Source organism: Phoxinus phoxinus (genome assembly GCF_949152265.1).
Source record: "Phoxinus phoxinus genome assembly, chromosome: 1".
NCBI lineage: Eukaryota > Metazoa > Chordata > Actinopteri > Cypriniformes > Leuciscidae > Phoxinus > Phoxinus phoxinus.
The window spans coordinates 49,320,628-49,464,806 of record NC_136876.1 but is presented as its reverse complement, the minus strand read 5'-3'; the positions used below and the strand labels follow the sequence as shown (position 1 = coordinate 49,464,806).

The window sequence follows — 144,179 nt, the reverse complement described above, 5'->3', positions numbered from 1 at the left end:
TTGAGCTTAAACGGACAGCTTAATGTACCCGCAGCTGTTTGTTATACCAATGCAGGGTATTTCCTGCATAGAGAATTATGAGGCGGCCGCCTCCGTCAAATTTCGTGCCGCCTCCGGCTCTCAACAAATCTCGGACAGACAGTCACATCCTCACACTTTTTCCACCGTGATGGTTAAAGGAGAACTCCGGTCAATTTTAACATTGAGCAAATTTTTTAGTAAATTTGGAGTGCTGTCAATACAGAGAACAACGACAAAAATCGGTGTTGCCTACACTGTTATCCTCTTTTTAAAATTTGCACCCTGTTGACTTCAATGGGGCAAGTTTTAAACTTAACCAGTTCTTAGTCTAAAACATCCTTGATGTGTCATACAAGTGGCCAGCCATGTTGAGTGATTCCTTCAGAGTGAACACGAGTGAATCTGACTGCAGTAGATATGAAAGATATGAATAAAAATGATGTTAATTCAACAAGCGCACAGACCTGTATTTACTTCCTGTTTTCGGTCAAAGTCCACAGTAGTCGACTGTCAAGTTCACGCGCGTGATCATAGTAACTAAGATGATTTTTTTTTTTTTACAAATATCCATCAGAGCTGATATTCTCAAAACAACACAGCACCGTCTTCGGCTGACAGCCCGAGTCTCCACTGTTGCTTAGTTACCTATGATCACGCGCGTGAACTCGACAATCGACTACTGTGGACTTCGACCGAAAACAGGAAGTAAATACAGGTCTGTGCGCTTGTTGAATTAACATCATTTTTATTCATATCTTTCACATCTAATGCAGTCAGATTCACCGTATTCACTCTGAAGGAATCACTCAACATGGCTGGGCACTTGTATGACACATTAAGGATGTTGAGAGGCTAAAAGCAGGTTTAAAACATGCCCCATTCAAGTCAACAGGGTGCAAATTTTAAAAAGCGGATAACACGGTGTAGGCAACACCGATTTTTGTCGTTGTTCTCTGTATTGACAGCACTCCAATTTACAAAAAATTGAGATCAATGTTAAAATTGACCGGAGTTCTCCTTTAAGGTGCGGGTTCCCGGCCTGTGTCCATTCTCAAACCGTATAGTTTGCCGATAGTGCTGCGCGGATCATAATCCGCGGGTCGGCGGGGCAAGTAATAATAACATAATGTTACAATTAATCGAGGGTGGATGACAGATAAATCATTATAATGTGTTGAGTTTTATAAAGACACGGAACTCTCATCACGGTAAAACGCAATGAACGCGCGTCACTCTTTTACTTTCATTTCCAACAACGTAATTCTCTTCAGGGAAAACCAATCAAGGAAAACATATCAGGGCTCCACATTAATGCTTGTCCAGGACACTTGTTTTTTTTTTTAACGGACAAGTGAAAGAGAATTGTACTTGCCCTAATTTAATGTAAGTGGCGATTGATAGCCTATAGTTGATAATAATGTACTGATGGTAAACAAAGTTGCACTGTTGAAATGGAGCTTTTAAGAAAATTAGGGGAAAAATGCCCTTTATAAAGGTAAAAGGTATCAGTGTTTTCCAACAGTGATGAACAAATAAGAACATTAACCCAGGGTTTAGGACCGTACAGCATGAAACATCAGTTTATAAATACCCAGGATTAATTGTTAAACCTGGGTAAATTATGAGCAGTGTGAAAGTTTACAATGACCCAGGATTAACTATTTCAAGTGTGAAAAGCCTTCTTGTTTGTCAATAATTAGGTATAATACAGATAGTTCTGGACCTTGATTCTGAATGGTTGAGCCGTGTTCTAAGCCGTAGTAAATCACTCAAGCCATCCAAGCCACATAACGTTTTCAGTGATCTTATCACGGTTACAGTCCCATAGCATTAAGGCCAAGACTAGTAGGCTCAGAGACAGTTTCTGGTCAACCCTGTTCCTGGAGTACCCACAGCACTGCACATTTTCAAATTCAACTCATCAGGTAGTTAGTAAAGACTCCAAGACCTCTAATATGTGTGTTAGATAAGAGAGACATTAAAAATATACAGTGCTGGGATGCTCCAGGACCAGGGTTAGGAACCACTGACCTAAGTTAAGATATGTCTTATTTTAATTCATCCACTCCGCAACTAGATATATGAGGTAGCCTAGTTTTAAAAGTGTGATTTCTAGACCAGGAAAAGGAATATATTCTTCTAAAGATGGTCAATCCTTATCCAGTAAATTATGAACGATGGAAAAGTCATGTAAATTCAATGGTTGAAAAGACTGTAATTGCTGCAGAACATTCAGCTTTTAAAACTTCAGAAATTTAAATTACTTGGATTTTAAATATTTTAATCTGTAGACACTTCAAATTTATGTAAATGAAAAAGCCATTACAGCGCATTTAGCTAAACTATTAGCCTACATGAGAGGTATTATGTTCATATTTAAAATCAGTTGATATTATGTTCATATATTCACACTCACAAAGCTTTTCTGCAGTTCCTCAGAGCAGGTAACAGTCTCCTTTGACACTCCTTTGATGATGTGATGTTGTACTTTTTTAGGTCAAACTCATCCATCACCTCCTCTGACATCAAGATCATGTTTGCCAAAGTTGAACATTGTGCAAGAGAAAGGTTTTTGTTATTTGTTCCAGATTGTAAAAATGCCTGCATTTCTTCAACAAGAGAACTATCCTTCATCTCAATCAAGCACTGTGACAGATTCATCCATCTTTCAGGGCTGACATTGTTTTTTGTGTTTTTAGTTTTTTTTAGTTTTTTAAGGTTTTGGATTATTTTCTTGCTGCTCTCTGGGTTGTTCTCTGTGTGAATCAGCACATCCTGTAAGAGTCTCTGATTGGACTCCAGTGAGATGCCATGAAGGAATCGAAGGAAAAGATCCAGGTGTCCATTTTTACTCTTCAAGGCTTTATGCATTGCTCCCTTCAGAAACACATCCAGAGAAACAATCTCAAACCGAGTTCTGGACTTTCCTTTCAGGAACATTTTCAGAACTTCACTGTTCTTATGTAAATAACAGTAAAACACATACAGTGCAGCAAAAAACTCCTGAAAGCTCAGATGTACAAAGCTGTAAACCTTCCTGTGATAAATCACAGATTCCTCCCTAAAGATCTCTGTGCAAATCCCAGAATACACTGAGGCGTCCGTGACATATATTGCGCTCTCAATCAGGTCCTCCTCATAGAACATCACATTGCCCTTCATCAGCTGATTGAAAGCCAGTTCAGCAAGTTTTAAAATCAATTCTCTGTTGGACTGCAGGACTTTCTCTGGATCTCTCTCTTCATACTTCTGGTTCCTCATACTAGTTTGAATGAGGAGGAAGTGTATGTACATTTCAGTCAGAGTTTGAGGGATTTCTGCACTGAGATCTTGTTTCAGGATGTTTTGAAGCACAGTGGATGAGATCCAGCAGAAGACGGGTATGTGGCACATGATGTGGAGGCTTCTTGCTCTTCTGATGTGTGAGATGATTCTGCTGGCTTGTTGCTCATCACTGATTCTCTTCCTGAAATATTCCTCCTTCTGAGGGTCATTGAATCCCTGAATTTCTGTCACACGGTTGATGTATTTGGAGGGGATCTGATTGGCTGCTGCTGGTCTGGTGGTGATCCAGATGAGAGCAGAGGGAAGCAGATCTCCTTTCATGAGGTTTGACATCAACACACCCACTGATGAAGTCTCAGTCACATCAGAAACTTTCTCACTGTCTGAAAACATCAGTTTAATTCTGCTTTCATCCAGACCATCAAAGATGAACACAACTGTACATTCATCATACATCTCTGAGTCCAGATCTTGAAGTTCAGGATGAAAGTCCAGCAGAAGTCTGTGAAGACTGTACTGGTGCTCTTTAATCAAGTTCAGCTCTCTAAATGGAAGCACAAATATGAAATCTACATCCTGATTGGCTTTTCCCTCGGCCCAGTCCAGAATGAACTTCTGCACAGAGACGGTTTTTCCGATTCCAGCGATGCCTTTAGTAAGAACAGTCTTGATTTTGTCCTTCTCTCTTCTCTTCTCCTCATATCCTAGTTCAGGTGAAGGATCAAAGATGTCATTGCAGTTGATCGGAGTGTCTTGGAGGGTCTTGTAACTTTTCTCCATCTGTAGCACCTCATGTTCTTCATTCACTCCTTCACTCTCTCCCTCTATGATGTACAGCTGTGTGTAAATCCTGTTCAGGAGGGTCTGATTCTCTTGTAGTTTGATTCCCTCAAATAAGCTCTCATACTTGTTCTTCATGCTGGTTTTGTGCTGGTCTTTGACTCTCTGCAGATCATCATGCACTGGCTGGTGAGAATCGAGCTGCAGGGCTGCTTCTGTGTCATGATGACTGATGCGTTTCTGACAGGAGGAGGATGTGCTGGTCGGACAGGACACATCTCTGATCTGGTCAGCTCTCACACCACTGAAAACACATTAAGAAGAACAGAGACACAAAAACCTCTGTTAAAATAAAGAAAATATTAAAATATGTCTAATATGAAAATCATACCACATGTAGAAATAAGAAATAAAAATTGTACCTCTCTCGTCTCAGTGCGTGCGCTAAATCGCTCTGTCTTGTGGCGAAACTTTGTTAGCACTTAGCTTAGCCCAGTTCATTCAATAGGGGCCAAGCAGAGACGCTACCAAACACCTCCACGTTTTCCCTATTTAAATACAGTTACTCGAGTAGTGTAACTCGACCTAGGACGGTGACACAAAACAAAATGTTGCGCTTTTCTAAGCGTGTAAAACGAATAACTATATTGTATGGTGGAATACCATAGCAAGTGCTTGGGAGCTCTTCGACTTGGCGCAGTAATATCTTCACTCGTGAAAAATCCTCTCACCGGCCCCTGCTTTGATTTTGATTTGATTTTGTATTTTTGAACGGTTGTATTTTTTGTCGGTTTTGTTTATAAATTAGTTTCTTGGTTCTTATTGTATTGCTGACTGTTTACTTGTCTTCTGTAACTGTTGTGAGGACTGTTTATATACATCAGTGGTTCTCAAACTTTTTCAGTGCGAGGCCCCCTCTGTGTAGATGCATCGCTTTGGGCCCCCAAAGACCATTCATGACACAGAACAGCCTCAAACTTACAATTTTAGTTAAAGCAATTTTGGATGTAAGAAATTTTGGATGTAAGCCAAGTTTAATTATATTTCCCCACAAAGATAAATGTTTGGTAGTATATCTCGCTCTGCGCTTTGAGAGGACTGTGGGACACGACCAAGACAGAGTCCATTTCTTGCCTAATATCTTTGTGTTTTCTTCTAATGTTCCAAAGCAATGAACACTGATTGTAAAAGGTCAGGGGCCTCATTTATAACCGCTGCGTACGCACAAAACAGGCCCTGAAAGAGGCGTACGCCACTTCCGACGCATAAGTTGTGATTTATAAAAACAAACTTGACAGGAAAATGTGCGCACCTGCACGCAAACTCTGACCCATGCATACGAACATTTTGGAGACGGAGCAGTTTGGCGACACCGATGGTGAGCTGGAGTTAAATGTCTTTTTGGTCACTTTTAGACAGAAAATCAAAATAAAATTATACAGAAAGATAATACAAATATAATTTCACTCACCAAGCCTATCACTTGAAGCAAATATCCACATCTTAAATGTCCGCGCCAGCGAGCGCGTTGGGCCGTAGTGAAACTGACGCATATCTAACGGCAGATGAAGTAAAACTGTAAATCTTCATTATGAGTCCTAGTCATAAATAGGCTACAGTTTATATAAAACAATGATTTTAACTATGTTTTTTTTAGCAGATTGTGCAAATATAATGCACAACAAGGTCTATCTGTTTCCATTAAAAATATAAATCAATTAAAAAGACTATTTGGCCAGTGGAAAACATTGAGAAAAACTTTGTCCGAAATGTAGGCTATTTCACACTATTTGATTTATTTATTCAAAAACAAAGCAAGGATAGGCTACTAAATGATTTTTATAAATGTAATGTGACGGAACATCCGTATTTCATATTTTCCTAATGTCTTGTACCGTTAAACGTTATCACGTGGATGAATAATCACATGCAAATGATATGCAGATGAGGATATGCATAGTAAAACTAGGCGTTGTAAGCTCCATATATGGTTATTTCGGGGAGGAGACGCACGTGCGCACAATCTTCCGCTGACTGGGATTTATGAAGTGAATCCTGCGCAGGTTCTAGTGTACACACGGTTTTATAAGTCTGAATATTTTTTTGCGTACGCCATCCTACGCACAGTTTTATAAATGAGGCCCCAGAAGAGAAAATTTTATCTTCACACGTGCAAGATATGATTAGCTATTTGATGCTGCGCTGCCGAATAAAACAAAACTGAATTACCTGCGCATGTGAAATGCACTATACAAATAAACTTGACTTCCTTTATACCGTGTCCAACAAGCACAAATTGTGTAAAAGTCACGTCAATTAATTGGACCTGAGATAAAGTTTGAAACTAACCAGATACAGTGTTTTTCTCCTTTGCCATAGTAAAGGATGCAACGGTTTTGAAAGTGAACGAAAGAAAGTAATTCCCTCCGAGAGGAGACGTGAGTGACGATTTGGGAAAAGAAACAAGAGATTCCATGTCCAGAGGAACAGGCTAATTCATGGAATAGGTTATTGTTAAATTCATGGAAAAATCGCAAAACAGAATAAACCGACATATTGTTTAATTATAGTTTATGGCTCACACGTACCGCTCTCATTAAGCACGCTGTACATTACATGGCTGTGATGTAACATTTGGTTGCTACCCTATCATTTATTTTGTAAACAAAGCTTTGCACTTCACTCGTGTCCTGATATCCACATAAACCGCATTCACGGGCACAAAATGTGTTTTGGTTTACCACTGCCGATGGTACTCATTATCACGCTGACCGACACAGCCCTTAATAAAAGTGAATAATTAATTTACATGAGTAAGTTAATGTTTTTTATTATTCACATTAAATGCAGATAAATATCAAAAATTTAATTTACATATTTTTAATTTAATTATTACAAAAAAAAGTGTTCTTTTGTGCCACCCCCAGTCTGAGATCCACTGACTTACAATAATTAACCTTGTATTAGTTTTTGCTGAAGTACTGATAATTGTGAAATTTCACTGACATTTAAAATGCTCATATTGTGAAATAAGACTTTGATCATATCACCCACCTATAATCATGTTAAATAATCGTGATTTCAATATTGAGCTAAATAGGCTAATAGTGATTACGATTTTTGCCATAATCAAGCAGCCCTAGTAATACAATAAGAAACATTCTATAAATCCTCTGCACACAAAAGTATCATTTCTAAATTATAATTACAAACAGAGTATTACATATATTCATGTAAATTAGTGTAAAATTAAATATAAATGTATTAACAGGGAATTAGTCAATTCATTGTTATAAGCTGACTTTCAATGTTGGTGCTTTGTGTCAGTTATAGGTAATAAATTTTTTAATTTATGTCTACTTTTTTAAAACAGTCAATAAACTCACAGACCACTGGTGAATATAAAAGTAAGAAAGCATAACTACAATTCGTGTCAATCATGATGTTTATTTAACAGTAGTCCAAAGCATTCATGAAAATAAAAGCCTTTAAGTTTTTAAAGGGGTGGTTGATTATGATTTCACTTTTCTAACTGTAGTTAGTGTGTAATGTTGCTGTTTGATCATAAACAACATCTGCAAAGTTACAGCGCTCAAAGTTCAAAGGGAGATATTTGCTTTTAAAGAAATAGCTTTTTAAGGACTACAACAAACGGCTGGTAGAGACTACAGGACATTCTTCTCGAGTTAGTGACATCACCAACCCTAAAATGTACATAAACCCCACCCCCAGAGCACAATTTATAGATGATCAAGACCATTCAGAAATGTCCTGTTGCATTCTACATGTTGTTACTTCTTCTTGAGTCTCTCCATCATTGTCTGACTCCGGTTTGAACATAAAAGTCTAAAAGTTTTGAGGTAAAAGGACAGGAGCTCTTGAAGCTCCGCCCCCTGTGCCGGGAGCAGCAGCTCATTTGCATTTAAAGGGAGAGACATAAAAACTGTGCGTTTTTGCTCACCCTCAGAAAGTGAAAATTTTAACATGCTATATAAAATGTCTGTGGGGTATTTTGATCTAAAACTTCACCTACATACTCGGGGACATCAGAGACTTATTTTACATCTTGTGAAAAGGGGATTATAACACCCCTTTAAATGACCCAACGGAGTTTAAATGTCACCTAGCGGCCATATTGGCTCCTGTGCCTAAAACTCCCAGAGCATATTGATAGTTTGAGACAAATTTGAAAGACTACTTGGTTGGATTTGTCGCTTTGACTTGCAGTTTTAGGGTGCCCAGGCACAGGTTTTATATTTTATATTCTATGTTCAAGAATAGGGTCGCCAGGTGAGAGGCTAATGAGACTAACTAGTTATCTGGATTCCAAGACTATCATCTATAGATATATTCAATTTGGATACATATTTTATATAGCCTTTTTACTCTTTATTTTAACAACTATTTGTGCAACCATACACACACTTGTATTTGTCTTAGGGCTGGGCGATATGGCCAAAAACAATTATCACGATAATTGTTTTATATCAGTCGATATCGATATGTCAAATCTTTATTTCTTTCAAGTTTAACCGTCTGGGGACGAATTGGGCGGTACCGCCCAAAATGGCATACTTTTACAAATGTGCAATTATCTTCAAAACTATTAATGATAGAGAGGTGCGGTCTTTTTTGCCGTCTTCCTCAGATTCCGCTGAAAACAGTGATATCCCGTTTGTATTATACACACACAATACCGCAATGTTGCGCAATACCACTGCATAAAAAGGCCAATGAAATCGATGTTGTTAGGCAAACTCCACCAATGGAAAAATTGCCGCTGGGAGGATTTCTTTTTTTTTACCCAATCAGAGGAAGGTTACCATGACGTATTCTAGCCAATCAGAGGACTCTGTAGCCTTCAATATGTGCAAACAAACAGCGTCATGTGGACGGAGAATGAGACAGATAGCGAACGGAGAGGAGTATTACAGAGCGCACAGAGATCTATATAATTGAGAGACAGAATAACTTAAAGGGCACCTATTATGGAATTTTGAAATTTACTTTTCATGTAGTGTGTAACATAGATCTAAGTGAACAAAAACATCCTGCAAAGTTTGAAATATGAAAGTGCACCGTATATAAAGTTATTGTCTTTCAAAAGTAAGAGTCGACTCTGAGTCATTTTTATGAATCGTTAGAAGACCGAAGCTTTTTCTCTGACTAGATGACGTCAACTTGTCGAGTTATTTGAATACGATACGCCCACTTATTGCGCTCCAAGGCAAACTTGAAAACGTCATGGCGACGAGACGCTGTGTTCTGAAGTGCGATCTGCCCAAGGAGGAGCATTTGAAGACTAAGTGGCTACAATTCATATATAGTCCGAGCCTTGTGCTTTGTTCGCGCCATTTTGAAGACGATTGCTTTACCAACTTAAATGCACTCAAACTTGGATTCACGATATTCTGATATTGAAGGAAGGTCCAAGTGTATTTGCATCAGCTTTCTCCTCCGTATCACAACCTGTAAGTGTTATTAATAATTAATTGTTGCTTTTATGTTTTATGTAGCATGCTTAATAATTATTTTGTTTGTTGAGTAAGCACCGTTTAGCTTCTAGGTCTTCAATGACAATTGTATTGAGATATGTGAAGTGTTTGTGGTTGTTTTCGGAGTTACCTCGTAGTGACGTAACTGCATTTTTTTTTTTTTTTTGTAAAAACGTTATGTTTATGCATCGGGCTAACGCAAACAAAGACTGATTGTGCTTTTATAATATGAACTCTGGGCTATGCTAGCTAACATAACATTAAATTCTTTATCTTATTTTTAGTTTTTTACTACAAACTACAAAGCAGTGGACTATAATCATTATTATAACGCAATTTAATTGATAAAAGCATCATTGTACTCCGTGTTAAACAATAAGTATTATCTAATATCTCTGTAAACACTGCTGGGTCATCTGACCAATCGCAGATTAGCGTCGCGCAGAGGAGGGGTTTGGAAAAACGAGTCGTTGAACGAATCATTTGGGAGTCGGTGAGCAAATCAGGTAAAAATAAATGCATATTATACGACAACAAAAGTGTTTTTTGTCATTGCATGCATGTAAAACTGTTGTTGGGGACTCCCAAACCAACATTAGGAACATTTTAAATGTCATAATAGGTGCCCTTTAAATAGCATTATTATTGTATTGTTTTAGCACTTTTATGATGGCAAGCAGTACAAGAACAAGCTCTGGAACAATTACTGCAAAGTAAATCTGCCAGGTTGTGAGTGTGTCTGTTCTTCAGAGCAAGCAGGTCTCATTTAGTTCTGAGCAAACAGCTTTTTCACGCCTGGGACTGTTTGTAAAAAAAGTTCATTATTTCATTGTTCTTAACACATTTGATTGAACAATGACAAATGGCTGTCAAGCAAAGGGTTTGACAAATATTTTTTTGGTTCAAAAACTGTTCACTATTGTTGTGTGAGGTGTGATTTTCAGTAATAAATGACAAAAATAAAATTTTCGTTTTTGAAATTCTCTCGATTATTGTACATTTTTCACTCATACTTCCTTTATAAACACATTACATGCATCTTCTGAATCCATAGATACCAAACACATGGTGTTCCATCACCATTACATATGTTTTATAAGCCCAAATGTAAAAATAGAGAAAACGGACCAAAAAGGGCTTAGTCCCCAGAGGGTTAAAGGCAGATTTTTGCTCCTACGTGAAAGTTGTAGAAACCAGAGCATTAATTGTGGTTTTAAATTACTCTTTATTGTCAGATCATATCATGACAAACACTTGCCAAACAGGTGAACATTCACAAATCTGAGGTAGAACATTCAAAAAAAAAAAATTTTTCCTTAACAAAATAAATATCTTTATTCGAAAAATTATTTCTTAGTTTCTGCATGTGCTAATAGGGGATATTGTTTAAAGTTGAGACAGGTTTGTGTTGCCTGACTTTGATGGCACGTATCTTCAGCACAGTTTGCAGTGCATGCTGCAATATTAATATTACATGTTTTGTCTCGAAACGCATATTTGACAGTGAGTTGGCAGTAGTATTAGCTTGAGTTAGGTTGCAGATTTACTATGTTAAATGCATGTTAATTAACAAAAACAGTAACATCTGTTAAAAAAAATTAACAAATTTTATATTCTGACTGTTTTAGTTTTATTAAAATTAACCATTGGTCATCCAGTATCATGCATTTAGATCATGATAACCACAGATAAAACCGGGCATAGCCTACACCTCACTATCATGGCAAAATGTAACTTTATGGTGAACTATGGTATTTGTATGAAAAACAGTAGCCTAAATACATTATTAAATACTGTAATATTCTATTAGTCCTTTAATACATAGTCTACATTAATAATATAATACAATTCAATATATATATATATCCCTCATTTCATGGTGCAGTTAATATTACTAGGCTAACGTTACAGTAAATCCGTGGTAAATGATGGAAATGTGTAGACGGAAAAGCCTGACTGTATCGTTGCGCACAGTTTCTCCTGTTCGTCAGCGCCGCTTCATCTGCCTTTACACTGGTTTAAATCACTGAGACGTGTTCTTCGCTGAATTTAAGCGCTTCTCACTGGATCTCGTGACCGAGGCCGATCAGAGTAAACGCGTCTGCTCTAGTGAGCTCGCGCTGCGCCGCAGTTTGGACTTTGAGGCTAGCGGATAAATGGTCCGTGTGGCGCGCGATTCAAATGAGTTTCGTTCCGCTTTTGGTGCATAAACATTATCGAACTCTTGATATCGTTTTATCGAGAAAAAATTATATTGTGATAATTATCGTTATCGTTTTATCGCCCAGCCCTAATTTGTCTGTATGTGTGTTATTGCAATATCTCGTCTAGGACGCCAACAAAATCTGGACCGGCCCTGATCTTCATGATACTCACACAGGGTCAAAGGTCACAGCAGGTCCATCACTGAACACAGGTGGCTTATGCATGGATCTGTTACTCTTCATGGACACACAGCTGGATACTGGAGATGGTCCATCACTGAACACAGGCGGCTTATGCATGGATCTGTTACTCTTCATGGACACACAGCTGGATACTGGAGATGCTACTCTCGGAGTGTGAACAGACGCCTCCTCCTCTCTCTCCTCACACACACTCATTTTACAGGTACGGTTCTCCTCCTCTCTCTTCTCACACACACTCATTTTACAGGTACAGTTCTCCTCTTCCTCCTTGATGTGACACTTTATTTAAAGGCCTGTATGTGGACACAGAAGACATGCACAAAACACAATTTAATTTTGACACATTTTATTTAAATGGCATTTAAATCATTTGAACTAAACGTCAACAGTGTTTCTCCTGACGACTTCCGCCACCGGATGGAGTGAACGCGTTTTTATTATAGCTCTCCACAATTCTGTAATAGTGTCTGTTAAAATATCTTGTAGCCGCTTAAATATTACAATTCATTCATTTTTAACATCCTGAGCAATGCCGACAAAGCACAAGAAATCTGAAAAATCGAATGTTGAGGAGCCAGGAGGTACAGATAAAGTTCAGGAGTCGTCGCCGGCTAATGCTAATCAAGCTAACGTAGAATCAACAGTGCCGACGAACACTGACATTATGGAAGCAATAGCGAAAATGAGCAGCACCTTTGACAGAAAGTTCGATGTGCTTTCGTCTACTTTATCCGAGGGTGAACGTATCACTTGCAAATATATCTACCAGAGTAGCAGTGACTGAAGAGGCAGTAAAAGTTCACGAAGCCCGCATTGAATCACTGGAGAAACTTTGTGCACACCTGGAGACCGAATGTGAAAAGCTTAAGGAAAAAACTTGTGACTTGGAGTCAAGATCTCGACGACAAAACATCCGAATTGTCGGCATAAAGGAAGGCGTTGAAAAAGGCAAACCCACGGAGTTTGTGACAAATTTGCTGGCTCAGGTGCTGGGCGAGGAGAACTTTTATCGACCAATTCAGATTGACAGGGCACACCGCTCGCCACAACCCATAAGAGAAGGCCGCTCTCGGGCATTCGTTGTACGACTTCATCATTATCAAGTGAAAGAATGCATTCTGCGCCTGGCAAGATCCAAACCTCTGCAATATGATGGAAAAGCAATGCATATCTTTCCAGATCTCGCAGCAGATGTTTTGAAACAGAGGCAGAAGTTTGACAGCATACGAAAGAAATGCAGGGAGCATGAAGTGAGATGCGGTTTTCGTTTTCCTTCCAAGTTCATCGTGACCGTGAGGGATAAAGAAACCAAAACTTTTGATTCATCCGAGTTGGCCGAAATGTATCTATGGGGCGCGGTGGAAAACTGGTGAGATTACGGCGTTGGACAGCGGAGTCAGAAGAGACTTGTGTCGTGTTTATATAATTCCATTTGACATATTTGAAAGTCTACAAGGTATTGTTTTTGTTGTATTTTGTAAGATGTGTGGAGGGCTATATTAACGGAGGAATGCCAGGTGGCATCGAGGGTGAGTTGACAGATGCAAATGTTAATTTCGGGATGGGCATCCATAATGTTCTCATGGGATGCAGTAGTGGGTGGGGGGGTTGGGAGGGAGGTTTTGCTCTAATTTACAAGGTTCGTAATGTTCTATTTCATGGGAAGGTTACATTTTTTTAATTTAAGCTGGAAGGTTTCATGCACTTTTTTATTTATTTAAGTGGGTCAGGCAAAACATGTTGTTTCATTTAATGAGTAATGGGGTGAACACTCGCGGTGGCGGGACACTGAAATTATTAAGTTGGAATGTGCAAGGAATTAATAGTCCAGTTAAGAGAGGAAAGGTTTATGCGCATCTTAAAAAAATTGGGTGCAGAGATAGTTTTTCTACAAGAAACACATATTAAAAGTACAGCGAAGTTTAGCGTTAAGGCTCCATGGATGTCTACCAGTCAAATTTTTCTACCAAAACTAGAGGAGTAGCAATTATCTACTCCTCTGTCTGTCCCATTTATACATAAACAAACAATTAAGGATGTGAATGGCAGGTACTTGGGAAATAAATTCATTATCCTTCACTTTAGTGAATGTTTATGGTCCTAACTTCGACAACCCTTCATTTTTTGAAAAAGTCTTTAAGATCATACCAGACTTTACGCATTCACGAGTCATCACAGCAGGTGATTATAATTGCGAGTTAAATGCTAGGTTAGACACGCATCCCCGTCGAACCATAACAAGTAAATCGGCTGGTGTATAAGCAACTACATGCAAAATTTAAATTTAATAGATAGCTGGAGAGCTTTGCATCCCACGGATAATGACTTTTCATTTTACTCATCAGTCCATAAAACATACTCAAGAATTGACTTTTTCCTAATAGATTCAAGTTTGTTGCAAAGTGTAGTTTCAACACAATATCATAATAGATTATTATCAGACCATGCCCCTGTTTCTCTTAATTGAAAAATACAATTTAGTAGAGGAAATTATGCCTGGAAATTTGATAATATGTTATTAAATGATGTCAAATTTTGTGAATATATTTCGGACAAGTTTACATTATTTTTAGAAAACAACGATAAAGGAGATGTATCTGATTCTGTCCTATGGGAGGCAATGAAGGCAGTTATTAGAGGTGATATTATAGCATATCAATCTGCAAAGAATAGAGAGAATAGGGCCAAATTGAATGATATTGACACTCAAATAACACATTTAGAGATGGAATACAGATCAACCAGTTGCGAGACTATTCTTAAGAAAATAGTTCCACTGCGAAGTGAATATAACTCTTTTCTTTCTAAGAATATTTCAAGACAACTCATGTATATCAGACAAAGGCAGTTTGAAATAGGTGATAAACCCCAAAAACTACTGGCACGGCAATTAAAACACTCTCAGGCAACTCGTGCAATATATAAAATAAAATCTGATAATGGGAAGATAATTGTTGATCCTTTGGAAATTAATCGTTGCTTCGCTGATTTTTATAGAGAAGTTTATGAATCAAAATGTGATACGAGCCTGGAAGCAATAGAATAATTTTTTTCTGATTTGGACCTTCCCATTCTTAGCACTGAAGCAAAACAATTTTTAGACAAAGAGATCACGCTGGAAGAAATAAATGAAGTAATTTCTCAGTTACCCAATAATAAATCTGCAGGACCTGATGGCTTAAGTGCTGAATTCTTAAAAAAATTCAGGAATAATCTTGTACCCTTAATCCAAAGATTGATTAAAAATGCAACAACGGATTGTAAATTTCCACCAACAATGTACAGAGCGAACATAGTATTAATTCCAAAACCAGGACGGGATAAATTGCAGATGTCTTCCTATCGACCGATTTCCCTTATTCCCATTGAATCTAAGATTATAAGCAAAATTCTTGCGAATAGGTTGAAGACGTACATTTGTTCAATAATTCATCAAGACCAGACTGGTTTTATGCCCAATAGGCATATATATTTCAATTTGAGACGGCTGTTTAGCATAATTTATAACAAGAAAAACTTAAAGACTTGTGTAATTTCACTAGACGCTCAACGAGCATTTGACCAATTAGAGTGGAAATATATGATTGCTGTTTTAAAGAAATTTGGATTCGGTTCAGAATTTATTAAATGGATTGAAACTATCTATGCGCATCCAGTAGCTTCTGTTATTACTAACCAAGACATTTCAAACTCATTTCAGTTATCTCGTGGCACACGACAGGGATGCCCCCTATCTCCTTTTTTGTTTGCCATATCGATGGAACCATTGGCAGCAAGGATCAGGCAACATCCTAACATAGCACCTATAATGATTGAGGGCAGACCCCAACATCTTTCACTGTATGCGGACGATGTTCTATTGTACATTTCTAAACCTGAAATGTCTATTCCACCATTACTTGAGCTTATTGAAAAATTTGGCCGTTTCTCTGGATTCACGATAAATTGGGAAAAAAGCGAATTAATGCCAGTTTCTAACGATCTAGATACAATTTTTTTAGCCAGCACCAAATTTAAAATTGCAAACAACTCCTTTAAATATTTGGGTCTGATGATCACTAAAAATCCTGAAATGTTATTCAAATTGAATTGGAAAAAGAAAATGGATCAGCTTAAAGATAATATAATTTTTTGGAAGACTCTCCCCATGTCCATGGTAGGCAGGATAAATGCTATAAAAATGGTTGTACTTCCAAGATTTGTGTATGTATTTCAATGCATTCCTTTCTTTATCCCCCTTTATCATTTTAAAAAGCTAGAATCTATTATAACCAGTTTCATTTGGGCCAACAAGACAGCCAGGATCAGCATGAAACATCTAAACCAGGGGTCGGCAACTGGCGGCCCGCGGGCCAAAACTGGCCCGCCAGCAATATTTTCTGGCCCGCCGGATTATTTTGGAAGTCCGTTTTTTTTTTTTACTATAACGGTTTACAAATAGGCCCCGTGAATCAGTGATGCGCGGGATGATCCAAAATGAGCGACGAGTGCCTGCGGTCACCCGCGGTTACGAGTCATCCAAAAATATTTGTAATGATATTCGGGTCGCGGTCGGTCGGGTCGTTTGAAATAATGCCAATTAAACCATTGTAATTTATATAGTACTAGACACAATTTTCTATGAAATACATAGGTCTACACTTTATTGGCTGAATAACTGCGCGAGGATGACGCACGAGCAGTCTGCAGAGATGACAGTGGGAAATCCTTATTTACCTGAATGTTGAGCGCGTTATTAATTTTTTGAATAAGAGCTGAAGCGGGACAAAATGCCCGATTTCCCAAAACGTTGAACTGAGCAATGCCATTGTGCCATTTTAATAGGCTACTTTTAAACGCATATAGCTCAGTAATGCGAGTTTTATGTATTTTCTGAGAACGGGCGGGATTTTTGTTGGGAAATTCGGAGGAGAGACGCACACTTCGATTAGACTGGATAAACACATGCAGCATCTTAATTGTTAAGAAAATGAAACGAAATAAATGAATAAATCAAGCCTTTATTACAAAACACAGCATTCAGAAAAATGCGCACCCCTAGTTCCTACGTCTATGGCCCAATTTGCGGGCCAGGAAGCGGGTCGGGTACAATATTTTCTTTCTTTTGTTTGCGGTGCGAGTTGCGGGCGGGTTGAAAACGTCGGTCGGGTGCGGGTTGTTTATACATTGACGCGCGCATCACTGCCGCCGTGTATCATTCGTTCAATCGTTTTTTCCCCCCCAAATTAAAACCAAAAATAAAAAAATGAAAAACGACTTGTTTTTGAGATTTGAGATTCTGAAAACGAGATCTAAATTTTTAAAGCAGGTGAACACTTTTAAGCTTTTACTTTTAAGTATTTTAAGCGGTTGCTGAATTGAACCTTGTGGGAGCGGGACGGAAAAAAACAGTCCCGCGCAGTCAGACCTCTTGTGTCCCGAATAAATAATAATTTAAAAAAAGGAATAAAGTTCAAAAGTTGTACAGTCCATTGGTAATACAATGCTAAATCAGATATATGTACAATAACATGTCCAACAATCGAATTAAATAGTACATGGGGTTTAATTTATCGTTAATAACATGTCTCCGCGGCTCGTGTGCTTAAATGGTCCAGTGGTAGAACTTTCGTCAAGTGTGTAAAAGGTTCTGGGTTCTAATCTGCATTTGTATAGTTTTTTTTTTTCCCGTTTTTTTTTCTTCATCAAAACTGATTATGCTCATCAGTGGTTGTATATAAGTAGTAGGGACACGTTTGTGTGCATTATATTTTGTGATTTCACCGTAACGAATAGGCCTATTCCATGTAGCTGGCCCACCATCTACTGGATAAAAAAAATATTGGCCCGCGGCCAAAGTTACTTGCCGACCCCTGATCTAAACAAACTTAAGGATCAGGGAGGGTTTGGGCTTCCCAATTTTAAATATTATTATTGGGCAGCCAATTTAAATACTTTAGCATGGTGGAGGAAACCTGGGTTGGCGGAGTTAGGTGACAAGCCAGAATGGTTAGCAATTGAAGAAGCCTGTTGTAATAATACTTCATTACCGGCTCTGCTTAATAGTCCCATTAAAATTGATGTCAAGAGTATCAACGGAAACATAGTTATTTCTAATCTAATCAAGGTTTGGAAACAAATTAAAGTATATTTGAAAATTCCAGATATATTTGGATGTAATAATCATGCTTTTCCTCCGGGATTACACGATAAACTTTTTTTTCAATGGAAACACATAGTAACAATTCAAGATTTTTATAGGGAAGGTACATTCAGCTCCTTTGAACAGCTAAAACAAAACTATGCTATTGTTTCTGCACATTTTTTTCGTTACTTGCAAGTTAGAGATTTTGTTAGAAAGCATATTCCAAACTTTGAAATTTTGAATTTGAATCCCACTTTAGAGAGAATTGTTAATGTAAACCCTGGTATGAGTGGTAGTGTGTCAAACTTTTACAAATTACTGCTAGAAAATGTGGACAATAACACAGAGAAAATAAAACAAGACTGGGAGGAGGAAATTGGTCTGAGCATTCACGAAAGCATGTGGGATGAGTGCTTGAGAAGCATTCATACTTGTTCTTTGAATAGACACAATTTTTATTCAGTTCAAGATAATTCATAGGCTTCATTATTCTAAGTCAAAACTTCATTAAATTTATCCCACGATTTCTCCACTCTGTAATAAGTGTAAAATGTCAGAGGGCACTCGGTTTCATTCTTTATGGTCATGTTGTAAAATTCAGCCATTTTGGGAATGTATATTTAAATTTCTTTCTGAAGCAAACTCTATTGATTTGGAGCCTGAGCCTTGCATTGGACTTTTAGGAGCAGAGAATGCTTCTTGCAATAAATATCAGACACAGGCCATTTCGCTGTGTATGATGCTTGCAAAAAGACTTATTTTGCAGATGTGGAAAGCAGATTATGTACCCACTTTTAAAATGTGGGCTAGGGAGTTGGGAAATATGTTGCACTTGGAAGAACTGAGATTTATATTAAAAGACAAACTATTCATTTTCATTAAGATTTGGAAACCAATAAGAAATTTCTTAAAGGTGGACTGAACAAGCTTTATGCGTATTATTATTATTTTGTTTTTATTATTTTGGTTATACATCTACTTTAATTTAAAAAAGCTGTCTCATTATACATTATTTTAATTTCTGTTGTTGCCGCTCACTAAGATAAAAGATTGTATATGTTCACTCTTTGCTCATGTACAAAAGGTATTTGTTTGTAGAGCATTTGAAGAAACCTTCTACAATCATTGCAATATGGGGAGGGGGGTGTTCTAATTCAAGCAATTCAAGTACTTAGTTCAATGTAACATGTACAAGGTCCTGCTTGAAAGTATATTTAGATATTATACATGTATAGTTACTATTTTGGTGTCATTGTGCATGTTTATTGTATTTAAGAAAATGAAAATAAAAGGATAAAAAAAAAAAACAGTGTTTCTCCTACTGTAAATAATGTTTTTTTACAGCAAATTTCCGACATGTCGGGCACACTTTCAAACACAGCAGCCTCGTTTAAACACTGGATTCACCTTCACTTTAATGACACTGATGAACTCTTGCAGGTGTTTTTCATGTTATTTCGTCTCGCATTAAAGCTAATTTTATGCGTTTATCCTATAGGGATGTTCGCCGTGACGTCACGACGCGCTCTGGTTGGCAGAAGAAAAGTAATGACCGCTTAAAGCGCAGCGCAAACACAGAAGAAAAATGGTTGTATCGTGCTTTGTGATCGGCTGTGTTAACAGGTTCGATAAGAGTAATAACCCCAAGAGCTTCTACCGCGTACCTAAACAGCCTGAATCAAGAAAGAAAGCTTTGAATTTCTGCAATTAGGCGTCTATACCCAGCGGAAAACAATGGGAGCCAGCGGACCACGATCGCGTCTGCTACCTACATTTTGCGTTTAAAATTAAAACTAATTTTGTAAATAAATGTTACTAGTAGGTTCTATCGCATTGATGGGTTAATTAATGAATGAATAACTGTACAAAATACAGCGGAAGACGTGTCAAAGTGTTTGTTTACATAACTTTTTGTGCATGCTGTGACTGAGCAATGGAAGTATAATAACACTGACATACCCTTATAAATTAAGGGCAAATTATTGTATTTTCATTCATACATTTTACTTATATGTTAACCAATGTTATATATCAGAGGTAAGATAATTTTGATTCAAAATATAGCCCATGGATAAATTACACCTGTATTTTTACTCTAGTTGTAACATATTTACCAGTTATCCATTAGTTACAACAAGTAGCCTAATATTCGTAATTATTACTTAATTTATAGGCATCTAAAGATTTGTACGCCTTCATCGACTCTCTGGTAAACATAGATGGCGTGTCGATGAGATACAGATAGATGTCGCCGAATGTCAAATCTGGCCATGTGTCCGGGCTTTTGCTCCAATTCTCACTCAGGTGATATTGATCAGGCAGAGAACATGAACCCTGGTTATATAAAAGCTTAACCTTATATCTCTTTTTTGGTTCTTCGGACAAATAATTAGCATATGCTGACAAAACACAGGTGGACTGCTGCGAGTCTGCGACATGTTTTGGTTCTTTCTGCCAACCAGTTCGCGACCACGCCCATGGTCTCTGCCTGATCAATATCACCTGAGTGAGAATTGGAGCAAAAGCCCGGACACATGGCCAGATTTGACATTCGGCGACATCTATCTGTATCTCATCGACACGCCATCTATGTTTACCAGAGAGTCGATGAAGGCGTACAAATCTTTAGATGCCTATAAATTAAGTAATAATTACGAATATTACTTGTTGTAACTAAGGATAACTGGTAAATATGTTACAACTAGAGTAAAAATACAGGTGTAATTTATCCATGGGCTATATTCAAAATTATCTTACCTCTGATATATAACATTGGTTAACCTATACGTAAAATGTATGAATAAAAATACAATAATTTGCCATTAATTTATAAGGGTATGTCAGTGTTATACTTCCATTGCTCAGTCACAGCATGCACAAAAAGTTATGTAAACAAACACTTTGACACGTCTTCCGCGGTATTTTGTACAGTTATTCATTGATTAATTAACCCATCAATGAGATAGAACCTAGTAACATTTATTTACAAAATTAGTTTTAATTTTTAACGCAAAATGTAGGTAGCAGACGCGATCGTGGTCCGCTGGCTCCCATTGTTTTCCGCTGGGTATAGACGCCTAATTGCAGAAATTCAAAGCTTTCTTTCTTGATTCAGGCTGTTTAGGTACGCGGTAGAAGCTCTTGGGGTTATTACTCTTATCGAACCTGTTAACACAGCCGATCACAAAGCACGATACAACCATTTTCTTCTGTGTTTGCGCTGCGCTTTAAGCGGTCATTACTGTTCTTCTGCCAACCAGAGCGCGTCGTGACGTCACGGTGAAGATCCCTATAACCACACTTTCTTTCCCCAGTCTTACTGCGTCACTGAACATAGGCTACATAATATTAGCCTATATATTTAAAAAAAAAAAAATAGCCTACGTATTTAGTCAACCGAAGATTTAAACATTAAACTAATATTCTCCTGTGAGTAGGCTAATCTCCTGTGTCTGTATGAGTGTTACAGTTGACGTGTCGTGAAGTAGGCCTAGGCCTATAGCGGAAAAGTAACCTTCAAATTGATCATGTTATTTATTGTTTGAGTTCGGCATAAGGTCTGTTTAGACGCAAATACTCTATCGATATTACAGCTATGAAAAGTTTAACGAACTTACTGTCACAAGTGATTGCTGATTTTCTGTCTTCCGAAATGGCGTCTTTACAGTCATCGACTGCTTTCGGTTTCACTGTGAGACAGGTACATATCAGGTAAACATCCAGCAGCTCGGCAGCTCCTCCTCAAATGGATTCTTTCACACTTCCGGGTTTGGAACGAGGAAGTAATTTACAACCGTGCCATTAATGCGAGATCAAATAAAACATTTTATTTTTATTTATTTGTTGCGTTCTCACTATTTCTAAGAATACACTTTTCAAACAGAAAAGTTTGAAACAACATTTGGGTGATTAATTTGTTAATGAAAATATCCACAAACAAAAATGCTAAAATTCTAAATGTTGGTAACTTACCAAACTACTACTTTTGAGCATTCTGTTGATTATAACTTTGCAACTCCATATCAGTAATATCAGTTAGTAGACAGTCTGCTTAATATCTGCTAAGACTTTATTGTGATGGTCGTTCAACAGACATTCTACTGAATGTAAAAAAAAAAAAAAAAAAATGAGTCAAAGAGTCTAATTCTCTAGCTTCTTGTGTCAACAAAACCATAAAGTTTGGCATTAGTAAACATTCATTTTAAATGGTTCATGTAAAAATGGTAAACCTTCATGTATGGATGTAATAGTGGCGGGAGGAGCAACAACAGATCGACACAGTGGGTGCAGCGTCAGGCCTCTGAGACATAAAATTTAACACATTTGGACATTTAACATAAAATGTCCAAAGAAGGGGAATAAAGTGTCCATGGTGATAAAGTGTCCTAAATAAATCAGATAGCACACGTACATCGCGGAGACGTCTGTGAAAGATCGTAGCATCTGGTAAACATCGCGTTCGAACGACCGTTTTTAATAGTTACTGAGCCGTCTTCCTTATCTCTATAAGATGTCTATACGATGAATCTTCAACATTTGAAATTGCATAGGATCGAGCAGATCAGCAGACGCGGCCGGCAGTCTATTATCAGGTAGCTTCGCAGTGCCACTCGCATGTAAACACGGATTTTTAATATATATATTTCGACAATTTTACAAGCATTAAAACTATTGTTGCATTTTCCCCTTACCAGTACATGTGAAAACAAAAACAGTAGTTCTACCTTTATTAAGAGATTTTGCATTGGTAAATGCAGTTTCACTGATCCATTTTGTTTTACAACATATTTACGAGGGACATTTATGTTTTATTATTCTGTACTGAAAAAAAAAGGTAAGGATAAATACAACAGATTTATTTAAATTAAGCTTTCAATGATTTAAGTGTAACTTTATCCTCTTACTGGATACAAATCAGAATATATAAATAAAACTCCCAATGAGCAAGACAAAGGTGGCAAATGGCAATGGTAAGGAAAACACTATGTATGAGGAAGAAGCCTTAGGAGGAAACAATATACAAATGTTAATTTGATTCATATTACCTCACAGATTTAATGCCACAGAGTTTATTCAACTTTAAACCATCTTTAAATATATATTTTAAAAAAAATTAAAGGACACAATTTAATCTAGTAACTCCTAAATATAGTCACAAATAAGGTTTAGTAACTATACTCTGGCTTTCACAGATGACCTGGTGCTGATTGGAGGATCTTGGAGCAATATGACCCACACCTTGCTCCTGCTGGACGAGTTCTGTCAGAACACCTACACGATAGTTCTCTTCTGTAGGAAGTGTTGCAGCTACCCTAATACTGGTCTCAAAGATTATAATGAGCTTTAATAGAACAATCCAAAACATTTGCAATGAAAAAGGAACAGATTGTGCATGGCAGACACTGGTTATTGACTACATATTTATTATTTTATTGCATATTTAATTAAACATTGATGGCCAGGTGGGTGTGGAGGTGGACTAGAAGTAGATCTGCATCTTAGTATGAACCATCTCCTAAAGCTGTTTTGGTGGAGAAAAGAAAAAGATGTTAGAGCATTTCATAAGTAAAAGTTACTGTGGGTTTAAATATACTTATTTCTCACAAACAATATTGGGTCGTCAACACCATGTTAAATGTAGAAACATGAACAACACTGTCAACAATAGATACTACACAACTGTGGCATTGAAATCAGATTAAATCTCACAGTATTCAATAAAAAATATATTTTGTTTTGCTCATTTACCAGTATGGCTGTGAAAGCTGACAGTAATGAATAAAAACGGAACAATGTTCAGACTACCATACATCACCACAGCGCAACCAACCCAAAAGCAGCCCTGTGTATGGTGCCCAAATAGATCCGAGACAAGGAGAAAGCAGAAACAATTTGTAGAAGTTGCTGACAGATTTTGACTTTCCCATTTACTGGTAGCTCAAAATTGAATAAAACAGGTTATGCAATAAGGAAGGAGCATTACGATAGCCAGGGTTGGGGAGTAAAGGCGTTATGTAATCAGGATACAAAAATCCAGTAACTAATTACTGTTACATCAAAAAGCTTAGTAATCAAATTATAGTTACATTTTTGAAAAAAGGGGGAATACTTTCAGGATTACAATGGTTTCATTTAAAACTAAATAAATTAGTATTTTGGCATAATAACACTATATTAAGCGGTCCACCGAGTGTAACGAGTGGAAGGTGTGGCCCCTTTAAGAGCTGCGCGCTCCCTGTTGAACTGTCTGCTGTCTGTATATTGTAGGCTTATGCACCTCGATACCCCATGTCTGCGGGTTATTTGTTTGATGCTGATTTTTATCTTATTTTCTTTATCAAGTGTGTAGAACGTGTGATAGACAGTTACACGAGTTCGATTGGGGAATAAAGTGCGAGTTGTAGGATGCCAATTGCCTCCGTGAGTCTGTCTGGCCTCTGCATTAACTTTAGCTGTGAGCTAAAGTATCCCTATTGTTCTTTCTGACACAACGCGTTACACTAGGTTAACACCTTCCCGTTTTATTTATTTATTTTTATTTATCAAATTATATTATAATAAATTATACGTTTTAACCACTTAGTGGAATTGCCAGATGTTCTCTTATGGATCATGCGCTGTGGTAGCGCGCCCAGACATTCGAGTATAAATACGCAGCTATAATTCAGGTAGGTTATTTTGAAGTAATATTTTATGTCGATATACAATGGACAGGGTTAAAACTAATTGTGGTGTTGATATATGAAGACTGCTGACTCTAGAACAATGGCTAGGAAAAAGAACTTTCTCGCGCCTTCTAGTGGTCAGGAGAATTTCCGTTGTGGCTTATTTCCGTTGTGTTGTGAACTTATATTTGCTTTTAAAATTTCTTTGTGTTGTGCACTACTTTCTTTCTTTCTTTATTAGTACTGGGCCACCGCAAGCACAAATCTGTCACATAGGCTTCATGATAATAAGAGCACTCCTGTAAAAGAATGTGTTCTAGTTCGCCAGTGTTTCAGTGCGAAGAGCGCGTTGTGGCGGAAAGAGCGCGCCTATGGAGTCAAGCCTTCATAACAAGCAGTCACAAATCTCAGCTCCGCTCACAGTAAACGCTGCTCCACACATACTCAGTCTCTGCATGTGCTGTTTGTTTAGGTTTCCAATAATGTGGATATGAGAAGGTAAAACCTCAGACGCGTGTTTCATAGTTGCACTGTCATCATCTCGGATTTCTCTGCGTGCTGGGAGTGTGTGTGGCTTATAACGTTCATCTGCATGCAGTGTGCGCCATTTCACAAAATTTGTAACGCAACTAATTTATCTACGCCAACATAGGAGAATACATAAATATGATTCTGAATATGCAAATTGTTCAAAATAAAAGTTTAACTCTTGCACCGAGTTTGCATGTTTTGACGTGCACATGTTCTTGATCAAGAAATTACAGCGGCTTTTGCATTTCTATCGTACAGAAGAGACAAAATATTAAAGAAGTTGACATTTGAATTAAATTTAGTTTGGCCAATTAAACAAGGATTTGATCATGCCTTAGTGTAACCAAGCCGTTGGCGCTCTCTGCGGACATTTGTTTTTACGTAATGTACATGCGTTATGTCTATATTAGTTTATATAATTTATTTTACATGGTGTATTTTAACAGTGTTGTTCAATAAAACCCATATGATTACTTTGATACTTTATTTTAACAAATAATTATTGCTTGTCATTATATATTTAGGTAGGCTAACACTTTCAGGGGTGCAAACATGTATGGTCAAAAAAAGAGAGAGGTAATCGAAGCCCTCGTCCCGCGGCAAATATCAGGTATATATTACTGCTATTTCATGAAAACAATTTCACCTGATGATTTGAATAGCTCTTTTTGTAAAGAATTAATAATTCTAGGATGATTGAGGTAATTGTGTAGGGTAGGCCTAGTGCATCTGCATAGAAACTAATAAACAAAATACAAATATAAATACAATAAAACACAAATACACGAGAAATAAAGCAGTGCTTTCTGTTTTTCAGGTAAATTAACTGTATTAAGTATTATACAGTTTATCTTTTGACAAAACGTGATTTTTCTCTTTTGTTGTTTGATTAACTTTGGTGACACAAACAGCTGCAGGTATATTGGGTGCTGTCCCTTTAAGACGAATGCACGTATCTAATACCGGTAATGACACACGCATCCTTTTTGACTGCGTTTACAGGATACTGGTTGAGACGGACACTGGCTTATCTGCGGCGATCTGATCTCACTGTCCGACTACGCCGTTGTTTTTTATTAGTAATGGGGAGGAAAATAAATTTATTCATGCATACTTTTTGGAGTCAAACTCTTTGAACAAAGCTTGAACAAAATTTAATACCTCATAAAATCGGGATTAAGACTTTTTAATACCTTTTAAGGGCCTTAATTTTCCCAAAATGGATTTATCAACTTTTAATACTTTTTAAGACCCCGCGGACACCCTGTGTTACCTGATGAAACGAACGCGGGAAAACTGATGAAATGAACGCGGCAAAAAATCGACCAATCAGAATTTGGGTCAAGCCAGAACGTATCGACCAACAATCGACTAATCGACTGGGAGATTACAGCCCTACTACTTTTGAAGAAATATCGTAGTATCGTGCATTCTGTCAGTTGCAGTTCTGGCGCCTCCGTCTCAAGATACTGTACAGCGCGACGTATATTCACATCAATTTGTGCAGTTCACAAAAGTGAATTATTTGCATGTTCTTTAAAGCCTTGTTGGTTAAACATGTCACTGGCGTGCAGATGGGCTGTTCAAACATGCGCTTTTACCGAGCGCGTACACCCGAAGTTTACAGGCACTAAAAGCCTGTCTAACAGCGCCTGGTTACTGGACTAAGTTATCTTTCGAGTCTTATTGCGCTAATACTGGCAAATACAATCAAGGTTTACATAAATAAAGTTGGTTATGTCAAAAGTGAAAGCAAAAAATCTGCCTGTTAAATGTGTGTATATTAGACGTGTCGCATGCAGGTCTTAAAGAGACAGCCTAATAGTAAACATGCTGTTGCTTGTCCTTAAAGGGATAGTTCACCCAAAAATAACAATTCTGTCATTATTTACTCTCTAATGTTGTTCCAAACCTGTATTAATTTCTTTGTGCTGAACACAGAAGAAGGTATTTGGAAGAATGTGGGTAAACAGACAGTTGCTGGTCCCCATTGACTTCCATAGGAAATAAATATACTATAGAAGTCACTAGGGTACATCAACTGTCTGGTTATCCACATTCTTCCAAATAACTTTTATTTTCAACAGAAGAAAGAAACTTATTTGGTTTAAAACAACTTGAGAGAGTAAATGATAATAAGAATCAATGTATAATGTATACAGTGAAGTCTGTTGTTTTATTTGCATGTGTGTTCATTTAATTACTTTCTTCAATGCTGTTAAATGCACCTACTGTAACTTAAAAAATAAGCACTGTTTATTTAATTTGTATATTAAGTTGTGTATGTGTATCTTTGTTCTTAATATTTAATAAAGAAAATAATGACAAAGATTTTTATCTTCGCCACTTTGGCCTAAATGTCTGCCATTCTTTCTTATTTTATATTTTACCTAAGGCTGTTTTTAAAATAGGGACATTAGTTTGGCTGTAATGCTCAGTCACTTGCATAATAGTAAAACCAATATGAAAAAGAATCGTGATATTCCTGAAAAAAATTGTGGTATGATATTTTTGCCATATTGCCCACCCCTATTTGTAACTATTTATTCATCTTTGTTAATGTTGGTTTCATTTTTTGTTTGTTAGTTCACAGTACATTGTTAACAAAGGTTTTAGGCCTATTTGTTAATGTATTAGTACATGTTGAAATTAATATCAACTAAGATTAATAAATGCTGTAGAAGTATTGTACTAAGGAAGTTAACTAATGAACCATATTTCATGTATTGTTGCCTATGTTTTTTTAAAGTCATTTTAAAGGCTGTCGTTCACTTGGATGATGGATCTATTTTTATTACCACAATTTTTATCTGATTACTTGATTAATCGATGGAATAATCAGTAGAATACTCGATTACTAAAATAATCTATAGCTACATCACTAGTTAATCCTTCTGGAAACGTTTTGAACGGCAAGATACATTGTTAATTGTGAAAATCTATATATTAAAGGACAAGTTCGGTATTTTACACTTAAAGCCCTGTTTACAGATCGTATCTGATGAAATAGAACGGTTAAGATTAAAATTTAGACACATGCTACTGTCCCGAGAATTTTAGTTTTATTTTCGCTTTTGTGGACCTATTTTGCCAAACGCGTCACGCCCGTGATTCTTCCGTTGAGAGCTTGAATAATAGACACTCCAGCCCAGTTGGTGGCGATAATGCACCTTTGCCAATTGCAAGCAAACCGCTGGCATTTCATTGAATACACAGAAGAAGCAGCGGCGGAGTAATACAGTACCTCACACAGCACATTCAATACAAGTCAATGGAGTTGGACAAAAACTACGATAAAACCTGTTGGAATGCATCTTTTTCAGCGATTTTTTTTGGGACCGTATCAGTGAACACCCCTGACCACTCGGTGAGTTTCACGTCTTTGTAAACGAAAGTTTAATGTGTTTTTAGGAAGGAATCCTTCCAGTGCACATAGACAACCATTGTGGAGGTGAGGGGGGAAAGCGATATAAACCTAAAATTCTCGCGACAGCAGCATGTGTCCAAAGTTTAATCTTAACCGTTCTATTTCATCAGATACGATCTGTAAACAGGGCTTTAAGTGTAAAATACCGAACTTGTCCTTTAAATACATCAACGTTACTGCAGCAAAAAAATAAAGTACCTGATAGTGGAGTTTGTGGGAGAAGAGACAAGATCTATAGCAAAATGATGGCCTCTCACGTTCCATACAAACACCAGTCGCTGATGGAGGCACCACAGCCAATCAGGACAGGAGTTCTGTGCGAGTCAGGTAAGCAGAATAAAATACACTGTAAATAATCAGTATTAAAACAAAAGGTTAAGTCACTAGTACATGACCTTCCATGGCTTATTGTAGGGCTGGACGATATAGCCAAAATTTATATCACAATATATTTCTTAATTTCGGTCGATACGATATAATTCCGATATCGATATGAACAATATAAAAGCCTGAAAAAAGGAAAAACTGCCAAGAACGCACACAATTAATGTCTGTCTAACTTCTGAAAAATGTATTTGCCAAGTCTCTGAAACCTCCTCCTATACAACTATATCACATTTTAGAAATAAAAATGGTACAAATAAATTATTGTTAATATTTTATTTTGTATTTAGCCTTCATACAAAAAAATGTGAAATCACTGTCAAATAAACATAAGTTAATAAGTCAACTTATTAATATCTTTAACTTTAAGCTAGGCTAACATGGGTTGATTATATTATTCTTATAGATTGAAAAAAGTGCTTCAGCCTGGATAAGGAACATGAAAAGTGCTCAGAGTTGCTGCAGAAAACAAACCAAAAGCACATGTTGCTGAGGGACATTGAGTGTTGATGACACCCTGAATTAATTTTGATTGATGAATCTGAATGTAGTGTTTACATGAACGCTAAACACGTGATCGGGTTGTTTGTGCGCGTTTGTCACAAGCTTTAAATCAAATAGATATTTTGACATGCGCACACGGCACAAATATAGCTTCCAGCTGTTTGCACATAATAACTCGTAAAAAACGTAAAAGTAGCCCATGCCTGCAATGTATATCGAAATATCAGAAATGTGTTTAAAAATCATATCACCGTTATTGAAAAAAAAAAAATATTGCGATACATATTGATATTGAATTGTTGTCCAGCCCTAGCTTTTTGCTTCCATAAATTAAATTTAGGAACTTATATTTTCATAATATTTTAACAAAGGTGGAAAGTAACTAACTAAAAACCTTTTCTTTACAGTATTTTTTTTCTACTTTCTCAAAAAGGATGATTTCTGTCTTTTTTGAATGGCAGTTCCCAAAACTGGAAGCATCACCCATGATTCTTAACACAGTATAGACTAGCCAGGAAAAAGGTGGATAGAAAAATATTAATGTGTAGTGAAGAGCCATGTATGGATTTACCTGTGGTTGCCGTGACCTAAAAATATAAAGCAAAAGCAAGGGTTATCAAGAACCAACTCATAAATATATTTTTACAAACATTGAAAGGGATGTTACGTCACTCAAAACTAAAAGATAACGACATTTCATCCTCTGTTGGAACGAAAGTGGCTAACTTCTGTCAACCTCATCTATACTGCATTTCAGGATGTTTGTAAACAATAGGCACCAAGATACTTCCGGGTGGCAGAACGCGAGTGGCTTCTACTAACTAACTGAAGAGATCCAGCTACAAAATCATAGCAGAGCATTTTTTTTTCTTCAGCCGGGGAAATTCGAGACTAATATTAGTAAATATTAAACTGAAGCGATCCAGCCAGATATACAGCAAAAGGTGTTGGTTTTATCGATTTCCTGTGGTTGAGGAGGTAATATTAGTAAACTTGTCTCTTTTGAAGATCAGACTCATTGCCAGTCACTGCCTGAAATAAAAGAGGGCTGCCAACTCTCACGCATTGACCGTGAGACTCACGTAATTGTCACTTTTCACACGCTCTCACGCCACACATCCATTTTCTCGCTCAACTTACCGAAATGTATATTCCTCATACATAATATTGATCAATCAGTGTTTTTCAACCGCGCAAAGAGGTCAATAACAGCTGGAGAACAATTATGTCACATAACATTTACCTCAGGAAAGCCATTTAATGACAATAATATATCACGTTATTTTGGCAAGAAAAAAAGAGCTATCTGAGTATTTTGCTAATTATGTGTAGGCCTACTATATCACATATTTATAATGTTTTTTACTTGTATCATTAAATGCAGTTATTGTGATAAAAAACGCATAATATTTAATTACTTTTTTTTTTTTTTCACATTTTCACTGCCGACTGTGGGTGCCCCTTCCAAACAATTTACTTGCGTTGCCATAGGAACGCTTCGGCTTTTGCCACCCGGAAGAACGTCTATTACTGTTGTGATTTCATGGTGAATTGTCATAATAGCAAGGACAAAAATAAAACAATTTATTTTAATTATCTATTAAAATGTAGCTAAATTAATAAACGCTCTAATCATGAGGACATTGGATTCCCCGTATCTAGGTCAGGAAAAAAAAAAAAAAAAAAGAGGATTACCTGCACAAGCTGAAGAGACTCCTGCGGAAACCTACATGTCCGTTAAGTCAAATTGTAAGAAGGTTCTCCGAGATGCAAAGCTGCAGCAAAGAAAAAAAGAAAAACAACCCAAAGATGCTCAGAAAACTACATACAGCTGGCCCTCTACCCGAATCTTTTCAGGGAGCTTCACAGTACAAAGAATTAAAAACATGCTCTTACACTCTGAAACTGGACCAGGCTAACAGTTGTTTACATTGGGGGTAAAGTTGCAAAGCTGCAAAATATAATTTCAGTGAGGGATGAAATGTATGTAGCCTACAGTACCTTCAACAAGCATGAACTTTTTTTTGACTATCCCCTTCCATCTTCAGCACTTGGTATTCATCTAGTTGATGACCTCTCAAGAACAACCAATTTCTGCAAGTTTGAGAACATTGAGGGGAAAGCTTTCTTAGTTCCTTATGACCGTTGTTTTGTTGCAGTGCCTCTTTTACACACACGATAATTACAATTTTTTTTACACGTGTTTGTTTTGTACATTTGAATCATTAAAAATTTTTGAATTGAAAATGAACTGAAATTTAAGAAACGTCTTCAAACATCATGGGGCTCTAGGTTGTTGCAGTAAAAAAAGAAAAAGAAAAAGAAACATGTACCTGATTGTGGAGTTTGTGGGAGAAGGGACAACTGGACCTATAGCAAAGTCCTGGTACTCAGATGGCCACTCCTGGTGGCCTCCATTCAAAGACCTGGACAGATTGCTGAAGAGCGTCAGGATGATGGAGGCACCACAGCCAGACAAAGGGTGGAGCAAACATCAGGTCAGAATTCTGCACGAATCAGGTAAGCAGATTAAACTACACTGTAAATGAACATTATCACAAAAAAAAAGGTAAAATCACTAATACATGACATCCCATGGCTTAATGCTTGCATGAATTAAATTCACGTACTTCGTTTCTTTCAGCATCTTTTGACAACATTTCCAAAAAATGGAAAAAGGCATGCTACACTTCTGACATCTCAGAAACGGAAATGCCTGGAAAAAGAATTCACAAGTAAGTTGTCAAAGCATATTTTACTGTAAGAATAGATACACTTAAATGTAATATTGTAATGGCTTGGAGCAACATATGGGGAAGGAAATTATATTGTAATAATTTTTTTGGGGTGTCAATTTTTTCTTTAGTTGACAAAGGGCAGTGTTATTACTTATCTAATCCTGCTTTGTAAAATAATCTAATACCATGATTTTTCTCTTAGAAAGAAAATCTATACATCAGATGATGAGCCTCATGATACCCCACAAAAAAAAATAAAAAATTAATAAAGAAAAAGTTCTGCCTGCACCAAAAGCCCCGCCTGCACCAAAAGCCCCTTCTGCAAACATCAAGACAAAAGGTAAAAATACAATGAAACCAGTTAAATGGTTGCTAGAAGTAGGTGTATGTAACTGCTTAGTGCTATTTTTTCCCCCAGGTCCTGTTGTAAGACCCCTGCTCACATCAAATAGAGCAGGAAAATCCTTCAGCAATTGTGAGTTTACCTTTTTAAAACTGTTATTTTTTGTCATGTAAATATTTTAATTACATACAAAATTTACCAATTACACCATTCTCAGCTCCAGATGTACCAGTGAGCTTCTCCCAGGCAAACGAGCCTTGGCATGAACACCCACGGGATGCTTGGTATGAACACCCACCTGCCATTCAAGGTAAAAGAGCATAAATTGGTATGGAGGAAATCAAAACACATGAATTGCAAACGAGTCACAGCCTAACACAAAGTAATACAAACATTTTTTTCTGTATAATTACTTAGAGAACACATTCTCTGTCCCGAGACCCTATCAACACCCAAGACCATCTACACAATATATATATATATATATATATATATATATATATATATTAAAACTGTCAATTTAAATCATTATCGAGGTATTACTTAAGAGCCCTCGTGTACCAGTTTCATGCACTGTCATGTTAGCAAATGCAACTTACCAACTTCACCTTTCTCAGCTCCAGTTTCTCCAGTGAGCTTGTCCCAGACAGACGAGCCCCAAGATGCTTGGGGTGATCACTCACCTAACATTCAAGGTAAAAAAAAAGCATTAATACAACAAAGCATATTGTTTACAATTGACCCTTCGTAGGGAGTTTGATTGAAAGGCGCTCTGACCAATCATAAGCCGCCCTTTTTTGTCCGACAGAGCAGTCAGAAGTGTTAGTAGATTAACGTTGAAGGATTTGAACTTGAAAAACGGAGTGTACTGACGCCTTTCTGGGGTTAAGACAACACTCCTCAAGTTCATTCATGTTTATTTGATGCTATAAATGAACTAGAAGGAAGAGATGATCGGTTGTTTTCGCGCTGCATGTGAGCTGCGAATGGGTCTTAAACAGAAATGCATCAAAGGCTTTATCATTGTTATCGCGGAAAGACTAATTATTTCCTATCTTGAAGAGAATTTTTACTGGTATATCATAAAACAATAATATATAGCCCATCCCTACAAATCACTGCACACAAAAGACAACCTCATGCTAATTCAACATTTTCTGTACAATCCATTAGAGAATGCATTTTCTGTCCTGAGACCTTCAGATTCCACGCAAGGAAGAACACCACGTAAGTTATGAGTCTTGTCTCACACATAGCAGTAGAACGAGTACCTTTTGTAATGTCAAGTAAGTTAATCTAAGATAGAGCTTCTCTCACACAGACCACCAACCGGATGCTTGGCATGAACACCCACGGGATGCTTGGTATGAACACCCACCTGCCATTCAAGGTAAAAGAGCATAAATTGGTATGGAGGAAATCAAAACACATGAATTGCAAACGAGTCACAGCCTAACACAAAGTAATACAAACATTTTTTTCTGTATAATTACTTAGAGAACACATTCTCTGTCCCGAGACCCTATCAACACCCAAGACCATCTACACATCAGGAAAGAATGCAGAGTAAATATATATTATATATGTATATATATATATATATATATATATATATATATATATATATATATATATATATTAAAACTGTCAATTTAAATCATTATTGAGGTATTACTTAAGAGCCCTCGTGTACCAGTTTCATGCACTGTCATGTTAGCAAATGCAACTTACCAACTTCACCTTTCTCAGCTCCAGTTGCTCCAGTGAGCTTGTCCCAGACAGTCGAGCCCCAAGATGCCCAAGAGCACTCACTTAACATTCAAGGTAACAGAACCTTCGCACTGGCATTGGAATATGAAAATGTGTAGGAACCCTGTTAAGAGTTTTTGTGCTTGCAGGTGCTCCTGGTGTGCGGCGATGGAGTTGCATCTCTGATCAATGTACACGTACGTTAAATTGAAGTTCTAAATGTTTAAGTTTAATAAAGATACTCTCCCAGATAAACCTACTCTATTGCAGCTGTTGAGAGGGTGATTCTGGAGACACTGCATGAACTGGACATGAAGATGAATCACCTGACTTCAGTGGTCCAGTCCCTTGCAGGCCGTTCCAATGTTCCAATGCTGCTGGTGGACAGTGAGGATGATGTCTTTCCTCTTACATCCATGGAAGACCTAGACAATCTGGAAAGACAATTATCTGAAAGAGGGATGATGCAAAAGATGGTGAGAATCATTGACATTTTTAGGTTTAACAATTGTAATGAAGAAAATTGTGTCCAGTATATTATTTGTAATGTTTTGATATTACCTTTTATTTTTTAAGGTGAACAGATTATCCATCAGTGGAGGACACACAATGAAAAAAACAGTATGGAGAATCTGTTCCAAGGTCTTTGGTCCTGTAGCCAAACAACTGAACTGGTGCGGAAGGGGACAAAAGCGAGGGTTAATGAAAACAAATATTGGATCACTCTTAATAGGTACATCCAAAATGTCTTACAAATATATATATATACACACACACACACACACATATATATATATATATATATAGCAGCCATATGCTGTTTAAACGGTGTTAAATGTTGTTTTACAGACTCGTTTTACATTTTTTCGCCATTCGGGCATTTATGAGGTAAAACTGGTGACAAGGGAAAGAACCGTTGAATAATAGTGCATGTGTGCACGTTTATAGTCATTTATTCGTAATATTTTACAGCAAGTCTGTCGTCAGTTATTACTCTTAAATTTAAAGAACAGTTTGTAACTTAGAACTTAAAGGAATAACGTTAGACCTAATCAGAGGTGGGTAGAGTATCCAAAAACTGTCCTCAAGTAAAAGTACAAGTACTTCTAGAAATATTTACTCAAAGTAAAAGTAAAAGTAACAATCTTAATAGTTACTTGAGTAAGAGTAAAAAAGTATCCAATGAGAAAACTACTCAAGTAGTTAGTTACTAGTTACTTCGGATCATAGGCCGATATATATGATATATATATATATATATATATAAAACATGATATTATTTAGATATTTTTTATTTAAATGACTATTATTATCATAATTAGTATCCAATGAGAAAACTACTCAAGTAGCTATAGTTAGTTACTTTGGATAGGCCTATATATACTATGATATATAAAACATGATATTATTTAGATATTTTTTATTTAAATGACTATTATTATCATAATTAGGCTATCTTTGCCACAAAAACAGAAGAGACAAGCATTATTTCTGCCATCTGTAGCCCGAAAATCATTGCCTGTCCTTTGGTTTGTATAATAGTAACTTATACTACTACAGTTGGATTATTAGACAATGTCGAAATATAGTACTGTATCTGCAGAGTTTTGCATTTAAAGGCATGTAAAGGGAAACATTGACACAGAGAAGAAAGAGTTAAAACTCTTCACATGTGCTCGCGCTGACCGCTACTGAACATCTGAACACAAACGACGATCAAACCCACATCGACGGATCTTCTTCTGTCTGTTCTCCAAAATGTAATCAAATGTATATTTCTGCAAGCATGTTTAAACTGGTCAGGCAAAGGCATTCGTTTTCAAGTTGAGTTCGCACGCCACTGCGCAATACAAACACATTACTGCGGGATGGCGGGTGTTTATTTCATATGTGGACAACGGTAGCTTATTTATTGTATAAAGTAATGTATATGTCCAAAAAAAACGGGTAATGTCATACTTTGAAGTAGTGTTATCATATCGTAATAATCTGTTTGGTTGTAAAATGTATTACCTGAATGAAATTAAATCGAATATCGTCCTGTGGAACGACTCCGAGTCGAGTGTGAATTGAAAGCGCTTCAGACGATTCAGTGCGTGCAGGAAACTGAACAGATCATACAAACTGATTCGCGAACCGATTTAGACAGATCTGCCCACTTGTTTGATGAAGTCTTTGAACCGAATCGACTCAAAAGAGTGATTCATTTGTGAATTGAGCATCGCTCATGCCCAGAAAAAAGATACAAGCGCGCTTGGAATAAACTACGCATTTAACAACACGTATTGCATTAAAATAAAGTAACGAGAGGTACGTCGCTCAACGTAACGAAGTAAAAGTACCGGTTTTTTTATTAGAAATGTACTCGAGTAAAAGTAAAAAGTACCCACATTTAAATCTACTCTTAAAAGTACAATTTTTCCCAAAAAATACTCAAGTAAATGTAACGAAGTAAATGTAGGCTACTTCGTTACTACCCACCTCTGGACCTAATCCACTTCAACAAACCGCAAACGCTAAACTTTACATGATTAAACCACAGAAACACATATTCGTCGCAACCTTAATTAAGTTAGAACTTTATTAAATGTAATATAAAATCAAAAATATATTTGACTGATCATACATACTAGACAATTAATCAAATTAGCTACGCACCTATTTTTCCCGCTGGGACAGGTGTCTTCCACATGTGATGAGGATCTTTGGAAGGCTCGTTGGTGTTTTAAGCCCCCAACGTCGTCTTCAAGGCAGCACTGCATGGAAGGCACTCCCCGCCCCCAACAGTTTCAGCCAATCACAACACTGGTGCTCAAATTGGCCCTCAACAGTTTCAGCCAATCACAACGCTGGTGCTCAAATTGAACTTTGAGCGCCAACGAGCGCTCATGACTCCGATCCTGACTGGATTCAACTTGGCTCGGTAAGTTGCATGGAGCATTCTAAGAAATTATCATAATTTATAATGGAATGTTTTATTATTAAATAAATGACTATGCTTTGAAATATAGCAAACACTAGCTGCTAGAGATTTTCTTTGCTGGACGGACACTTCAGCTAGCTAGCTCGCTCACTGTAAACAGATTGCAATGATAGATTTTAGCTAACTGTTTTAAGCGAAGGTTAGCTCAAAATGTAGTCAACCTGTTCAAATAGTTGGCAGTGGTGAACATTCAATTTATTTTGGCAAGTAGCCTACCTAATTATCCATGCAGGACAGCTAGTAATGGGGGCAGCAGTTAGCGTTAGCTATCTTCCAGGCAGCCAATTCATTTTCACAATTCAATTGTCAACAATTCACAATTCACAGTCTGCTTATAACAGCTACAAGACAACCTAGTTAAATGAGCTGCCCAAAGGCATGGATTATGGGTGTCTTTTCAAAACAACTTTAAGCATCCATTGCTGAGTGAGATTTAAGACATGCTTAGACATGTGCTCTTAATACTTGGTAGCTCTAAGGCAGCCATTTATTCCTAGATAACTTGAAGGCATCCAGGATAGAGCTAGATAAAGTCAGACTGACTTCTAAGCAGCTTTGTAATATTGACTTACTCTGAGGCAGCCTGTTGAACTTTAGATAACTCCAAGGCAGCTGTGGTGATGTTAGTAACACTGAGTAACTCCAAGGCAACCATTTATTCCTAGATAACTGGAAGGCATCCAGGATAGAGCTAGACAAAGCCAGACTGACTTCGAAGCAGCTTTGTAATACTGGCTACTTCTGAGGCAGCCTGTTGAACTTTAGATAACTCCAAGGCAGCTGAGGTGATGTTAGTAACACTGGGTAACTCAAAGGCAGCCATTTATTGCTAGATAACTGGAAGGCATCCATGATAGTCCTAGACAAAGGAAGACTGACTTCTAAGAAGCTTTGTAATATTGACTTACTCTGAGGCAGCCTATTGAATTTTAGATAACTCCAAGGCAGCTGAGGTGATGTTTTAACACTGAGTAACTCCAAGGCAGCTATTTATTCCTAGATAACTGGAAGGCATCCAGGATAGAGCTAGATAAAGCCAGACTGACTTCTAAGCAGCTTTGTAATATTGACTTACTCTGAGGCAGCCTGTTGAACTTTAGATAACTCCAAGGCAGCTGAGGTGATGTTTTAACACTGAGTAACTCCAAGGCAGCCATTTATTCCTAGATAACTGGAAGGCATCCAGGATAGTCCTAGATAAAGCCACACTGACTTCTAAGCAGCTTTGTAATACTGGCTTACTCTGAGGCAGCCTGTTGAACTTTAGATAGCTCCAAGGCAGCTGAGGTGATGTTAGTCACACTGGGTAACTCAAAGGCAACCATTTATTCCTAGATAACTGGAAGGCATCCAGGATAGAGCTAGAAAAAGCCAGACTGACTTGTAAGCAGCTTTGTAATACTGGCTTACTCTGAGGCAGCCAGTTGAACTTTAGATAACTCCAAGGCAGCTGAGTTGATGTTAGTAACACTGGGTAACTCAAAGACAACCATTTATTCCTAGATAACTGGAAGGCATCCAGGATAGAGCTAGATAAAGCCAGACTGACTTCTAAGCAGCTTTGTAATACTGGCTTACTCTGAGGCAGCCTGTTGAACTTTAGATAACTCCAAGGCAGCTGAGGTGATGTTAGTAAAACTGGGTAACTCCAAGGCAACCATTTATTCCTAGATAACTGGAAGGCATCCAGGATAGAGCTAGATAAAGGAAGACTGACTTCTAAGAAGCTTTGTAATACTGGCTACTTCTGAGGCAGCCTGTTGAACTTTAGATAACTCCAAGGCAGCTGAGGTGATGTTTTAACACTGAGTAACTCCAAGGCAGCCATTTATTCCTAGATAACTGGAAGGCATCCAGGATAGAGCTAGACAAAGCCAGACTGACTTCTAAGCAGCTTTGTAATACTGGCTTACTCTGAGGCAGCCTGTTGAACTTTAGATAACTCCAAGGCAGCTGAGGTGATGTTAGTAACACTGGGTAACTCGAAGGCAACCATTTATTCCTAGATAACTGGAAGGCATCCAGGATAGAGCTAGAAAAAGCCAGACTGACTTCGAAGCAGCTTTGTAATATTGACTTACTCTGAGGCAGCCTGTTGAACTTTAGATAACTCCAAGGCAGCTGAGGTGATGTTTTAACACTGAGTAACTCCAAGGCAGCCATTTATTCCTAGATAACTGGAAGGCATCCAGGATAGTCCTAGATAAAGCCACACTGACTTCTAAGCAGCTTTGTAATACTGGCTTACTCTGAGGCAGCCTGTTGAACTTTAGATAGCTCCAAGGCAGCTGAGGTGATGTTAGTCACACTGGGTAACTCAAAGGCAACCATTTATTCCTAGATAACTGGAAGGCATCCAGGATAGAGCTAGAAAAAGCCAGACTGACTTGTAAGCAGCTTTGTAATACTGGCTTACTCTGAGGCAGCCTGTTGAACTTTAGATAACTCCAAGGCAGCTGAGGTGATGTTTTAACACTGAGTAACTCCAAGGCAGCTATTTATTCCTAGATAACTGGAAGGCATCCAGGATAGAGCTAGATAAAGCCAGACTGACTTCTAAGCAGCTTTGTAATATTTACTTACTCTGAGGCAGCCTGTTGAACTTTAGATAACTCCAAGGCAGCTGAGGTGATGTTTTAACACTGAGTAACTCCAAGGCAGCCATTTATTCACAGATAACTGGAATGCATCCAGGATAGAGCTAGAAAAAGCCAGACTGACTTCGAAGCAGCTTTGTAATATTGACTTACTCTGAGGCAGCCTGTTGAACTTTAGATAACTCCAAGGCAGCTGAGGTGATGTTTTAACACTGAGTAACTCCAAGGCAGCCATTTATTCCTAGATAACTGGAAGGCATCCAGGATAGTCCTAGATAAAGCCACACTGACTTCTAAGCAGCTTTGTAATACTGGCTTACTCTGAGGCAGCCTGTTGAACTTTAGATAGCTCCAAGGCAGCTGAGGTGATGTTAGTCACACTGGGTAACTCAAAGGCAACCATTTATTCCTAGATAACTGGAAGGCATCCAGGATAGAGCTAGAAAAAGCCAGACTGACTTGTAAGCAGCTTTGTAATACTGGCTTACTCTGAGGCAGCCTGTTGAACTTTAGATAACTCCAAGGCAGCTGAGTTGATGTTAGTAACACTGGGTAACTCAAAGACAACCATTTATTCCTAGATAACTGGAAGGCATCCAGGATAGAGCTAGATAAAGCCAGACTGACTTCTAAGCAGCTTTGTAATACTGGCTTACTCTGAGGCAGCCTGTTGAACTTTAGATAACTCCAAGGCAGCTGAGGTGATGTTAGTAACACTGGGTAACTCAAAGGCAACCATTTATTCCTAGATAACTGGAAGGCATCCAGGATAGAGCTAGATAAAGCCAGACTGACTTCTAAGCAGCTTTGTAATACTGGCTACTTCTGAGGCAGCCTGTTGAACTTTAGATAACTCCAAGGCAGCTGAGGTGATGTTTTAACACTGAGTAACTCCAAGGCAGCCATTTATTCCTAGATAACTGGAAGGCATCCAGGATAGAGCTAGACAAAGCCAGACTGACTTCTAAGCAGCTTTGTAATACTGGCTTACTCTGAGGCAGCCTGTTGAACTTTAGATAACTCCAAGGCAGCTGAGGTGATGTTAGTAACACTGGGTAACTCGAAGGCAACCATTTATTCCTAGATAACTGGAAGGCATCCAGGATAGAGCTAGAAAAAGCCAGACTGACTTGTAAGCAGCTTTGTAATACTGGCTTACTCTGAGGCAGCCTGTTGAACTTTAGATAACTCCAAGGCAGCTGAGGTGATGTTAGTAACACTGGGTAACTCAAAGACAACCATTTATTCCTAGATAACTGGAAGGCATCCAGGATAGAGCTAGATAAAGCCAGACTGACTTCGAAGCAGCTTTGTAATATTGACTTACTCCGAGGCAGCCTGTTGAACTTTAGATAACTCCAAGGCAGCTGAGGTGATGTTAGTAAAACTGGGTAGCTCCAAGACAACCATTTATTCCTAGATAACTGGAAGGCATCCAGGATAGAGCTAGATAAAGGAAGACTGACTTCTAAGAAGCTTTGTAATACTGGCTTACTCTGAGGCAGCCTGTTAAACTTTAGATAACTCCAAGGCAGCTGAGGTGATGTTAGTAACACTGGGTAACTCAAAGACAACCATTTATTCCTAGATAACTGGAAGGCATCCAGGATAGAGCTAGATAAAGCCAGACTGACTTCTAAGCAGCTTTGTAATACTGGCTTACTCTGAGGCAGCCTGTTGAACTTTAGATAACTCCAAGGCAGCTGAGGTGATGTTAGTAAAACTGGGTAACTCAAAGGCAGCCATTTATTCCTAGATAACTGGAAGGCATCCAGGATAGAGCTAGATAAAGCCAGACTGACTTCTAAGCAGCTTTGTAATACTGGCTTACTCTGAGGCAGCCTGATAAAGTTTAGATAACTCCAATGCAGCGGAGGTGATGTTTTAACACTGGGATAGATCTAGGCACAGACAGACTGGCTTGGCTGGTTAACGTTACCTGTGAGGCAGGGTGTTAAATTGTATATATGTATTTTGCTAAGTAACTCTAATCCAGTTGTTAGATAACTGTGAAACATGTACAAATACAAATCGACTTCGGTTGCTTTGTAAAACTAGCTTCGTCCACTTGTTAATTTCAGATAACTGCAAGGCATTTTAAATAAGTGTCTCTTCCATTTACATAACTAAGAGGTAGCCACATCATTTTAATTATTTGATATTTAACTGTATACCCTGCTTACCCTACTGTTTTGCCTCTGTTTTTATCATGTAGGTGTATTTATTGGAAAAGATGCCTGTGGTCACACGAAGTAAGTGTAAACCTGAATACATTTTAGGGTCATTCTAAATTACACTATTAATTTACCATTTTTAAAATCTCATTGTGTTTATAGGGAGAAAATGTACATCCATTCTTTCATGATGCTTTATTCTTCAGTATTTGCATAACATAAATGTCTATTACATATAATGACAGAAATGTACTAAACCATACCTTGTATTGTCCTCCAGAAAAAGCAAGGAACAGCAAGCAACATGATTCAAATGGAAGTACCGGTAAGCAATTGTGCTTATTAACACAAACACCTTGCTCACGGGGTAAGGGTCTTCTTCGACTTTTCAATTTTTCATTGATGGAAACCCTGTAAATACATGTAACTCACTATTTTTCAATTCATTATCTCACCCATCAATTAATTCATCCATTCATCGACCATTTTTTTTCCATCCATCTATACATACTTTGGTAACACTTTACGGTAAGGATACATGAATGTTCATGAATTCATGTATAACTTTACATTACATTAACATTAATTAATGCATTAATATCTCATGAATCATTAGGAACTAACATGAGTTCAACATTTTTCATTCATGACTTCATGGATGAACAACACCTTAATTCAAACATTAACTAAGATGAGTACATCATCCGAATTATAATTTATTTATTTTTTGTTTTTAATGATGCCAATCTCATCAAGTAATTATTAATTACCTAATAAGGAACGATCTCCTAAATTTTATATTACTTACTGATTAGTAAAACTTGTTTCTGTATTAGTTAATAGTAATAGCTGAAGACTTTATTTAGAATTACTCATTAGTACTGCATTACTTCCTGCATAGTTACTCATTAATGACCAACCCGGTCTCACACAAAAGCATATACTGATGCTTCCTAACCATGCGTCTTACTCCCAATTTCCACCACATGCGCAACGGCTCCGCTGCATGGCGGCTCCGTGCTCCGCCGTCCTTCAATACTCACCAGCTCCGGATTTGATGCAGAACGGCTGCGCACATGACTGACAGGTGAAGTCACAAGCTCTTGTAAATTCACGTTAGGGTTAGGGTTAGTTCCGCAGTCAGTGGAAATACACACATTGGGCCCTATCTTGCACCCAGCGCAATTGACTTTGAACACCGACGCATGTGTCATTCCTATTTTGCACCCGCGCACAGCGGACTTTTCCCTCCACAGACACACGTCGGTAAATTAGGGAATGAACTTGCGCTCGCGGGGGTTACGCCCAAACCACACCTATGAATAATGAAGCTACTTCAGACCAACCCCTTTTACATTTGCGCCAGGCGCAAGAGTCATTTATCCCGCCGGGAAAATAGCAACAGCGCCGGGATCCGCCCACAAAGTTACTTGCGCTTTGCGCTTTGACACTTGCGTTTCAGATCGTTAAAATAGGGCCCATTGACTTTAATGGAAACCTATTGACTCTGCCGTCGTGCCGGAGCGGATCCGCAGTTGTTACGCATTTGGTGGAGGGGGTTACATCCGATGCACAGGTTACACCTTTAGCGTCAATATGAGACCCAGATAGAAATAGGCCAAAAGGCGCCTCCTAGCGGTACCTTAACCCAGACCTAAACCTAACCATAACCCCTGCGTCTCATATTGACGCTAACGGGGTACCCTGTGCGTCGGATGTATGAGTCATGGTAAAGATGCGTCAGTATATGATGCCTTGGTGTGAGACTGTGTTGCAATGGCAGACCATTATTCTAAAGTGTTACCCAAAATAGGATCTAGTATGTGTCTGGCATGATGATGAAAGTTAATAGGATTGTAGCTTATTATGGTACAGGAGCTTGATAGAAACAACACATGAACAACCTAACAATGATTGGCAATCACAAGTTTACAAAAGCATATCTACCGGTTTGATTTCTTGGATTTAGACTCATCACTCATGGGCCTCTGTTTTTAAATATGTCTGACAAAGGTACCCTGTATCTGTGGAGGAGGTGAAGAGGAGGACTGCTCCTCCAGAGATGATGTCTGTTAATACACTGACGTCACTCCTAAGAATTAATAAAAATGAAAAAAGTAACCTGAAGGAGGAGCTGAAGAAGGTGGGAGTGGTCCCTGGGCCTGTCACCCAGGTGACATCATTGTGCACCAGATTGACAGAGGGTACAGTTCAATTATTAACAGTTTTACATTAAATTTGGTTGCAAAGTTGGTTATGTTGCAAAGTAGTTGTAAAAAACAAAGCACTTTGACATAACAGTGTATCGAAGGCAGTGTTCATTTTATTCACATTTATTTTCCGTTTTACCTTTTGTTAAAAGGGGAAGCAAAGGACCTTTGCCAGTCTGTTGGTGTCCTTGCAGCCAAGGGCATCAAGTTTGAGGCAGTGACCATGCCGATGACCACTGACCTAATTGTGGCTATTGGGAAAGCAACTGAGTTAAAGTAAGCATTTGCGAAAAAAATAAATAATAATAATAATAAAAAAAACTTTATACATTTGTGTGCTCAGACATGGATGCTAAAATTTTAGTTGCAGGGCTTAAAGGCACTGTGCCTGAATTCAAGAGTGGGTCAACATTTAACATTTGATAGATAGTTTATAGTCATATATAATGATATTTAGATAATTTCAGGCACAGAATGGTTTCTTGCTTTAAGCTCTGTCAGTCTTATAGCTTCACTATATTGATATAAATGCACAGACAAAGCTATATACTAAGAACATTCAATGTCTCCCTCCAGATACCAGTTGCAACATTTGGCTGAGGAGGTTCAAAGGAATGGCCAGGACTTCCACAACTTGAGCCATGGTCTGGGGCCAGGAATGGTTAACGTTGTGGTGGAGATTTTGTCAAAATGCATAGATGACAACATAAAAAAAATGCAGTCATAATCCTCTCCCTTTACATTTTTGCACAAGTTGATGCATGTTTGCACATTTTCAGTTATTTTATGTAAAATTAATGGTTTTATAAAGAATTATTGACATCTTTCAGAGTTGTTTTTCATTTATCCTTTAACTAGGGTTAGTTAGTATCAACACACTAGCCTCGGGCACCAATAAGCCCTGGCCAAACAAGGCAGCACTTAGTTAAAAAGATATCATCACACTGTACATTATAAAAACACAATGTACAACATTAGGCTGTATAAAACACCAAACAAAAACAGGAGACAGATATGAGCTGTGAAAAATCATTATTCTTTATTGGTTCAAGCAAGACAAGCTCATACAAACAAGACAAGCACATACTTCAAAGAAAACTGAGTGAATGTAACTCATCCCTCATGTCTTTTGGATCTCAAGTAAAAGTTATACTTACAAATATGCAACAAAAGACTCTGTTAAGAAACGCACAAAAACAGCAATTATATTAACAAACATATTCCCCAGCCTTAACCCTAATCCCGCTATGTATCTTCACTCTGAGCAGAGTTCAACTTGCGACCCCTTTTTCTTTTAGTACCTTTAGGCTTAAAATTCCTGTCCTTATTTACTTTGTGGATTTCTTTTTCTGGATTGTTTGTGCATTTGTGTGCACTTGCCAATTTCCTTTTTGTGAGTTCAATTGCTTTCCTGTATTTATGTAGCCTTTCTATCTTCCTCTTTTTGCTTTGTGTTTGGAACCTACCAAAGGTAAGCTGGTGGGCTGCTTTAATGTTGTTATATAGGGCCAATGAAGGATTATAACTTTCGCTGTCACACCAACTACTCAAATCTTTGAGCATTTTCCGGATACAGTGCTGTGGCTGTGCTGTGTCTGTGTTGTGGCTGTGCTATGTCTGTGCTGTCCAATTGTGGCAGTGTATCGTCAGAATTAATTTGCTCTGTCTCATCATTGATTTCACTTCTGACTGTCTGACTTTCATACAGTTTATTTGCCACCAACAAACACACACATAATTCACCCAAACTGTTTGTTAAACAAGAGCACTGTTGTTTAGAAACAAAGACTATGCCCACGTGGTCACTATAGTGGACCACAATCGTGTTCCCATCAATCAAGAATTGCTGGGTTGCACTTAACATTTCTGCTTTTTGTTGTCGAAGTGCAACTATGTCCACCTTATCTTTTGCCAACTCTTGAGCTAATGCTAAGTGCTTGCACTTTTGACCTTGTCCATTGACTGGACATTGGCACAAACAGTGCAGCAAATCAACCTCATAAAAAAGACCAGGTTTATTTTCTGAGGGGACACGGAAGAGACCTCCAGACAGATGACTGACGTATTGATCAAGTCCATGAGACCTCATCCTCTCAGCTGCTTTAGCACTGTCGTCGGGATATGACACTTGGGATGGGACTCGGCCAGCAAGTTTAAAATCATCCAAATGGCTAAAGACATAAGGGTTTATAATCAGTGGGTTGCCAGGGTTTCATAGATTTAGACTAACCAACAACCACCCACCTACACAAATTCTGGCTATTCTAAATAGCATTTTTTTAATGACCTTCAATGTTCTTCAGTTTTAGTATTCATTCTGTTTACAGTGCTGAATATTTTAACCAAGAACCCACATAAAGGTTTGGATATAGACTTACCAGTAGTATTTCACAACATGGTTATGAAGGATAAGTAATAAGTCATCCAACCTCTTGTTGCAATATCCCCCAAGAAAGTTGTACTTGATCCCAAAGAAGAACCTTTAAAAGGAGATATCTGTATTAACTTTTGGATTATACAGTGTAAATTTTCTTGTAGACAGTAATTTAATAACTTCTGGATATCCTTAAAGCAGCACCAGGTAGAAATTCCATTTTGATCAAACAACGGCCCCTAGAGTAGCTATGGAGCACTTGTATTTAACGTTACTGTCCTAAATACCACTCAGGCAGAGCACTCTTCACTTACGGCTAATTAGGGCCCAAGCCTTATAAGGCGAAGGCCCTATTGTTTTCCTTAGGATAATTTTTGTTCCGTTTTTTTTTTCAACTTCTCGGGCACTTTTGGGGCTCTTAACATGCTCAAAAACTCTTGAAACTTTGCACACGGGTCAGAACCCGCGGCCAACAGGTCTGGGCTGAAGCTGGTACCGGGGCGTGGTAGGGGGGCTCGACAGAAAATCAAGATTGGCTCGCGTTGCACTGACATTGGTACAAACTGATAAACGGTCAGTGAAGCAGAAGCACAAATGATTAGCGCATGATTGAGTTTGCCATTTGATGTTGGGCAGCGTTGTTGTGTTCACGCCGGCGCGATATATATATATATATATATATATAGCTGCAAGCAGCGATGGAGGGTCCAAGACGGTGGCACCACAACCCCTGTGTCTTTAGTGTAACTAAAGGCACCGGGCTGGCGGTGCAACCGGCTTGGGCCCGCAATCGCTGCTTGCAGCTATATATATATATATATTGTTGTTGTGTTTAGGCACATTGAAAGATTTGTTCACCTCTCCACAACATTATTTGTTTCACTCTGGTGGTGGAAAAACATCCGGCCAAAATTGGACCACATGGCACCACACTGTATCCAATTGTCCTTCAGGTAGTTCAGCACTCTGTCTGACCGAGTCTCTTTGTGAATATTTTTAAGGACCGTAGAAGCTGTCTGGTGAAATTCTTTCTCCTAGAAATGTAGGTGAAATTAGGAAAATGATTAGATTATTTTTATAATTACGATCACCCACCATTCATACTTTATTTTCTTACTCTGCACACAAATACAACCCATAAGAAAGGAGGGGTATAAACTCAGCCTACTGTTACACTGTCAAATTCCTGCTGAATTCTTAGTGAGCTTGACTGGATAATGGCTGACATGACATTTTTTGTGAGCACAATCCTGTTTATCAAGGTGAAGTTTCAGAAGGAAGAACACTTAACTGTACGGCATTGCTTCAGTAAACATACTCCTTGAATAATGATGTTTCTCACAGCTGGATCTTGGACCTGGCCTCCATCTTTCTTGACAAGCCAACGATGGATTGCCTTCATGTCAAACAAAATTAACAATAACAGAATCAGTGATGACTCTTTAGATCTTTTTACAAATCCTACCATTTAGTAAGTAATCTTTGAAATCTTGAAAACAGCAATATATTTTTTCAAGGTTACACATCTGCATTACTCCTATAAGTTATGCTCACTTGGAGGACATGGAACCAGCAAAGCAACACAGAGGTATGCGGGAAGACAGTCTTAATTGCCTTGATTTCTGTCTGGTCCTTGTCAACCATAACACATCTAGGAATGGAAATTGAACTTGTTGAACATGTAAATTGAAGTGTTGAGTTCATAAAATTATCATAAAAGGTGGTAAAGAAAGTACAGGCTAAAACCCAACCAACTGGAACCATTAACCATTTAATACCTTGGTGTGAGATCATCTGCTGCCTCTTTTAGTGTCTTAAGGCAAGCTGTTAGAGTAGATGTCGTCTCTTCACTCAAAATAAAAAATGACACAGGTACTCCTTTACCTTCTTCATTTTTCACCATGACTGCATAAAAGGCAAATCCATATTGAGTGATACTTTTGTAGGTAGCATCCAAAAACAACATTTGTCCCCCAAATTTTTTAAGCTGCTCCAGCTGCCATGTAGAACTATAGACAATCATCAGGGGCTGTTCCTCACTATGAGAGAGTGGTTGAAAAATTAAAATACTGTCTTTCAACTCAGAATGGATTAGTTTTTCAACAGATACACTGTCATTTACATCCATTCTGATGTATTTATTGAAGGTGGCTCTAATTTGTGTTATGTCCTCTGGAGAGACATAGAATGTTCTGTCCATAAAGTCTGTTTTTCCCCGGCTCTGAGACCAATCAATGCATTTTAAAAGAATGGCGCTATTTGAGAGCCCTTGAGAAATACACTTATGAATGAATTCTACCAAGTCCTCGTCTATGCGGTTCATTCTACTTTCTTTTCTATTAGTTAGGTCATGGCCACTATGTTCTGACATCTGCCTTACAACACAACCCCTTATATTGGCAGATGTTAGGAATTGGAAGGACACATATGCCGAACAGGAATTTGCCCTTGTCTTCTCAGGGTCACCAGCCGAAGAACCTGTTTTATGGTTTGACCGCTCACACCTCCACTGGATAACATTTTTCCTGGTCTTCATATAGGTAAATCTCCCTTTTCCATTCTCATGTAGGCCATCCAGGTGGTTCCTCATGAAAAGGTCATCTGGAAAAGTCCCAACATTTTCAATTGTGCGCTGTATTCTTGGATCTCTTTCTTTCCTAAGACCATCCTCAATGGACTTTCTCCAATATGTCTCCATTCTCTAAAGGGGAGGAAAATAGAACAGAAGATACATAGCACACGTATGAATACCTTGATATCTTGTCAACTATTAGTAGGGATGTAACAATATATCATGCCACAATATATCGCAATACAAAAATGCAACAATATGTATCGTGGATAGTGATAATATGTATCGTGGATAGTTCATCCAAAATAAAAATTACTGTGTGAGAAAAAAAAAATCCCTGTTTTCAGAGTTTTAGTGTGAGTACTAAATTAAATGACATATTCGTCTGAAATAATTGTGTATTTTCAGCTTCAGAATCATAAATATTTTTATTTTCTGGTGACACCATTGTCCTTGGGTTACAAGCACCAAGTCCAAGCCTATTCATTCAAACCCACAATGTAATATCAAAGTTAGTATTTAAATACACAGTACATTTTTTGTTACCATGTCTTGGGAGTATTGTATGTTGAGTTCAGTACCGAGATATGTATCAAATCGTAACTTGAGGGTATCATTAGACCCCTAACTATAAGCAATCAATATTGTAAAGCAACATAGAAGTAAACTCCTCATCTAATTTGTCAGTCACTTAAAGGTGTTCCCATGACCACACATGATGTAAAAATTATATTTTTCTTGTGCTATCCTGATTATAAATAATCTGCTCCTCAACACTGTGTGAGTAACTTTGAACTTGCCCAAGGTGCCATAGTTATCTAAAGTTCAACAGGCTGCCTCAGAAGTAGCCAGTATTACAAAGCTTCTTAGAAGTCAGTCTTCCTTTATCTAGCTCTATCCTGGATGCCTTCCAGTTATCTAGGAATAAATGGTTGCCTTGGAGTTACCCAGTTTTACTAACATCACCTCAGCTGCCTTGGAGTTATCTAAAGTTCAACAGGCTGCCTCGGAGTAAGTCAATATTACAAAGCTGCTTCGAAGTCAGTCTGGCTTTTTCTAGCTCTATCCTGGATGCCTTCCAGTTATCTAGGAATAAATGGTTGCCTTTGAGTTACCCAGTGTGACTAACATCACCTCAGCTGCCTTGGAGCTATCTAAAGTTCAACAGGCTGCCTCAGAGTAAGCCAGTATTACAAAGCTGCTTAGAAGTCAGTGTGGCTTTATCTAGGACTATCCTGGATGCCTTCCAGTTATCTAGGAATAAATGGCTGCCTTGGAGTTACTCAGTGTTAAAACATCACCTCAGCTGCCTTGGAGTTATCTAAAGTTCAACAGGCTGCCTCAGAGTAAGTCAATATTACAAAGCTGCTTAGAAGTCAGTCTGGCTTTATCTAGCTCTATCCTGGATGCCTTCCAGTTATCTAGGAATAAATAGCTGCCTTGGAGTTACTCAGTGTTAAAACATCACCTCAGCTGCCTTGGAGTTATCTAAAATTCAATAGGCTGCCTCAGAGTAAGTCAATATTACAAAGCTTCTTAGAAGTCAGTCTTCCTTTGTCTAGGACTATCCCAGCTAACAGACTTTTGTTATAAGAACGTTCTCCAAACATTCAGTGTTGGTTCCGGGAATGTTAAAATGTCCAGTTTTCTTGACGTTAGAGGAACGTGTTTTAAAAGGTACACAGAAAAAACTCCAGTGTTAAATGGACTTTGGACTCCATGGATTGGAGTTTATTTGGCTCCAGCCTCAAGAGTGTAAAGTGTTAAAATATGAGTGTTAAATTAACACTGAAGAGTATTAAAGTTAATGAGATAATCAAGTGATTAATTGAGTGATGAATGAGCATTATTGAAGACACCAGATGTTAACAAGCAGAATCACCAAAAGGAGAAAATATAATTGTTAAGTCACCATTATGGAGATCAGTGTTTGCTTTAGTTGGGCTCTTGACCCTTAAACTGCTAACTTTAAATTTTGTTTGGCTGCTGTATGAATTACGACAGCTGGATAAACAAAGAGATACTGTGATCAGGTGATGTTGGATGGAAAATTCTCATCATTTGACCTGAGTCACTAAACCTATAGTCACATTGTTGATTAAAGCAGCCCTCTAATTTTACAGCATATGGTTTCCAGCTCTTCTGTACAATCAAAAATATTGTTAACTAATAGTTGTTCTAATAAAAAAATAAAAAAACAGACTTTGAACCAGTTTATTTGTTTAAACACACTTGACATCAATAATCAGCATATGAATCTCAACAATGGTGACAATAATAAAGCATGTGCATTCTGGGTACCACCAATCAAAACTCATCCATTGGCTCCCATCATGCATTGCTGTATGAATAAATTATGAAATTATGATTTTGTCACCATTGTTGAGATACATACACTGATTATTGATGTCTGTGTGAGCCTAAGAGAAAGATTTTTTATTTATCAGAATATTTTTTATAACAAATCTTTTGAATAAATGTATATCGTCAATGGATCTTATGATGTAGATTCACTGTGATGCTATAATCAATAATATTAATCTAAATCAGAGATTAGGCTCTAAATGAGGTCAAATGATTATTATGTTAAGACACAACCACCATCACTTGATCAACTTTTTTTGTCCATCTGTCTGTTATAAATCAGTTACAACAGCATAACAAAATCTAAAGTTTAACATGTAAGGGTCAACTGGCCAACTAAAGTAAACACTGATCTCCATAATGGTGACTTAAAATTCGATTGATTTTCTCCTTCAGTGATTATGCTTGTTAACATCAGGTGTCTTCAATAATCCTCAATCATCACTCAATTAATCACATAATTATCAAATTAACTTTTACACTCTTGAGTGTTAATTTAACACTCATATTTTAACACTTTACACTCTTGAGGCTGAACCAAACAAACTCACAGGAGAGTTAATTTATAACACTGGAGTTTTTTCTGTGTACCTTTTAAAACACGTTCCTCTAACGTCAAGAAAACTGGACATTTTAACATTCCCGGAACCAACACTGAATGTTTGGAGAACGTTCTTATAACAAAAGTCTGTTAGCTGGGATCATGGATGCCTTCCAGTTATCTAGCAATAAATGGCTGCCTTTGAGTTACCCAGTGTTACTAACATCACCTCAGCTGCCTTGGAGTTATCTAAAGTTCAACAGGCTGCCTCAGAAGTAGCCAGTATTACAAAGCTGCTTCGAAGTCAGTCTGGCTTGGTCTAGCTCTATCCTGGATGCCTTCCAGTTATCTAGGAATAAATGGTTGCCTTGGAGTTACCCAGTGTTACTAACATCACCACAGCTGCCTTGGAGTTATCTAAAGTTCAACAGGCTGCCTCAGAGTAAGTCAATATTACAAAGCTGCTTAGAAGTCAGTCTGACTTTATCTAGCTCTATCCTGGATGCCTTCAAGTTATCTAGGAATAAATGGCTGCCTTAGAGCTACCAAGTATTAAGAGCACATGTCTAAGCATGTCTTAAATCTTACTCAGCAATGGATGCTTAAAGTTGTTTTGAAAAGACACCCATAATCCATGCCTTTGGGCAGCTCATTTAACTAGGTTGTCTTGTAGCTGTTATAAGCAGACTGTGAATTGTGAAAATGAATTGGCTGCCTGGAAGATAGCTAACGCTAACTGCTGCCCCCATTACTAGCTGTCCTGCATGGATAATTAGGTAGGCTACTTGCCAAAATAAATTGAATGTTCACCACTGCCAACTATTTGAACAGGTTGACTACATTTTGAGCTAACCTTCGCTTAAAACAGTTAGCTAAAATCTATCATTGCAATCTGTTTACAGTGAGCGAGCTAGCTAGCTGAAGTGTCCGTCCAGCAAAGAAAATCTCTAGCAGCTAGTGTTTGCTATATTTCAAAGCATAGTCATTTATTTAATAATAAAACATTCCATTATAAATTATGATAATTTCTTAGAATAATGCTCCATGCAACTTACCGAGCCAAGTTGAATCCAGTCAGGATCGGAGTCATGAGCGCTCGTTGGCGCTCAAAGTTCAATTTGAGCACCAGCGTTGTGATTGGCTGAAACTGTTGAGGGCCAATTTGAGCACCAGTGTTGTGATTGGCTGAAACTGTTGGGGGCGGGGAGTGCCTTCTATGCAGTGCTGCCTTGAAGACGACGTTGGGGGCTTAAAACACCAACGAGCCTTTGGAAGCACATGCGCAGTAGTCCAAAAGAGTCGATTTGATAAAAAAATAATATTCGACCCTGACAAATTTGGGCAGTCACACTAAAAGAGTCTGAACCTTATTATATGAAAGACAATAGCATAGCCAAGTTTAAAGTTTCTACTTAATTAAATAATGCAGAATTTAAAAAAAAATACATTTACTATATATATATATATATATATATATATATATATATATATATATATATATATATATATATAAAACACAACCATTTCCAAAACTGTAAAAGGTTAGGTATACAAATAAAAAAATCATAAATTATTTTATGACAAACATACTTTCTTAAAGGTGCATTAAGCAACTTTTCATGTTAAAAATACCCGTTTTCTAACCGATACATGCTTAAACAATTGCCTGATGGGCTGAATGAGCCCTTCTCTGATCACTGAGATTGTCTCTATAATCCTGTAAAGTAAAATAAATAAGAGGGATTCGGGCCGGAATTTTAGACTGGGCGTGACGTCATGCGATGCACCTTTCATACGGATTAATTAAACAGAATGTATTAGCTTTCGATTTGAATTTGTTCGTTTTATTTCAAGCTAGGCTATTTTGTTTCAGTTCTCGCGCTCCAGTTCACGAAGATCATGCGCGCCTGATTGTTTTATATTATTTTACAAAAGCACAACGTTTTCTTGCTATTGTGAGTTTACAGAAATAAAAGTAGTTACGAATAGCCTAATGTATTATTATTTTCTGTATGACCAGAAATGATAGAGTATTGTTTCACTGATGATGGGATAGGAAAAGTGTTCGCGCCCGCGCCTCCGTGCCATGCAGTGCGCGTTCCACACTCCGCTCCACAAACCCTTGGATATGCGTCAAAATCGTGTGTTTATTTGTGATAATCTCAGAACTGTCTCGTATTCTGTCCGAACACACCGCATCAGCTACGTCGACAGGCGACTGTAAATGCGCAAAACCTGTTTCCATTGCAGTTTTGCGAAATATTTATTTTTCCGAATTGCCTGAAAAAGCTCCTCATGTGAGCATAAAAACTTTTTTGCGATAAACGAGAGTTTTTGCGAAATTTACGTGTTTCCATTGTGCGTATTTTCAATTCTCAATTTGCGCAATTTGAAGGGTAATGGAAACGCGGCTAATGCAGCGCAATATGAAAGACTTTGTCTTAGATTTAACAACCTATGAAACTAATAATGAACCTAAAATTACATTTAAAATGGCTTAGGAACTATAGGCTATTTAGAGGTGGATAAACGCAATTTAGAGGTGGATAAACCCACTTTGGAGGTGGGTGAAACGCCATTTCAGAATTTTTGGAGGTGCGCAAACGGCATTTACCTGCGTTTAGCCTCCACTACATCCCTGAATACAGGGTTTTATTGATGCATATCCAAGGGTTTGTGCGGGGTCCGAATATAGGCTACTTTTGCGTCCATTCGTTTTTCCTTTTTTAACCCGTAATTGAAACACGAAAAATGAACGGCTGTTGTATTTTTAAAACGCTGAACGCCCAAATTTGAATTAGAACTGTGCCAACACACCGACTTCTGCGCAAAAAATAAATAAATATTGACGTATTTTCAGATTTTTTGTTTATGACTTTTTGCCCCTTTATTAAACATTTTTAAATATTCACAAATTAATATGGAAAAAATCGATTTTACTGGTTTTCTAGGGCCAAATTAGAACCTGGAAATTATCATTTTCGCGCAGTGCTGAATGATAAGAGCCATCTCTGGAACCAGAGAGGTGATTTATAAATATCAGTCATAATACAGGTTAGACAATAATAATAAAGTTCTAAGATTATCACAAATAAACAAAAGATTTTGATGCACGCCATTCATATTAAATCATATATTGCACCCCATGCCCGCTACAATTGAGAATCACTTGAAGCATGCAGACGCAGTTAAGACAATTTGATAGCCTATTCCACAATACACAATACAATCTATTTTGCTGATTAACTGTAAGTAAAAAAAAAAGTTTTATTTGTTAAATTTATTTTGTTTTACATTTTTGAACACATAGGAGCAGCGATGAAGAATCCTGTACTTCCGTCGCCAACAGAAGCAGAGGCTGAAAAGCACGTGAAGGATTATCTCCGCTTGGCTCCCGGGAGAATGCCCTCTTAAACCCATTGTGTTCTTTTTTTTTTTACACATCGTTTGTTCGAGAATTTTTAAATAATAAGAAGAAATGAAAGGTTATTTTCATACACTAATAAAAACATTCAAATCACAGATAACTTTTTTTTTTTTTTTTAATATATATATATATATTTTTTTTTATTAAACTTTGAAAGTTTACAATGACATTTAACATCAAACATAAAACAAACAGATATTGGGGAAAACGTATAACAGATCTTACCTTATACAGGGTAAAACATTAAATTCTACAAATTATTTTTTTCAACAAAAGAGATGTTTTTATGCATTTCTTATTTCTAGTAATTGAGTTCAATGATTGATGGAATATTTTAAGATCTTTACAGATAAAATTAAAAGAGGGTGTTATAGACATTACTTTAGCTTTATGTATATGAAACTTCCCAAGAAGAATGATTAACTTTAATGTGTTATCAATTATATCTGAGCCAGTATTACAGTCCAAGAAGAAAATCATGGCCTCATCTATTTTGATTATTTTGTAGAATGTATCAAAAACCATCATAGATACCTGCTTCCAAAAGTCTTCAGAGTATTTACAGTCACAAAATAAATGTATAAGCGTTTCAGATTCAAGATTACAAAAACAACATTGTGGTGAGAGATCCTTTTTAAACTTACTAAGAAATATATTACACGGATAATACCTGTGTAGTATTTTAAAATGATTTTCCTTAACCTTATTTGGCAGTAAAAATTTATTACTTGCTGACCAGATTATCTCAGTTGAAGGTATAGCAGAAAAAAATTGTTTCCATTTCAGAATTGCTTTTGGGTAACAGCTGATATCTTGATTAAGACACTTTCTGATGTAAGAGTTATTACATTTCCTATCCAAAATATGAACACCTCCAATAACAAGTTTAGGGGTCTGCCGTAACACTGAGTTGTACACAGCAAAAACTCCAGTGTTCACAGAAAACACTCCAGTGTTAAATTAACACTCCTGGGAGTTTATATGAGTCCAGACTCAAGAGTGTAAAGTGTTAAAATATGAGTGTTAAATGAACACTCAAGAGTGTTAAAGTTAATGAGATAATTAAGTTAATAATTAAGTGATGATTGAGCATTAGTGATGAACACCTGATGATAACAAGCAGAATCACTGAAGGAGAAAATCACAAATTGTAAGCAACCATTATGGAGATCAGTGTTTGCTTTAGTTGGGCTCTTGACCCTTATATTATTTGCTTAGAATTCTGTGTGCCTGTTGTTATTAACTTATAATAGACAGATGAACAAAGAATAAAAGTGATCTGTTGGCTATGTTATGACAATTATAATTTGAACTTGATTACTGATCCCTTATTTCTGATTCAAATTTCAGTTGTTTATTACAGCATAACTGTGATTCTACATAAATATCCAGCATTTTTGATAAATAAATATTGAAGAATTTATTTTAAAGTTGTTTTAAAAAAAAAATTCTTCATTTTAGGCACACACAGACATCAAGATTCAGTCTATGCATCTCAACAATGGTGACAAGCAAAATATTCAATTAGGAAAATGAAATGACTTCATATAATTTGTTAATTCCGCAATGCATGATGGGAGCCATTAATGAGTTGATTGGTGGCAGCCGCTGCAACATGATTTATTCTTGTCACCATGGTTGAGATTCACAGGCTGATTATTGATGTCTGTGTTTCTAAATAAAGTATTTAAAAGTCTCTTGATCAGAACAATGTATATTGAATATTTTGGATTATATTAAAAATACTGAAAATCATATGCTTTAGTATCAGAGAGCTGTTTTATAAACAAGTTAAACCAAACTATGTAATTAAGTTTTGTTTATTTCAGATCACAATATGATTGTCAAAACATGACAAACACCATCAGATCACATTTTCTCTTTGTTCATCTGACTGTTATTTATCAGAAAACGCAGACAACCAAAATCTAAAGTTAATAATATACGGGTCAAGAGCCCAACTAAAACAAACACTGATCTCCATAATGGTGACTTACAATTTGTGATTTTCTCCTTCAGTGATTCTGCTTGTTAACATTAGGTGTCTTCAATAATGCTCAATCATCACTTAATTAATAACTTAATTATCTCATTAACTTTAACACTCTTGAGTGTTCATTTAACACTCATATTTTAACACTTTACACTCTTGAGTGCGGACTCATATACACTCCCAGGAGTGTTAATTTAACACTGGAGTTTTTGCTGTGTAGCTGAGATGCGCTTTCACAAGCTGAAGCAATTTAATGGAGATGTTTTTAACAACCACATGGTAATCTCTGCATGAAGATTCAATCCCTGAGAGAGCAAGAAATTGTTGATACGTGTAAATCTCACCATTACAATCTAATAAGTCGGAAATAAAAATAATTCCCTTATCAAACCATTCTTTTATATATATACTTTTCCTTTTAGATAATACATGTTGGTTATTCCATATTATACATGTGTGTGGGGAGAAATTGTGTTTAAAGGCAATTTTCCATGCATCTAGTGATTGCTTGTGAAAATTAGATAATTTGATGGGAAGCTTACTACATTTGAAGTCACATGATAATAAAAAGTTTAACCCACCACACTTTTCAAAAAACAAATTGGGGATATAAAACCATATAGAATTATTATGGGCCAAGCAATGTTTTAACCAGTTAATTTTAAAAATGGTATTAAGTGTACTGAAATCAAGAACATTAAGCCCACCCTCTGAGAGAGTTCTAATAATCGTTTTTCGCTTTATATATTCAGTCCTGTTTTTCCAAATGAACTTAAATATGGCCCTGTCAATATCTGTTCACATTTTAGAGTTAACATACAAAGAGAGAGCCGGATATACCAGCCTCGAAATTCCCTCAGCCTTAGAAAGCAGAACACGTCCATGGATAGACAGGTTTCTCTGAGACCAGCAATTAAAAACCATTTTTGCTTTATGTAAACATGTAGAGAAATTATTTTCAACTCTTTCATGTGGACATTTATTGATTATAATGCCAAGGTATCTAACCTTTTCTTTTACCTTAATTCCACATCTGGGATATCAGAGTGATGGATTGTCATAATCTCAGATTTATTCTGATTAACAGAAAGGCCAGAGGCATGTGAAAAAAGTTTTAATGCCTCTAGTATAATGGGGACTTGTCTTTTATCCTTCAGGAAGATGCATGTATCATCTGCCAGCTGACTGGTTAAAATAGTGCGGTCTGCTATCTGGATGCCTTCAATATTCGAACAATTCACTATATAAAGGTTAAGAAGCTCTGCGACCAACAGAAACAAAAAAGGAGATATAGGGCAGCCTTGCCTGATGCCTCTCTCAATGACAAACCGTGGTGATGTCCCACTAGACAAGGATACATTACTATTGATGTCTTTATACAAGGTCTGTACAGTTTTCATAAATTTCGGACCAAAGCCAAATCGTCTTAAAGCATCATACATAAAGGTATGCTCTACTGTATCAAATGCCTTGTATAAATCTAAGAACAAGATAAGTGCATCATCATTAACCAACTCAGAGTAATCTAAAAGATCTAAAACAAGACGAATATTATTTGAAATGTGTCGACCTTTCATGAAGCCAGATTGAGTGATTGAGATAACTTCTTCTAAGCAGGGTTTTAGTCTCCTAGCATATACTGCAGCTAATAATTTGTAATCAGAATTAAGCAAAGTTATAGGGCGCCAATTATCTAAAAAAAATGTATCTTTATTTGGTTTAGGAATTAACGTAATAAGACCTTGCTTCATTGATGCAGATAATTCCCCTCGATCTAAACATTCTTTGAAAGCGTCTAAGATTAAATATTTTATATCACTCCAAAACGATCGATAAAATTCAAACGGTAACCCGTCAGGGCCCGGACTCTTATTAAATGGGGTTTTTGTAATTAGAATGTCCAGTTCTTCCATAGTTATTTCTCCCTCACAAACAGCATGACTATCTTCACTTATAGCTGAAATAAATGGATCCACATTCAAGAAAAATGTATTAGAAAAATCTGAATGAAAAGAAGAAGTATAAAGTCGTTGATAAAAGTCAGATACAAACTTTGAAATTTTGCCTTCCTCAGAAGTGAGATTACCATTAATATTAAGGGTTGTAATCCTTTTTAACTCACCTCTTCTTTTTTCTAAATTAAAGAAATATGTAGAATTCTTTTCTCCAAATTCTAACCATTTTGCCCTTGATCATAGCCTACATAATTCAGCTGTAGTTTTTATCAATAAATGTGAGGGAACGTCTAAAATGTCTAATTAAAAACGACATCTATGCTACATAAATCAGATGTCTAACAGACATAATATTCTAATTGTTAACGTCTCTATTATGTCCAATGGATGTCATTTGAACATCTGAAAATAACGTCTATGCGACGTATTCCAGATGAGCAAACGCCCTTAGAATTACGTCTTCCAGATGATAACGACGACGTCACACAGATGTCTGCCCGACGTGTGTGTATCTGGGTATTCTCCGCGTTTTGGGTCGGCAGCAGCAGCAGCAGCTCATTTGCATTTAAAGGGATACACACTCAAAACGGTGTTTTTTCTGAGCCCCAAAAACTGACAATTTAATCAAGACGTAAAACAATATCTGTGTCAGTGGTATTTTGAGATAAAACTTCACAGTGTTTAAAATGTTTGTGGCTCTTACATGATCAGTGTGTGTTTACTGTGTTGTTCAGTGAATTTAAACATTGCTCGTGTAAATATTGTTTTATATCTGGTATGAGTGTATATGTTGATAGTTGTTCATGTTCATATTCATAAGTATCTTGTCATTGAGCAGATATTATACCTGAAAATCCTCATGCAGAAACCTGAGGTTAATCCAGTGCTTCTCAACCATGGGCCAGTTGCTTAAACACAGACAGTGTCTTAAGATCTAATATGATCATGTAGTGGCTATTTTATGATATTCATTGATCTTTAGTAAAATATAGATGATTCAAAGAATGTCACATGTGTGACTCTCACTTGTAGTGAGAGAAGATTCTTTTTATGTACCTGGGAAGGCAGAAGGGAGAGACACTCCAGAGAACAGACAAACAAGGACCTCTGACCTAGATGTCAGAAGGCCATTTGGTGAAGGAGGGCTTAGTCTATGGAAAACTACTGGTAGGATGGCTCTGGCGGAAGAAGGCCTTGGAACGGAGATAAAAGCTGGTTCAGTCTGTCTGGGGGGTGTGTCACTCTTCTGCACAGGGTAACAACTGTGTATTAGACTGCTCCTATTCTTGCAAGAATAAATACTTCTAATTTTTATAATTTGACTCTGAGTCTCCCTTACGCAGTGATGTTTGTTTGATGAATTTTTGCCACAACAATATGGTGTCAGAATAGTGGGATTCCTTGGACGATGCCTCCTGGACCTGAGATCGGACGGTGTTTGGCCACCTGGGGTCCGTTCTTCGTACGTTGCTTAAAACATCCGAGATCAAACGAGACATCCAAGATGATATAATCGGCCTAATCATGATCTGGCTAATTGGGTTCTTCGAACACACCTGCCGGTTATGATTAGTATAGCTGGATTGAGTTATCTGAGATAATTGCGCGTGCATGCGCTGGTTTAAAAGGGGATATGTATCGATAGTAGAAACATTGATCAGCAACGCTGCTATTGGCTGCTCACCGTGGCCAAAGAGCACGCACAGTTTTTCTCCGCAGCAGAGCAAAAGCTAGTAGTCGAAGTTTATGCGGAATTTTAATGTTTAATGAAAACGCCAGGGAACACATCAAAGTCTGTAAAAGCCAGGAGATGGGGCTGGCAAATAGTAGCAAACAAATTAAATTCAATAGTGGGGACCATGTTAAATGTTTCCATCACTTGTTACAGTATATACATTTTTGTATTTTAATTTAATTTCATAATTACTTTGTTCATTGTAATGTCAGAGCCACCATCCACTAGAACATTGGAACAAGTAAAAGTGAAAATGGTAATCTTTACTAAGCTACTTATACTGTTCTTGGTCTCTTTTAAAAATACACCGTTAAATGATGTGCATGTGTTGTTCATGTGCAGCAACCAAGAAAAAGGCTATAAAAATTAATAAAAAACAGGTGGTGGTCACTTACTCCCCGACAGAAGGGCTGGCCCTTGGGTTGAATGTGAATTGACCCTATTGTGGGGGGGCATCTCTTCCTTAGACCCACGGCAGGGATCAGTAGCAGCAACAGCTTCATTACTGGTACATGAGCTTTTAATTATCTTAGTACACTGTAAAATAATTTGTTGCTGCATTAAATTAAAGGATCATTCCGGTATTTAACACCTTGAGTCTACATTGTAGTTTGTTTTGGATGAACAAGAGTGGTGGACAACATTTTTTTGACAATGGTTCTTCTCTCGAGTTTTTGACTATAAAAGAATTGGGCATGTCCGAAAATGTCATTAAAACAACCTTTAACATTAGTTTTCAAAACTGTGCAACTCACCGAGTGATTAGTGATGTTAGTTGATGTTCCAGAAACAAAAAGTGTTGCGAAATACAGTTTCTGACGTGTTTTATTTGTCATTTTGTAAGTTACACGGTTGTGAAGTGTCTGAAAAAATAGTTCCACTATAGCAAAATAAACAGATTGGAATCATACATTGCGACGATATATTGTTTATAATCATCAACGAACACCACTAACCACTCGGTGAGTTTAACAGTTTTGTAAACGAACATTATTGGCTGTTTTAATGACATTTTCAGACATGCCCATTGACTCCAATGTTAAATGGGTCCATGGCCAATTCTATTATAGTCAAAAACTCGAGAGAGGAACCATTGTCAAAAAAATGTTGTCCACCACTCTTGTTCATCCAAAACAAACTACAATATAGACTCAAGGTGTTAAATACTGGAACTATCCTTTAAGTAGGCCTATTATCCAAATGGCTGGTCTAAAGCCTGAATTTCTTTACTTTATGAAAGTGAACACTGCATGTAAAAATATCTCTCTAAAAGAACACACAGAGTACTATTGCTGACCTTGCATAATATCTCTTATTGCAGGCAAAAGATGGCTTGATCACTGGCTTTTCTTTACAAAGAATAATTGAAATAAAAAGGAACTAAGCATATTTGTCTTGTCTTTTATTAAACATTTAGTGAATTTTAAAAAATGGTGTCCCACAATTCTGTCCCGTGCCGCTTTGCAACTAGGTCCGTCCAAGTGCACTGGTGGAGGTCATCATCAGGCTGGAGATCTCATCAGGCTGGAGGTCATCATCAGGCTGCACCTCCACCACAGGGATCCTCTCCTTTCTGATGTGTAATGATGTGTAATACGGCACATGTAACAATAATGTCACAGTCCCTGTCAGGTGCAACCCTCAGCCTTTTCAGACACTGAAATTTTCCCTTTAGTTGCCCATGCTCAATTTAAAACTGTGTCCTTGTCCTGGCTAGAGCTCCATTGTCCGGGCTGTGGGTCAGGGAATGGGGTCATAAAATACTGCCTGCAGGTATAGCCCCTGTGTCTCCAAGCATGTTGTAATCACCTACATAATGAAAAAATATATAGTTATGTTAGGCTCAGAATACGTGTAGCCTATGTAATACAGTGTGCTTGATATTTATATTTTCTGTTTCCATGTTCAAATAATGTGCTACATGTGACTATGTGACTGATATGGTATAGTGTCACACACCACCAAGACATTTTAGTCAGTCAACTGCATACTTTTTGATTCCATTCCTTTTTTTTTTTTTTTTTTTTTTTTCATATAATACTATTACTAATATGATATATTTAGAATTGTAATAGTAACTTACCTGCACATTTACACTGTTCACAAAATCCTCTTCATTGAGGCCTTAATGGGAACGTGTGTACAGTCTCGTTAGTGAATCACGTTAGTGAAGCCTGACACAAAGGCTACTGTAAATCATACTTATTGGCCAAGTCATGATTGCATGATCTTCATAAAAAAAAATGTAATGTACCTGCATGGGCAAAAAAAAAAAAAAAAAAAAAAAAAAAAACTGCTTTACAACCTTGGGTCTGGAAAAACCATAAAAACCCCTAAAAAAAAGCTTGAGCGAGAGGTAAACTTTGTGAATGGCACGACGGGCAGCACTTTTCACCAAGTTCACCGTATCACTCGCAAAGAATCTCAGGGAAATGCACACAGTTTGTGCTGTTGTTAAAGCCCGACTCCGACATTAAATGTGTTGTTCAACAAATTAATGATACAAATGACACTCACGAGTCACGAGAAAAACTATATCTCTCTAAAAGTACGCTATCGCGCTGCACTAAAGGACTTCCCGGATCACCTCCGCTTATAAAGCCGGGATCTAATCCTGTTAACATGAAATAAGCCTGCTCGCGAGCAGGTTTAAGATTGCGCACCTGTTGCTATGACAGCATGTCCAGGATGAGCGTCGAAGAACCAAACAATCCAAGATCATGCCAAATCGCCAACAATCAAATCCAGCTAAGTGAGTTAGCGACGTACGAAGAACGGACCCCTGGACTGAGTAAGTTCCAGCTCTACCTCGTAAACTTAAGAGAGAGAGGCCGGCCGATGTCAGAGCCGGGAGGATCGGACACTGGAATCAAAAGAACTCAGGTGGCTCCGAACAAAACATATCTCTGGGTAATGTATAATTCAATTAAGTTTAATTGGGGGAAAGAGTGAAATTGAACCATATTGGCTGAGAACTGTTTTCTGTGGTACGTAATCTGAAATTAATTGAGATCTACGTACAGATCAAGATATTTCAAACAGATACGAGGAAAATAATCTGAAATTAATTGAGGTCTGTGACAGAACAAGATATTTCAAGCAGATAAATAATCTGGAATTAATTGAGAACTGTGACAGACCAAGACATTTCATACAGATAGGTACCTGAAAATTAATTGTTCCACCACGGAGCGAATTATTTTTGGGTGCTGAAGCTAATTAGGGGGAACCAAGAGAATCGTAACAGATTTTTTGGTAAACCGTAATTAAGAGGGCACTAATAGTGCAACCCGTCCGGTTTGGGTTAAAAGAAAAATCGGATTTGTCTGGGGACGCCTGACAAATCAGGAGAACGCGCGTAAAAGAGAAATCCACAGAAAACAGATAAGCGGCCAATATGGGGAAGTCTGAAAAGCAAGCTTGCGAAATTTGGTACACCGGTGTTTTGTCAAATGAGATAAAATTAAGGGCAGAAATGTATGATATTGAGAACCACAAGATTAAAGATGGTGCGGGAATCAGTTGAACAGGGCAGTGAGGAACAAAGGTTGTTGTGTCTGCGTTCAACGTGTGTAAAAGTGGGAAAAGACAATGAGTTGATGTAGAAAAGTCGATGTAGAATGTATTGCCATTTAGTAAGATTGAATATAACTGATAAAAGGTTTTTATTTTTCATCCATAAGATGGATGCATGACATTAGATGTCAGAAGATTTTGTTTGTAAAAAGTTGAAGTAGCAAGCAGCAATAAGGCTGTCTTTGTGAAGGATTGAGATTTGAGTAATATGATATTTTGGTTTCTGTAAAAACAGTAGAGATAAGTGGTACTGAGACAAAAGTCCTGGAATCACTGGACATGGGCACTGATTGAGGACACGAAAACCGGGCAGTTCTGGGTGGAGACACATGAGGTACAGTCTTGGGAGGGACAGGTCGGGGCACAACAGGAACAGGGGTAATCGGGGAAACAACAGGGGACACAACCGATGTTGCTGCAGCAAGCAGAGGAGCTGATACAGAACCCAAAACTGGGGGCATTGCCACTCGCAATGGAGCTGGGACAGAAGGTACCACAGACGGCTCAGCGTGGACGGTCCTAGACTCCTTAGCTGGGACAGGGCTAGACTTGGTCACTCTCCCATCTACCTCAGCGTGGACCAGACTGACAGAAGCAACCTGGAGAATCGGCACGGAGCCGGGAAGGGACAGAGATGGTGAACCTGACGATCTCTTCCTCCTCCTCTTTGACCGCGGTGCAGAAGCCATAGCCGGACCTAAGACCGGTACCAGAATCCCCGCAATGTCCGTAGCAACAGCTGAAGGACCTCTTGTAGATGTCGAAGTGGCGAGAACGTGGTTTCCAAGCGTTGTCGTGGCTAGGACGCGACTCTCCGGGATCGCTGGCAATGCAGAAACTGACAACGTCCTCGTGGGGTCCTGCCGCTCCTTTCGACGCACATGGTCCACCACCTCTCGAAACGGGCGTCGGATCAGCCCCTGCCGTTCAGCCAGCGGAGGAGGTACATTGAGCCCCGCGATGAAATAAGAGTTTAGGAGGACCTCCGGCGTAAAATTTCTCCTCTCCTCTAGGCCCTGGGCATATCTCTCCAGGGATCTCTCTCCCTGGGGAGCAAACGGAATCTTGCCCCTCCTCATGTCCTCGATAGTCGACTGCCACCATCGCTCCTGGTCACCTAACTGGCTACTGGCGGAACAAGACATAACCTATTGTCTGCTGGGTTCAAAAAATGGCTGGTTCGTTCTGTCACGTTATGCTAAATAGAACCCAAGCGCAGACAGTAACTCTCACAAAAGACGGTTTATTTACAAATGAAAACAACGACCCACGATGGGGCAAACAAACAATAACTAGACTTGACAATAAAACGGCGCTGGAACATTCACAGACAGACCACAATACTCACAGAACCGAATGTTAACAAGACGAACCAGCACTGAGGAACAAACACCAGGAGCTTACATAGAACACATAATTACAAAGGTACAGGTGACACTGATGAACATCAATACTAACGAGGGAACAAGGAACGTGGTAAGGACACATGATCACAATCACAGGTGACACTAATACAACATTAACTAACATGGAAACGAGGTAAAACACAAGACAATGCAAACACATAATCAAAACAACCAGCCATGTGTTTACACATAAAACAAGAGACAAATACATGACAATGAATGTTTCATTAAGCAAAATGGGGAACAATTCTATATTTTAGTGGTAAAATAATGATTGAAATTATGTTTATTTTTGGTTTGACCATTGTCTTTTGAACCTAAAGACTCCAGCTATGCTGGGAGTACAGCAACAGCGCGTGCTTATTCAGCCTGGCTTCCGGATGTTAAATGTGTACTTTCTATTGTAATCAGTGTTGTTGATGATAATACCGAATTAGAGAGATGTAAAGACATATTTTGGAATTCAATAATGTAAAATGTCGGATATTTTGTTGATATTAAGTCATTGAGGGAAAAAAAAAAGACATTGTCTGTTTTATAAAGGAAATTATGGGTCGGGGATAATTTTCCCTGGACAAGTGTTAAAGTTAAACAGAAACTTTGTGAAGCCTGCTTAGAAAACAATTTATGCATTTCCGTGCAGAAAATTAATGTTCTGCCAATACTGATGAAAATAATGATTTGGCTAGAGTGATAGAATCCGCCACTGGTGGACTGTCAAAGAATAGAGAGAACTGCTTATCAGCTCTGTTTACAAACTGATTGGAACACACTGCTTCAAGTGTGTGCAGTAAGTTGGAGCTGTTAGAAGGGGACAGAGAGATCGCAAGGGGACAGAGAATGTTTTAATTTTGGTCAGTGGGGTCATTTAGCAGCAACTGTAAATGCCCACTCAGAAAGGTGAAAAGAAAGTTGATGGAATGTGAAAGTGACGTGTATTAATGTGGGTTTGAAAATAGAACAGTATTTGAATGACGATTTTAAAGTTTTCGTCTGAGAAAGAACTAAGAATGTGAATGCAGGGCTAAGGGAAGTGAAAAGTGCAAGTAAATGAAAAGAAAGTTGAAAAGAAAGTTGATAGATGGAAGTCGTAAGTAGATTGAAAGAGAAAAGAAAGTTGAAAGATTTAAGTCGTAAGGAAATCCTTTTAAAAGGAAAATAACTAAAGTACCAGTAAATGTAAAATTACAGATAGGGAAAATATTTGTAAAGGTAAAGGTAACTAAAAAGATGATTGTCTTTTAATGAAACGCTTAACATTTTTTGTTGCAGATTGTAATTGAGAATCTGACAACTAAAATTGAGATGTTATAATGAAACGTTATTGAGAACTAGAATATCTATTTGTATTTAAGATCAAATAAGTAGAAGTAGCACTGGGTTGCTAAATGTAAAAACAATTTTGTAGAAATGGATCTGATTAAACAAACAGCTTGGAAATTGACCATGAAGGAAGAAGCTGATGTTTTGGTTTCAAAAGATAAGCTTTGGGACTTGACTGAAACTGCCAGTGTGGCAGACTCATATGAGTGGAAAATTTTTAATGTCTAAATTCCCTGATGTATGGGCAAAAGACAACTATAAAATTATTTTATATTTAAAACGTGTATAATAAATGGCAAAGGCTAGAATTAAAAGATAAAGTAGATAAAGGTGAGAATGTTTAGTATGACAAAAAGTGTACCAAGTCCTGAAGGCCTCAAAGTCTCTCTCTCTCATTCAATGTCAGAAGGCTGTAAAGCACAGTGTTTCAGTTGAAAATTATAGCATAATGAGATGTTAAAAGAAATCATGTTAAAGGAAATCATTGCCATACAGAGGGCAATTAGTACTTAAATATTTTAGATTGTAAAACTGAATGACTTTAAAGAAGTCTTTAAAATAATAATGTAGACCTGAATTGAAGTGACATTTTTGTACTTGTTATTTTAGGACCAGTAACGTATTTGTCTGATCTTAGCCTTCATCATGAGACAGGACCTATGACCATGGCTATAGATGTACATTGAATAGACGGATGTGAATAAAGTTTCACTGAGATTTTGTTGATTCGGACAGGTCTAACAGATTTGAGTGATTAAATACTGTTGTTATTAACCTGTTTCCCTTAACACTAGAGGCAGTCCAGATGGAGGTGACTCTTGAATGTGTCTTTCCTAAGCTCCAGAAAACAGCTGAGTTCTGTTGAAGAAACTGATTGTGTGATGCGAGCGGGTCACCAGTGGGTACGTGACTACTCAAAGACGGGATGATTTTCCTGGCCAGGAGACAGCCTAACGCAGGGGGTCCCGGACACTGTGCATCTCCGGATGGAGGTGTTAATATGTGAGAAAGGTATGAGAGTTGAACGCTGATTACTGGAGGCCAACTGGGATCAGCAGATCATTGGGAGGTCAGATGCTTTGTGAGGAATCGCAACGGTCTGACCCGAGAGAATGTGAGTTCCTCTCTATATCACTCACCCGAGAAAAACCCCGCAATTCACTGTATGGCTTGTTTTCAATTGTGACAAGTCTGATGGAAATTATAGATAAAGAGCTAATGTGAATGTGCTTTCAAGAGTCAGCTGAGACCATGAGTTGATTGTCATTATTTGTTGGGGAGACAGTAACATAACTTATTAATTTATATCAGGAACATGATGGTTGCCTTATTGGGCAAGGAAAATTATAGAAGTTGATTTTGAACTAATATGTCTATAAGATGGTTTTAACTCCTGAAGATCATTAGACATGGTGGGGACTAAAGATTAAGACAGTTTTTAGTAGAGTTTGGATAACAAAAGTTAGGTGAATTGAGAATTTATACAAGTATTCAAACTAAAGATAACATTAGGAATGCTCATAGCATAATGTATTTTAGATTATTGTAATGGTTCTAATTTGAGTTAAACATTTGTATATTAACATTTGTGAACTATTAAGGGTTCTAGACTATGATTAATTAAGTTTCAGTCTTAGGAGGCTGTTTGAAAAGATTATTTGTGTAAGAGAGACTGCTGAGTGGAGGAAGGGATTGGGACACTGTTTGTCTTTCTGTTATCAGGCCTGGTAAGGCAAGCTTAAACAAAATAATGATAATAAACCAAAACAACCCAGCTGACTTTTCTAAAGACAAATGAATAATTAACATTTGAGGCCATGTAAAATTATATAAAAGCTACAGAAAAATGTGAAGTTTAAATCTTATTTAAACCTTAAATATTATACTTTTAGAGTTAATATTAAAAAAAAGCGAACATTGTAAATGAGCAGTTAACATGCTGTATGTGTGTCTAGCATGAGTGTGTGTGATGGTGACAGCACTTTATGTCTTGTAGGTGTTAAGTGTAGGGCAGCTATTCCGCCTGAATAGTGAGTATATTGTGTCTTTAACCTTTGGAGAGTGGTTTATCATTACAGATGAGTTAAGGCAAGTGACAAATTTTAAAGAAGGCAAATGCTGAGTGAATCTGATGAGAAGATGATAGAGAACATGGGACTTTATTTGAGTTGATTGGTCATCACGCTCCGTCTGGTAGTAATTACTTTTGTCATTTATGATGTGGATTTGAATTGCTTTTGGATAAGTTTAGGTAGGCCTATTTATGTAAATTGGAATTGTGGTTATAGATTTGACAGCAACAACAAAGATGTGACACATTGGCTAAGTCAATATCAAATTATGCAGAGAGCCATTTGATTATCGTAAACAGGAGGAGAATGTTTTTGTTGACTGACATTGACCAAGTCTGTACAGCACGACCTGACCTGATAAAAGAAACTAATGACGACTTTTAAAAATGGTTGCGAGACAAAACAGCAGGCCTGAAAAGCAGGATACGCAGTGAGACTGAGGGCCGTTTGCCCTTCAAATACTTCGATAAGAAAATGAAATTGTGGCTTTAAGTGAAGAATGTAATATTATTGTTTCAGAGACAGAGAAAGATGTCTGGAGGAACTTTGTCTGAAGACACTACGTTAAATGTTATGTTAAATTGATGATCGAGTTGTGTCGACCATCAAAAGGGGGATGGTATAACAATTGCCAAATATGGTTTATTAAGGGGTAATTGGGTAAAAGCCCTGAAAGAAGCCATTCTTCTGCCTAACAAAATTGCTGTCTGGATTGTTTCAACAGGAAACGCCAGGACATCGAAGTGGCAGCACGTACTTTACTATCTGACAATAACCTCAAAATTTGTTTTGCTTTACAGAGAGCATGCAGGATTGGCAAAATGTGTTGAATAATGGCTATGGATGAATTTTGCTAACTGTCCTGGCCTGATTGTTATTATTGTGGAAAGGTGCTACACCTTGTACGGAGTATAACTTAAAATTTTCTGTTTGCAGAATGTCAGGATGGATTGCATCAAGCTGAACTGATTCTGTTTTCCAAATGTATGAATATTGACTTGTGAACGATATGTGTTTTTCAGGGGAAAAGGACTCTGACTCTAATAAGCAAGAAATGTCTAATGATAATTGAAAATGAAATGAAAAATAATGATTTTGAAAATTCCACAGGTCACACCAAAAGGGACGAGGGAAAGACAAATCACTAACAAAATACTTAAGGTCTCCATTCACAGGTGACACCTGGGTCCAAGCCGCTCACCTACACCAACACGTCTGGAGGAGGATGTGGACCAACTAATGAATTAAGAATGTGGTTTTGTGATGATTTTGAGGATTTTATCTGATTATATTGAAATAGGGCTTAGTATATGACAAATGATTTGATTGGTTACTGATTCATTAGAAAATATTTAAGGCAAATGTTTTCAGGAAGAGAAGATCTATTAATTAATGTAAATTATAAGGATTATTTTTGAAGCTGATTAAGTAGAACCACTGCCTGATTGAATTAAAAGTAAAAGAACAAAATATGGTTAGGGAAATGGATATGGGGAAAATGTTGAATGTGTAGGAGTTATGATTTTATGTGTTATTCTGATAATTTTGTTATTCATGGGAAAATGACAGTCTATCCGAATGATGATGGGGATGAACAAAATTATGCAGATGATTAGAGTAGTAATTCAAAGTATAGATTACAGTTAAATGTGTTGATGTTTTCTTTTTCTTTTTGAGAACGATTGATATGTAAAGAGGGTTAAAAGCAGCAGTCATCCGTGTTACGAGATGGCGTACAAGGACAGGGTTTTGAAACTGAGGGATTTTTTTTATTTTTTATTTTTATTTTATTTTTTTATGCTTTTACCATTTGCATTTTATCTGTTTGTTTTACTACTGTGTTATAACTATTTATTCCTTACTAGTGTGACTGAGGGTCTGCTTTGCAGGAGCTCGGGAACAGCGTTTCCCAGTTTAGCCCGGCCTAGTAAACATGTTTACTTGCTTGCAAAATGATGGGGCCTTCCCCAACAAAAACAGCCTTATGCTTCTTCATTCTAAACTTTTTCTTCACAGGTTCAACACTGTAAAACCCAACAAGTTAAGCTAACTCATTTAATTTGAGGAAACTTATTACCTCAATTTAATTAAGTTAACAAAAAACAATAGTTATGAGTACTCTGAACTTATTTTAATCGAGTCCACTAAACAATGATATTTTTTAATACGCAATTAAACTTTACACTGCATTTAAATACTTTATATAGCTGAAACCTCACTATATTGAGTAAAAAAATTGAAAAGACTAACTTTAAATGAACTCAGAGCACTTGCAGTTCCTGCTAGCTCGCAATATCATATACAAACTCAAATCCAATGAGTTAAGCTAACTCATTACATTTGAGGAAACTTATTACCTCAATTTAATTAAGTTTATAAAAAACAATAGTTATGAGTACTCTGAACTTATCTCAGTTGAGTTAAATAAAAGTATACATTGCAGTCAAGAAATTAAGTGATTAATTAATTGATGAATTAAGCGATTAGTGAGCATTAATTATGAACACCTGCTGTTAACAAGCAGAATCACTGAAGGAAAAAGAAACACAATAACTACAACTGACTTCCAACCACAGCCTTAGATGAAATCAACTTAAGATCAAATATGTTTAAATCTCTCAAGTTCTCAGCAGAAGAGGATTATGACCCATGATTATCCAATTAAATCTGTGGGCAAAGAGACACTTTACGTGGCTTTTCAGTCTGGAAATTCATGTTCAGTCTGTCCAACGTAACGCTGAGGTCACCTGTCAAACCACTACACAAACAACATTAGCAGCTTCACTAATTACTAACCAGTTTTACTTTTGTCATGCATCTACAGAAGTTGTTATTGAGAATGAACAGAGGTTTAGATGATGATGATTTATTGAGTTTCATTTAAAGACACCATGATAGTGGTCAGTGTTTGCTTTAGTTGGGCTCTTGACCCTTGACTTTATAACACCAGATTTTCTTCTGGCTGCTGTAACTGAGTGTTTATATAACACATTTGTTATGGCACATAAGCCAAAAGAAAATAAAAAACATGTTATTGCGTTTAGATGATGCAAATCAACATTTAATGACTTGATTTTCTGATCTTTTCCCGAGCCTAATCTCTGTGTAAACAGGTGATATGTTACTTGTATTGTTTGTTATAACAGAACTCTGATTTTACTGTAAGGTCCATTGAAGTGACAATATGATTTTTAAAACCTCTATGGTTTCATACTGACTTACACAGACATCAAGAATGAGCATATGAATCTCAACAACGGTGACCAATAAAAAAATATTCATGCCGCAATGTGTGCTGGGAGCAATGGATACATTTTATATTATGCTAGTACCCAGCATGCATTGCAACATGAATAGTTTTTAATGGTCACCATTGTTGAGGTTCATATGCTGAATCTTGATGTCTGTGTGAGTCTTTGAAATACAATACATTTTTTGTGAAACTTTTTGTGCACATTCATTTTGTAATATTATTCATATTGTCTGATGAACATAGAATTGCTGGCGCTTATGCTGTTGAAACACAGTTTTGAAAAAAAAATGATTAATATGTTGCCCTTTTTATCAGGGATTAGACTCTGAATAAGATCAGTGAATCAAGTCACAAAATGATCTATTGTCATCATCAGTCCTCAACCATTTATACACAATCAACAATTTTCCATGACTTTTGTACCATTATAAATGTGTTATATAAACACACAATATAGCAGCCAAAGAAAACCTTATGTGGAAAAAGTCAAGGGTCAAGAGCCCAACTAAAGCAAACGCTGATCTCCATCATGGTGACCTTAAACGAAACAAATCATCAACATCTAAACCTCTGTTAATTATAATAATAACTGTATAATAATAATAATTCAAACTGGTTAATAATAAGTGAAGCTGGTAATGCTGTTTGTGTACTGGTGTAATCCTCCTCTTTTATCTTCAGTTGATTTCATCTAAGGATGTGGCTGGAAGTCAGTTGTAGTTCTTGTGTTTCTCTTTCCTTCAGTGATTCGGCTTGTTAACAGCAGGTGTTTATCACTAATCCTCAATCATCACTTAACTATACAATTATTATTCAATTATCATTCTGGGATATAGAAATGTTCTATAACTCATTCAGTTTGAGTTCAATTTCAGTCATTCAAGTTTCAATAATATTTGAGTGCAGTGAACTCAATTTGATTTAGTACATATTACTGTTAGGTTTTACAGTGAAGGAGAGTGATCTTTTATGATGTGATGTAATGACTTGAACTTGCATTTATTATTATTGTTATTATTATTATTATGTTTGATTAATAATTATAAAAAGTGAGGAGTTGTAGTGGCTATTTTATGATATTCATTGATCTTTAGTAAAATATAGATGATTCAAAGAATGTCACATGTGTGACTCTCACTTGTAGTGAGAGAAGATTCTTTTTATGTACCTGGGAAGGCAGAAGGGAGAGACACTCCAGAGAACAGACAAACAAGGACCTCTGACCTAGATGTCAGAAGGCCATTTGGTGAAGGAGGGCTTAGTCTATGGAAAACTACTGGTAGGATGGCTCTGGCGGAAGAAGGCCTTGGAACGGAGATAAAAGCTGGTTCAGTCTCTCTGGGGGTGTGTCACTCTTCTGCACAGGGTAACAACTGTGTATTAGACTGCTCCTATTCTTGCAAGAATAAATACTTCTAATTTTTATAATTTGACTCTGAGTCTCCCTTACGCAGTGATGTTTGTTTGATGAATTTTTGCCACAACAATCAATTGGAAGTCCAGAGGCATTCAGTCTTACTTTCCAGTGTCAAACTAGCCTAATCTATGTTTTTATGTAACTGATTTCAAAATAAAGTTATGTCTAACTTCTAAGACTACACAGAAAAATCCCCGGTGTTGAGGACACATTCGGGCCAAGAGAGAGAGAGAGAGAGAGCTTGTAGAAACTTGAAGAAAAAAGTATAAAGGTTTTTTAAAAACATATGAAACAAACACAAATACTGCATACATTTCTAAAAACCTGATTAATGTATTTTTTACAGGTTTTTTGGTACTTTATTGTACTGTGTCATTGTTACATGTTACTTGTATTTACTGTAATAATAACTCTAAACTAGAATGTACATTTCCTGAAAATGTAATTGATGCTTGCAGTGGCAAAACTCGGCCCTGGCACATGCTAACACAATTAACAATGTTGTGATACCATGATATACCATGTTTCTGGCATGATTTACCACATTACAGCATAATTGACTATGATTAGCATGTTGCTAGAATCATGATAGCATGCTTAGCATGGCGTTAACATGATTAGCATGTTCCAGCATGATTAACTTATTGCTAATATGATTAACATGTTGCTAGCATGATGCTAGCATGATTAGTGTGTTGCTAACATGATTAACATTTTGCTAGCACGATGCTAACATGCTTAGCATGTTGCTAATATGTTTTTAACAAGAAGCTAACATTATTAGCATGATGCTAGCATGTTATTAGCAATTATAGTATTATTAGCATGTTGCTAATATGATGTTAGCACATTTTAAGTTGTTTTGTTAAGCTAATTGCAGTTAGCATGTAGCTATTCACAGGTAGCATGTGTAGCATGTTGGAAGTGCTTTTTGCTAACATGAGTCAAAAGAGCCAACCACCATCTCTATACGATGTTCTGATGCATAGTTCTTGCAAAACGGTTGCTAGGGTACTCTATTTGGTTGCTGCGAGTGGCTTAGCAGCCGCCAATGATGAAACTCCAAAGGTTTCTTTGTCAGTATGAATGATATAAACCAACTCCCACGACTCGGTGACATTCAGAATGGAAGATATCCCTCTATGGATTTTGGTTGCCAAGGTGCTCGACAATGGTTGCTAGGGAGGGGCTAGGAAGTGTTGAGCTAATTCATGATTGGCTGTTTGATGCCCAGAGTCAGACGAGACCACACTCATGTTTCTATGACAATTCAGTCCGGAGATGTCCCTTTGATCTCTTTCAATGGAAGTAAATGGAACTTGTTGCTATGATGCTCTAAATGGTTGCTAGGGCGTGGCTTGATAGCTTCACAATGATCCGGAAAGACTGATTGGTCGTGATCCAGAGTTATGTTCAATACAAAATCCCTATGCAATTTACCATAGTAGGAGAAACACATGCGTTTCATGGGCCGTCCGACACCATAGTGTGTCTATGGGGCAACTTTGGGCAGCTCCTGCCCCCCAGGGGTGCAACTTTTACCCCATTGTGAGGCATGTTCTTACAGAGCCTGTCAGCCTCTTCAGATCTGGAGACCCACACGCTTCTGCGAAATCCTCGCTCTGAGCTACGAGTGGTCAAAGTTGGTCGCAATGCAAAGTCTATGGGATTGAACCCTAATCCTATATTTAAATTTAAATATTTATTTTTACGTCAGTTTTTAAACTTTTTTAAAACCATATGAAACAAACATTAATACGGCGTACATTTCTAAAAACTTGATTCATGTTTTTTTTTTTACAGTTTTTTGTGGTAACTTTATACATTGCTGCATGTATTTACTATAGTAATAACTGTACATTAACCCGAAGCCTATAGTAAGAACAAGATTCATAAAGTGATTCAGTCAAAACTGGACATTAAGAAGCAAACGTGTAAAAACAGTGAAACTCAGGGTGACAAACGTTTATCATAAATGAAAATAACAGTCAAAGATCAACAACTGAAGAAACATGTTCAGACGGACACAGAACAAGCGATTATTGACCATAAACTACAATAACATGATTAAACTGTAATAAAACATGTGAATTAACAGTGAAATACTGGAGGTGACAGAAGATTCATGTTCATCTACAGTTATCTCTATGATTATACACATCATGTGTTATTCATTTCTCATTATTGATTATAATAATCCTTCGAGATCAGCAGTGTTTTAATCAGATCATCTGAAGGATTTAATAACACATTGTGCACAAATAGTGTGTGTGTGTGTGTGTGTGTGTGTAATAAAGTTATCAATAACGGTGATAATGCAGTAACACACAATCAGTCAAACAACTGGAAAAATGTCAGTTTAGTGTGAGTGTGTGAGTGTGTGTGTGTGTGTGTGTGTGTGTGTGTGTGTGTGTTGTTTAATGACAACATGTGGTTTAATGACAACACTTGGTGTTTTTATTGCACGTGTTAGTCTGTGTTTGTCAGTGTGTGTGTGTGTGTCAGTCAGTGTGTGTGTGTGTGTGTCAGTCAGTGTGTGTGTGTTGTTTAATGTGACACAGAGACACTGAAGAGTTATTATAAACTGTAAATCCAGCACAGAGGGGTTCAGTGAATGTGTGTGTGAATGTGTGTAAGTGTGTGAGTGTGTGTGTGTCAGAGACGCTGTAGAAGGACAGAGTGCCGGCCGACACGTCCACAAACACTCCTGCTCTCTTACAGGATCCTGGAGCAGCAGAAACAGCAGTGGAGATATTATTGTGACGGACAAAGAGTGTGTGATCAGAGCAGAACAGACTCCAGGACTTCTTATTACATCCAAACATACAGTCACGACTCAGTCCACTCTCTCCTTTCCTCTGGATTCCTTTATATGACACTGAGATCTCAACACGATCTCCACTGCATTCACACTCCCAGTAACAGCGTCCAGTCAGACTCTCTCCACACAGAACCTGATGACGACACTCAAATCTCTCTGGATGATCAGGATACGACTGACTCTCTGACACACACGTCACCTTTCTGTTCTCCTCAGACAGAACGAGACGAGTGTTTGTTGTGTTTGGATCCAGTGTGAGATCAACGGCATCTGAACACAAGAACACACATTACAACAGCAACATTTACAACAACACACACTTCAACTGTGTTTGAGGACTTACATCTGTGTAGTCTTGATGTCATCATGAACTCTCCTCCGTGATCCACACTAGAAAAAACACACACACACACACACACACACACACACACACGCACGCACACACACACACACACACACACACACACACACACACACACAGTTGACATTGGCTTGCATCGAGGGACAAATGACTTCCTTCAGTATATCAATATTTTGACCAATAAAGAATAACTTTAAATAATGTATAATTATTATAAGCTCAAGCGGTTGCCATGGTAGTGAACAACACCTGTGGTTGCCATGGTAACGAACACCACCTGCGGTTGCCATGGTAGCGAACAACACCTGCGGTTGCCATGGTAACGAACAGCAGCTGCTTGTAAAGTGAATGATCATGTCCTGTATCTGAGACTAAATCAGTAAATATTGAGAAACAGAATATTGTGTTCTAGCGCCGGCGTCTCAGTCTCCACTGGACTTCAGGAGAATAATGATGCGCTTATAAGTGTGAATCATTTACACTACATTATTACATAACAGCAGCTGCTCTTCTTCTCTTCTCTTCTCTCTATTCTCCTCTCTTCTTCTTCTCTTCTCTCTCTTCTCCCTATTCTCTCTTCTCTTCTCTCTCTTCTCTTCTCTCTCTTCTCTCTCTTCTCCCTATTCTCTCTTCTCTTCTTCTCTTCTCTCTCTTCTCCTCTCTTCTCCTCTCTTCTTCTCTCTCTTCTCCTCTCTCTTCTTCTCTCTTCTCTCTATTCTCCTCTCTTCTTCTCTATTCTCCTCTCTTCTTCTCTCTCTTCTCTCTATTCTCCTCTTCTTCTCTCTTCTCTTCTCTCTATTCTCCTCTTCTTCTCTCTTCTCTTCTTCTCTCTTCTCTCTTCTTCTCCTCTCTTCTCCTCTCTCTTCTTCTCTCTCTTCTCTCTCTTCTCTCTATTCTCCTCTCTTCTTCTCTATTCTCCTCTCTTCTTCTCTCTCTTCTCTCTATTCTCCTCTTCTTCTCTCTTCTCCTCTCTTATTCTTTCTCTTCTTCACTTCTCTCTTCTTCTCTCTCTTCTTCTCTCTCTTCTTCTCTCTCTTCTCTCTATTCTCTCTATTCTCCTTCTCTTCTCTTCTCTTCTCTCTCTTCTCTTTTCTTTTCTTCTCTTTCTCTTCTCTTCTCCTTTCTTCTCTTATCTTTCTCTTCTCCTCTTCTCTCTTCTTCTCCCCTTTCTCTTCTCTTCTCCTCTTCTTCTCTCTCTTCTCTTCTCCTCTCTCTCTTCTCTCTTCTCCTCTCTCTCTTCTCTTTCTCTTCTCCTCTTCTTCTCTCTCTTCTCTCTTCTCTCTCTTCTCCTTCTCTTCTCTTCTCTCTCTTCTCTTTTCTTTTCTTCTCTTCTCTTTCTCTTCTTCTCCTCTTTCTCTTCTCTTCTCCTTTCTTCTCTTCTCTTTCTCTTCTCCTCTTCTCTCTTCTTCTCCTCTTTCTCTTCTCTTCTACTCTTCTTCTCTCTCTTCTCTTCTCCTCTCTTCTCTCTTTTCTCTCTTCTCCTCTCTCTCTTTCTCTTCTCCTCTTCTTCTCTCTCTTCTCTTCTCCTCTCTTCTCTCTCTTCTCTCTCTTCTCCTCTTCTCTTCTCTCTCTTCTCTTTTCTTCTCTTTCTCTTCTCCTCTTCTTCTCTCTTCTTCTCCTCTTTCTCTTCTCCTTCTCTTCTCTTCTTCTTCTCTCTTCTCCTCTCTTCTCTCTCTTCTCTCTCTTCTCCTCTCTCTTCTCCTTCTCTTCTCTCTTTTCTTCTCTTCTCTTTCTCTTCTCCTCTTCTTCTCTCCTCTCCTTCTCTTCTCTTCTCTTTCTCTTCCTCTTCTCTTCTCCCCTCTCTTCTCTCTTCTCCTCTCTTCTCCTCTCAATTCAATTCAATTCAGAAAGCTTTATTGGCATGACAAAAATACATTTTGTATTGCCAAAGCATCAATACAACATAGAAAATGATTTAGTACAGAAAATAATTAATTTTAAATAAATGTAAAATAAATAAATGGTAGAACACTATGAACATTTCAGAAATCTGTGAAAAGTTAGAATTCAGTGTGTGTGTGTGTGTGTGTGTGTGTGTGTGTGTGTGTGTGTGTGTGTGTGAGCGCATCACTGATTGGTCGTCAACTCTCTCTTTTTGTGACAAGCATCAATGTATCTTGCCGCTAGTATGACACAGTCTCTTTTTTCTCCTAATAGATGTTGAAATTGTGTTTTTTTGTTTAGTTTGATGAAGTTAGGGTAAAGTATTTCAAATTTTTTGTAAAAAGTCCCTCTAATGTCCTCATAGTTGGGACAGCTGGTGAGGAAGTGTTGCTCGGTCTCCACTTCTCCCTGGTCACAGTGCGGGCAGATGCGGCTCTCTCTGGGCAGCCAGTGCTGTCTGTATCACACACACACACACAGTGCTGTCTGTATCTGCCCGTCTCTACACTCAGTGTGTGATTGCTCAGTCTGTACCTCGTCATCATTCTTCTGAGTTTACAGTCTTTCACTGTACTCAGGTATTCTGCGGGTGTGTAGTCTCTATTTAGGGCCAAATAGCATTCAAGTTTACTTTGTTTTTTTGTTGTTTCAGTCCAATAGTTCAGGTAATTCTCCTGTTGTGCTTTTATTATTTGGTTGGGCCGGATTGTGTGGCTGAGGGTGTCCGTGTCCGGAGGCTGCCTCTCTCTCTTCTCCTCTCTCTCTTCTCCTCTCTCTCTTCTCCTCTCTCTCTTCTCTTTCTCTTCTTCTCTTTCTCTTCTTCTCTCTCTCTTCTCCTCTCTCTCTTCTCTTTCTCTTCTTCTCTTTCTCTTCTTCTCTTTCTCTTCTTCTCTTTCTCTTCTCTTCTCCTCTCTTCTCTTTCTCTTCTCCTTCTCACTCTTCTCTCTTCCCCTTCTCTTCTTTCTCTTCTCTTTTCTTTTCTTCTCTTCTTATTCTCTCTCTCTCTTCTCTTTTTTCTTATTTTTCTATCTTCTCTTCTCTCTTCTCGTTTCTTCTCTCCTCTTCTCTTCTTCTCTCTTCTCCTTTACTTCTCTCATCTTTTTTTTCTTTCTCTCTTATTCTCCTCTCTCTCTCTATCTCTTTCTCTCATTACATCATGTTACACAAACACACACCTGCGACCGTATTACATCAGTGTAACACACACACACACACACCTGTGACCGCATTACATTAGTGTTACACAAACACACACACCTGTGACTGCATTACATGTTACACAAACACACACACCTGTGACCGCATTACATTAGTGTTACACAAACACACACACACACACCTGTGACCGCATTACATTAGTGTTACACAAACACACACACACACCTGTGACTGCATTACATTATTGTTACACAAACACACACACCTGTGACCGTATTACATTAGTGTTACACAAACACACACACACACACACACACACACACACACACACACACACACACACACACACACCTGTAACCGCATTACATTAGTGTTACACAAACACACACACACACACCTGTGACCGCATTACACTAGTGTTACACAAACACACACCTGTGACCGCATTACACTAGTGTTACACAAACACACACCTGTGACCACATTACATTAGTGTTACACAAACACACATCTGTGACCGCATTACATTAGTGTTACACAAACACACACACACACCTGTGACCGCATTACACTAGTGTTACACAAACACACACCTGTGACCGCATTACACTAGTGTTACACAAACACACACCTGTGACCGCATTACATTAGTGTTACACAAACACACACCTGTGACCGCATTACACTAGTGTTACACAAACACACACCTGTGACCGCATTACATTAGTGTTACACAAACACACACCTGTGACCGCATTACATTAGTGTTACACAAACACACACACACACCTGTGACCGCATTACACTAGTGTTACACAAACACACACCTGTGACCGCATTACACTAGTGTTACACAAACACACACCTGTGACCGCATTACATTAGTGTTACACAAACACACACCTGTGACCGCATTACACTAGTGTTACACAAACACACACCTGTGACCGCATTACACTAGTGTTACACAAACACACACCTGTGACCGCATTACATTAGTGTTACACAAACACACATCTGCGACCGCATTACATTAGTGTTACACAAGCACACACCTGTGACCACATTACATTAGTGTTACACAAACACACACCTGCGACCGCATTACATTAGTGTTACACAAACACACACCTGTGACCACATTACACTAGTGTTACACAAACACACACCTGTGACCGCACTACATTAGTGTTACACAAACACACACCTGCGACCGCATTACATTAGTGTTACACAAACACACACCTGCGACCGCACTACATTAGTGTTACACAAACACACACCTGCGACCGCATTACATTAGTGTTACACAAACACACACCTGCGACCGCACTACATTAGTGTTACACAAACACACACCTGTGACATTACACTAGTGTTACACAAACACACACCTGTGACCGCATTACACTAGTGTTACACAAACACACACCTGTGACCGCATTACATTACCTGTGACCGCATTACATTAGTGTTACACAAACACACACCTGTGACCGCATTACACTAGTGTTACACAAACACACACCTGTGACCGCATTACATTACCTGTGACCGCATTACATTAGTGTTACACAAACACACACCTGCGACCGCATTACATTAGTGTTACACAAACACACACCTGTGACCGCATTACATTAGTGTTACACAAACACACACCTGCGACCGCATTACATTAGTGTTACACAAACACACACCTGTGACCGCATTACACTAGTGTTACACAAACACACACCTGTGACCGCATTACATTACCTGTGACCGCATTACATTAGTGTTACACAAACACACACCTGTGACCACTTTACACTAGTGTTACACAAACACACACCTGTGACCGCACTACATTAGTGTTACACAAACACACACCTGCGACCGCATTACATTAGTGTTACACAAACACACACCTGCGACCGCACTACATTAGTGTTACACAAACACACACCTGTGACATTACACTAGTGTTACACAAACACACACCTGTGACCGCATTACATTACCTGTGACCGCACTACATTAGTGTTACACAAACACACACCTGCGACCGCATTACATTAGTGTTACACAAACACACACCTGTGACCGCACTACATTAGTGTTACACAAACACACACCTGTGACATTACACTAGTGTTACACAAACACACACCTGTGACCGCATTACACTAGTGTTACACAAACACACACCTGTGACCGCATTACATTACCTGTGACCGCATTACATTAGTGTTACACAAACACACACATGTGACCACATTACACTAGTGTTACACAAACACACACCTGTGACCGCACTACATTAGTGTTACACAAACACACACCTGCGACCGCATTACATTAGTGTTACACAAACACACACCTGTGACCGCATTACATTAGTGTTACACAAACACACTCCTGTGACCGCATTACATTAGTGTTACACAAACACACTCCTGTGACCGCATTACACTAGTGTTACACAAACACACACCTGTGACATTACACTAGTGTTACACAAACACACACCTGTGACCGCATTACATTAGTGTTACACAAACACACTCCTGTGACCGCATTACATTAGTGTTACACAAACACACTCCTGTGACCGCATTACATTAGTGTTACACAAACACACTCCTGTGACCGCATTACATTAGTGTTACACAAACACACTCCTGTGACCGCATTACATTAGTGTTACACAAACACACTCCTGTGACCGCATTACATTAGTGTTACACAAACACACACCTGTGACCGCATTACATTAGTGTTACACAAACACACACCTGTGACCGCATTACATTAGTGTTACACAAACACACTCCTGTGACCGCATTACATTAGTGTTACACAAACACACACCTGTGACCGCATTACACTAGTGTTACACAAACACACTCCTGTGACCGCATTACATTAGTGTTACACAAACACACTCCTGTGACCGCATTACATTAGTGTTACACAAACACACTCCTGTGACCGCATTACACTAGTGTTACACAAACACACACCTGTGACATTACACTAGTGTTACACAAACACACACCTGTGACCGCATTACACTAGTGTTACACAAACACACACCTGTGACATTACACTAGTGTTACACAAACACACACCTGTGACCGCATTACATTAGTGTTACACAAACACACACCTGTGACATTACACTAGTGTTACACAAACACACACCTATGACCGCATTACATTAGTGTTACACAAACACACTCCTGTGACCGCATTGCACTAGTGTTACACAAACACACACCTGTGACATTACACTAGTGTTACACAAACACACACCTGTGGCCGCATTACATTAGTGTTACACAAACACACACCTTTGACCGCATTACACTAGTGTTACACAAACACACTCCTGTGACCGCATTACACTAGTGTTACACAAACACACACCTGTGACATTACACTAGTGTTACACAAACACACACCTGTGACCGCATTACATTAGTGTTACAAAAAACACACACCTGTGACATTACAGTAGTGTTACACAAACACACACCTATGACCGCATTACACTAGTGTTACACAAACACACTCCTGTGACCACATTACATTAGTGTTACACAAACACACACCTGTAACATTACACTAGTGTTACACAAACACACACCTGTGACCGCATTACACTAGTGTTACACAAACACACACCTGTGACCGCATTACATTAGTGTTACTGCGCAACTGCCATTTGTGATTCTTTGTTGCTGCATGTGTTGCTTAGCAACCTCTTTGGAACTACATTGCTTGGCGGAGGAATAAATGTGGTAATAACGTTATATATTTTTTGTTGCTGGTTTTTATTTTATGAATAAAATAATATAGTGTTTATATAGTGTTTATTTTATGTGTTATAGTGTTTATAATATAGTGTTTATATTATGAATAAAATAAAACTTTAAATTAATATTTTTATGGAGTAACCGTTTTATTAAAGCAATAATCCCCTTGAAACCGTGTTTTACAGAGGATGTAGAACAGAGAAGGGGGATTTACTCCGCTCCTTCAAGGGGCTTTTTGCTTTTATAAAATATTTAGATATTATAAATTGATTAACAGTAACATTAGATTGAAAAATAATAATTCAATAAAACTTGAATTTAAGTTTACACCTACGAGTCATATTTAATATCAATAAATTCAAGATTTTCTTATAAAATCAGAATCAAATCAGAATTTATTTTCACTCACTCACTCGCACACACACACTCTCTATCTCTTTCTATCCCCCACACACACACAAACACACTCTCTATCTCTCTCCATCTATCCCACACACACTCTATCTCTCTCTCTCTCTATTCCACACACAAACACACACACACACCCTCTCGCTCTCCCCCACACACACACACACACACACACACACACACACACACACACACACACACACACACACACACACACACACACACACACACACACACACACACACACACACACACACACACTCCATCTCTCTCTCTCTCTCTCTCTACTAATAATAATCTTTCTCTAATAATCAGAAATGTTTAGGATGTTTTAATTGTAAGAATGTACAGTATTCAAATATAAAAATGCTGACTCGTTAGTTCAAGTTTTCTCATTAAAATCAGATGATTTCCTATTAATTCAATAGAATTACAATGACTGACACAAACATGTAGAACATAGTTGCACTTAGGAGTCGCAAAGGAGTCGTTTTATTGGTTGGCGCCTAACCAATGAAATGGGACTTCTTTTGTACACGATGATGTCATGAAACCCGCGTCCTCTGGGATGTTCTGAAACGGTAACGTGGCTAAATGCATTAGATAGTGATATTAAAATAAATAAATGATATTATCAAACTCAGCAAACACCATACTAATAAAGCCTACTATGTACAGAAAGCAGATGAGGCCAGAATATGAACGCAATAATTAGCTACATGTTAAGCGTTTTCCTCCCATAGAAATCCAACGCTTAACGATTGCTTAATGCATTAAGAAGACAGTGGTATTAAAAGACTGAACTCAGTAAACACCATACTAATACAGCATACAGAAAACTAATTGAGCACAGAATATGAACACAATACCATAAGAAACAAACTAAATGCTTAAGGTTTAATAACCAATAGTTTTTTTTTTTTTTTTTAAACACAAAATTCGTAACACATTATTACTAAAACACAGGCATCAGATTTGGTGATTTGCAAAAACTAAATTTGTACTCACAGATTGTCATAAACACAGAGGGAGAAGTTAACTATTCCAATCTCTCGCAACCTTAATTAAAGGTTGTGTAGGTAAGAATTGTCTAAAGAACTTTTTTTCAAATTGGCTTAAACTGTCTTTATATACCAATACATAATTAAAATGTAAGTACTTTGAAAAAGAGAGTATAAAAATTGAGTGACTGTAGTGTATTTAATCTTCAAAAAACACAGCTCATTAATTCTATTCGGGACGAAACAAGTGATTGGCTTGTCACTCTCCGTCGCCATGACTACCGCCGCTATTATTGGCTCTTTTTAGGTGGGAGTGAATGGAATTAATGAGCTGTGTTTATTGAAGATTAAATACACTAGAGCCACTCAGTTTTTTATACTCTCTATTTCAGAGTACTTGCATTTTAATTATGTATTGGTATATAAGACAGTTTAAACAAATTTGAATAAAAGTTTTTTTAGACAATTCTGACCTACCCTACCTTTAAGTGACACCCTGCACACAAATCTGCTTTATTTCATCATTCTGGACTCATCAGTTTTTCTGAGTTTGGTCTTTTAATACTACTGTGTTAATGGCTCAAGCTAATTAAGGGGTTTCTACCAGGTTTCTAAGGGAGGAAAACACTTAACTGTACATAGTAGGCTATTTTTAATTAGTATGGTGTACGGAGTTATCATTTATTTATTTTAATATCACTGTCTATGCGTTAAGACACGTTAAGTCACGTTAGTTCCCGAGGACATGCGTTTTGTGACATCATTTGAGAGTGCAAATCTCTAAATTCAACTTTAGATTTGTATTTTACAGGTTTTAACATTGGAGCTGTGAGTGTAAATGTTAGTGTACATGTATGAATATTTATTGAATTTATTTTTTAGAACATGCACGATTTTTTTTCCAGGCGCGCCTGCCGCAACGAGATGAAAACATCTCAACTTTTCAGAATGCCGCAAGCGCAGCACAACAACATGGAAAGCTCGGCCGAACAGCTGATCATAGCTGTACAGAGCGGGTTTTTATTTCTCATCTCCATAAATATATCTAGTAGTAAAGCTAATGCAAGGGCTAGAAATCAATTAATCCTTTGCTGATAGTTCCTCGTCATCATGGAGAGCGCAGTTCATGGTTGCATAGCAACGACAGACGCCACGGGAGCGCAATCGCTTGTGGAAAGCAGAAGAAAGCGGCACGACCGCGCAGGCTTTCCACACGTATTTTGGCGCGAACGGCACCTAATTTAGGTTTTGTTTAAAGGATTAGTTCACTTTTTTTTTTTTAAAAGTGCTGATCATTTACTCACCCCGATGTCATCCAAGATATCCATGTCCTTCTTTCTTCAGTCGAAAATAAATTAAGGTTTTTGAGAAAAACATTCCAGGATTTTTCTACACAGAATGGACTTCAATGGCAACTATCTATCCCAATGTTCAAAGAAGGTTCAAATGTCCGTCTCAATGCAGCTTCAAAGTCTAAAAAACTATAAAAAAATATATATCTTTGTGAATAAACGTGTCGTCCTCGCCTTGTAGTGGCTTAAATTCAAAGGGGAATCAGATATGTGTGTTTAGACAGAGCTCGGATGTCCAGATATCGGATTTGTATCAGATTTAAATCCACATTTGGAAGTGGCTGAGATCCGATAAGAAAAAATCTATATCGTGCGGATTTTTGTGTTTAGTGTGCAACAAATTTTGATCTGTGTCAGATGTGAGTAAAATATAGATTTTTTTGTGCCAGTGTAAACGATATTGAGAATGACTGAGATTTTTGATGATGCAAAAGAGCGCTCACGCTGTGAGAGATGAACATGAAAGGCTGAGCTGCGGCATCTCAGTAAAATAATAATGCGGTTATAAGGTGTGTAGCCTATAATTTAAACTACATTATTAAATAAGTGCAGAAACAGCAGCTGCTACTCAGTCTTCTCTTCTCTTCTTCTGTCTTCCCTCTCTTCATTAAAAGCTGCACTGACTGAAGGGTTGCCAGATATCACAAAAAACAACAACTAAACAAGCCCCTTAAAAACATAATATAATAAAGTGACAAAACTGAACCAGAGGAACAAATATGAACAATATAACTAGTATTAACAATATCCTAAACAATTAAATGCAGGAAATTTAATTTATTATGAATAAAAATGTAGATATAAAAATAGGCTATACTCATGAGATTCCAAAAGATTAATAAAGTCATAAATAAAATAAAATAATAATTCAACAAAACTTAAATTGAAGTTGAATCAGCAAACACCTACAAGTTGTATTTATTATCAATCGAGGCGCAGGTTCTCTTATATATAAGAAGGATCGAGGGCTTCAAAGACAATAAATTAAATACAATTCCAAAAGATTCCCACTCCTAGTGAACACAATCTCTTCTGTCTCTTTCCTTCTTTTTCTTTCTCTTCTTTCATAAACACAGTTTACATCCATTTCAAGAATACAATCCATTTAATTTTATAGAAATTTGGGATTTCATTTGTTCACTTTCTTAAAACGCATTTCTTCTTCATTTTCTTTCAGCAATCTCAATGTGTGCATGTGTGTGTTTATATGTTAGATTAGTTTGTATTAGAATAGTTCAAACAAGTGATTTGTGGTTACACAGATTAATGACTTAAACTGCCAATCTTGTTACCATGCTGATAAATAGTGTACACTTTAAATCAGCGCAGGGCTCCAGACTAACTTTTCCACTGGTTGCACTGGTGCTACCAACTTTCTTAGTTGGTCGCAATCTTTTTTTTGTTTTGTTGCTACCACATAGAACTAGTCAGTGCATGCCGATGAATAGTTGTCTTAATCAGCATAACCTAGTTTTGCCCTGATGTTAAAGACTGACGGTGACACGAAACCTCATGTTGGAATAATGTTTTAGTTTTTTAACTACCAAATGAAAACTATAAAAAAAAAATCAATTGCGCGTTTCATCATCAGTGCACCAAGCGAGTGTACATGACTGATAATACGGACTTTAAGCAGCAGCAGCTGATACAACGGCGTTCTGTTGCGCACGCGCTAATTTCGGCCGTTTCCCAAATATATAATTACTAAAGCTGCAGACGCACACAAGTATTCACACGGGAAGCGTTTGTACAGCGTCACAGCAGCGGCTCCAAAGCTATATATAACTGAGCATTTTTACTATACAGTATTTGTTTTTATAAACTTGAAAGTTTGTTAACACGAAGAGGTGTAACATTCATGTAAATGGTGAATAACAAACACAACTGCTCAGATTGTCACGGATACAACGGAAGCAGACAGGTGGTAAGTTGAATAGAAGTTTATTGAGCAAGGTGCAACAGATCTGGGATGCAATGGTGAGTAGATAATTTGAAGATGGTGTTCACATAGACTTAACTGAATGGTAAACAATGTCTCTTGGTTGTAGATGCTGGCGAAAGGGTTCGCGAGGGTTCTCAATGGAAGGCAGACGGATGGTTGAAGACAGCAGATGGGAGACACGGAACACGGAAGGTAAGTAGAAATCTCTGAGGTGAGTAGCGGAGGTAAGTCTGTATGTCAGTGGTGTTTGACGAGACCAGACAATGACTGGTGAGTGAGAGTGGTATATAAAGGGTGTGACTAATGAAGTGGCCAGGTGAAGGTGATTAGAACTCAGGGGAAAGTGAACGAGTGGGTGGAGCGAGTGATGATGAGGATGGAGTGAGTGATGATGAGAGCGTGGCTGTGACAGTACCCTCCCCTCCCGAGGCGGCTCTTGACGGCTGTGAAGAGGGGCGAGTACGGCGACGAGGTCTCCCACGACCTCTGGGTGCAGGACGGTCAGGATGGTCAGCATGGAACTGGGTGAGAAGAGTAGGGTCAAGGATGTCATCTCGATGAACCCAGGAGCGTTCCTCAGGTCCATAGCCCTCCCAGTCGACCAGGTATTCCAACTGGGTACCTTGTCGCCGAGAGTCCAAGATGTCGTGGACTCGGTAGATGGACTCCTCTTCTACGGGAACGGGAGGAGGAGGCACGTCATCCTGGGCAGGAACTGAGGAGGGAGGAGTGACAGGTTCAGTGTGAGGTTTTAACAGAGATACATGGAATGATGGTGCAATTTTATACTCAGGTGGAAGGTTGAGACGATAAGTGACGTCATTGAGCTGCCTCTGCACAGTGAATGGTCCGATGTATCAAGGACTCAGCTTTTTGCAGGGCAGGCGGAGTCGTATGTCTCGCGTCGAGAGCCAAACCTTTTGACCAGGGTGGTATTGAGGAGGTTCGGTTCTGTGACGGTCGGCTCGTCTCTTGTGTCTCCGCACTGCCTGCTGAAGGTGTACATGAGCTGAGTCCCATACCCTCTCGCTTTGATGGAACCAATAGTCGACAGCTGGAACCTCTGACGGTTCACCTGACCAAGGGAAAAGAGGAGGTTGGTACCCTAAGACACATTGGAATGGGGTGAGTCCAGTGGTACTTTGTCTAAGGGAGTTTTGGGCATATTCAGCCCAGGGGAGGAATTGGTTCCAGCTGTCTCGGTACTGGTGGCAATAGGATCTGAGGTAACGTCCAATCTCCTGGATCTTCTGCTCAGTCTGACCGTTAGTCTGGGGATGATATCCGGAAGATAGATTAACCGTAACTCTGAGGAGTTTGAAGAAAGCCTTCCATACCCGAGAGATGAACTGAGGTCCTCGGTCCGATACAATTTCTTCAGGGATGCCGAAGTTTCGGAAGACGTAGGTGAAGAGAGCTTCAGCCGCTTCAAAGGCAGTAGGAAGTCCGGGCATTGGAATCCACTTGCATGATTTGGAGAACCGATCCACTACAACAAAAACACAGGTGTATCCATTGGATCGTGGGAGGTCAGTCATGAAGTCAATGCCGAGATGGGACCACGGACGCTGAGGAATGGGTAGAGGCACTAATATACCCTCAGGGAGCTTTCTGGGAGTGTTGGTAACAGCACAGACTGAGCATCCTCTGATGTAACGTGGGACGTCCTGGGAGATGGATGGCCACCAGTACCATTGACTGAGGAGCGAGAGGGTACGCCTACTACCTGGATGTCCAGAGCCCAGAGCGGTGTGAGCAGAGTCCAGAAGGGTGGTACGGAGCTGAGGTGGTACAAAGATGAGCCCTTCTGGACCTCCCGGCGGAGCAGGTTGGAGATTATTAGCTTGGGAGATTTGCTCATCAATGTCCCATATGATGGGGTTGAGGAAGACGGTTGGAGGAAGGATAGGTTCAGAAGAGTTTTCTTCGGAGGAGGATTGGTGAAGACGGGATAAGGCGTCTGCTTTGACATTCTTACCGCCAGGGCGATAGGTGACACGGAAGTCGAACCTGGTGAAGAAGAGTGCCCAGCGGGCCTGACGAGGATTCAATCTTCTAGCTTCTCTCAGATACTCAAGGTTTCGATGATCTGTTATAACCTCAAATTGGTGGTTAGCCCCCTCCAGCCAATGCCTCCACTCTTCCAGTGCTAGTTTGATAGCCAGGAGTTCCCGGTTGCCGACATCATAGTTGTGCTCCGCCGGGGACAGTTTCTTGGAAAAGAAGGCGCATGGATGGAGTTTGGGAGGCTCACCCTGCCGCTGAGATAACACAGCCCCAACTGTAGATGAAGCGTCCACTTCGACGATGAAAGGAAGATCGGGGTTGGGATGTACCAGTATTGGGGCTGTAGCAAATGCGTTCTTGAGTTCGTGAAATGCTTGGAGGGCTTCTGAGGATAAGGACAGAGACTTGGGCCGGCCTTTCAGAGATGAGGTTAACGGAGTACTGATGAGACTGTAACCCTTGATGAATCTTCTGTAGAAGTTTGAAAATCCTAAAAATCCGCTGGAGCTCTTTGACTGAAGTGGGTTGTGGCCAGTTGTGAATGGTGTCCACCTTCCTCTGGTCCATTTGTACTCCATGTTGGTCAATGATGTAACCCAGGAACTGTACGGATGGGATATGGAATTCACACTTTTCGAGTTTAAGGTACAGTTGATGTTCTCTCAGTTTTTCTAGGACTTGGATGACGTGTTTGCGGTGTTCAGAGAGTGAGGAAGAGTAGATGAGAATGTCGTCGATGTACACTATGACGAACTGATTGAGGTAGTTTCTGAAGATCTCGTTCATGTAACCTTGGAAGACTGCTGGAGCGTTGGACAGTCCGAAGGGCATGACGAGGTATTCATAATGGCCGGAGGGAGTGACGAACGCGGTCTTCCACTCGTCACCCCGCCGAATACGGATGAGATTGTAGGCAGAACGAAGATCTAACTTGGAGAAGATTTGGGCCCCACGCAACTGTTCCAAAGCCGCTGGGACCAGAGAAAGAGGATAGCTGTACTTGATGGTTTGGGAATTCAGGTGTCTGTAGTCGATGCATGGCCGCAAGCCTCCATCCTTCTTACCTACAAAGAAAAAACTCGAAGCGGCAGGGGAGGTAGATGTATGGATGAACTGCTGATGAAGAGCTTCCTCCACATACTCCTCAATGGCCTTCTGCTCCGGGATGGACAGGGGGTAAATACGGCCTTTGGGTAAGGTGGCTCCAGGTAGCAGGTCGATAGCGCAGTCCCATGGCCGGTGAGGTGGTAATTGGGTCGCTAGTTGTTTGCTGAACACATCCTGGAACGCCCCATACTCAGAGGGAATCGTCACAGAATGTTGGACTTCAGGACTCTCGACTGTGGTAGAATTGACTTGACACGATGGGTTAATCTTATATGTAGAGGAAGAAGATGATTTTTTGATTGAAGACAAGCAGTTAGAAAAGCACTGTTCACCCCAGCATAAGATCTCTCCAGTTCTCCAATTGACAGAGGGTTGGTGTTGTACCATCCATGGGCGTCCCAGGATGAGTTCAGCAGTTGGCTCCTCCAGCACCATGAATGACATTCTCTCAGTATGGAGACATCCAATCTGTAGAGTGACAGTGGGTGAAAAGTGACGAATTCTTCCTCGACCCAGAGGTTTACCTTGAATGGTTTGTACTCGGAGATCTTGATGCGTTCTGAGCTTTCGAAGGTTTAACTTTTGGAGTAATTGGGTGGAAATGAAGTTCCCTTCGGCACCGGAGTCGAGTAAGGCTTGCGCTGAGACACAAAGACGAGGGGTGAGTAGTAGAACCATAGTACGATTGAGAGTTTCAATTTTAGGAGGAACTTGAATGGTGCTTACCGCAGTGCGCGGAGGTCGAATGGGACAGCCACTGAGGAGGTGTTGATCGGAAGCGCAATAAATGCACAAGTTATGCTGGATCCTTCGTTGACGTTCGATTGAAGTGAGACGAGAGGAGTCAATTTGCATGGGCTCTGGTGCTGGAGGAGCGGCAGATGGTGCAGAGAACGGAGAACTTACAGCGGCTGATGCAGGATGTTCACATGCTGAGAAACGCTGGGAAACTTGAATGGTTTTTTGAATGAGATTTTCGAGACCCATTGAGTCATCAAAAACGGCCACTTGCTGACGGATTCTCAAACTCAAGCCACGTCGAAACACTGTAATTAAAGCTGTTTCGTTCCAGTCACTGGAGGCCGCTAGGGTGCGGAAGCGAAGAGCGTAGTCGCAAACGGAATTTGAGCCTTGATGTAGATTGAAGAGTTGATCGTGAATGGACAGTTTATCAGCAGATAATCCGAATACTATCTTGAAATGTTGAAGAAAACTGGAGAGAGATTTATTGATGGGTGAGTTTGAATTCCAGATGGAATGTGCCTATTGGAGAGCGCGGCCAGATAACAGATATATTATAAACGCCACCCGGGCTGAGTCGTTAGGAAAAAGATGAGGTTACATTTCAAAGTATAATGATACTTGCAGGAGGAAGCCACTGCAGTTCTCCGCCTCGCCTGAGTATGTCGCCGGTCGGGCCATGGGACTCGCAGAGGCAGCTCCCGAAGGAGCGGGTGTTTGCGGAAGTGAAGGGAGGTGAAGATCTTGAGGGACAGCAGCGACGATGGGAGGATTAGCTGGCGTATTTTGTTGTAAGGCTTGACTAACAGCTTGAACCAGATCAGCGAAAGTATCTGACGGTGGTGGATTCTCGGTATCGGCTGCAGCTTGCATGGTTGGTCTGGTCTTCTGTCACGGATACAACGGAAGCAGACAGGTGGTAAGTTGAATAGAAGTTTATAGAGCAAGGTGCAACAGATCCGGGATGCAATGGTGAGTAGATAATTTGAAGATGGTGTTCACATAGACTTAACTGAATGGTAAACAATGTCTCTTGGTTGTAGATGCTGGCGAAAGGGTTCGCGAGGGTTCTCAATGGAAGGCAGACGGATGGTTGAAGACAGCAGATGGGAGACACGGAACACGGAAGGTAAGTAGAAATCTCTGAGGTGAGTAGCGGAGGTGAGTCTGTATGTCAGTGGTGTTTGACGAGACCAGACAATGACTGGTGAGTGAGAGTGGTGTATAAAGGGTGTGACTGATGAAGTGGCCAGGTGAAGGTGATTAGAACTCAGGGGAAAGTGAACGAGTGGGTGGAGCGAGTGATGATGAGGATGGAGTGAGTGATGATGAGGGCGTGGCTGTGACAGATCATATCGTTTCAGTCATACTTCGAAATGTTTACAAGACAGTAAACTCGGGTTTGATTTGGGTAGTGCTAAAGCCTATATAGGCTACCTGTCTGTGTATTACATAATAACTAAAAGAAAGATTATACTATCATATTTTTTGGCTAATTTACTTTAGTTTTTTATAATACACCATCCTTTCACCCAAACTGACATTTTAAAAACAAGTTTAAATGGGTAAATCTTCTATAAATATTTTTAATTCTTCATTTTCTTTTCTGACATACTCCAGTTCGTGTTAAAACACATTAGACAAGCTTATTCTGTGCCTTTTGAGCACTTTTTGTGGGAAATCATATTGTAGCGCAAAGATTCTTTATAATTGTTGTGAAATTGCCGTTTTATTTTGCACCGGCAGTTAATAGGGTTAATGCGGTGAGTTTGGAAAAGGCCGAGTAGAGAGAAAGTTGTTCTTGTGATCCGAATAAAAGTTCAGGAACGGAGCCTCCCTTGTCTGTCTTTCTTCAGACAATATTTATTTTGTCTATCACTTTAATTGAGTGTGAGCAGTGCAGCAAAAATAGCCTCTGCACTTTACTGGACCTGCTTTACTGCTGCTGGCACGGCGCTCCTGCTCACGGTGTGAATGAAATCATTGGTTAATCATTGGTAGTTTACTATACTTAGTTTATTAATATCCAGAGCAATTAATACCCAGTTATGGCCCATTAAAATGATCACTGGTCGATTAATTTGATCAGCCGTAAAACAGTGATTCAATTCCCTACAGGACGAGGCCGACGGCCGTGAGAGAATGGCGCGAGGCCGGTGGCGTGATTACTAATGAGCGACATCTGCGCAACGCACCGGTCTCGTATCTCTGATGGAGGAGCGGGAGCATAAAAGGAGGAACGACGACAGTGGAGATCGAGAGAGGCCAGGCCTGGATTTCATTTGATGTTTTGTTTTATTATGTGTGGCGTCTTTACTTTTGTTTTTGTATTTGTTCATTTACTTTATTAACATCTGATGATTGTTCGCCGGTTCCCGCCTCCTTCCCATAACAAATAACCTTGTTACACAGCATGTGAGTGACAACTTCATTAAAACAATATTTTAATTATATAACCTTAGATCTATTGCTTATTTCACACATTCTTGAACCTCATTGGTTCTTGTCGAAGCTTAAACGTGCTGCGTAACAAGAATGAACCTCATTGGTTCTTGCGGAAGCTCAAATGTGCAGTGTAACACGAGAATGAACCTCATTTGTTCTTGCAGAAGCTCAAATGTGCAGTGTAACACGAGAATGAACCTCATTGGTTCTTGCCAAAGCTCAAATGTGCTGCGTAACACAAAAATAACCCTCATTGGTTCTCACACATCAAGCAAACATTTTTGAGCATCCGTTTAGCATAACTGATGTGTGCGTTGATGAATATTGATATGTGAATAAAAGAGTCAATTAAATCGGTTAATCATATAAAGCGATCATGTCTCTTCAGAAAATTTGGAATAAACTAAAACTAAACAGTTTCACAATCTCTTTATGAACTTTTAGAAGCGTTGAAGTGGTAGCACTGTCAATGGAGGAACAGAAATATCTCAGATTTTATAAAAAAATTCTTAATTTCTGCTCTGAAAATGAATGAAAGTCGTACGGGTTTGAAACGATATGAGGGTGAGTACCAAAAAATGAAAATACTGTCATTATTTAAACTAACCCTTTAAAAAAATAAAAACCAATCACACTAGACAGGATTATTTTTATATTACTTAACATACTTGAGTTTGTCCAGATGGTGGAGAGTATCAGAGAGCAGCTTCAGTCCTGATTGTCCTGGGTGATTGTAGCTCAGGTCCAGCTCTCTCAGGTGTGAAGGGTTTGAACTCAGAGCTGATGCCAGAGCAGCACAACCTTCCTCTGTCACCAAACAGCCAGATAATCTACAACAACAGAAAGTGACCATGTTAGTGTGCTTCATCTACTGGTGGCCTCTGGTGATTACTGGTGATTGATTTCAATGAAATCACAGTGTTGTAAAATGTGCAAATTATCAGCTACAAATTATCTTAAGGATCTAATTGTAAGTTATCATAAAAAAAAAAAAAAAAAAAAAAACTACTATTTTTACCCATAAAATCTAAAAGAATTAACCCTCTGGGGTCGACAGACATACCGGCGCCTTTTGGTGTATTTTTTCACATAGCAGCAAATGACTTTAAATACTAATTTATGTATTTTATGGTAATACGGTTAGACAGCAATACATCATTCGAAACTGTAAAAAGTTTACTTTCATTTGTGTCCATTTGCAATCAAAATCAAACAAGAAGTTTTCTGCCATCTCTGTGAACTTTTTTCTGCACTGCGTCACAAAAATTAAACAAAACTCAGCAAATATTTGTCACATAAACATGAGCAATATATCTATAGATACATAGGATAAATTATCCTATTCAAAACAAAAACAAATATTCTGTTTATATAATCTGTATAAGAGAGAGAGAGAGAGAGAGAGAGAGAGAGAGAGAGAGAGAGATGTATCTGTCTCTTGTGTCAGCTTTCTGCTAATGTGAACATGCTAGCAATGGGCGATATAAACGATATGCAATATAAATGATACAAAATTAGCCTACGATAGAGATTTTAATTCTATTGCACTATCGCGATAATGCATGTTGATGACGCAATCTACCCGCGAAATTTAGAGCCACGAGCTGCAACGCATCATCGTATTCTTGAGTAAACATGGCTGAAAGCGAACCAGAGGAGCTGGTGAAAAACATAGACAGTATATAAGAGGTGAAAAAGAACGGTGCAACATCCATTATTTGTACTTGGTTCGGATTTAAGCCGTCCGACGAGCAGCAGCAAACTATGTAGAGCAGGGGTCTCCAACACGTCGCAACCAGTAGGAGGTAGCTCGCCAATGGGTCATTCACATATCGCGTCACATTTGTGCACTCAAGTTCGTTGTTTTAAATGTAGGCGCGTGGCAAGCGATTTTATTTTTTCAGGAAAAAAAATCTAAACTTATCAGAATTCCGCAAGCGCACCGCAGGTCATGTGACAAGAACCAACCAATCAGCTGCACCCTTTCCGTAACAACATTGAAAGCTCAGTCAACATGAAGGATGGGGTGCACCACGGGTGTTTTTCTCTTCTCCGTAAATAAATATTGTAGCAGAGCTACAGCAAGCGTTTCTCGGTGGTGGAAATCCATTAGCTACTAAAACGTATTTGTCGTTGTGGAGAGCGCAGTGCATGGTTGCATAGCAACGACAGACGCCACGGGAAAATTGGACCGAATTTTACTCAGTGTCTATGATTTTACTATTAATTATAAAAGAGAAGCTAATGTGCATTGTACATGTCAGTAATTTATCAGTTTTTGACTGGTTATTTTTATAAAAATGATTTAAAGGCTGAAATATGTGAGGTTTATCTTTTTATAAAACCTTTTTTGTCAAAACTTTATTTGAACTTGTACATGTTAGTAGATAACATGTTGCAAGACACTCCTTTAAAATCTGGCCATCATTTTTAATGTTATTATTTTAATGTTTATGTAAACAAAAAGTGCATATTGATGCTAATTTTATTTGTTATTTGCTGGTTTTTGACATAAAACTTGGTGAATTGATTTTATTGTGTAGTATTAGTTAGGGGTGTAACGATACATCGATATGGATCGATGCATCGATATAACGTCTAACAATGCGATGCATCGATTCTACGCGTAAAATATCGATATACACCTTTATTTTGAAACTCTCCACATTCTCACGTAACATCCTCCCGCCAAAGCGCACATTTTCGTTTACTCACCAACCATACTGTCTGCCGGTGTGTCTTTATAACATTAATCTCCTCCGCTGAAATAGACGCCTGACAAGACTGACTGAACCCTAAATACGTTTTGTCACAAAAGCCGGTATTGCCGGACAATAAAAGCTGAAACCTTTTCATGGAACCTTACTAAAGCAGCTCGTTTAGTGGTGCTGTAAAGTTTTCTTTCATCGAAGCAGGGACCAGGAGACAGTTGGGATCGCGTTCAACAGAAGTTATTCTTTATTGAGAACTCCGCTGTACGTGCTGCAGTCCTTCCAACATTATCTAAATCTAAACAGTTTACGTTGCAATTTTATCTCCATTTCAAGGAGGAGGAGACTTTTGGGGGTGGAGACAAATTCAAACAAATCATACGAAAGCAGGGAGGGTTTGATTCCATCCAGTGAAAAACCTGTATTGCAGGTTATCTAGATTGCTCCAGAGAAACCGAGCAAATCAGCTATTGTATTGTTAATCCAATCATCCTGACTTGATTGCTCAAACCTTAACATTATCATATAGACAAAGGCACCGCTGTACCTTGAGCTTAATGGTCAGGAAGTGCATAAAGACAAAAGCTAATGTCAGACTCCTGAATTGCTTGACTTAATCTTCATCTATACCTTAAATGCTAAAATCAGTATTCTTCAACGTGATGTTTAGGTAAGAAAGCATATCTGAAAAAGATTCCTAAAATTTGTTATTCTTCAGTGGTGAGGGAAAAGCTCACTGTATTGCGTGTACGTTAATCACAACAACAGAGTTTGTCAGGCGTCTATGTCAGCTGAGGAGATTAACGTTACAAATATTAAACGAGTGTTGTATTATTTATAATAGCAATTATTTGGTTTTGTTTAACTCAGAAACATGAAATGTGAATGAGCTCTGCTAAAAAACAAACTTTTCATATATAAAAACATACTTTCAATTATCTTTAATTTTGTAATTTACCTTTTTTTTATTATCAAAACATCCTAGCTGCAGTTTGATTGATATTACTTGGAATGCACAATAAAAAAATAAAAAAACATGATTTATGAAAATTTTGCAAATTACCTCTTCTGTTGTAAATGTCCCAATTGGCAGAGGGTGTGCAATTTTAAGAGTTTAATTAAATGTTCATGTTATATATTTTGGTTGCATTTGTGAGTTAATAAAAACGTAACTGGTTGTGTGAACATAATATCTAAATATCGATTAATCGATCGATGTAGCCCTGAATCGAATCAAATTGTAATCGTATCGAATAATTTTTTGAGATATCGGCAAATATCGTATTGCTGGCTGAGAGAATCGATATCGTATCGTATCGTGATGAACTGTCCGATTTACACCCCTAGTATTAGTACTTTTTGAAGTCACTACATTTTAGTCACTATAATCATGAAATTATTTTTTCATGCCATTTCATCTCTAGTTATGATGCACTATAAAATCAACTATTATGTGTTTTTACAGTATAATATGGAAAGTACAATTTTCAATAAAATTTATCTCTGATTCTGTTCTTTTCTCAGATTTTTAAGGGTGACATACATAGGCCTATTTTAGGTCTAAAACAGTTTGGATAGTTGTTAATATGAGAGTTATGAGACATTATTTAAGAGATTTAAGTATTGTATTACACACTTTCATTTTTAAAAAGTAGTTCTCAAATGAAATAAGGTTGGAGACCCCTGAACTAAGTGTAGTGTTTTAGAATGGTTTGCAATAAAAGAAAGAAACCCAATACTTTAAGCTTTTTCTTTGTTAAAGTCTCTGCAGCTAGTGTATTTGAATTTTATTTATCTGCAACATTATGTTGTGTAATAACAGTTTTGCACAATAAATGTTCTCAAAGCTACATAAATTGTTTTTGGCTTTATGTAACCTGTTCTGAAATGGTTTTATTATAATTTATATATCGTTATCGCAAGAGGCTGCAATGTATATCGCAATATGGATTTTAGGCCTTATGGCCCGTCCCTAGAACATGCCTACGCTATTCTTATGGTAATGATCGGAGGCAATTCATACAAAGAGTCAACACCCACATCAACTCAAATGCATCAAGTTTCATCAGAATGATCAGATTCATTTTAATTTTGGGATGCGGTGAGAAATAATCCTTGAATAAGAATAATTTCAGAATAAGTTTGCCACGATATGTCCTTATGTGGTTATTTTTCAGAGACCATCAAGTACCTCAGTATGTTGAGTTGACAGTTTAGAGGACTCTTCAGTCCAGCACAAAGCAGCTTCACTCCTGAATCCTGCAGGCCATTATTACTCAGGTCAAGCTCTCTCAAGGAGGAGTTTGATGACTGTAGAACTGAAGACATCATTTCACAGCACTGATCGGTGACCTTACAGTGTGCCAACCTAAACAGGGGAAAAATAAGAAGCAAATCATTACAAAAACAATATTATTAATACAGACTGGTGTTTTTAGGGCACTGTATGGATTGTTTCTTGTTTTTGAGAAAGGGTCTGCAAAGAATTTGAATGTAAATGTACCAATATACTTCAAGGGAAATCGGTGAACCCAAAAAAACTATTTAAATCAATGACTATTTCAGTCACCAATACTTTTTTTTCTTGGTTCTCTTTCACATACATAGCAATACACAAGCAGTGAACCCGTGCAAATACGTCAGTTGGTAATAACAGGCAGGGTTTCTGCAGGGTTTAGTCAGTCAAATTTAAGACTTTTTAAGACCTTTTTATGACCATTATGATTTCAATTTATGACCTATTACACAAATAACGAAAAATAACTTTTATATTAGTCGATATAGATAATTATCACGATAAATGTCAAATCTTTATTTCTTTCAAGTTTAAAGGCATATTTTTGCTCCTAAGTGAAAGTTGCAGAGCGTTAATTGTGGTTTTAGACTACCGGTACTCTTTATTGTCAGAACATATCATAACGAACACTTGCCAAACTAGGGAACATTTCACAAATCTGAGGTAGAACATTCAAACATTTGACATTAGGTACTTAACAAAATAAATATCTTTATTGTAAAACTAATTTCTCAGTTTCTGCATGTGCTAATGGGGTTCAAGTCTTGAAACAGGTTTGTGTTGACTTTGATATCTTCATGAAATGTATGAAAAACAGTAGCCTAAATACATTATTAAATACTGTAATTATATTCCATTAGTCCTTTAATACATTGTCTACAATAATAATATAATACAATTCAATATGTATATCCTACATGGTGCAGTTAATATTAATAGGCTAACGTTATAGTAAATCCATGGTAAATAATGGGAATTTGTAGAAAAAGCTTCTGACTGAATCGCTGCGCACAGTGTTTCTCCTGTTCGTCAGCGTCGTTTCATCTGCCTTTTAACCGGTTTAAATCACTGAGACATGTGTGTCCTTCACAGAATTCAAGCGCTTCTCACTGGATCTTGTGACTGAGAGCGATCAGAGTAAACGCGTCTGCTCTAGTGAGCTCGCGTTGCGCTGCTGTTTGGACTTTGAGCCGAGCGGATAAACGGTCCGTGTGGCGCGCGGTTCAAATGAGTTTTTTCGTTCCGCTTTTGCCGCATTTAACAAGATGCCGCCAGCGCATTTTTGGGGCGAGAATGCAATGGTAGAACAAATGAATGAACGAGCATATGAATTTAAGACGTGGCTAAATGTAATTTATGACCTTGTACGGAAAATCCGGACGTTTTTATGACTTTTTATGGCCTACAATTCTTATTATTAAATTTATGACATTTTATGACTTTTTATGACTCCGCGGAAACCCTGAACAGGGTTTCAGCAACAATAGATTCACATGTCCACATTAACTCGAAAATGTGGGATGGTGTGAGAAATAATCCTGGAAGAATTTACCTCAGAAAAAGAGCAAAACTGTGGTTTCGGTTTCATTTTGAGGAACTTGATACATCCAAAATTGATGATGAGCAAGTTATTTATTTTTACATTAGAAAACATGCTATTTTTTACATAGACATGCACTATAAAAAAATATGTGCAGTTGTTACTTTAAGGAAGTATGTCTAACTGATTCTACCTATAAATTCAAATTTTGGGATGCGGTGAGAAATAATCCTTGAATAAGAATAATTTCAGAATAAGTTTGCCACGATATGTCCTTAAGTGGTTATTTTTCACAGAACCTCAAGTACCTCAGTATGTTGAGTTGACAGTTTAGAGGACTCTTCAGTCCAGCACATAGCAGCTTCACTCCTGAATCCTGCAGGCCATTGTTACTCAGGTCCAGCTCTCTCAAGGAGGAGTTTGATGACTGTAGAACTGAAGACACAATTTCACAGCACTGATCGGTGAGCTTACAGTGTGCCAACCTAAACAGGGGAGAAATGAGAAACAAATCATTACAAAAACAATATTATTAATACAGACTGGTGTTTTTAGGGCACTGTATGCATTGTCTCATGTTTTTGAGAAAGGGTCTGCAAAGAATTTGAATGTAAATGTACCGATATACTTTAAGGGAAATCGGTGAACCCAAAAAACTATTTAAATCAATGACTATTTCAGTCACCAATACTTTTTTTTTCCTTGGTTCTCTTTCACACATACATAGCAATACACAAGCAGTGAACCCGTGCAAATACGTCAGTTGGTAATAACAGGGTTTCAGCAACAATAGATTCACATGTCCACATTAACTCAAATTTTGGATGCTGTGAGAAATAATCCTGGAAGAATTTACCTTAGAAAAAGAGCAAAACTGTGTTTTCGTTTTCATTTTGAGGGGCTTGATACATCCAAAATTTATGATGAGCAAGTTATTTATTTTTACATTAGAAAACATGCTATTTTTTTTTTTACATAAACATGCACTATAAAAAGTGAATGTGCAGTTGCTGATTTAAGGAGGTATTTCTAACTGATTCTACCTATTAATTAAAATTTTGTTGTTGTAATCTAATTCAATCAGTTAAGTTAAAACAGCATTCCCTTTTTTTATGTTAAATAAACCTGAGTTACATTGACCCAATATACAATTTCCAATAAAGCTCAAGATGGGCACTAGGGGTGGGCGATATGGCAAAAATATCATATCACGATTTCTTTCAGGAAAATCACGATTCACGATTTTATCACGATTCCTTTTCATGTTGGTTTTACTATTTTGCAAGTGACTGAGCATCGCAGCCAAACTAATGTCCCTATTTTAAAAACAAAGCCTTAGGTAACAAAATATAAAATAAAAAAGAATGGCAGACATTTAGGGCAAAGTGGCGAAGATAAAAAATCTTTGTAATTTTCTTTGTTATTAAAAATTAAGAACAAAGATAACACATACACAACTTAATATACAAATTAAATAAGCAGTGCTTTATTTTTTCAGCTACAGGTGTATTTAACAGCATTGAAGAAAGTAATTAAATGAACAAATATAAAAATAAAACAACATAGACTTCACAGTATAAATTTTACATTGATTCTTATTAAAGCGACTATTAAAGTTCTCAGTCAAGAGTGAGTGAGATGCTCTTTGTATTTTGTTGTTTTATTAACAGGGATAGTTCTCCCCAAAAAAATTATTCTCTCAAGCCGTTTTAAACCCGAATAAGTCTTCCTCTTCTGTTGAAAATAAAAGTTATTTGGAAGAATGTGGGTAACCAAACAGTTGATGTACCCCAGTGACTTCCATAATAGTTTTTTCCTACTATGGTAGTCAATGGGGACCAGCAACCGCCCGGTTAGCCACACTCCTCAAAATATCTTCTTTTGTGTTCAGCACAAGAAAGAAATGAATACAGGTTTGGAACAACATTAGAGAGTGAGTAAATAATGACATCATTTTTATTTTTGGGTAACTGTCCCTTTAAGGACAAGCGGCAGCATGTTTACTATTAGGGCTACTGTCACTTTAAGATCTGCGCGCAACGAGTCTACACGCATTTGACAAGCAGATTTTTTCTTAATTTTTTCTATTGTTCTTTCAGTTTAGACATAACCAACTTTGTTTATGTAAACCTTGTGTGTATTTGACAGTATTAGCGCAATAAGACTCGAAAGATAACTTAGCCCAGTAATCAGACGCTGTTAGACATGCTTTTAGTGCATGTGCGCGTCGGGTTTTTGCGCTCAGAAAAGCGCCCGTTAGAACAACGCATCAGCAGCGAATGACATGTTTAACCGGCAAGGCTTAAAGTATGCAAATAATTAATTTTTATGAACTACAGTGTCCCGTTCCTCTGCATTTCAGGTGGATATACGTCGCGCTGTACAGTATGTTGAGACTGAGGCGCCAGAACTGCAAACTGATCAAATGCACGATCCTACGATATTTCTTCAAAAGCAGATCGTGGAGACATTTTAATCGTCCACGATCAAAAATCGTAATATCGCACACCCCTAATGGGCACATTCGACACATGCAAACTATCATTGCACCAGACCTTATAGAGGGCAGTCATTATAGTCATGACTTGTTTCCGCTATAGGAAATCTGCTCTGAATGACAAAGGAGGAGAAAAGGTTTGTGTTTGCCGATTTTGGCAGATTTTGCTTCAATGAGAAATTGTGATTTGGGGTTATTATACACTATGTTGCATCAAAGTGAAAATTACAATTGACATTATACAACAAACATTACCTCAAAAAAAATTGTTTTGCCTCTTGCTCAGTTTAATTAATTAAAATGAGCTAAAGTAACACAATTTAACTTAAAGCATCGTAAGCCTAAATAGATTGTAGAGCCATTGCCGCCAACTTGGAAAAATATTCACGCCCCTTATTTATTTATTTACATTTTGTCATGTTGCAACTTATGCTGCCTGTAGTGTTTCTAGTTTTTTTTTTCAACATCAATCTACACTGTATAATGACAAAGCAAAACATTTTTTTTTAAGATTTGTGATACTGAAATATTTACTTTGCTTAAAGGATGGTTCGGAGTAAAACCAACCTAGGGTCCTTTGCACCATGACATCGAGCCAAACCCCCCACCAGAAGCCTTTTCCCTTTGGTCGAACATTATTAAAGTTCGAGCTTATTAGATATATCAGCCAAATGGCTTAGTGCAGGCGCTAATGGAACCAAGGTTGTATCTCGTAAATAACCCCACTAATAATGCCCGGAATGGTAACAAACTTCTATAGTAGTACAAATAGGTTGTGTGCTTATAAAACGAGGCATTGGAAAGTTTGTAAGTACATCAGGAGTTTATTTAAATAACACTTGCCTGACTGCTCATGCTATTGCTAACCCGGACGTCGAGGTCACTTCAGTGATTTAGGAAAAGCACGTAAAAGTCCTGGCAGAAAGCGATGCATAAGGATGTAGTGTAACGATGAATTATTTTTTCCGAAGTGTTGACAACTTAGTGTTAATAATTGTTGAAAACTGGTACTACCAACAAAATATTAGTGCATTCCTGGAACTGGGCATCGTTACACTACATCCTTATGCATCGCTTTCTGCCAGGACTTTTACGGGCTTTTTCCCATTGGAAAAGATTTGGATTTGGTACATTACAGTTTTTAAGTATTGGTGATTGCATTTCAAGTTTCAATTAAATATAAACAATTGAGAAACTGTAATTAATAAATGTGAAACACAAACCTCAGAACATTGAGTTGACAGTTTGGACTTAGTCCAGCACAGAGCAGCTTCACTCCTGAATCCTGCAGGCCATTGTTACTCAGGTCCAGCTCTCTCAGGGAGGAGTTTGATGACTGTAGAACTGAAGACACAATTTCACAGTCCTGATAGGTGAGCTTACAGTGTGCCAACCTAAACAGGGGAGAAATAAGAAACAAATCATTACAAAAACAATATTATTAATACAGACTGGTGTTTTATGGCACTGTATGCATTCTCTCATCTTTTTGAGAAAGGGTCTGCAAAGAACATGAATGTAAAGGCCTTATATTTCAAGGGAAATCGGTCTCACCAAAAAACGATTTAACCCTCTGGGGTCTGCAATCGCGCCGGCACGATTTGCGCAATTTTTTTCACATAGCAGCTAAATTGACTTAAAATACTCCGTAAAATAAAGAAAAATAAACAGGGTGTGCTTTCTGCCTCTCCGTCTCGTGAACTTTTTTTTCTCTAAACACATTGTCTCTAAACAAACAAAATCAGCGAATACTTTTTACACATTTATGAGCTATATATCTTTATAAACATTTAAGTGTGTAGTTTTAACTTATCTGATTCAAAACGAAAACAAATATTCTGTTTAAGTAATTTGTATAAAACCAACAAGATATCCAGTTTCTCAAACGCTTGCTCATTAGTCACAATGTGACCACACCCACACGCGCAAAATATATTGACATGCAAATCATCCACGCGTCACGCGAACGAGCTCATTACCTCAAAAACAAAGCACCAAACTTCATCAGTCCTCAGCTGTTCGTTCGAGTTTGGAAGACACGCTAGCTGTGAGCCTATTGGATTTACATCAGATGAAGAACATGATTTGAAGACAAGAAAGATTTTAAGGTAAGAAATAATTGTGAATTATATTAGTTAGTGTTGTTGTTGCATAAACTTCACATTGCAGTTGAACTGTTGCTAGACTAAAACAGCATGATATAAAAGTAAGATAGTAGGCTATGAGTGTTTACTCTATGGCGAATATTATAATGTTTAGACCCGGGTTTACTGTTAAATAACATGTTTGTGGATATCTGCTCAAACGTAGATATGTTTAATATAGTAACAATAATGTTTCATAGTTTGGAGCGGCTCAATGCTTCAGTAAATGTTCTCTGCACACGCTGTGAGTTTTGCATCTCACAACAGTTCCTATACTAGATTTATAGATTACGATGACAGAATATCCTACATGCTGTCACTTCTTGAGTCTCTCCATCTTTGTATGACTCCGTTTTAACATTATAGACAGAACAGTTTCTGTCATTTTAGTGTGTCTGCGTGAGGTAATAGCAGCTGCTAACACACACAGGAGCCCTTGAAACCCCACCCTCTGCAGCAGCTCATTTGCACAAAACGGTGCGTTTTTGCAAACCCTCAAAATGTGACAACTTTAACATGCTATATAAAAACATCTGTGGGGTATTTTGTCCTAAAACTTCACATGCACACTCTGGGGACATCAGAGATTTATTTTACATCTTGTAAAAAAAGAAAAAGGCATTTTACCACCCCTTTAAAGAAGATCTACATTTCTCAGTTTCATTTCATGGTGAAAGCGGGGAACGTTTCATATTTAGTGAAATATTACTGACATCTACTGGAAAACAAACACTTTTGCTAGTGCTCAATGAATAGTTTGTGCATGAATGGCTAGATGTAAAGCTCTTGCTATTTGTGTTTAGATTGAAATGTGGCTTAGGTACTATTTTGTATAGTTTAACCATCATCAGTCTTTTTGTAAATTTTTTCATGTTTTTTTTTTTAAAATAATATCATGAACACAATGACGGGTGGAATGGGCTGTGATGCAAGGGGCACCAGGTAACATGTTTAGAAGATGCGTAGATTTTTGGTACAGCATGTGGATTTTGTAGAGGTAAAGAAATTTGAATGGGGTGTGAATTCTGTATAGGGTATTAAATGTGTGGATTTTGTGAAGGTGTGAATCATTTTTATTTAATATAATAAAGTTCTGTGTAACGAATTATTAACGAAGGAATTATTTTGACATTGAACATTGTGCTGTGTGCTTACAAGTTACTGCCTTAAACTGTAAATTTTGTTACCTTGCTCATAATCAGTGATCATAATTTTATGATATTATTACCATAGGCCATGGGATAATAATATGTCCAGAATTTATAAAATACCCTAATCTCAATTTATTGGTGGACAAATAGGGCTGCTCGATTATGGAAAAAATCATAATCACTATTATTTTGGTCAGTATTGAAATCACAATTATGTACACGATTATTTCACACGACTTTAGGAACGTGTTGCATTTATTAAAGAGACACCTTTCAACAATTCTTAAAAAAATCTAAATTTGAACATTGAACACTTTTTGAACTATTAAAATAAATGATAGGCCTATAACAGATAATACTTCAATAAGTATTTTAATAATTCTACCACTTAGGTCTACCACTTATAATGCGGGAAATTCCCCCGCAAACATTGATTCACTTTAGCAAGTATTGTAAGATTGTAGTGATGCTCCAATTGATCGGCCGCCGATCATGATCGGCCGATATTGGCTAAAAATAGCTTGATCGGCGAACGCCAAAAGCGCCGATCAGAAAAGCCGATCACGTGACGTAAATTACTCCCGCGACTTTTTTCCACCTGCATGCGCGGCACGGTCACACAACAGCAGACCAGAGCTTGCCAGTGGCAACATGACTTCTTCTCCCGTCTGGAAGTTTTTTAAAGTGATGATATGACATGCGCTTCATGAGGCACACACGCGCGGTCTCTTGCTCTCTCTCCCTCTCTGCCGTGCACGCGCTACGCGGTTTGGAGCACAGTCTCTGTCTCGCGGGCGCGCTCGCTTTAGATTCCGGAGATTTGAACTAATTCGCGGGCATCAGTGAGCCGCTATCAATATGCGGGAGACTCCCGGAACTTCCGGGAGGCTATTTTTTTGGTGCCCCCTCAGCTCTTGGTTGCCTATGCACAGCGCGTGATGTGCGTGGTGGGAGCGGCGGCACTGTCTAGAGAGCAGAGGTCTCCAACACGGCGCTCGCGAGCTGCCAGTAGCTCGTGGCCTGATTGGAGGTAGCTTGCCAAGGGGCCGTTCACATATTGCGTTTTTTGCGCGCTCAAGTTCGTTACTTCAAATGTAGGCGTGCGGCAAGCGCGCTCATTATAGAAGCGATGCGGCCGTTTTTTCCACGCGCAGCGAGATATAAAATATCAACTTCAGAATTCAGCAAAAGCTACTAAAACTTCTTTGTCGTTGTGGAGAGCACAGTGCATGGTTGTATAGCAACGACAGACGCCACGGGAAAATCGGACCGAATTTAAGTAAAAGATAAGATGATAAGATAATGTTGTAAATGCCAGTAATTTATCTTTTTTTTTTACTCATTCTTTTTATAAAAGGCTGAAATATGAAGTTTATCTTTTTATATAACCTTTTTTGTCAGAACTTTATTTGCACTTGTACATGTTAGTAGATAACATGTTGCAAGACACTCTTTTAAAATCTAGCCATAATTTATGTTATTATGCTTATGTTATTGCCATCTCATAGTTACCGGTAGTTTCATTTCTACAAATGGTGCAAACTCTGCTAGATTATAGATAAAAGATTCCCATTCCTCTGCCGTTCTGTGATCGGCAGATCATGATTTGTCGGTGATCGGTAATCGGTGATCGGCCCCAAAAATGCTGATCGGAGCATCTCTAGTATTAGTAGCCTAAATTAATCCACACGGATTATAAAATCAAATCAATAATTTTAAAACTTTCTTCAAGACGCAATTTCACACACCGCGTGAGTGTTCAGCGGTGCCGCGTCTTCTCTCTCTCTGTCTCTCAAAATGGGTTGGACAAGGCCGCTTGCCTTGCCTTGTAGTGCGAACTACACTCTCGCGTTTAGGAGTTGGGACATGAAGGAATTTGTAACTTGCACAATCGGGCCAGCATTGCATCGTAACTAAAGTTGATCATTTTCACTTCTTTTTAAGTCTTATCAATTTAAACATTCAAGCTGAGAGAGTTTATGGCTTCGGGAGGGGCAGATGTGCGCGTGCGAGTGTCATTCAGAACACAAGAAATAAGAACATGGCAAAATAATAGTTTTTACTCGATTGTACTATTTTGGTGATCGTTGGGAGAAATTAAATTAATTGCACAGCCCTATGGACGATTCATAGTTGATAAAGTGTTAAATATTAATTCTGAATCATTTGCATATTAATTCGGTTCTTGTTCACAGTAATTCAATCACCCTTTAAGTTATATTGATCCTAGTTCCCTTACACCGCAGAGAAATGTTACGGATGGGTTTATTTCATCCGCACACACTGAAACACAAGCAGTTCTGCACATTCACATTCTTCCCAATGAACAGAACTTGTCTGTGTTTTAGTGCGTGCACAAGAATAAAACGTATGTTATGCGGTTAATGTAATTGCATCCTGCAGCATTAATGAAAGATCATGTCAGATAAAAGGGAAAAACATTCTCTTCAACAGCTTCAAGTTTAACGCACTTTCATGTTTTATACAGTTTCGCGTTTATTTTCACGCACCACTTATTACGCCTATATTGAGACTTTTCTCAGCAATTCGCAATCTTTAAACCCATATAATTTCCCCTGTCATTGATGGAAAAATCGGTTTGCAGGACTTGTAAAGGAAGAACACAAAGTAACCGAAGTTTGCACAATAAATATATGTGTGGTGGCACAACTGGTAAATCGAGTGAGCTTGTGTCGCAGCGACCCGTCTTTGATTCCAGTCAGTAGTGGTTCCTACATTCAATATACATATATCTGTTTTCATTTTCTCACTGATGATATGAGAGTTAAAATGTCAGTAAAAGGCAAATTCTTAAGCTGTGCCATTATTTATAAAGATTACTTTGTGTTTGGAGCGCACTATAATGATGCCATTAGCACACTTCAAGTGTACTTGAAATGCCATTGCAATGTGTTTTAAAAGCACTTATTTTATAATCGCTTAAAAGCACAATTAAATATATAAACAATTGAGAAAATGTCATTAATAAATGTGAAACACAAACCTCAGCACATTGAGTTGACAGTTTGGACTCTTCAGTCCAGTACAGAGCTGCTTCACTCCTGCATCCAGCAGGTCATTTTTACTCAGGTCCAGCTCTCTCAGGGAGGAGTTTGATGACTGTATAACTGAAGACACAATTTCACAGTCCTGATCTTTGAGATTACAGTCTGCCAAACTGGAAAAAAAAGGATATTTGATTAAAAGGCATGCAGGTGTCAAGACCAACTTCATCTATCATTACGGGGGTATTATGTTCATATTTCAATTCAGTTGATATTATGTTCATATTTTAACACTCACAGAGCTTTTCTGCAGTTCCTCAGAGCAGGTAACAGTCTCCTTCGACCCTCTTGTGATGATATGATCTTGTACTTTTTAGGGTCAAACTCATCCATCACCTCTTCTGACATCAAGATCATGTTTGCCAAAGTTGAACATTGTGCAAGAGAAAGACGTTTGTCGTTTGTTCCAGATTTTAAAAATGCCTGCATTTCTTCAACAATAGAATTATTCTTCATCTCAATCAAGCAGTGTGACAGATTCATCCATCTTTCAGGGCTGACATTGTTTTTTTGACCTGATTTGAGGTTTTGGGTTATTTTCTTGATGCTCTCTGGGTTGTTCTCTGTGTGAATCAGCACATCCTGTAAGAGTCTCTGATTGGACTCCAGCGAGACGCCATGAAGGAATCGAAGGAGAAGATCCAGGTGTCCATTTTTACTTCTCAAGGCTTTATTCATTGCTCCCTTCAGAAACACATCCAGAGAAACAATCTCACACTGAGTTCTGGACTTTCCTGTGAGGAACATTTTCAGAACTTCACTGTTCTTGTGTAAATAACAGAAAAACACATACAGTGCTGCAAAAAACTCCTGAAAGCTCAGATGTACAAAGCTGTAAACCTTCCTGTGATAAATCACAGATTCCTCCCTAAAGATCTCAGTGCAAATCCCAGAATACACTGAGGCGTCAGTGACATCTATGCCGCTCTCAATCAGGTCCTCCTCATAGAACATCACATTGCCCTTCATCAGCTGATTGAAAGCCAGTTCAGCAAGTTTCACAATCACTTCTCTGTTGGACTGCAGGACTTTCTCTGGATCTCTCTTCTCTTCATACTTCTGGTTCCTCAAACTAGTTTGAATTATGAGGAAGTGTATGTACATTTCAGTCAGAGTTTGAGGGATTTCTGCACTGAGATCTTGTTTCAGGATGTTTTGAAGCACAGTGGCTGATATCCAGCAGAAGACGGGTATGTGGCACATGATGTGGAGGCTTCTTGCTCTTCTGATGTGTGAGATGATTCTGCTGGCTTGATGCTCATCACTGATTCTCTTCCTGAAATATTCCTCCTTCTGAGGGTCATTGAATCCCTGAATTTCTGTCACACGGTTGATGTATTTGGAGGGGATCTGATTGGCTGCTGCTGGTCTGGTGGTGATCCAGATGAGAGCAGAGGGAAGCAGATCTCCTTTCATGAGGTTTGACATCAACACACCCACTGACGAAGACTCAGTCACATCAGAAACTTTCTCACTGTCTGAAAACATCAGTGTAATTCTGCTTTCATCCAGACCATCAAAGATGAACACAACTGTACACTCATCATAAATCTTTGAGTCCAGATCTTCAAGTTCAGGATGAAAGTCCAGCAGAAGTCTGTGAAGACTGTACTGATGATCTTTAATCAAGTTCAGCTCTCTAAATGGAAGCACAAATATGAAATCTACATCCTGATTGGCTTTTCGCTCAGCCCAGTCCAGAATGAACTTCTGCACAGAGACGGTTTTTCCGATTCCAGCGATACCTTTAGTAAGAACAGTCTTGATTTTGTCCTTCTTCTCTCTTCTCTTCTCCTCATATCCTAGTTCAGGTGAAGGATCAAATATGTCATTGCAGTTGATTGGAGTGTCTTGGAGGGTCTTGTAACTTTTCACCATCTGTAGCACCTCATGTTCTTCATTCACTCCTTCACTCTCTCCCTCTATGATGTACAGCTGTGTGTAAATCCTGTTCAGGAGGGTCTGATTCTCTTGTAGTTTGATTCCCTCAAATAAGCTCTCATACTTGTTCTTCATGCTGGTTTTGTGCTGGTCTTTGACTTTCTGCAGATCATCATGCACTGGCTGGTGAGAATCGAGCTGCAGGGCTGCTTCTGTGTCATGATGACTGATGTGTTTCTGACAGGAGGAGGATGTGCTGGTCTGACAGGACACATCTCTGATCTGGTCAGCTCTCACACCACTGAAAACACATTAAGAAGAAAGACACAAAAACAAATAGAAAACACATTTGTGAAAATAAAGTAAAATAAATAAAAATCTTACAGACAAATATCTATTGTGTCCAACTGACATCCTAATAATCACACATGGAGTTTCTCAAGGTTCTGTTCTAGCCCATTCATTAACTCCCTTGCATTGGCTCCCAGTTCCTTTTAGGATTCAGTTTAAAGTTTTATTGTTTGTTTTTAAGGCACTTAATGGGCTCGCCCCAACCTATATCACAGACCTTGTGCAGCTATACTCAGTTCGAAGGTCACTAATATCCTAAAACAAAGGGCTCCTGCTTGTGCCGCGCTCACGGCTCAAGCAGAGGGGTGATAGAGCTTTTGCAGTTTCTGCCCCACGTCTGTGGAACCAGCTTCCCCAGGATATTAGATCTGCCCCCTCCATTGCTGTATTCAAATCCAGGTTAAAAACTCATTTATATTCCATGGCCTTCCTTTTTCCCTAACCTGGCATTCCTGTTTGTTTTCTGTATTTCTGTGTCGTGTGGCCTGATATTGAAGGTTTTCTTTTTATTCATGTTTTAGATTATTATGATTATCGATTATATGTGTTTTTTATAGTTATTCATTGTACAGCACTTTGGTCAGTTTTGCGCTGTGTGTAAATGTGCTTTTATAAATTAAGAAAAGTAATAACTTACTTACTTACTTACTAGATTGTGGGGCCCCACCATTCTGCCGTGCAAAGGCAAAAGACTGTAACTTCGTTTTTGGTCGAAAATGAGTTATTTATATTTTTGGCACATTCAAGACCTCCTTTATCATGTGGATAAGTATCTTGAGTTAATTCTGTTGTTTTTTCGAAAAAAGTATGGGTTGTCTTAACAGTAACTGCCAAAACCCCATGAGAAACCAAGGCAGAACACCGTAACTCCAGTTACCGCTCTCTGCCTTTGTTTAGCCGCGCGTCAATATGAAGTTACTGTGCTGGTGTTCTATCAATAATGCTACCTATCAGATTGTACGGTGTTGTTCTGCCTTTGTTTACTGTCCATTAAAATAGAAATCACTGAGTAGCCTTTTCCATCGACAAACGTGCAATATCGATCGTGAATGATATATGCAGAGTTGATCCGTACATCTAGCTGGCAGAGTGCCAAAACTTCGCCGGCGCCTTCAGCATCGCCTTAAATACGGTCGAGCCGACGCGGGAATAATATATCAAAGGGAGTATTAATAATGAAGCAACACTGGTACTGTATAATTGGTGCACAATGTCATGAAGCAACAAGAGGTGCGTGCATGCAACATCAGACCAGCTGTTACAAGCGGGTTATACATCAGCGTCCGAATAAATCCGCGGGACGAGCGAATAAGTGCACAAGCACAATAATGTGGCAGACAGCTGAAACCACCGCATGCTGAAAAGAGGTAGTCCAGAACGCGCTCCCCACTGGGTCTCAACGGGGAAAGCCCTGCATTTTTCGTGAACGTACGAGGAGCGCGACACCTTCGAATACGAATCGAAGCGCCTGTGATGAGAGCTATCTGAATGTGAAAGTATAGGCTATGCGTCTTTCAGATCCACCGCTAAAAACCAGTCCCCTTGTCGAATGTGTGCGAGGATCTGTTTTATTGTGATCATTTTGAACGCGCGCATAGCTAGTCTTATGCCACTCGGTCGGCACCAATTGCTTGCTCTTGCCAGATCTAATGAATGTATTAATGCCATCAGACTGCAATCAAAGCACAGGATAGCAATAAGTATGGCTATAAGTAATTGTAAATCATACAAAATAAATACCATGATCACTAGATTTTATACAGGTGTTACTAAAATTATTTTGTTAATGGTGATCAGCAACCAAATATTGATAATGTGGAAGTTACTGCCTTTTGCCTTGGCATGACTTCTCACTTTTTGCTGATAATACAAAGGCAGAGTACAGTAACTTTAAAATAGTGGTCAAAAGTCAAGTTTGAGCTCAATATTTTTTTATGTAGATAATTTTCATTACTTAAACATCTAATTGCCAGATTTCCAGTGTCCTAGCTATAATTAATTTGGCGGGACAACTAAAAATCTTTAAAGTCATTTTTCTCAGTTCCACACTCTAGCGAGTTAAGGTCTTTTGCCTTTGTAGGGCAGCATAGTCTAATCTGTCCCGCCACAGTTTCATAATAAACCAAAAATATGAAAGAATCTACCAGGTAGAACTGACCAAATTTTTTCTTTGTGAAATTTGTACACTGAACATGGGTTGGAGCTCGTTTTAAATCAGGTATGTGGGGGCAGATAACTACCTCCATATTTAAAGAAGGGAGACATCAAGTTTTCATTAGTCAAAATGTTCAAAACAAGAAGAAAAGAAAGAAGGCTAACATTTTTGGCAGAAAGTTTAAACCAGAAACCATTATTTTAAAATATCACAGAAGCACCGACATGGAGAAAAAGCAGTGTTCATCTAAAATGGTTACATGCAATTAATTTACTTGTAAATGATAACTGACGACAGATGATTTATTATAAAAGAGACTGCAAACTCCGCTTGTTTCTGCATTTCCTAGTTGCACATAAAAGTCCCCTTTGCCACAAGTGAAGCATTTGAACAGTCAGAGAAGATTTTTAGTCTAAATAACCTGCCACCTTTTCTTTTAGAAATAGAAAAATCTTGATCAGCTGATGTGAATCCTGATGTTTTTTTAAGTTCTTTTATATATGCTTTCATTGTCTGGTTTGAGCAGTCATCAACATAAGATTGGCAAATTTAGAGACAATAAGTCGATTCATAGGAAGTTATTATTGGCTGATTTATGGCAGATCGATCAGAGTATCCTTACAAAACACTTACATTTATATATTAATATTTAAAATACTGGAATGAGCAAAGATTTTGTGGCACCTCTAGCAATTTGTTATGAATTTTCTTGTTTCCGTTTTTATCAAAATAGATTGCTGTGCATTAGATTCAGTGCATCCCTAATTTAAAGGATAATTGTCAATACAACACTGATGCAACACATGTAACACAAATCATTCCTGTGTAAATGGAGATCTAACAGAGAAATGACAGAGAGAAGCATAAGAAAGCACTATTTAACAATTCATTTCTTTGCATCTTTACTTCCACATGTTATATTTGTTAAAGAACTTTAGCCATTTGAAATGTACAATTTTCTGAATCTTTGTGCATTCTGTGTTCTTGTGTCTCTCACCCTACATGTTGATACTCACACAGGGTCAAAGGTCACTGCTCCGTCACTGAATTTTGTGGCCTTCATGGTCAAACAGTTGGATACTGGAGAAGCTGCTCTCTTTTTCTTCCTGTTGTTGATAATGAGAAATAAACAGAAATATTTCAAAAAGTTTTTATGCAGATTATTTGCCTCCTCCATTAAATTAACCCAGTCAATACTTCTGTCATTTATAGAGCAGTATTTGTATTAGTTTTGTAGGGTAGTAAAACATGTAGGGTAAAACAGGGCAGGTAAACGCATCATTTGATTTTATTATCCTTTAAACCACTAGATGGCACAAAAACTTTCCTAAACATCTACAATTCACATGGAAATTTGGCGGATTCTTGATGATATCACGGACAGCAGCGCAAAGTTGATTCTGTGCTAAATTAATCTAATATTTCATGGTTTTAAAAAGTTATTGATTTAATTCGCCATTGAGAATCACTAAAATTATTGAATATATTTTGAGATAAAGGTCTTGTAAATGATTTTCGCTTTTGTTCAAGGTAATTTAAAGGTGAACTAAGTAACTTTTTTACCTTAACTGATCAACTTCGGAGTCACTGGAATGGTTATATTACTTATTTTGGGTTGAATGGTGGTGGTTTCGCACCCCCCTGGTGCCCGCCGGCCTCTTCGTCTGGAAGTATCGTGTGATCCCAAGTCTCGCGAGGTAAAGAATTGCTTTACTGCAAAAAGAAATCTGCTATAATACTGTCATTATTGCGCACCCTCACGCTGTTGGAACCCGAATGAAGACGACGTTGCAAAGAGTTTCCCATCTGCTTTGATGTCGTTGATCTACTAAGCCTCTAGTGTCTGAGAATAGCCAGCGAGTTTTTAACAGTTGTTGTCAAATAAATATTCCGAAGCTGCGGGGGGAGCTCTAGAGAGAAACCTCCGAGCAAAACGCGAGGATACAACAAAGAAATCCAGATCTTACTGAGGGCTGCTTTAAGCAACAGTTTTTCTGTTTCTAATTAAAAAAGTTATAAATACAGTTAAATTAAATTTGTACAATTTTCGTCATATTAGAAATTGTCTAACTACAGAGGCAGCCACAATATATTTGAATGCCATGATCATGCCACATCTGTTATAGTGTTTGACTAGCTGGGCACAAGCGGCCAGTACAACACTTAAACCGCAGCTACTTTATTATCAAGCTTGTAAGGTGCTTGATAGGAAGCCAAATACCTATCACCACTGTTACTTCCTAAAAAAACATAATTTAATGACCTGGGACAATCTTATCGTTTTTACAGATGATTTCTTGTCTATAAAATTTTACATGGCTTAGCTCCGCCCCCACTTACTGCTTTTATAAAACAAAAAACAACTATGGTTAGACACACCAGGGGGCTGTTCCATAAACCAAGATTAGAGTATAAACCAGACTTATTTTGGTTAGTCAGACTTATTGTCGGTTGATTCTGTTTCATAAAGCAAACTTAAAATAGTTCAAACTCAGTTTCCCTGGCAACTTATGCTGGGAAACTAGCCTGGTCCAGGGCAGGCTAACTGTCAGGCTAAGCCTCAGTTACACAGATCCTCTAACACTGACCAATAGGAACACAACGACGGACACTCTCTCTTACCATTATTTGACTTTATTAACCACTATAAGTCCAAAAATAAATATACAGTAAAGAAAATCAACTTAAGGCTACAATGATAAATTAGACAATATAGACCTAAAAACATATATATGTCGGGGTTTATACATATATATATCCTACAGGTTTTCTTTTCTTCCTGGCTGAATGTTTTGTGATTTAATTAGATAGTTTAAAAAATTTATGAAACACAACATTTAAAAGAAATAATTACAAAAGCACAGTATACATTTAAACTGGTAAGATGAATCTGAGCTTAGTAATTGTATTAACATACACTTGATTTACCCCATTACAATAGTCCCTTTACAGTTATTATCCTAAAAATACACTAAATTGTAGGTTTAAAATTCTAAATAAGGCACATCTAATGTCCAACAACCAATATTTTAGCATATATATATATATATTATGTACTTTATTATGTCTTTCAATTCAAATACATTTAACACAATTATACAAATGGACAGTTCCTTTAAAGACATAATATTTTCCCCCAATAAATCTTATTTTTCCTTCTACTTTTTTCTTTTGTGATAATACCCACCAACACATAAAAACAATTAGAACAACAACCATTAAGTACATAGTTAGACACTTTTACATATGAAAAAAATGGAAAAAAATCAAACATTCACATATTTATATCAAACTCTTATAATGACACATAATTCATAATAAGTTATTAAAGTAATATTATTTAAATATCAAATATTAAATAAGTAAATAAATAAAATAACAAATAACTAGAATTAAGGGAGGGAAGGTTATTTAGTTAGGCTAATATGTATTCCTTTATTTTATGGAATATTCTTTGATTGCACATATCTTTTCAAAATGTATACTTTTGCTCTTAATTTCATGTTATCCTCTCCATAATGCACTGTATAAACTAAATCTAACCAAACATTCTTGCTTTCTCCAAAAAAAAAAAGATTGCTTTAAAAGCAATTCTCAGCATTCTAATTAAATAAGTATACCTAAGTCATCTTTTTTAAGTAGCTTAGGTCCTAAACTCAAAACTATATTTTGTATCTTTATTATATTTGGTTTCTTAAAAATTTCTTCCCTGAATTAGGCCTGTTCAATTGTTTTATTATAAGTATAAAATATATGAGTTTAATGAGATATAAGTTCACTGCAACTGATCCAACATCCTAAAGATAAATTATTATAATCAGAAGATATTTCTGGTGTTATAAAATATCACATAGCCTATTCATTTTCCAAGCAAAATGTATATTAGTCATAATTATTGCGCTCCGATTTGGCGCGCATGCGCGTATCAGCGCTGGTTCTATGTGAAGTTTACAGCAAAATGGAACTATTTGCACGACTTTCTAAGATTTTCAGATGGAGAATATTCCTGTGAAATGTAAGTTTAGCAAAAACCATGTCTCAAACGCATAAAACAGCACAAAATATATGCAGTTTGATGGTGGATCGATTTGATCTATGATCGACCTCCAGGGCTGCTTAAGAAACGCGTGCACACGCAGTTATCTAGACTAGATAAACCTGGATCACATTAGTGGTGGGATTGCGTGAACTTGAATTACCTTTTATGAAACCGCTTTAGCCCCAACTTATTTGTTAGGTTTATTCAAGTCGGGTTTTGGACTTTAATCCCCGCTTTTCTAAGCGGCTTTTATGGAACAGCCCCCAGGTCTGTGGCAAGAGGTGATTGTGTAATACAAATTAGGAAAACTGCCTTTGGTCAGTCAGCTTTTTTGTGAGAGCATCTCACACATGGAATAGTTTACCTACGTCTATCAGAGACTGTGACTCATATTGGTCATTTAAAGTGAACTTAAAATCATGGCTAAAAGACAATCAAGTGTGTGCCCATACTTTATAGCTACTCAAATCAACTGAAACGTGCCTTGCCCTGTCTTATGTTTTTTTGTACTTGTTTTAATGTACTGTGTGTTTTGATGAAATGTGTTTTAATGTATGTTAAGTATTGTTGAATGTTTTAATGTATTTTACCTGACATCACACGCCCAGGGACTACAGTTGAAAATTAGTCAAGTAGGCTTAACTGGCACATTTACATAAATGTTATTAATGTGCACTGTCCCTGTAACTTTAAAACTGTTAAATAAATAAAAAATATTTCCTGTTAAAATAATTGGCCGTACTGTTGAGGCTACAGGCACAATAGTTAACAAAAAATGAATAGGTGGCTGACTTTTCCATTTGTTCGACCATATTTATAAGGAAACCATCATATTAATAATTTAATTTAATAAATGATCAAAAATATTGTTACTACAGAAAAATATTTTTTTTATGGGATCTCCTTCAAAGCTTGCAGAATCTTTAAATCTTTATGTTTTTAAAATGAATAGGCTATATTTTAATGACAAAATTGCATTTAATTTATTTATCAAAATAAACAGAATAGTACAAACTTTGCTGAAGTCCTAGTGAACATTTTAAGCCCGGGACACACCAAACTGACGGCAAAGCTGATGAAAGCTGACTGTGTTGCCGCCTCGCGTCACCCGTGTCGGGGGGGAAAGCTGCACTTGAACACACAGAGAGAACTACAGCTGTCAGCTAGAATGCGCGTTCTGCGCCTGCGTGTAAATGAGACTGTCTATTTCTGCAGATGTATTCATCTATATTCATAATTCAAAAAGGGAAACCGATGCTGCAGATACACAAACCATAAACAAAGCAGTACATGCTTACCGTTTTGAATATCAATCCTGCTAAACACTTTTTATTCCACACCGCTCATGTTAATACTGAAATATTCGCCAAGGAACACTCAGGTAAGAAGACGTAACATTAGAAAAGCCTTCTATCTGTACCGTTTTGACTTCTTTGCTCGCTGCTATTATTCTCGTGCACGGACTCGTTCACTAAGCTGAGGAGCCAATCAGAGTTCTCTCTCTTACCGACAGCCCGACGCCGGTTCAACCTGTCGGTGTTGAATCCGACGGTGCGGAACACACTGAGAAAACTTGGACGGTTGGCTTGTTGTGTCCCGGGCTTTATCCCGAGTCTGAGGTAAAAGCCCCTTTTAACATTTATGATTTTATATCAAAACAAACCACTTTATTTATTTTTCCACAAAAAGTGTTGACCCATCAATGTTCAATAAAAACATACACTGTCAAGCCAAAAAAAAAGTCTCTGTTTGGATTTAAATATGCAAAAAAATTATTATGGAAGCTGTTTTATGGAAGACATCGTGTATATTACCAGTGCCTAAGATAACAAACCCCTCAGAGTTCTCACACTACAGAACAATTGCTTTAACAGCGCAGTTGATGAAGGTCTTTGAGAAATTAGTATTAAACCGTATTAAGCAGGTAATGAGTGCTGCTGAGGATAAACTACAGTTTGCCTATAAAACTGGTGTTGGGGAAGATGATGCAATTATTTATCTCTTGTACAAATCACCAAGTCATTTAGAGACTCTGGATAACACCGTCAGAATTACATTATTTGATTTATCAAGTGCATTTAATACTAAACAGCCTGTCAGCCTTCACTACTAAAATGTAAGATGGAAAATGCTGGAGTACATCAGAGTATTGTCAATTGGTTAAGTGTCTATCTCTTAAACAGACCACAGTGAGAATGCATGACTGTGTATCTCAAGTGGTGAAGTGCAGTACTGGAGTCCTTCAAGGAAAGGTTTTAGCTCCTTTGTTTACTTTTTATACATCAGACTTTCAGTGCAACTCTGAAACCTGTCACCTCCAGAAATGTTCTGATGACTCAGCAATTGTTGTCTGTATAACAGACCATGATGAGGGTGAGTATTGGGAGCTATTTGAGAGTTTTGTGGATTGGTGTGAGATAAACGGTCTTAGTCTAAATGCTAGTAAAATGAAGGAAATTGCAGTTGATTTTAGTAGATAATATCCTTAGCCAGTTGTACCAGTAAACAAACAGAAATTGAGACTGTATCATCAGATAAGTAAAGCTCGATTGGTCTAATAATACGATACGAGTCTATAAGAAGGGTCAATGTCGTATTCATCCGTTCAGACTAGGGTTGGGCATCTAAGGTATAATGCCGATCCAATATGCATCTCGATACAAAGTATCCGATCCGATATAGTAACGATACATGTGTGGCATTTTGCGATGCAATACGATACGATTCACAGTCATATCACGATACGATGCGATAATTCAGCACTAGCTAATTAGATCAAGTTTATGTGGTGATGTGAAAGAGGATGCGATGCCATTGAATGAGTTTGATTATTTATTAACCAAGTAAAACCAAGACTTTTTTACAAACTGTCTTTTCTCTCAGAGCCTGAGTGTCGGTTTACAGCAGGGCCATTTTAGAACACATGGCACATATTATTTAAGTATTTCCAAGATAAATAGAAGTTATAAGTGCAATATATACTAAAAAAAAATATTTGCACTCTTTCAACAGAAATAAGGCTAACCATTGCACAACAAGAATTGTGATTTTACTTTTCAACTGAATATTAAAAACTTAACGTTGTGAACTAGCAGTGTTATGCTGCTTTTACTTTGAAACATCACTGTCACTGTAAACAACAGGCTAATCAAAAAAAAAAAAAAAGACTTTTAGAATAGTGCACATTGGTCAGTCACCTTCAGTTAAAGGTTTTTCTTCAGAAATATCAACTGATCAACATGATCAGGGTAAAGCAAGCTACGCTGAGCTAACTATGCCTCCAGCTGTGCTGAAAACTCTTTCAGTTGGTACGCTTCAAGTGAGATATCAGATTAGTCGTACTGCCCGTGTATTTTACAGATGCGCGGCACATTTTAAAACTCAGTGGAGGATAAATTATCTCGGCATCCGACATGTTTGTTTTGCTTACTCCTCGCGCTTCCCGGGAACTACCTTTGGACGCATCACTGGCTTCATCCGCGCAGCTGATATATTGCGTTGTAGTGTACACATCCGCAAGTCCGTTGCTTAGGCCTACTTTATGTAGGGCGATTCAATTATGTGCCAAAAACAAGTTGACAACACTTGCTAATAAATAAAGAAATACATTCTGTATTAAAAGGATAAGCTGTATCTCGGAAAAACCGATGCATCTCGCAAAAACCGATGCATCTCGATTTGCTTCCAAAATTTCATTCATCCTCTGCTGCTCTACCGATGCACTCGCATCGTGCACGCGCATGACCGCGTATCGATACATATCGGTTAATCTTCCCATTCCTAGTTCAGACGACTGAGATCCTCAGGAGTATGTCGGGCACTACTCAAGACCTTCTGTTTCTGTGGTATCATCTGTGATCTTGTATGGTGTCACTTGTTGGGGAGGGGGATTGTTGGAAAAGGAGAAGAACAAATTAAACAAGCTCATGAAGACGACGGGTTCTGTTGTAGGGATTGTGTTACTCACAATAGAGGAGATTAGGCATGATTGAATGATTGATAAATTGGTCTCTATAATGAATCAGGATTGTCACTCCCTTCATGAAACAGTTCGAGCCCTAGAGGACGGACGCACCAGGACGGATTTAGAAAGTCCATTTTAACAACTGCTATTAGACTGTACAATCAGTGCCATACGGATGATGGATTATATTATATAATCATTTGGTTGTATATAATCATAATGCCTTGCGGAACTGATACTGGAATATAATGGTTACTGTTGTGAATGTTTTTTATTTATTATTATTACTGTGTGGTATATGTGCTGCTGTGACGTGTAAATTTCCCCCTCGGGGGGGATTAATAAAGTTTATTGAATTGAAATGCTTAAAGCAGCACTCAGTAGGTTTGGAAATGTCTTCGCTGTTTTCTCGCAGGTTTCGTTTTAGAGCTCCCCCTATAGTTTCGGAATAGATATTTGAGAAAACTGTCGTAAAACCATTGGCAACTTTCCCCCCTTCCATCTTCTCCCTCTGGTCACGTGCATTTGTTTTCAGAGAAGCCGCCGGCGAACGCACGGAGCCATGTCCACTGAGGTATGTATGATACTCAGAATGATATCATATAAATGTACGTGTGCAGTGCCGTACAGCAATTCGTTACATCGCGAGACTTGATATCACGCGGTACTTTCTGACGCGGAGGCCCGCCGGCCCAAAGTTGCAAGTGTGGTTTTTCCGCTCACAGGCGCTCGGGGGGTGCGAGACGACCACCATTCAACCCGAAAAAACTCATATAACTATTCCAATGACTCCGAAGCTGTTCGGTTAACGTAAAAAAAGTTACTTAGAGCACCTTTAAGAGTCTACGACTGGATCATTATTGCAGTGATTATCATGTTTCTAGCATGTTATATGTTTGGCAACAGTTCTTTTTACCCTAACTGATGGTTGTTTAAGAAAGGAAAAGCTACACACTCCATGTCGGAAGACACATCATGGCCATATTCCCGGATGACAATGTAAAGATTTATCAGGCTCAGATTGTGAAAAAATGGTTGGGAGGATGAAGAATCATTTTCACACATGAATCGGCTCCTCTGAGTCCAGATCTTTAACTCATTGAAAGTCTTTGGAGGAGGAGAAGTCCAGAAAGTCTGGAGGAGACTTTACACAGTGCTGGACTCTTGCATTGACAATACAAGATCTTGATCAACAGTTAACCCTCTGAGGTCGGCAAACGCGTGGGCGCGTTTTGCTTGTTTTTTTTTACATAGCAGCAAAATAGACCTAAAATACTCCGTCAGTTTTGGTCATACAGACTTAAGAAATATGAAAAAATAAGCTGTTAAATGTCTACTTTTTTATGTGTCCACTTACAATCGAAATAAAACATTGTGCTTTTGTAAAATAAAGAAAGTAAACAGGGAGTGCTTTATGCCTCTCCGTCTCCGTGAACTTTTTTTCTGAAGCACTTCTCTAAACTCAAACAAAACTCAGCGAATACTATTCACTCAGACATGAGCTATATATCTCTATAATCATTTAAGTGTGTAGTTTTAAATTATCTAATTCAACACTAAAACAAATATTCTCTGTTTATGTAATCTATATATAAAGAGCGAGAGATCATCTGTTCTCATTATCGTTCTGGCAAGCTCATTACTCTGCTAATGTGACACGCCCATCGAGAGCGTGCGCTATTCAGACGCAGATTATCTGAAGCAATACATGCAAACCAGTCAACGCCCACAACAGCTGGAAAACACACTCGCTGTGAGGAATAATAATATCGTGATAATCCTGGAAATTTTACCTCAAACGTGCTGGAGTAGCCTAACAATGGATCCAGCTGCAGATCATCAGTAAGTGTTTTGTTCTAATCGCGATATGAAATGGTGTCTGTAAACCGCAAAAGACTGTTTAAATTTGAATCGCGTTTCTGTGTTTGAATGAATGAACGGCACATGCTGTTGTTTACTCCAGCTCGCGCGTTTCTGTGTTTGAATGAATGAACGGCACAGACGCATGTTGTTGTTGTTTAGCTACTACAGCTCGCGCGTGTCTGTGTGTGAATGAAACTATCTATATTGCCTACTGAGATGAGTAAAAATCGACTGAATACGTTGAAATAAAATGTCTTTGTATAAGCAACATATTAAACTTCAAATTAACATTTATGCCCTAATATATATTAGCCTATAAAAGACAATATGTTACAGACGAAATATGAAAGACAACATTTCGTTTTGGATAGATTATAAAGTTTTTACTGCCACATCAAAACCTAATTTACAATGTGCAAACAAAATCTTAAAAGATCAATATAAGCCTTCTCTATAAATTATTTTTGTGTTTTATTAGTGACAAATTTGGGGAGAGGATAGCCTACATATTCCAAAACTTTCTGAAAATACGAATGAGAATTAACTGCACAATTACTAGAAATGTTTACCTTGGATATTATACAATTTGCAAGCATACACAGTTTGTGGAAAAATACACTTTTTTTCAAGATGTTTCCAACTCTGAACCAATTCTGTAGTTATTTATATATATATATATATATATATATATATATATATATATATATATATATATATATATATATATATATATATGTATGTATGTATGTATGTATGTATGTGTGTGTGTGTATATATATATATGTGTGTGTGTATGTATATGTGTGTGTGTGTGTGTGTGTATATGTGTGTGTGTGTGTGTGTTGTCTTTGCATTCTATCTTGTGGCTCAGTGACACCTGAATGAAAGGCTCATTAGTATGCAGCATTAGCAGGTCTTCAGGTGTGAATGAGGACATTATTCATGACCTTGTTGGATCATTCACGCCCACCTGCATATTGCCTTTCCAAACAAAAAGTGTCTTACAAAATGTAAATCAATCTATTGTTTAATGTGAACGATTAGCCCGGATGATTTTCAGATCATTTTAAAGTAAATACTCTAGCCGACAACATCCATTAGTCAAAAGTATTGTGGGAATATGTGAAGTTGGTCGTTTGTGGTCTTATATCAGACAATTTAAGATTGAGTTTTTTGAATAACCACGCATAAATAATATTCTCTCAAAAATGCAAACATGTACATACATGTTGCTCACATATTATGATAGCCATGTTCGTGCTAAATAGAGTGTAATTATACCTTTGCCATTAATATGTTTATAAGCAACTGAAAAAAATACAAGTATCAGGTCATGTCAAAACATCTCAAGGACCCCAAAAACACCTTAGACTCCAGAGGGTTAATGCACATCTTGATGGAAATAAATGGTGTGATGATATTGGTGTGCAAGTCCAGTGTAGAAGTTTTTCTTTCACAAGAAGTATCTTAATTTAAGCTACTATAACTTTGTTTTATTTTTACTTTTATTGTTGCTTTCTTTCACTTCAGAAATAAAATCCTATGTGTCTTCTATCAAAAAAGGCCAGTGGTCATAAGCGTTCATGAGTTTTTAAATCATCAAATGGAGTTTGAATGTCACCAAGCGGCCATATTGACTACTGCGCCTAAAAATCCCAGAGCATATTGATAGTTTGGGACAAATTAACCGCTTTTTCAGTTTTAGGGTGCCCAGGCACAGGCTTTATATTAACAGAAAAGAAAAATCAATGTAAAGCAGCACATTAAGTCCAGCAACCATTGTTATCTGAGACTAACTTGTTATCTGGATTACAAGACTACACTCTAAAAAATTCTTCCGAAATCCTGGGTTGAGCCGTTTGGGTAATTTTTGGGGGTTATTTTTTCAGTATTTGGGTAGTTTTTGTGTTACCCAACTCCTGGGTCAGATGTAATAATCCAGTGTTTGGTTAGTTTTCTTGTTACTCAGATCTTGGCTCAGACATAACAACCCAGGGATTGAGTTATTTATCGCAGGCTTTTTGCGAGCTCTTCAGGAGAGAGCAGTGCAGCTCCGTCAAAATGGTGCATGTATTCGGTAAAATACAGGTTTGTGTATATTTTATTTTATCTATAAATTTGTTATTGTGCTGTATATCGTTTAATTTTATGTAAAGCAACATACAGGGGCACGTTGTGAGTCACCTACACTAGTGTCGCGTGACTCGCAACGGTCTTTTCGTGTGATGGAAACGCCTGATGCCTTGCATAAAAGTATATGATTTTATTCAAAAATATACCGAATATAAATACGTATGATGTTAAAATATGTTCTCAAACACTGTTTGTTTATGCCAGGTTATGGAGCCAGTCGCAGCATATTTCGGCTACGGAAGAAATGCAGGGCGGCGGTCTGAAGTTAGAAGTTCCCCCGCTGAACACAACACAAGTGCCGGCGCGAGATCCAGCGCCGCGGTGAAAACGGGACAACAGAGACTGGTCGATTACACTTGAATTACTTATAAATGTTACATTTTTAATTATAGTTATAATATATGTTAATCTATCTTAATTGTTGGCAATATGTAATAAACAATATATACTATACTGTAAAATATGATTGAAAATAAAGGAATTATCATGCAAGCCAGTGGTTGTATCGAGTATTTTTTTAAAGTTTAGAGTATTTAAGCTAACCCGTAGACATTAATTCATGTATGAAGTAAAAATAAAAAAGGAAAATGAATATTACAAATGAATCAACTATGCTGGGTTAGATCAACCCATTATGCTGGGTTAAATAAACCATCCAATTTGCTGGGTAAAATTCACCCACCATGTGTTCTGTCCAATATTTACCCAGCCTTTGGGTTGTTTTTAGCCCAGTGTTTTTTAGAGTGTATCATCAATGTAAAGCAGCACATTAGGTTCAGCAAACATTTAAGTTTGGATTTGTGATTTTCCAGTCTATGTTCAAGAATAGGGTCGCTTGGTGAGAGGCTACTGAGACTAACTACACTGTAAAACCTAACAGTAATATGTACTAAATCAAATTGAGTTCACTGCACTCAAATATTATTGAAACTTGAATGACTGAAATAAAACTCAAACTGAATGAGTTATAGAACATCTCTATATCCCAGAATGATAATTGAATAATAATTGTATAATTAAGTGATGATTGAGGATTAGTGATAAACACCTGCTGTTAACAAGCCGACTCACTGAAGAAAAGAGAAACACAAGAACTACAACTGATTTCCAGCCACATCCTTAGATGAAATAAACTGAAGATAAAAGAGGAGGATTACACCACTACACAAACAGCATTACCAGCTTCACTTATTATTAACCAGTTTGAATTATTATTATTATACAGTTATTATTATAATCAACAGAGGTTTAGATGTTGATGATTTGTTTCGTTTAAGGTCACCATGATGGAGATCAGCGTTTGCTTTAGTTGGGCTCTTGACCCTTGACTTTTTCCACATAAAGTTTTCTTTGGCTGCTATATTGTGTGTTTATAAAACACATTTATAATGGTACAAAAGTCATGGAAAATTTGTGATTGTGTATAGATGGTTGAGGACTGATGATGACAATCAATCATTTTGTGACTTGATTCACTGTTCTTATTCAGAGTCTAATCCCTGATAAAAAGGGCAACATATTAATAATTTTTTTCCAAAACTGTGTTCCAACAGCATAAGCGCTAGCAATTCTGTTCATCACACAATATGAAGAATTTTACAAAATGAATGTGCACAAAAAGTTTCACAAAAAATGTATTGTATTTCAAAGACTCACACAGACATCAAGATTCAGCATATGAACCTCAACAATGGTGAGCATTAAAAACTATTCATGTTGCAATGCATGCTGGGTACTAGCATAATACAAAATGTATCCATTGCTCCCAGCACACATTGCGGCATGAATATTTTTTTATTGGTCACCGTTGTTGAGATTCATATGCTCATTCTTGATGTCTGTGTAAGTCAGTATGAAACCATAGAGGTTTTAAAAATCGTATTGTCACTACAATGGACCTTACAGTAAAATCAGAGTTCTGTTATTACAAATAATACAAGTAACACATCACCTGTTTACTCAGAGATTAGGCTCTGGAAAAGATCAGAAAATCAAGTCATTAAATGTTGATTTGCATCATCTAAACGCAATAACATGTTTATATTTTCTTTTGGCTTTTGTGCCATAACAAATGTGTTATATAAACACTCAGTTACAGCAGCCAGAAGAAAAACTGGTGTTATAAAGTCAAGGGTCAAGAGCCCAACTTAAGCAAACACTGACCACTATCATGGTGTCTTTAAATGAAACTCAATAAATCATCATCATCTAAACCTCTGTTCATTCTCAATAACGACTTCTGTAGATGCATGACAAAAGTAAAACTGGTTAGTAATAAGTGAAGCTGCTAATGTTGTTTGTGTAGTGGTTTGACAGGTGACCTCAGCGTTACGTTGGACAGACTGAACATGAATTTCCAGACTGAAAAGCCACGTAAAGTGTCTCTTTGCCCACAGATTTAATTGGATAATCATGGGTCATAATCCTCTTCTGCTGAGAACTTGAGAGATTTAAACATATTTGATCTTAAGTTGATTTCATCTAAGGCTGTGGTTGGAAGTCAGTTGTAGTTCTTGTGTTTCTTTTTCCTTCAGTGATTCTGCTTGTTAACAGCAGGTGTTCATAATTAATGCTCACTAATCGCTTAATTCATCAATTAATTAATCACTTAATTTCTTGACTGCAATGTATACTTTTATTTAACTCAACTGAGATAAGTTCAGAGTACTCATAACTATTGTTTTTTATAAACTTAATTAAATTGAGGTAATCAGTTTCCTCAAATGTAATGAGTTAGCTTAACTCATTGGATTTGACTTTGTGTGTGATATTGCGAGCTAGCAGGAACTGCAAGTGCTCTGAGTTCATTTAAAGTTAGTCTTTTCAATTTTTTTACTCAATATAGTGAGGTTTCAGCTATATAAAGTATTTAAATGCAGTGTAAAGTTTAATTGCGTATTAAAAAATATCATTGTTTAGTGGACTCGATTAAAATAAGTTCAGAGTACTCATAACTATTGTTTTTTATTAACTTAATTAAATTGAGGTAATAAGTTTCCTCAAATTAAATGAGTTAGCTTAACTTGTTGGTTTTTACAGTTATCTGGATTCCAAGACTATCATCTATGCGGGAATGGCCATCGTCAATCCTGCAGAGTCTTGCTCCAACCCTGATAAAAACTCTCCTGTCTGTAGCTTTATAGAAACCTTAATGCAGAGTTTCTACTGTACGATTTTTAAAGTAGCCGGGTCACTGTTCTTTTCACACTGCACGACTATCCGGTGTAACATTCAGTTGCTGCTGTGTTTACACTGCACGATGGATGGGCGACAGGGGATTTCACATTGCACGACTTTACAAAAGAAAGAATCGCTGACAACTTCTGCCTGGTCCGCAAACTACATTTCACATCCAAACACACGCGAGACTGAAATTGTTATTAAAAATGGTAGCCTTGAAGAAAAAGCTTGCAATCCAAATTGTCTGTGCGCTGATTTGCAGTGAAAATGAGAAAAAGAAAAACAGATTATGCAGGTAATGGTTGGAGAGACGAGGGGAGCAAGGATTGTGTGTTCTGCAAAGAGAGTTTGCAATGTGCTGCTGGTCAAGCAAATGTTTGTGCTTTGTTTTTGTTTGGTATAATTGTAAAGCTTGTGATATAAATGTAAAGCTTGTGTGTTCTGATATTCTGGTCTATAACTTCTCCCCGAACTTCCCGCTGCCCTGTATCTTGATCTCTTATTGGCTGTAGGTCACTCGCGTGAACGAGCACCGATCTGCCTCTGATTTTGGGCATTTGTCTGTGATTTCACAAAATCTGTGGGCGAGTGAAAATCGGGGCTAAAATCGTGCAGTGTGAACTCGGGTTTAAGAACATTAGTGTGTCGACCAGAGTTAAAAAATATTTTTCACATATCTTAATATTTTTTCTTTACAAAGTGATTTAGGCTACTAGCATTTCAGAGAAAGTTACTTCTGTGATTGTCTCACCAGGTTAAGTAATTTCACATTCAAGTTTCACTACAGCAGATAATTCAGCAGATTTATGATACTTACACAAAGTCAGAGGTCACAGCAGGTCCATTACTGAACACAGGGGGATCCATCATGGAGTTGTTACTCTTCATGGACACACAGCTGGATACTGAAGATTGTCCATCACTGAACACAGGGGGATCCATCATGGAGTGGTTACTCTTCATGGACACACAGCTGGATACTGAAGATGGTCCATCACTGAACACAGGGGGATCCATCATGGAGTGGTTACTCTTCATAGACACACAGCTGGATACTGGAGATGCTCCTCTCTGAGTGTGAACAGACGCATCCTCCTCGCTCTCCTCACACACACTCATTTTACAGGCAGTTTCTTCTTCTCTTCCTCCTTGATGCGAGACTTGATTTCAGACCTGTTTGTGGATACAGAGAACATACACAATACACTACTGAATTTGACACACTGAAGTCAATTAAAGGGCACCTATTATGGAATTTTGAAATGTACCTTTCATGTAGTGTGTATCATAGATCTAAGTGAACAAAAACATCCTGCAAAGTTTGAAATATGAAAGTGCACCGTATATAAAGTTATTGTCTTTCAAAAGTAAGAGTCGACTCGGAGTCATTTTTATGAATCGTTAGAAGACCGAAGCTTTTTCTCTAACTAGATGACGTCAACTTGTCAAGTAATTTGAATACGATACGCCCAGTTATTGCGCTCCAAGGCCAGGGAAAATATCATGGCGACGAGACGCTGTGTTCTGAAGTGCGACTCAAAAGCCAACTTTTTTCATCTGCCCAAGGAGGAGCATTTGAAGACTAAGTGGCTACAATTCATATATACAACTATACCACAGAAGTATTAGTCCGAGCCTTGTGCTTTGTTCGCGCCATTTTGAAGACGATTGCTTTACCAACTTAAATGCAATCAAACTTGGATTCGCGAGCCGGCTGATATTGAAGGAAGGTTCAGTTCCAAGTGTATTTGCATCAGCTTCCTCCTCCGTATCACAACCTGTAAGTGTTATTAATAATTGTTGCTTTTATGTTTTATGTAGCATGCTTAATAATTTTGTTTGTTGTGTAAGCACCGTTTAGCTTCTAGGGGCCCTATCTTGCACCAAGCGCAATTGACTTTGAACACCGACGCATGTATCATTCCTATTTTGCACCCGCGCACAGCGGACTTTTCCCTCCACAGACGCACGTCGGTAAATTAGGGAATTAACTTGCGCTCGCGGGGGCGGTTCAGCGCAAAGAGGAGGCGTGTTCCGGCGCAAAACTTCCATGGTGCTATTTTCCAGTTTTAGAAAGCAATTGCGCCACTGATCAGGATAAAAACAGTCTAAAGACAGTGGCGCGTTGCGCGTTAGTGATATGGTATTTTAAGGGCGCGTGCTTGGCCATAATGTAGCGTGTTAACGCGCATCCACTTTGATTCTCTAATAATTATAAACAGACGCAGCAGTTTTAATTTTTGCAAATCATACATTATTACAAGGAAAAATATTAACACACGAGGGAAATCATTGTTGTGTCCTTGAAGATGTGAAAAAGATCTATCTAGATTTTTTAAAAAAAATCTAGATTAGGCTACACATTTACCCAAATTATACGCCTGTTTAACCGAAGCTAATTTGGGTGGGTTTCTCCCATCATCCCCAATGTCACTTCTCTGTGTTTTACGGTCCTGATGAGAGCGTCAGCCTCCTCAGCTGTGAACCGCTCCTGGCGTGCGCCGGCAAATCCGCCGTTATAATAGCAATCCACCATGGAACAAGCGCGCCGGCTCTTAAAGGGAATGTGAGAGGACGCTCTGATTGGTTTATTTCACGTTACGCCCAAGCCACACCTATGAATAATGAAGCTACTTCAGACCAACCCCTTTTAGATTTGCGCCAGGCGCAATAGTCATTTATCCCGCCGGGAAAATAGCAACAGCGCCGGGATCCGCCCACAAAGTTACTTGCGCTTTGACACTTGCGTTTTAGATCGTTCAAATAGGGCCCTAGGTCTTCAATGGCAATTGTATTGAGATATGTGAAGTGTTTGTCGTTGTTTTCAGAGTTGTCTTAAAGAATAGAATAATACCTCGTAGTAACGTAACTGAATTTTTTTTTTTTTGTAAAAACGTTATGTTTATGCATCGGGCTAACGCAAACAAAGACTGATTGTGCTTTTACAATATGAACTCTGGGCTATGCTCGCTAACATAACATTAAATTATTTATCTTATTTTTAGTTTTTTACTACAAACTACAAAGCAGTGGACTATAATCATTATTATAACACAATTTAATTGATAAAAGCATCATTGTACTCAATGACCAATCAACGCAGATTAGCGTCGCGCAAAGGAGGGGTTTGGAAAAATGAGTCGTTGAACGAATCATTTGGGAGTCGGTGAGCAAATCAGGTAAAAATAAATGCATATTATACGACAACAAAAGTGTTTTTTGTCATTGCATGCATGTAAAACTGTTGTTGGGGACACCCTAAACAACATTAGGAACATTTTAAATGTCATAATAGGTGCCCTTTAAAAAATATATTTTTGAGTTTTCCTCGATCTGTACATTCACAGTTAAAATTAAAGTACAGCAGACTGTCTGTATTTCTGTACTTCATCCCAATAGAAATACCACCAGAATAAATCACAGCCGTCTCTAATGCATAAACTACATTTCACAGTGTGATTGGGCTTCTTTCTACACAAGCTTCAGACGTCGGACCTCTTGTCCGTTTCATTGCCTTTCCCAGTTATACTGTCAGTTAATAAAAACAGTTCAGCTTATAATAAAACATCAGGCATGTGTTTTGTTTTATTCTGTTGTGCTACTGATGTTTCAGATTTTTTTATTGTCTTGTGTGCGTGAATAACATGTTTCATCAGCTGATTACTACATACTTATTCCTTACTCCAAAATAAGTGTTCAGTTTTCAATTTATTTATCTCTTAAAATGCTATTGAATATTGTGTGATCGTTAAAATAACAGTAGGTCAGTTTGTATTGAGATAATTTGTTACTGGATAATTAAGTGAAATCACAGGGGAGTAACAGGAGCTTTAAACTCCTCAATAGAAGTAAATATCCCAGACTCCCAGGTCTGATAAATGCCAAATCTCAGCGCCACATTAACACACACCAAATCCACACACTCTAATATATCCCATTGGAGCAGTATTTGAGGCTAAGCGTATCCCATCATGTTCAGGAATTTGCATTGGAAAAATTAGAGATGTCAAGATAAACTTATTTTCTTTTAGAAAAACTAAATTAATTGGATATTATATAATTTGGTTGTAAAATTTAAAGTGTTGCATAATTAATGGTTACCGAGACGAGTATGTATTTAGCTAAATAACCAAATTTATCATGACCTAATTAGAACCACTTCAATTAATCAAGTGTGCCACACAGGAACTGCTGAACAGACATTTAGAAGATTATTTTAGAACAAAATATTGAAAAGTAAATACATCTAAATACATAAAAAGTATATTATGTGTTTGCCATCGGGTATGTAATCAAAAGCTCCCCACACACACTTCCGGTCTTCACACACATCAAGTGCAAAGACCGTGGGTATTGGGACAGGCCCTCATTTACTTTCTTCATATTTTCAGAAGTCTAAAAATAGGCTATTATCTATTTTTGTCTCAAAGCATTAACGTACATCTAATGCTATGTTTACGTGTTTATCTCCCAAATAGTTCTTATAAGGATTAACAATTCACACAATAAAAGTGGGAGCAGGATCGATGTAATAAATAAGACTAAAAAACACATAATATTACAAAATAACATAGGCTATTAAATTATCCTGTTAAAAATCGATTATTATCAAACAAATGTTTTAACGAACTTACCGTAACCCATGAAGACATTTCTGTTTCTGAATCTTCCGACATGTCGTCTACAGTTGCGACTGCTGGTTTCGGTTTCACTAAATGAGTCACGTGAGTTCCGCTAAAAACAAGCTCCGCCCCCAACTGATCTGACCGTGATGACGTGCGATCTACTGCAGTGCTAGTTGAAGAAGAAGAAAAAAAACGTTTAATTTAAACGTAAAAATGTAAATGATAATATATCACTAAACCTGGCACATTCATTTATGTAAATTTGCGAAAAGCTTATTTAAAGCTTGTTAATATTATGCTAGAGCTTATAATTGTCCAATGATTTCAATCACAGGAGTTTATGGTCCTGATGTGACTGAGGAAATCTCTCTTTCTGTTTAATGATTGCTCTGCTGTTTTTCCCTTTGAGCCTTGCGGTATGTTTAATGTTACAGTGTCTTGTTGTTGTGGTCATTTTTGGAATAATAAATGTCATTGTGGTTTAGCCTATCTTTTATCATCATTATCACCATCATCATCCCTGTACCTCTCTCATTGAAGATTTAGTTTACACTTAATTTGTTGTTGTTGTTAACTGTTCGTGTGTGTTTTCCCCTGTTTGATCAATCTATAAGTTATTCCTGTAGCTCAATCAGTAGAGAAAGACACTAACAACACCGATGCGTTCAATTCCCATTATAATGCCAGAACTGATTAAAAATCCGCATTTTATCACTTTGGATAAAACGGTACCTGCCAAATGTGTAAATGTAGCGTATTTTTTAGATACACTTACATATATAAATACATATACATAATATTGTTTTTGTACAACTGTAAATGTATTGTTTTTCTTTCAATAAAGCCTCGATGCACACTTCAACCAGTAGATGGCGAAAATTCACCAGACATTGATTTCCCAGCAGTCATAAAACACCACAAGAAGAAGGAGGAGAAGAGCAATCGTGCATGACATATTTCATTTGTGTATTGAATGTACATGCTGTAAATATTGTACATGTAGTGTGTGTTATAAGTGTGAGAGTTTGAATTCACCATAATAAATGACGAGATGAAGACAGACTTTCAAACAAGAGTAAGTCCGTGTGAAAACAACTGAAATCTGAGTGACATACTATTGAAATGATGTTTATTAAGAGTGTGAAGACATGAGTGAACATGAGATACTGATAAACAAAGAGGGTTGTGTCCATTTTTTCAAATGATACTACTTCATTTTTGTCTAGTGGGAGAAATATTGACCCTAAATGTGTCAAAACATGATCTGTCTGTATACTTTTTGTGCTTTGTTATATCGTCAGCAATACAATTTTAACTGCATTTTCTGTGTGTGTGTGTGTGTGTGTGTGTGTGTGTGTGTGTGTGTGTGTGTGTGTGTGTGTGTGTGTGTGTGTGTGTGTGTGTGTGTGTGTGAACTATTCAGAATGCAATAAAAATATGTATTGCCTTATAAATTATGATTAAATAAAAAAATAGGCTACATTTAATCTAAAGTCATTTAAATCGACCCTCATATGCATTTAAGGGTTATAGGTCACACACACACACACATATTGTATGCGTTTTGGCAGTTCATTTACACGACAACAGCGTTTTGGGAGCCTGAAAACACACACTTTCTCTGTGTAAACTACATAAACACGGGCTGCATCCGAAATCGCATAATAGTAGGCAAAAACAGTATGTGACAAAAGAAGTACCGGTATGTCTGAATTCACGGTGATTATAAAAGAGTTGGCAGAAAGTCCCCGGATGAGATTCTGAAGTGTGTATATGATGGACACTTTACTATCCCATGAGGCCACGGGATAGCATTTGTGAACGACTGTGTGAACAGGATTGTTTTGACAACGTTGTCGTCTCTGTATGTGAAACTTTTTGAAAAACGCATAGGAAAAACTTTTACATTTTTAGCACATCATTGTTGTCTTTTAAAAAACATAAAACATAAAAGAACTATGAAATGCATCTAATTTATCATAACCTTGAATAAACCTTAAACATCAACCAGATTTGTTGTTATTAATGTGAGTAAGACTACTTTAATCAAACTTTACCTTATAAAAAAATTTAAAGGTTGCAGTAGCTACTTCACTCTTGTAGCGTCTGCCATTAATCAAGTTTTTTTTTTGTCTTTCATTTCATGTTGGTCTTTGTCAGAAGTAATTTTCACAGTTTGCTATTTTAATCAGACCTGATAGAAATGAAAGAAGAAAGTGAAGAACTGAATGAAGTGGAGAAACATGAGTATCAGACGCCTCATCGATTCATAAGAGGAAGCCTGAAGAGACACATGAGGATCCGCACGGGAGAGAAACCCTTCATGTGCACGAGTGTGGAAAGAGCTTCACACAGACAGTAGGTCTGAAAACACATCTGAGTCCTCACTCTGGAGGAAGATCATTGAACTGTGAAGATTTACTTCAGCATCAGTCCTGAAAACACACCTGAAGATTCGTGCCAACGAGAGCAGCACAGAAGAGCCGCAGAGAAACACTACTGTGAGATCTCACGTGTGCTTCGAGTGTGGGAAAGCCGTTTCTAAAACCTACGACCTGGAGCGCCACCAAATAATCCACACTGGAGATAGAAAAACCCATAGATAGTATATAGAGACTAGATGCCCTATTGGCCGCTGGGCACTGAGAAATACGGCCGCCATCTTAAACCGGTCGTCCTCCTAGTTTCGTTGCTTAGTCGCAGTTAGATTCCAGAGCACTGTGGAGCATTTTCCTGTTCTAATCGGCGGACCAGCGCAAATAGGGCCCGGGATTACTTTTCACAAGTACATTTTAACATTACCGTAGCCTACTATTGGTTGTATTTTGTGAATAGAATATTACCAGATAATTGAGAAGGAGCAAGGATCTTTGATATTACTGGACTGAAATCGTAGCCAGCTAACGTTAGCTAGGCTATGTTTACTGCATCACTCGGCATGGAGAGGTGGGGTAAAGTAATAATTACAAGAGCTTCTCGGTAATCAGATACAAGCATTCAACAGCCCTGTAGTATATACATACATATAGGTTATTTGTATTTGCGCACGTGATATAAGGAAGCAATGTAATAACGTTACCTGTGTAATACACACATGACGGCGATGCACAAATCGAGTGTGTGTGTGTCACAAATCATTGTTTCTTCAACTTATTAAAATATCTTACTTTACTGCAACTATCTGTTTCTGCTTCTTTATCATATTTATAGTGTGTGATTTATAAAATGTCTTATATCCTACATCACATATTTTGATTTTGGACGTCTGGTCACTTTATATCTTATATCAGAATATTATATTACTGTTAAGCCTACTATGAATATTAAAATATGCCGAACCATGTGCCCTGTATCATAGCTACATGAATGACATTTGCAGAAAAAAACCCCGCGTGAAAATCAGTGAGGTATGATTAATTAAATGCGCTGACAGCTCATTGCTCCTGCCATACAGATTACACTGAGTGGAGCGGGTGACCGGTCTAAGATGGCGGCCCCACGGCTCGACTGCGCCAGTAGGCAGTAGCGGTCCATAGGGCGTCTATCTATATGATGGGTGCTTCTCAATATCCCTCCTCGTCTCCTCGCTCCTCCGTCATCCATCCTATGACCCGGACACCGATCGAGCTCAGCCATCTTGAAGGACATCTCAATTCTATAATTGCACCGTGAGGAGGCGAGGATCGAGGAGTGAGGGGGCTTCCAGAGGAGCTATGAGCGAGGATACACAGGTGTATCCTATGCGGAAGTGTTTTATTGACTAAACGTGACGCACGTGTAAATTCTCCTCCCCCTTCACATCGTCACAATAATTTTATAGCTATATAATTTTATTGCAGTTTATATAAAAACCACACGTCACATATTTCAACAGGGTATCTTGCTTTATTATTATTTATTATGAATTTCTTAAATAACCAAACTTCAACAACATAAGGGCAGATCTTTTGAGCGCTGCTGATGACACTGAGAAGTGACGCTCGAGTGATCAAGTATTCCAATGTATAAAAAAGCTTTCATTCGATTCCTCCGTCCTCCTTTTCTTTCCTTGCAGCGTCCTCCAGGGGGTGGAGCTGAGACGCGAGGAAAGGAAACGAGGATGCACAAATAAGAATTGAGAAGCACCAGATGTCTATGGAAAAACCCAAGGGGGTAACATTGCTCCTTAATGTTAATAAAACCAAAGAAATGATTTTTGACCCTAGGTCTATAGGCGATCAAAGCCCTATTCTAATTGAAGGAGTACCAATTGAACAAGTAACAACATATAAATATTTAGGAATTCAATTAGATAAACACTTAAAGTGGTCACATCAAGTAGAGTATGTTTCCTCAAAAATATGTCAGCATCTATATTTTTTAAGAAGACTAAGAGTTCATGGTGTTGACAAAGATATTATGCTATTGTTTTATAAGGCAGCTATTGAGTCTATTGTCCGATATGGTATTGTAGCTTGGTTTGGTAACCTTTCAGTTAAACTAAAAACACAGCTCCAAATACTGATGAAAAGGGCGGGAAAAATAATTGGACAAGTGCCACCGACTACTCTTAATGAGCTTTTTGAGGAGGCGGTGAGGAAACAGAGTTTAAAAATCACTAGCGATCCGAATCATGTCCTTTACAGTGAGTATGAGATGATGCCCTCGGGCAGAAGGTACAGGTTACCAAACTGCAGAATGAATAGGTTTAAATTTTCATTTGTACCACTCTCTATAAAAATATTGAATAACAACAAATAGGGTGTGTGGGTTAGCTGCAATGAGATAAAGAGGCTACTGACTACTGCATGTGTTAATAGAAAGTGCTAGGAGTGTGGGATGTGGTGGGGGTGGGGGGGGGGGGGGGTGGTGGTGTGTAGGTAGATTATGGTAAATTATGTGTGGGTAAATCATGTTATGTGTTATGTATTTTGTGTTGCATCTGTTATCTCGAATGCCCAAGATGAATTTCTCCGTCAGGAGACAATAAAGGCTAATCTAATCTAATCTAATCTAATCTAATCTAATCTAATCTAATCCATCCGCCGAAAACTGAAGCCTCCGCGGGCGCCGCCATTGTAGCAGAACTTCACCTGCTGTTAGCACTCCATTGACTCCCATTCATTTTTGCGTCACTTTGACAGCGAATAACTTTACATCTGAGGCGTCCAAAGACTCCATTTGTCCATTATTTATTTCTAAAGAAACTTGACAATGTATAAAAGGCTCCATTACCTTGTACCTTACGTTATGGCCCCGTAGAAGCCGTTTTTGTAAAAATAGGCTAACGATTGCATCATAACCTACGCGACTCTCTGTCGCACTGTAGAGATATTACCGTATAGACAGGCGGAGAAGCTCACGAGCAATCGGGGAGACATGGAGGCATAAAGTCCGATAAAGTGAAGGGAGAAGCCCATAGAGAGTGATAAAGTTGCTCCTGCTGCTAGCTCATGGACAGCTAATACCCACGCTCTCCGTATCTGCGAGATTCGGAAGGGAATGATTCAGATTTCTCTCGGCACAGCGACTAGAAGACTGACAACTGTCAGACACGTTGCTCACGTCACCAAGCTCAGTTTGAGCCTGCGCAGTTCGCCTGGCGATCAGGAAGTGAGTGCTTCAAATGGGCTTCACTTTTCTCCGTTGAAGTCAATGGGGTCGCTGTGTCCATCTTATATACTGTCTATGGAAAAACACTGCAAGTGCTTCCGGTGTGGAAAGAGTTTCAATCAGCAGATCCCTGAAAGCACACGAGAGGGTTCATACTGGAGAGAAGCCGTTCCTCTGCCATCATGTGATGGGAAGAGCTTCAAACAACCAGCTTCTCTAAAGACTCGTCAGGAAAAGCATTGACTAGAGTTCATTATTCAGACGCTAATTGTTTCTGACGTGATGTAACTGTCGGGATTTGATTGGCATCCCAGTCAGAAATGTCCGTGTTTTTCCTTCCACATCCCTGGATAAAATTACAGGCGGCATCAACTGTTGTTTCAGAGTTATGTGGAAACTTAATTCATATTTGATTCAATATCTTTGAGTTTACATGGAGGAATTATTAGAAAGGTTTTTTTTTGTTTGTTTTTTACATTTCTTTGACCATACCGATGTTGTGCAGTAATGAACATTTGTGCATTCAGGCTTTTTATGAAGATATTTATACTGCTTAAAAACAATTACATCTCCACCAAACCACAGTGACTGAGAAGAAAGAGAAGAACATCCAAAAATCATGTTCAAATGGGCCGTTATAATGACAGCAACAGGTTTGTGAAGCATAACGTTTTTTTCGATATGTTTATTTGACTCTCATGGTGTTGAATAAGACCATGTATGATTTTATGTAAATATAACACATTTACAGTATATGTAAAATGATATAGATTTCCAGATGGTTTGACTGGCTTATTACTGCAGTGATCAATCAGCCGTTGCTTTACATATAGAGATGGTATAGGAACTAGAAATACTGAAATTGGAGTACGGTACAGAGGAACCGGAGACAGAAGGACAGTGATTGAGTTTATTTGCAGCAATGGCCAGACAAACAGAAAAATGTCCAACACAAGGGAGAGGAGAGCACAGGGCACAGACGCTGGCGAGGACACGGCAGGAATGGGTCTAAACACACAAAGGAATTAACGAGACTGGGACGATGAGGGAACACAAGGTGAGTGGTTTAATGGTGAAGTTGATGAGGGAGATCGCTGACAGGTGCAGGTGATTGTGAAGGAGGTGCAGGTGTGGGCCAAGGAGGATGCTGGGAAATGTAGTGAAGGAGGATGTGATGTTCATGATAATGAAAGGGAGAGAGAGAGAGTTTATGGATAAGACTTTAATGGGCACTTATACTGTGTTTATTCAGCTCTACAGTGATTTTCCAGAGTAAAACTGACACTTCATCTTTTGTGTGATGTACAATAAACTTCATTGAACTCATCAGTATATTTTTGGCCATCATTCGGACGTGGTCCGCTAGAGCAGGATAGTGTTAATAGTGGATAAAACTTCTATAGGAATACCAAACACAAGTCATTTCAAGCGTATGAGATATTGTTTGTGAACTTTTAAATACTATAATTTTAGAAAATTTCTTTAGAAGTATGCATTAACACTTGAGCCATTACTAGTTAGTTAACAGTTAGTTAACATGATCTTCACTTTAGAATACGGATCCAAATAATTAGTAGTTCCTATAGAGGTATGTAGTAACACTTGAGTCATTACTAGTAATCATGATTCCATGCTGTAGTTACTAATGAAGAGCCAACCCGAAAGGGTAGAATCATCTAATCATTCACAGGATATATATATACACACACATATTTATATATATATATATATACATATGAGCAAAGAGACATACATAAAAACACTTTTGAGAAGTAGGTTAAATAATAAAATAACTGGTATTTGGATGGCTGATGACTCAGTATGTTCCAGTGCTCACCATGATGAGTCTAGTTATTCAAAGCCAGTCCAGAGGAATGCCGGAAAATCGGCCACAGGGTAAGTGTTCCAGACAAGTGCATTTATAAAAACAATTCTTAAAAATTATTTAGTTTATGAATAGTTCTCTAAAAGACAGCAGTGCATAGGCTAATTATTGACAGCTTTCCCAAATCATAAGTCTGCTACGCTATTACATATTTATAATTAGTGTACAGTATCTAGCAGTAATGTTAATCTAGTGCTAGTCATTTTTCCTGCATTAGTTATTACGTTTTGCATGAATTGTGAATTTTTTTCATTATTTCTCTGGGAAGTATTGAAAAATAGTAGTTATTGATTAGTTATTAGTGAACTACCACTTAAATCTGTGTGCTATTAATTACTAATCCGTTAATCAGAGTTACTTGTTAGTTAACTGTAGTTACTAGATTGTTAACATTGTGTTACTCATTTGTTCCTGTGTAGTTATTCATTAACGAAGGATCCGTATTTTAAAGTGTTACCCAGCATATTATTAACAATAAAAAGTAACAATATTATTAGCATTTTCAATGCAATCCAAAGGATTTCTTAAAAGTTGTTCACAGTTATAGTCCATGTGTGGTCCTAGTCTTAAATCCAGTCATTATTAGCGGTGTGTCGAGAGGAAAAGGGGTTTTGTGGAACAGAGCTGGGTCAGATAAAACTTTAGATGTGGAAAGTGTGTTTATATGGCCCATGGTCACAAGCCTGATTTGTGCCGGATAATCAATGGACTGATCTGACCACACTCCTCCACCAACATTCGGCCCTCATGCTGTGCCGTGTGTGTATGTGTGTGTGTGTGTGTGTGTGTGTGTGGACAGAGAGAGAGAGCAGAGGATCTGTAGACACTGTGATCTACAGCACATAGAGGATGAGGAACACTTTCTGCTCTTCTGCTCTAAATATACCAATATAAGAGAAACTTTTCTGCCCAGATTTAAAACCTTGATCCCATCATTCTCTGAACTGAGTGACACTGAACAAATGTCCTTCTTACTCGGAGAAGATGATAGTACAGCTGCACTAGCGGCTAAATATGTGTTAGCTATTCACAACGCCAGAGACGGCTAACTCTAGAGTGACCCACTGTATGTATCTATTTATTAAGATGGATTGTGTCTATTTATATATATTTACTATACTACATATGACATGATCTATAGATATATGTTTTGTTTATTTGTTTGTTTTATTATTTATATATAATATGTTGATGCTTTGGCAACATTGTGTTACACAGTCATGCTAATAAAGCTAATTTGAAATTGAGAGAGAGAGAGAGAGAGAGAGTGAGTGAGTGTGTGTGAATGTGAGAGAGAGAGCGAGAGTGAGTGAGTGTGTGTGTGAGCATTTTTTTTTTTACATAATTCAGATGTAGTGTCACATATATAAGTGTTTAAAGACGTACGTGTATGAATATCAATAACGGTGATAATGCAGTAACGCACTATCAGTCAAGCAACTGGAAAAATGTCAGTTTAGTGTGAGTGTGAGTGTGTGAGTGAGTGAGTGAGTGTGTGTGTGTGTGTGTGTGTGTGTGAGAGAGAGAGAGCGAGAGTGAGAGTGAGTGAGTGTGTGTGAATGTGAGAGAGAGAGCGAGAGTGAGTGAGTGTGTGTGTGAGCATTTTTTTTTTTACATAATTCAGATGTAGTGTCACATATATAAGTGTTTAAAG

At 38.0% G+C, this 144,179-nt stretch overlaps 4 protein-coding genes and 1 long non-coding RNA gene across 9 annotated transcripts in view; 1 reads left to right on the top strand and 4 right to left on the bottom strand.

The window, feature by feature from the left end:
- The window catches only part of LOC307003782 (uncharacterized protein), a 91,719-nt gene extending 69,913 nt beyond the window's left edge, over positions 1-21,806 (bottom strand). Inside the window, exons 1-3 of the mRNA XM_079622589.1 lie at positions 21,731-21,806; positions 11,958-12,282; positions 2,438-4,390 (exon numbers count right to left, since the gene is read on the bottom strand). Of these exons, the coding sequence (XP_079478715.1) occupies positions 2,438-4,390; positions 11,958-12,229 (2,225 nt within the window). The 5' untranslated portion in view covers positions 12,230-12,282; positions 21,731-21,806. The remainder of the gene's footprint in view (positions 1-2,437; positions 4,391-11,957; positions 12,283-21,730) is intronic.
- Positions 21,807-34,815: 13,009 nt separating this feature from the next.
- LOC307003821 lies at positions 34,816-55,689 on the top strand. Its single transcript, XR_013798830.1, has 3 exons — positions 34,816-34,930; positions 35,031-35,187; positions 55,580-55,689. It is a non-coding gene; the product is annotated as an uncharacterized lncRNA (long non-coding RNA).
- On the bottom strand, positions 45,667-48,724 carry LOC307003664 (uncharacterized protein). Its single transcript, XM_079622376.1, has 6 exons — positions 48,571-48,724; positions 48,347-48,443; positions 48,084-48,188; positions 47,651-47,826; positions 46,797-46,898; positions 45,667-46,589 (listed from the first exon to the last, which is right to left on the bottom strand). The coding sequence occupies exons 1-6, from the start codon at positions 48,693-48,695 to the stop codon at positions 45,962-45,964; spliced, it is 1,233 nt and encodes a 410-aa protein (XP_079478502.1). The 5' UTR covers positions 48,696-48,724; the 3' UTR covers positions 45,667-45,961.
- A 20,584-nt stretch (positions 55,690-76,273) lies between the features above and the next one.
- LOC307003515 (NACHT, LRR and PYD domains-containing protein 3-like) lies at positions 76,274-135,136 on the bottom strand. Of its 2 annotated transcripts, XM_079622047.1 has the most exons (11): positions 135,058-135,136; positions 131,241-131,596; positions 116,261-116,350; positions 111,096-113,039; positions 110,797-110,970; positions 105,721-105,891; positions 102,309-102,485; positions 100,356-100,532; positions 96,122-96,283; positions 77,591-77,637; positions 76,274-77,517 (listed from the first exon to the last, which is right to left on the bottom strand). In XM_079622047.1, exons 2-11 carry the CDS (start codon positions 131,540-131,542, stop codon positions 76,952-76,954), a joined length of 3,810 nt encoding a protein of 1,269 aa, XP_079478173.1. In that variant the 5' UTR covers positions 131,543-131,596; positions 135,058-135,136; the 3' UTR covers positions 76,274-76,951. The 2 variants fall into 2 exon arrangements, with proteins under 2 accessions (XP_079478173.1, XP_079478174.1); XM_079622048.1 differs by lacking the exon at positions 102,309-102,485.
- Positions 135,137-141,472: 6,336 nt separating this feature from the next.
- The window catches only part of LOC307003532 (NACHT, LRR and PYD domains-containing protein 3-like), a 64,795-nt gene continuing 62,088 nt past the window's right edge, over positions 141,473-144,179 (bottom strand). For all 4 annotated transcript variants that reach the window (XM_079622098.1, XM_079622101.1, XM_079622099.1 and 1 more), the window contains one exon: positions 141,473-144,179. This exon is cut by the window's right edge and continues 854 nt beyond it. The gene's annotated coding sequence lies outside the window, so the exon portion shown is untranslated.

Excerpts from the sequence above, each read along its gene's own strand:
- LOC307003664 (XM_079622376.1), bottom strand. The coding sequence starts at position 48,695 with ATGGTGAAAAATGAAGAAGGTAAAGGAGTACCTGTGTCATTTTTTATT. Across the intron at positions 48,444-48,570 it reads GCAGATGATCTCACACCAAG|ATGTGTTATGGTTGACAAGG; the intron begins GTATTAAATGGT and ends TTCCATTCCTAG. Across the intron at positions 48,189-48,346 it reads GCTGGTTCCATGTCCTCCAA|GCAATCCATCGTTGGCTTGT; the intron begins GTGAGCATAACT and ends TTTGACATGAAG.
- LOC307003515 (XM_079622047.1), bottom strand. The coding sequence starts at position 131,542 with ATGAGTGTGTGTGAGGAGAGCGAGGAGGATGCGTCTGTTCACACTCAG. Across the intron at positions 113,040-116,260 it reads GCAGTGACCTTTGACCCTGT|TGGTGTGAGAGCTGACCAGA; the intron begins GTGAGTATCAAC and ends ATGTGTTTTCAG. Across the intron at positions 102,486-105,720 it reads TGTCAACTCAATGTTCTGAG|GTTGGCACACTGTAAGCTCA; the intron begins GTTTGTGTTTCA and ends TCCCCTGTTTAG.